The sequence below is a fragment of the Pipistrellus kuhlii genome, unplaced genomic scaffold (assembly GCF_014108245.1).
Source record: "Pipistrellus kuhlii isolate mPipKuh1 unplaced genomic scaffold, mPipKuh1.p scaffold_m20_p_2, whole genome shotgun sequence".
Classification (NCBI taxonomy): Eukaryota; Metazoa; Chordata; class Mammalia; order Chiroptera; family Vespertilionidae; genus Pipistrellus; species Pipistrellus kuhlii.
In genome coordinates, this window is record NW_023425515.1 from 48238212 (window position 1) to 48367521 (window position 129310).

General features: G+C 42.5%; 1 protein-coding gene, 1 long non-coding RNA gene and 1 other non-coding gene across 5 annotated transcripts; 2 read left to right on the forward strand and 1 right to left on the reverse strand.

Moving 5' to 3' along the window:
* Positions 1 to 2472: 2472 nt before the first annotated feature.
* On the forward strand, positions 2473 to 66935 carry SNX4 (sorting nexin 4). Of its 3 annotated transcripts, XM_036447102.2 has the most exons (14): positions 2476 to 2661; positions 9716 to 9837; positions 15626 to 15761; positions 15839 to 15988; positions 17022 to 17069; positions 27495 to 27550; positions 35176 to 35248; positions 42446 to 42507; positions 43824 to 43889; positions 48200 to 48289; positions 50735 to 50834; positions 53932 to 54077; positions 56600 to 56714; positions 65767 to 66935. In XM_036447102.2, the coding sequence occupies exons 1-14, from the start codon at positions 2518 to 2520 to the stop codon at positions 65812 to 65814; spliced, it is 1356 nt and encodes a 451-aa protein (XP_036302995.1). In that variant the 5' UTR covers positions 2476 to 2517; the 3' UTR covers positions 65815 to 66935. The 3 variants fall into 3 exon arrangements, with proteins under 3 accessions (XP_036302997.1, XP_036302996.1, XP_036302995.1); XM_036447104.2 differs by lacking the exon at positions 56600 to 56714 and having other exon boundaries at positions 2473 to 2661; XM_036447103.2 differs by lacking the exon at positions 48200 to 48289 and having other exon boundaries at positions 2475 to 2661.
* A 549-nt stretch (positions 66936 to 67484) lies between these two features.
* Positions 67485 to 69819, forward strand: LOC118724145. Its single transcript, XR_004989495.2, has 2 exons — positions 67485 to 67957; positions 69550 to 69819. It is a non-coding gene; the product is annotated as an uncharacterized LOC118724145 (long non-coding RNA).
* Positions 69820 to 72393: 2574 nt separating this feature from the next.
* On the reverse strand, positions 72394 to 72499 carry LOC118724999. The gene has a single exon (XR_004989767.1). It is a non-coding gene; the product is annotated as a U6 spliceosomal RNA (small nuclear RNA).
* Positions 72500 to 129310: the final 56811 nt, after the last annotated feature.

A 129310-nucleotide genomic window follows, 5' to 3' on the forward strand; every position in this document is an offset into this window, starting at 1 on the left:
GTCCCGGGTTCGATTCTGGTCAAGGGCTCGTACCTTGGTTGCGGGCACATCCCCAGAGGGTGGGTGTGCAGGAGGCAGCTGGTCGATGACTCTCTCATCGACGTTTCTAACTATCTCTCTTAATTCCTCTCTGTGTAAAATCAATAAAATATATAATAAATAAATAAATATATAAATAAAACTATAGAAGTTTATAAGATTAAATTATAGAATTGTTTTTTGCAGTAGAACACTATGTAGACTTTAAGAAGAGACTATAAAAATATATTTAACCACATGGAATGGTATTCTTGCTGTAATAAGTGACTAAGTTATAAAATAGCACTAAGTGTGATTCCACTTTTATTTTATATATATATGTAGTATGATAGTAGAAGGGACATATGTTCAATGTGAAAAGTGCTTCTCTTTTAGTGTGGGGGTATAGATAGCTTTTATTTTATTTTTACTCATAACTTTTTTAATTTTACCACAAGAAATATATTATACATTATAGGAGAAAATGATCATGTGACCATATTTGCCCTGATTTTAGACTCTTCAAGCACCCTTTTGATTTTTCAGATTTTTTTTTCTTCAAGGCCATCTCTTAAGATATAGGGACAAAGTTATATACAGCTGACAACTTAAAGTGAATATCAAAGACAGTGATGAAAAGGTGTAAATGAAGGGAAAACAGTGCCCCTATTTTGTTTTACTTTTTTTCTTAACAAAGCAAAGCAAAACAAAACCACAGATAGCACTGTGGACTCCCCTCACATGACTGTTTTGTTAAGCCTCATATGCCAAGGTTTCGGCTGCAGTTTGATCTAGGTCAGGGCACACAAAAAACAACTAATGAGTGCTTAGATGGGTGGAACAACAAACCTCTCTCTCTCTAAAGTCAATAGGTAAAATAAATAAACTATAAAGAAAAGTGTTTCCTGAGAATATGCCTAGCATGAATAGTCCCTGACAAATTGGTAAGATGCTTTTAAACATTTATTAAGTAAATGTTCTAAGCTTGGGAAGAGAAAAAATAAGATAGGGTCCTTGTCTTTTTTTAAAAAATATTTTTATTGATTTCAGAGTGGAAGGGAGAGGGATAGAGAGATAGAAACATCAATGATGAGAATCATAGGATTGGCTGCTTCCTGCATGCCCCCTACTGGGGGGCAGGGATAGGCCTGGAACTGGGGCATGTTCCCTGACTGCAAATTGAGCTGTGACCTTCTGGTTCATAGGTTGAGGCTCAACCACTGAGCAACACTAGCGGGGGTGGTGGAGGAGTGGGGGGTGTGGGTTGAGGTGGGGGGATGTCATCATCTTAAAGGAGTCTAAATCCTAGTTGGGCAGACAGATACATAAATAACTAAAATAATATGAGAAAGGTCAAATCAATTTACCAACAAAGTGATATTAACACATAGATGTGATAACTTAAGTTTTTATGTGAATGGGAGAAAACATCCCTGGAGGAGGGGGAATTGTGCCACAGCTTGAAAAAATTAAATATTTGGGCAGAAAGATCAGTTTCTGGTCAAATGACCCAGACTTTGCACAGAAGGTACCTCAAGGTACCCCAGTCTGGTACACCCAGTGAGTGTTTTCCATCGGATTACCATAGTGAATGATTGTCATGGGATCAGGTTTCAAAACTCAAAGAGGTGTTTGTAGAAAATTATCAGAGATCTCCAGGCTTCATGAAATACTTCAAATAGAAGTCAAGCACTGCTTCAGCCAAGCCCTTCGCTTCTCTCAAACACTCGGAAGTGTTACCTTTTGCTGACTGTGTTACATAACCTTCCGAAAGTCAATAACTTCCGCAAAGTTATTTATTTTACTATATTTTATTGACTTTTTACAGAGTGGGAGAGGGACAGAGCATTAGAAACACCGATCAGCTGCTTCCTGCACACCCCCCACTGGGGATGTGCCCACAACCACGGTACATGCCCTTGACGGAATCGAACCTGGGACCCTTCATTCCGCAGGCCGACGCCCTATCCACTGAGCCAAACCGGTCAGGGCTGAAAGTCAATAATTTATATACCACTCTGATCTTTCCAGGGGGAAAAAAATGGAACCAATAATGCACGCAAGAGAAGAGGACAAGAGGGAGAATGTTAGAATATCAGGGGCTCCGATTTCTTGTGAGTTTTTAATTTTCTTTAGTTGATCACCAACCTGAAGGGTCCAATACCCACTCTGATCTTTCCCTTCCCCTTGCATTTCTCCATTTTTCTCCCTCCTTCAGTTTCCCTGGCTTGCTGGGTCTCCCCACTTCCTCTGGAGGCGCGCCTTCCCACACCTGCTCCAGCCCCGACTCCAGCGGATCTCCGCCCCCACAAGCCGATCGGGGCGGGACGGGGCCTGGGGGCGTGGCCACAAACAGAGGGGGCGGAACCAGGAGGCGTGGCCACGAACAGAGGGGACGGGACCCGGGGGCGTGGCCACCAGCGGAGGGGCGGGGCGTGCCGGGCGCGGCGGCGGCGGCGGCGCAGGCGCACAGTGGGCCCGCCGCGCGAAGCTGCAGCCATGGAGCAGGCAGCCCCGGACCTGGAACGGCCGCTGCAGCCGGCGCCCCTCGAGCCTCTGGGCCACCCGGACGCTGGGCCGGAGGCGGCGGTCGGTGAGGAAGCGGAGGGGGCCCCGGATGAGGAGGGCCCCGGGGACCGCACGGTGAGAAGGGGCGGCGGCGGAGGCTGCCCGGCCTGTGTCGGGGCCTAGCGGGCCGGGCGGGCGGGGCGAGGCCGGCGGGGGCGGGCAGATAGTGACCGGGAAACGCGGTGGAAAAGCTGAGCCACAGGTGCTGGGGAGGGGGGAGGCTCGGTGGGAAAAGGGATCCTGGGTCGGGGGCGGCGAGGGGAGCGCGGGTTGCCATAGGGGCGGTTCCGCGGGCCTGGGGTCCGGGCTCGGGCCGGGCCGGACTGCGGCAGACGCGGCCCTCGGGGTCCGGGGGCCCGGAGTTTGGGTCTGAGAGGAAGGCGGGGGGCTGTCCGGCCGGCGGGGGGCCTGCCCGGCCGGGTTTGCAGAGGAGCCGGCCTCGCGGAGGAGGCGCCGTGGGCGTGGGCAGGGAGTTCGGGGAGGAAGGGAGTGGGGGCCCCGCTCCAGGAGCCAGGCGGAGGCAGTGAAGGTGGGTGGCTCGTCGCCACGATGAGGACATTGAAGAAGGTGTGAGAGTGAAGAAAAGGACCAAGTTAAAAAAAAAAAAAAAAGCATTTTAAGCTCATTTGGCAGTACTTGCACTCGTGGACCAGTGCTGTATTTCCCAGGGCAGACTTGTCATAGAGGTCTCGATGTGCTTGGGGATTTTCATTTGCTCGAGGGGAAAAAAAGGAACACGAAACGCATCATTCCCTATATTTGTAACAGTTTTTGGTCCAAAGGGTTTTCACTCAGAATGCGTGATGGGTAAACCAGGTTAAAAAAAGACGCGTCTCAGAAACGCGGTCCGGTCATCGGGCCACCCTGCCCGGGGTGCGTAGTATTGCTCATCCATTCTGCTTCCCCCCCTTTCTTTCTGGAACCTGGTGTTAGTGCTAATATGAAAACTGCCTTAGGACGGATGAAGAAAAGTTAAAATTGTTGACTGTAACTAGGAAGACTCTCAACTTTTAAGTTTGGAGGTCAGATAGCCAGGAACTACAACACAGGAGTTGAAGGTTTTGCCTACGCGGGGACATGTCTCTTAAAAAAAAATTATGGTGAGGTGGACAAGTAATGCAGAGAAGGTTCCCACAAAATAATAGAGTAGGATGAAGACTTTTGGGGTGAATTTTAAGTTTTCCATAGACCTTTTCCCTAAATTAGAGAATTATTTGTGGAGAGGTCAGCATCTGAAATGTGAGCGAGAAGTGTGTGCACTTCCCGTGGTGCCTAAGTGGATTCTCAGATGATTGCTTTTTTTCTTTAGTTTTTATTTATTGAGTGTAGATAAGAAGGAAGAGAGAGAGATTGATTTGTCTCACTGATTTATTTATTTTAATTCTCACTTGATATTTTTTCCATTGCTTTTCAGAGAGTGAAAGGGAGGGTGGGCAGGGAAGAAGAGGAAGAGAAAGAGAAACATTCATGTGAGAGAGATATTGACTGGTTGCCTTTGGCACACGCCCCCTACAGGGGTGGGGGTGGGGAGCAAACCTGCAACCCAGGTAAGTGCCCTTTTCCGCAATCCAACCCAGACCTTTTGATGTGAGGGCCTGTGCTCTAACCACTGGGAGATACTGGCCAGGGCACTTCTTCCTTGGTTGGTTCTTGTATGTGTCCTGACCAGGACTGCAATCATGGCATATGGGGACACCCAGCCAGGGCTTATGTCATTTGCTTTTTATGCAACTATGTGACTTAATTTTTCTGTTGTGCCTCTTAAAAAAAAAAAAAATTATGGTGAGGTGTACAAGTAATGCAGAGAAGGTTCCCACAAAATAATGATCAGTTCTTTGAAGCCTGTATATTCTGGGTTATGTCCACGCCTTACACTACAGAGGTAACCAGTATTTTGAATTGTCTAGTAACAGTTCTCTTGCTTCTCTTAACCTTACCATATGTGTCCCTAAACAATATTTTAATTTCATTTAATTTTGAAATTTACATAAGTGGAATAATTTTACTATGATTTTCTTTCTCTCGTCAGTATTATGGTTTTAGGATTTATCCAAAATATGAGTTAGCATGTCTGTATTCATGGCTTTATAGTGTGCCATTTCATAGATACTCTCCAGTTGATTTCTCTTTTCTTGGGGTTGTTAAAAGATTCTTGCTTTCTAAAAAAATTACCACTACCACGAACTTCTTCCTAGCCTCCTGTATAATAAAGAGGTAATATACAAATTGACCATCACACCCTCACAAGATGGCTGCATACGACCAGGCTGGCAGGGGTGTTAGTGAGGGACAACCAAATGACTGAGCAAGCAGGCTGCACGGGGAGACCAAGCCAGCAGAGGGGGGCGACCAGGCCAACGGGGGGGGGGGGGGGGGGGGGGGGGTGGGGTGGGGTGGGTAGGGGGTGGGTGGGGGAACAGTAAGGGGTGACCAGGTTGGTGGGGGGGGGCAGTTAAGAGTGACCAGGCTGGCAGGGAGGGGGCAGTTGAGGATGACCTGGCCGGCAGTGGGGGAAAGTTAGGGGTGACCAGGCCAGCAGTGGGGGGCGGGCAGTTAGGGGCTATCAGGCCAGTGGTAGGGGGGTGCAGTTTGGGGTGACCATGTCGTCAGGGGGAGCCAGTTGGGGGCAATTAGGCTGGCACTGGGGGAGCAGTTAGGGGTGACCAGGCCAGCAGAGGAGGGCAGTTGGGGGCAACCAGGCCAGCAAGGAGGGCAGTAAGGTGTGACTAGACCAGCAGGGGAGGCAGTTAGTGACCAGGCCAGCAGGGAGGGGGCAGTTGTGGGCGATTAGGCAGGTCAGCGCTTAGGAGCTAGTGGTCCAGGATTGTGAGAGGTATGTCCATTGCTGGTTTAGGCCCGATCCCCTGAGGGGTCCCAGATTGGAGAGGGTGAGGGCTAGGCTGATGCGTGCCCCTCCCCAGCACCATTGGAATTAATAATTATTCAATGTGTGTGCACATTTTCTGGGGACACCTTGTATATATCTCTTGGTCCAAATGTTTTAGAATCTAATGTAAATTTATGAGTGGACTTGCAGGATTATAAGGTAGTTTTGCATGTTCAACTCTAGTAGGTAGTGCCAAATTGTTTTCCAGAGGGAATATATAGTACCAGTTTATACTCCCATCAACAGTGCCTGATACTCTATCCTTATCAATACTTAATATTTTCAGACTTGAAAATATTTGCCAATCTTGTGGGATATGTGTTAAAGCAATCTTAGGTTTTGTCGGGAGTTAAGAATCATGTCTTCTTCTTCTTCTTTTTTTTTTTTTAAGAATTGGGTCTTTTTAAAAAAATATATTTTTTTTATTGATTTTTCACAGAGAGGAAACGAGAAAGGGATAGAGAGTTAGAAACATCGATGAGAGAGAGATATTCCCCACTGGGGATGTGCCCACAACCAAGGTATCGATATATACCTTGACCGGAATCTAACCTGGGACCTTTCAGTCCGCAGGCAGATGCTCTATCCACTGAGCCAAACTGGTTTCGGCAAGAATCATGTCTTTTGATAGCTACATTATGAATTTAATTTTGGTTATGGTGATAAAAATTTGGGTGATTCTTTTTTAAAAATATATATATTTTATTGATTTTTTTACAGAGAGGAAGAGAGAGGTATAGAGAGTTGGAAACATCAATAAGAGAGAAACATTGATCAGCTGCTTCTTGCACATTCCTTACTGGGGATGTGCCCAAAACCCAAGTACTTGCCCTTGACCGGAATCGAACCTGGGACCCTTGCGTCCGCAGGCCAATGCTCTATCCACTGAGCCAAACCAGTGAGGGCTGGGTGATTCTTTTTATGTGTGTGCAAAAGCTTTTAGAGACTTAACGAGTATGAAGTTGCAACTAGAGTGTAAAATCCATTTATGTTAATTTAAGGGTGATTCTAAAAATCTCATTTAAAAAAACTTACGTATTAAAAAAAATTCACCAAAAGAACTTGTGTATGTTCAGTTTAAGATATTTGAAAACCCAAAGATGCCATCATACAGTAGAAGTTGTAGTTATATTGTATTATTTGACATTTTAGGGAAATGTTTGTAAATATGTGTTCCCAGAGACCATCTGTAAGTGACCAAACATAGAGGGTTTCTGGAAACAACACTCCCCAATGTAGTTCATTTGTAGATGCAAGCCATTTGGACAGGCATTTTAGAAATAGCAGTAGTTTAAACACACATATATTTATATGTACTTTGTACACTGTTCCCTCCTCCCCCAGAACTACCAAACCCTCCTTACAGAGTCATATACTCCTTTTCCCCCTTTCTGTCTCCTTTTCCACCCTAGTTCCTCCCTACTTGAGAAGCATTGCTATAGCTGTGGTACTTCTGTTATCCATAGGAATGTGGTCTGGGCAGAAAGTTAAGTTATATTTGTTTGTGTGTATTCACAGTGAGCCTCCATTCTTTACATAATTTTGAAGATTACACTCAAAAGGCAGATAAACATGAAGCCGAGGCTCAGAGATAAGTGATTTGACCAAGGTCACTAAGTAGTCAGTCAGTGGCATGGCTGGGACTTGAGACTAGGTCTCCTGGCTTTGAAATTAGTCTGACCATTAAGCCATGGAATAAAAAAAAGTTATAAGTTTATAAATTGCTCCAATACTATATTTTAAATTTTTTAGTTAGTTAAGATTAAGTTTAAATTTTAAAACAAAGAGAAATGTGTAAATGGTATATTGATTTATCAAGCAGTCTTTTACCACAAAAATATTTATGCAGAGTGTGGGCAGAGATGGCAAAAAGCTCACCTCATGAGCCTTAATTTTAACTGCAAATTTTGGACAGAGAGTAATTTGTGCGAATTTCTCTGCACCTAAGGGTAGTGGAAACAAGCACTGCCTAAGACTCACAAGTTTCTTCTGGTTTTAAATATCACTAGTCAAGATTCCAAATTCTGCTGTAAACTCATATTCTATAGTCTCTGTTTTTCTTTCTGTAAGTGTTCAATCCTCTTGTTTTCAATTGTTTAATTAGAAGTCTCCTTTCTATTCCTTTTGTACTTTTTCCATGTAAGGAAGAACACATTCTTTTTTTAAAGTATTGTCAGTACTATTTAAAGAGATATAGAAAATGGAACTATAAGAGAGGGATCCAGTTTCCAAGAAAGTAGTAATTAGTCCTGGCAGAAGAGAGAAATAACAAGGGAATGGAAGTAAGAATACTTCTATTTTAGGCTGGAAGATTCCATTGAATTGGTAGTTAACAGTATTTGCCCAGAGGCGAGCCACTGCCTAAGTGATTTATTTTTTTATTTTTTAGGGAGAGCACTCTAGGCCAGGGAGTGCTGGTGGGGGCAAAGAGAGCTTGAGCAACTGGTACTTAAAAAAATTCCTGCCGAAACTGGTTTGGCTCAATGGTAGAGCATTGGTCTGCGGACTGAAAGGTCCCAGGTTCGATTCCGGTCAAGGGCATGTACCTGGGTTGCCGGCACATCCCCTGTAGGGGGTGTGCAAGAGGCAGCTGGTCGGTGTTTCTCTCTCATCGACGTTTCTAGCTCTCTATCTCTCTCCCTTCCTCTCTGTAAAAAATCAATAAAATATATATATTTTTTAAAATTCCTATACACAATTAGCATCTTCACTGACCTGGCAGCAGAGAACTGAGTGGAGTAGACCAGAACTGTAGGTTTGAGGTTATTTGTGGGTGAGGATAACATAAAAAAGGAAAAGAGAATGTATAGGCATAGTTACAAAGTTTACCAGTTTAACAGCAAGTGTTTAAGTCATACTCAGGAATGTTTTTCTCATTTCTCTACCTCAGCAGCGCTCAGCTATTTCTGAAGGTGACTCATACTACAAAATACATTTTTACAACATAATCAGCATACACTTTCATACATTAAGTATTGATTCATGAGACTACTTAACCATTACTTCATGCTATGCCCTCTAATAATTTTACACATTTTTTTCATTAAAAGGAATGTTTTGTTTTGATTAATCCTTACCTGAGGATATTTTTTCATTGATTTTTAATGAGTGAGAAGGAGGGAAGAGACAGGAAGAGAAACATCTATGTGAGAGAGAAACATATCGACCGATTGGTTGCCTTTCACATGGTCCCTGATCAGAACCATGGCCAGGACCAGGGCCAGGGCTGGGGATTAAGCCTGCAACCAAGATATGTGCCCTTGACCAGGATCGAACCCAGAACTCTTCAGTCTTTAAGCTGATTCTCTATCCACTGAGCAAAACTGGCTAGGGCAGTTAGGCAAATTTAAAGTTGAATATAAAATAACTCCTGCCTTTATAATTTTTAAGTGAAATTGCCTGCTGAAAATCTTGCCTTTTGGCATATACAGTATATAGTATTTTATTTTTGAGAGAGATTTGAGTTTGATAAAATAAAAAATTAGGTATCACTATTGAGGATCATTCATCTTTGTACAGTGCATTTTTAGATTTTTTTTTCTTATGCATTTCTATATAGACTTGTTCTTGGTTACTTCTATGAAATATCTACATTTTATTGTTCTTTCTCCCATTACCTTTCTACTGAGGCCTGGTGCACGAAATTTGTGCACTTGAGTGGGGGGGTCCCTCAGCCTGGCCTGTGCCCTCTCGCAGTCTGGGAGCCCTTGGGGGATATCCGACTGATGGCTTAGGCCTGCTCCCCATGGGGTGCAGGCCTAAGCTGGCAGTTGGACACCCTTAGTGCTGCCGTGGAGGTGGGAAGGCTCCTGCCACTGCCGCTGGGCTTGCTAGCTGTGAGCCTGGCTTCTGGCTGAGCGGTGCTCCCACTGTGGGAGTGCACTGACCACCAGGGGGGCAGCTCCTGCATTGAGCGTCTGCCCCCTGGTAGTCAGTGTGAGTCATAGCGACGGGTTCTGCCATTCGATTGATTTACACATTAGCTTTTTATTATTATATAGGATGTTTTAATACTTAAATGTATGATACTTGTTAAAATAGCTTCTGGAAAAATTTAGTATGCTGTAGTCGACGGGTAGAGATAGAAAGATATATCATTTGCTGCTGTCATTAACTTAAGAAATACAAGAAACTAGTTTGAAATACATACCAATAATGGGTTTTATTATAATAGCTGGGGGTTTTTCCCCAATACCATCTTAAAAGTTTTTTGTTGTTGTTCTTCCATTTGTTTTTGTCCAGATGACAGAAAATAATTTTTGTTTGAAGAAGATAGAAATTAGTGTTTCAGAAGCAGAAAAGCGAACTGGAAGAAATGCCATGAACATGCAAGAAACATACACTGCATACCTCGTTGAAACAAGGTGGGTGATGAGAAAGGCCGAGGTTTAGATAGAAAAGCTTTGGTAGCTATTGATGTAAATTCTGTGTTTGATGGAATTGTTTACAGGACATTGTCTTTTTAGGGATTGTTTTTGTGTATTTACCTTTTTACCAGGTAAACAGGTGAGTGCTTGCATTCTTGGTAACTGCATTCTAATGTATAATACTTGTTTTTGGGGAGCAGGAAAGACTAGTGAAATACTTTTGGTATGTGGGGTATTGACACATGATTTCATGGAGGTCTTTATACAATCCCAGTGCAATTTTGGGAAAAGGTATCAGGTTCTCAGGGGTATTTTAAGTGGGCTTAGGTAGGTGGAGATGTTAAAGTCTGGAGAAGAGAAAACAATCTGAGTCATTTTAGGAGAGTTGGGAGTTTCAGAGAAATTAACAGAAAAAGCGTTGAGACTGAAGCTTTAGACTTTGGGTAAAATGGAAAAGGCAAAGTAAATCATGGAGTAAGAAATAAAAACTCACCAGAAAAGTCCTTTTATTTATTTACCCAAGGATATTTTCCCATTGATTTTTAGAGAGAGTGGGAGAGTGGGAAAGACAGAGAGAAACATGGATTTAAGTGAGACACATCAGTTGGTTGCCTCCTGCACGTACTCTGACCAGGGCCTGGGCCAGAGGAGCCTGCAACTGAGTACGTGCCCTTGACCAGAATCAAACCCTGGAACTTTCCGTCCGCAGGCTGAGGCTCTATCCACTGAGCCAAACAGGCTAGGGCAGGAAAGTTCTTTTAAATCATAAGGAAAAGTTACTAGGTGGCTTTATCTAGAGAAAAGCAGGGGAAGACTCTATTTTGCCTATTATACACAGTTTATATAAAGACTACTGAGTAGCCCAGCAAGTGTGCCTCAGTAGTTGAGTGTTAACTTATGAACCAGGAGGTCACTGCACATGCCTGGGTAATGGGTTCAATCCCCAATGAGGGATGTGCAGGAGGCAGCTGGTCATTGATTCTCTCTCATCATTGATGTTTCTATCTCTCCCTCTCCCTTCTTCTCTGAAATCAATAAAAATATATTAAAAATGAAAAAAGACTATACTGACTAGTTCTTTTCTTTCTGCAGACTGAGCAGAAATTTTTAAAAAATATGTACTTTAATTTTTTACAGAGAGAAAGGGAGAAGGATAGTTAGAAACATTAATGAAAAACATTGATTAGCTACCTCCTGCACACCCCTACTGGGGATGTGCCCGCAACCATCGTACATGCCCTTGACCAGAATCGAACCTGGGACCCTTCTGTCCACAGGCCAACGCTCTATCCACTGAGTCAAACTGGTTAGGGCTGAGCAGAAATATTTTCAGTTAAAACAGATATGAGAGCCCTAGCCAGTTTGGCTCAGTGGATAAAGTGTTGGTCCTCCGACTGAAGGGGGTTGGAATCCGTCAAGGACAGGTACCTTGGTTGCAGGCCCGATTCCTGGCCCTGGTCAGGGTGCATAGGAAAGGCAACCAGTCATTGTGTCTCTCACATTGATGTTTCTCTCTGTCTCTTCCTCTCCCGTCCACTCTCTAAAAATCAATAGAAAAATATCCTCAGATGAGGATTAACAAAACAAACAAATGAAAAAAAAAGTTATTTAAAAAAGCAAAAACAAAACAAAACAAAAAACCCCATAAGAAGCAAAACTGATATGAGAGATCTTTTTGATAAGGAGTAAAAGAAAATGATAAAACTATCAGACCTAGTTTTAAAGACTTATAGTAACCATGTTTTAATATGAATACATTTTTAAGAATAAAGTTTTAAACTCCCCATTTTCTTATGCTTTACCAAAAGTCACAAAACTCATCTTAAGGCTGAACCCTATAACATTCCAAGGCTTTCTCTAGATCTGTGAGTCTACTAAAATGAAATGTAAGCCCTAACCGGTTTGGCTCAGTGGATAGAGCGTCGGCCTGCGGACAGAAAGATCCCAGGTTCAATTTTGGTCAAGGGCATGTACCTTGGTTGCGGGTACATCCCCAGTGGCGGGGGGTGTGTGTGTGTGTATGTGCAGGAGGCAGCTGATCGATGTTTCTCTCTCATTGGTGTTTCTAATTCTCTATCTCTCTCCCTTCCTCTCTGTAAAAAAATCAATAAAATATATTAAAAAAATAAATAAATAAAACCAACAAACCACATGGTCCCCCATGAGAGTGTCTCTGTGTTGTTTAGTTAAATTAGCCACTTAAAGAAAATCATACTTCAGAAGTAAGTGTTTCTTAATTTAATCATTTGGTGTTCTTTCCATAATTCAGTGTTATGCAGATAGTCTTAATATGAATATCATTTAGCCTTTCTATTAAGGAAAAGTTGATTCCTATCTTATGGCTTACCTATCAAGGCTCTTTGGATACAAATAGGAAGTCCATTTAACAGTTGCCAATAAATTACACTTTAGTAGGCTAAGACCGAATAAGGTTAAAGTCACTGGTTTTTAATTTCTTCAGACATGTGTTTTCTTGTGCTTTGAATATGAACCCTTTGAAGTTAGATAAGAATATGCCTCTTTTAGAATAGGTAAGAATGCCTCTGTGGCTTGGGAGGCAATATGCTATCACTTAATTCTTCCCATAACTTGTAAAACGGGGCTAATGATGCTCTCCGCTTTATTGGGAGTGTTATATTACATGTTGCATGTAAAACTAATTATGTGCTATTAAATACTTGTTAAATGATTGAATAAATGGGGGTAGTTTTGTGGCCCAATGAAAATGTTTTCTATGTTTTTAGTCAATTTCCAATGACTAGACCTTGCCCGTTTAGAGTTAATTTAAATTTTTTCCTTGGATATATCTAGTTTATTCAAAACCGTGAATTGATTTTTTAAAAAATGGCCATGCTTTTATTTTACTGTTTTGTTAATTCTGATTGCAGGGTATTTTTTTATTTATTTTTAGAGAGCGTGGAATGGGAGAGAAACAGCGAGAAAAAGACATCAATTTGAGAGAGACATATTGTAGGTGCCCTTTTTTAAAAAAAAACAAAACACTTAGCAGTTCTTCTAGCAGCCTTGTATGTGTATTGCTTATAGGCTGTATTTATCTATTAGCAAGATGTGGGTTTTATTGGTAATGATTTTGAATAATTTGAAACTTGATATTCTAGATATTTTTTCAACTGAAGTTGAGAATCTGAATTGGAATAATATTAATCTCAGATAATGGTTAGGTCAGCTCTTTAAAGTGAATTATGATTTAATGATCCTATATTTTTGCTATGGGAGCCATTTCTACATTTTGAATTTTATAATTTGTTTCCTTTTTATTAATATGCAATGAATAAACTTAGTGGCAAATAATTTGTAAATAATAAAACCACTAAATATCTTTTATGCTGAGTATGGAGTAGTATACTTTCTTAGGATTTTGCTTTATTCCAAGACTGATTTAGTTTCTGTGCCTTTATGCCCTAATGTACAAGTGCACATTGTGGTTCTATGCATGTTATTGTCATGCAAATAATTATAAAATAGGAAGGTCCTCATAATGAATTTTTTTTGTTTGTTTTTTTGTTAATCCTCACCCAAGGATGATTTTTCCATTGATTTCTTTTGACAATTTATTTATTGACTCAGGTATTACATATGTGCCCTTATCTCTCCATTGCCTCCCTACCAACCTGCCCATTGATATTTTTATTTTTTTATTTTAAAAAATATATATTTTATTGATTTTTTACAGAGAGGAAGAAAGAGGATAGAGAGTTAGAAACATTGATGAGAGAGAATCATCGATCAGCTGCCCCTTGCACACCCCCTACTGAGAATGTGCCCGCAACCAAGGTACATGCCCTTGACCGGAATCGAACCTGGGACTTTTTCAGTCCCCAGGCCGACGCTCTATCCATTGAGCCAAACCGGTTTCCGCATAGAGAGTGGAAGGGAGAGACACAGAGAAAAACATTGATGGGGGGGCCTGGGGATCAAGCCTGCAACCTAGGTATGTGTCCTTGGCGGGAATTGAACCTGCAACCCTTGAGTCTGTGGGCCAATGCTAACCATTGAACAATCCAGCTAAGGCCTGATAATGTTTAGAACACTGATACTTTCTAACAGTGATTATGCTAGTCAAAATATTTTCAGTTATCTTTTATATGATTTAACCCTAACTTCCCCAAGCTATCAGTTGAGCATTTATATGGATAAACCTGCATTACCTGCAGCTTTTTATATTAAAGGTGGAACTAGAGATGAATTAAAAAAAAAATATATATATATATATATATTATTGATTTTTTACAGAGAGAAAGAGAGAGGGATAGAAAGTTAGAAACATCGAAGAGGGGAATCATCGATCAGATGCCTTTTGCACACCTCCTTCTGGGGATATGCCTTAAACCAAGGTACATGCCCTTGACCGGAATCGATCCTGGGACCTTTCAGTCTGCAGACCAATGCTCTATTCACTGAGCCAAACCAGTTTCGGCTAGAGATGAATTTTTATATTCCTTCTTTCCCACCCATTTATTTATTATTATTTTTAAAATATATTTTTATTGATTTCAGAGAGGAAGGAAGAGAGAGAGAAATAGCAGTGATGAGAGAGAATCATTGATTGGTTGCCTCCTGCATTCCCCACATTGGGGATTGAGCCCATAACCCAGGCATGTGCCCTGACCAGGAATCAGACCGTGAAAGCCTGGTTCATAGGTCAGAGTTCAACTGCTGAGCCACACTGGTCAGAACCCACCCTTTTAGAGTTTATTAAAAATTATTTTCTTGGATACATCCAGTTTATTCATAACCGTAAATCAATTTTTTAAAAATGGCTATGCTTGTTTTTATTTTATTGTTTTGTTAATCCTCCTTGGTGGATATTTTCCCATTGATTTTTAGAGATAGTGAAAGGGAGAGACAGAGAGAGAAAAACATTGATTTGAGAAAGACACATTGATGGTTACCTCCCCCACAGTCCCCGACCAGGGCCAGGGATTGAGCCTGCAACCTAGTTACATGTCCTTGACTGGAATTGAACTTGGGACCCTTCAGCCTGTGGGCCGATGGCTCTAACCCACATGTGTCAAACACAAGGCCCACGGGCCAAATCCGTCCCGCCAGGCCTTGCAATGTGGCCCGCACCGCGCTGTCATCACTGCACTCCGCTGCGTTTCCATCACAATGACAGCTTATGACTGTTCAGTAAACCATTTGGCCCGCGATTTAGGCTGGATTTTAGATTTTGGCCCCTTCTCTGATTGAGTTCGACACCCCTACTAAGCACTAAGCAACTGGTTAGTGCTGACTATATTTTTACAGTGTCTTGGTCTATAGCATGAATGTTCTCTCTCATTGTGGCAGAGGTGCAGTTACACATACTTTTATTTAATGAAACAACAGCTAAGCCAAATTTTGCTACATATATTGTAAAATCAAGTATATATTAACTGAATACTTTGAGACTTTTAGAGTGTTCTAATATGATTATTTCTCTTGAGTCCAATTTGTTTTCTATAACAGAAGGATATAACAAAAGGAAAGTGGTTAGGAGTGAGGGCTTTGGAAGCAGGTGGGTCTGAGTGCTGTACCCACAGATTGTTAAGATTGTATGAAGAGTCCATACTGTGCAGCTGCTCCCTCATCTGTAAAATGGGGACAATAATTCCTGTTTCACAGGTTCGTTGTAAGGATTAAGTAAAATAATACGTGAAAATTTCTTTACTTAGTAACTGGTTCATAAACATTCAGTAAATGGAGTTATAAAATTTAAAGGATGTTGTATGCATGAATTGGTGTTTTTAAAAAATAATAGCAGTCTTATTCTATTTCTTTTCAGGTCAGTGGAACATATTGATGGTCCAAGTGTGTTAACAGACTCGCTGTGGAGGCGGTATAGTGAATTTGAGTTGTTGAGAAACTATCTTTTAGTTTACTATCCACATATTGTTGTGCCACCTCTACCAGAAAAAAGGGTAAGAAGTGAAATGGCAGTACCATTAAGAAGAATTTAACATTGAGACTATTCTTCATGATAATTTTGTTTACCTAGGCAGAATTTGTTTGGCATAAACTCTCTGCCGACAACATGGACCCAGATTTTGTGGAAAGGCGACGAATTGGTTTAGAAAACTTCCTCTTGAGAGTTGCTTCACATCCCATCCTTTGTAGAGACAAAATCTTCTATTTGTTTTTAACACAGGTAATTTTCTTTTATCTAGTATTTTTAAAAAAATAATTTGACCTGACATTCTTAACTTTTAAATTGTGTATGCTTGTTCTTTTTTTCTTTTTTTTAACTTAAAAAATTTTTTTTTAAATTACGGTTAACATAAAGTATTATCACATAGTGATTAGACATTTATATCACCCTTGTAAGATTGTTGGAATGCTTATTTTTTTAAAAAATTTTATTTACTGATTGAGAGAGGGAGGGAGGGAGGAAGGCAGAGGAGGAAGAGAGAAACATCGACCTATTTATTATTCCACCCATCTATGCAGCCATTGATTGATTCTTTATGTGCATTGACTGAAAATTGAACCTGAAACCTTTGAGTATTAGGATGATGCGCTAACAACTGAGCTACTCGGCCAGGGCAGAATGCTTATTCTTTTTTTTCCTTCTTTTTTTTAAACAATTTTATTGATTTTTTACAGAGAGGAAGGGAGAGAGAGAGAGAGCTAAACGTTGATGAGAGAGAAACATCGACAAGCTGCCTCTTGCACACCCCCTACTGGGGATGTGCCCGCAACCAATGTACATGCCCTTGACGGGAATCGAACCTGGGACCCCTCAGTCCGCAGACTGACGCTCCACCACTGAGCCAAACCGGTTTCGGCCAGAATGCTTATTCTTAAAGTTATTTTTTGAAGCAGCTTTGTTGATCTGTATGCATTTTTGTTTGTTTTGAATTTTAGAATTATTGGTTATATTCTTTTGGCTAGAATTTTTATACTGAAAAATACTAAAGACAGTGATTTTTGGTATCACTTAATGATATCAGGGTTACTCTTTAGTTCTTTTCAAGCCCAGATTGTAAAATCTTGGGTTCATCTTTTGGTAATTTTTTTTTGAATCTGGATTGAATGTTTAATTTTGAAGTGAAAATAACTATTTTTAACCCTTTCCCCCATTTCCCCTTAAAGAACAACAGAACAATAGGTCTTTTCTCCAATTTGAAATGTTTCTTATGTTTTATTTTGCAATGATTTCTAAAATTAACTTTAATTTTTAGGAAGGTAACTGGAAGGAGATTGTGAATGAAACTGGGTTTCAGCTGAAGGTAAGAGTATTTGTATGAAATAATTTACTGTGTCCTTTAATGGTTGCCAGAACAGTAACATGCACTTAGTGGGTACTTGATATCGAATGAGTGACTGTTGGGAATAGGTCTTGCATCTAAAATCATTGGTAGGGTTTTCAAGGAAACACTAATTTAATTTTGATTTGTGTTATTTTGGTTACTAGTGAGACTATAATGGACATATTTATGAATTAATTCTATTAGGAAAAGAACATTTTGAAGCAGTAATTTAGATGCAGTTGTAGATTTTCTATACAGTATACTCATATTATACTTTGCATCTTTTTCCCCCCTCTATCCTTACAACTGCCACTCGCAGTGATGCCCCCGGTAATTGCTCACTCTTTATCAGGTATGAACGATGTTTCTGAAGAATTGAACTTGGGTTTTCCAGTCTTGATAAACTAAAAGATGAGCCTTTGGTCTACTTCTTCCTCCTTGGACATGGGGTCAGTTTTTTTTGTGTTGTTTCTTTTTTAATCTTCACCTGAGGATATTTTTCCATTGATTTTTAGAGAGAGTGGAAGAGAGGAAAGACAGAGAGAAACATTGATGTGAGAAAAACACATTGATTAATTGCCTCCTGCACGTATCCTGACCAGGGCCCAAGCTGGGGAGGAGCCTGCAACCAAGGTAGAGGCACCATGCCTAGAATCGGAGGCCAGTTTTGAGTAGGCACAGGAGTCATTTTGAATTCGCATTTGTTAGTGAAATAGGCTTATTTAGTTTTTGTGCAGCTTTTTAAATTTAGTCATTAGAATTAGTATTTGGGAATGAAATTGTTATCTAAAAATTGAAGAGCCTAGTGATGATAAGATGTTCACCCTAACTCCACTATATTCTCTGTATTATCCCCAAAAGTAATATAATAGTGTTTCTTGTAAGTTTCCAGGTCTTCATCTTTTGTGTAAATTAAATAGGAAAGTAGGAAAATATTTAGTCCTAGTTGGTCTCAGTGGATAGTGTCGGCCCCAGGATCAAAGGTTTCCTCATTTGATTCCAGTAAAAGCTGTGTGGGAGGCAACCAATCAATGTGTCTCTCTCACATCAATGTTTCTCTCTGTCTCTCCCCCTCCCTTTCATTCTTTCAAAAAATCAATGGAAAAATATCCTCCAGTGAGGTTTAACAACAACAACAACAACAAAAAACCACCAAAAAAAAAAAAAAAACACAAAAAAAGGAAAATATATATAAATTGATAAACGATTCAGATGATAATATATTAGCAAAAGTTTACTAGGTCTAAGTAACAAGAATAAAATGTTTTTGCAGTAATTTTGAAACTAGAGAAATTATGTATTGGTGCATAGCTATTTGAAATTTAGTATAATAAAACTAGACGAGAAAATTATTTTGTGCACAGATAATATAAATTTGCTTAATTTTGTCATAATTGATTCTAATTTATAAATAATATATTTTAAAAATATATATTTTTATTGATTTTAGAGAAGGGAGAGGGATAGAGAGTTATAAACATCAAAGAGAGAGAAACTGTAACCTCTCGACTCATGGTTTGATGCTTAACCACTGAGTCACACTAGCCAGACTAATTTCGAAATATTTTCTTGGCAGATTATATGAAAAAAGATAAAAATTTCTTGGCAATAATTTATTACTTTGTAGTACTCAGGAAGAGTACTAGAGTTTTAGTTTAGAAATAGATTTAAAGCCGAAACCGTTTTTGGCTCAGTGGATAGAGCGTCGGCCTGAAGGGTCCCAGGTTCGATTCCGGTCAAGGGCATGTACCGTGGTTGTGGCCACATCCCCAGTAGGGAGTGTGCAAGAGGCAGCTGATCGATGATTCTCTCTCATCGATGTTTCTAACTCTATCCCTCTCTTTTCCTCTCTGTAAAAAACCAATAAAATATATTTTTTTAAAAAAAGAAAAGAAATGGATTTAAAATAACTCCATTGTTTTGGTGACATCTCTTAATATAATGGAAAATTTTAAATTTTTTAGTCATTGATTTAGTTATTAGTTTAGTATCTAGTTATTACTTATTTGTCCTTGAACCCAATTCTGGCCATAACTTTGGTAACCTTGATGAAACTCCTAAATTTCTTTACCCATATAGACTACACTGTTTACAGGTGTTGAGTCTTAAGTGTAGGTGCTGTTTAAATATCCAGATATATTGTATTTGGCCAGCCTTATGGTATAACCTTGGTTTTGCTTTTATAAACTCTTTGAAAGGTAACAGTATTACAATATTAGTAATTTGAAAAGTCATACTTAATGAAATAGATGAGAAGTAAAATGTATGGAGAGAATTTGGAAACTCATATATCTTGCTGCATTCCTTATTTTACTGTGTGCTATTTCTTGTTTTAAGTCCTTCCTTTTATTAAGGAAATAAGACCTTTTTGGGTTTTGTTTGTGTGTTTTGTTTGTGTATGTGTGTGTGTGTGTGTGTGTGTGTGTGTGTATATATATATATATATATATATAATTTTTTTAGAAATATATTTTATTGATTTTTTTACAGAGAGGAAGGTAGAGGGACAGAGCGTTAGAAATATGGATGAGAGACATCGATCGCTGCCTCCTGCACACCCCCCACTGGGGATGTACCCACAACCAAGGTACATTCCCCCAACTGTAATTGTACCTGGGACCCTTCAGTCCGCAGGCCGATGCTCTATCCACTGAGCCAAACTGGTTTTGGCTAAAAATATATATTTTTATTGATTTTAGAAAGGAAGGGAAAGTGTGATAGAGATAGAAACAACAATGATGAGAGAGAATCGGCTGCTTCCTGCATGCTCCCCACTGGGGATCGAACTGTGCTCTTCTGGTTCATGAGTTGATACTCCACCACTGAGCCACACTAATCAGGCAGTGAGATCTTTTTGAACCACCTCAAACACATGTACATGCATGGATACATAAAACATACATATGTGATGTTGTCTACATACACTGCGTGGCCAGATTATTATGATCTCTGAACGCATAATCTAGCCACTCAGTATATATATATTAGAGGCCTGGTGTATGAATTTGTGCATGGATGGGGTCTGGCCAGTCTGGCCAGGGGGAGGGGAAATGAGCAGTTGACTTGCCTCCCTGCTGGTTGAAATCCTGGTCGAGGGGATAATATTACTTGTTTGTCCTTTTATTATATAGGATATACACTGAGTTGCCAGATTATTATGCTTCCAGAGATCATAATCTGGCCAATCAATGCATATACATATATATAGTTACCTTTCACTTATCTGAAGGTCATGTATTTGGCAGTTACAATTAACCTGATCATAGTTGAAAGCTGGGATTTAAGCAAAACTAAGTTCAGAGATGCCATTCCAGCTACTTGAGCCACACCAACCAGGGCTATTCCCATTTTTCAGATGAGGAGCCGTAGAAAGTAACTTATCCATGATCACATAGTTGTAAGTGATGGAGTCTGAATCTAAGTCTAGAACTAACTCATAGCTCTTCTTTTTTTTTTTTAAATATATTTTATTGATTTTGTACAAAGAGGAAGGAAGAGAGATAGAGAGTTAGAAACATCGATGAGAGAGAGTCATCGATCAGCTGCCTCTTGCACACCCCCCACTGGGGCTATGCCCGCAACCAAGGTCCATGCCCTTGACCGGAATCGAACCCGGGACCCTTCAGTCCCCAAGCCGACGCTCTATCCATTGAGCCAAACCAGTCTTGGCTGAGCCAAACCGGTCTTGGCACAGCTCTTCTTAATTACCATTCCATATTACCTCTCTTCACCTATTTGCTATGTAATAAATGTATGTAAAGTTGATTGGTAGAGGAAGTGTTGGGAACTGTTTTTCAATGAAAATAAAATCATTCTGAATCACAAATATTTATTTATATATATATATATATATATATATATATATTTAAAATATATTTTATTGATTTTTTACAGAGAGAAAGGGAGAGGGATAGAGAGTTAGAAACATTGATGAGAGAGAAACATCGATCAGCTGCCTCCTGCACACCCCCTACTGGGACTGTGCCCGCAACCAAGATACATGCCCTTGACTGGAATGGAACCTGGAACCTTTCAGTCCTCAGGCTGACACTCTATCCACTGAGCCAAACCAGTTTCGGCACAAATATTTATATTTTTATAAGAATATATATTTTTAAAATATATTTTATTGATTTTGTACAGAGAGGAAGGGAGAGAGAGAGAGTTAGAAACATTGATGAGAGAGAGTCATCGATCAGCTGCCTCTTGCACACCCCCTACCAAGGTACATGCCCTTGACCGGAATCGAACCCGGGACCTTTCAGTCCCCAAGCCGACGCACTATCCATTGAGCCAAACTGGTCTCGGCTATAAGAATATTTGACCTTGGCTATTAGATTGTCATCTTGGAATTGAAATATCAGCTTATTTTTATTTTCTTTCTTTTTAGACATCTTTTAATTTAATTTCTAGTTTGGGTCTATACGATTAATATTTTCTTAACCTGTTAACTGAGTGGGACCTATAAATATGTCAAATGTAAACAATATCAGGAACGGGTAGGACATATGAATACGTCCTTGAAATATATGTTGCACCCCGAGAGGGACGGTATATATTTTTTGTAATCTTTTAAAAAATATATATATATATTATTGATTTTTTACAGAGAGGAAGGAAAGGGGAGGGATAGAGAGTTAGAAATATCGATGAGATGAGAGAGAAACATTGATCAGTTGCCTCTTGCATACCCCCCACTGGGCATGTGCTGGCAACCAAGGTACATGCCCTTGACCGGAATCGAACCGGGGACCTTTAGGTCCGAAGGCCGACGCTCTATCCACTGAGCCAAACTGGTTTCGCCTGTTTTTTGTAATCTTTATCATTGTTTGTAAAATTTATAATTTTTTAATTCGACGTGTCCATTTTTTTTGTTGGTATTTTCTATTTTTTTTGTAAAATGAAAATATATATATATTTCATTTATTTTCATTAAGTATAAATAAATAAAAAAAACTTAAATTACGTCCTCCGGGCATGACGTACTGACACGTCCTAGTGAAAGAGTACGTGCCCGTTATAGGTTGCGTCATTAAAAAGGGAATTCCCTGGTTAATAGGTTAAATCTTTTTGGAGTAATTATTATACCCAGCAAGATAATTATAAAAATGTAGTTTCTTTTTATCTGTGTTCTATTTAATATAAACATGAAAAACAGACCTATTGTTGTTATGTATTGGTGTTCCTTCTTTTTAAAAATATTATTTATATAATATTTATTAATTGATTCTGTAAATTCAATTCAGGTTTTATCTCTACAATAATTAACATACTAGTATAAACTAATTAGTCTAAAGTAATATTTTGCCTTGGCTGGTTTTGCTCAGTGGATAGAGCATTGGCCTGAGGACTGAAGAGTCCTGGGTCATTTCCAGTTAAGGGCACATGACCTGGATTGTGCGCTTGACCTCCAGTGGGGGGTGTGCAGGAAGTAGCCATCAATGATTCACTCTCATCACTGATTTTTCTGTCTCTCTTTCCCTTCTTCCTTCCTCTGTGAAATAATAATCCCATCTAATAAAAAAGTAATATGCAAAGTAACCATCCATCAGCTACACTAATAAGCCACACCCACCAGCCAATCAGGAGTGAGTATGCAAATTAACCCAATCAAGATGGCTGCAGCCTCAGAGTGAGCAGGAGGTTTGGGTTTCCCTGGCAATGGAGGAAGCCAAGCTTTTTGCACACCCTGGCTGGCCCAGGCCTCAAAGGCTACAAAGTATCAATTGTAGAAGATAGATAAATCCCAACAAAAATGGCAGCAGCCACTGAGTTGGAGAGAACAGGAGGCTTTAGTTGCCACAGTGATGGAGGAAGCCAACCTTCAGCAGCCCTGGCCTGCCTTGGCCTCTGCTCAAGGCTACAAAGTTTTAATTATAGAAGATAAATAAATCCCAACAAAAATGGCTGTGGCCACAGAGCAAGCAGGAGGCTTGGTTCTGCTCAAGGGTACAGTTTCAATTATATTGTAGAAGATAAATAAACCCCAGATACCAGGGCCTTCGCTTGAGTTGCCAGGGGTTTGGCCGACCTGCAAACCACCACATGGGCATGTGCTGGCAACCAAGGTACATGCCACAAGGAAACCCCCACCCTGATCCAGGACACCCTTCAGGGCAAACCAGCTGGCCCCCATCCATTCACCAGGACTCTATCCCATCTAATAAAAGAGTAATATACAAATAGATGGTCACTCCAACACATAAGATGGCTGCCCCATGAGGTCAAAGATCCTGCCCCATGTGGATACAAGATGGCCAGCAGGGGAGGGCAGTTGGGAGGGACCAGGCCTGCAAGGGAGGGCAGTTGGGGGCGATCAAGCCTGCAGGGAAGAGCAGTTAGGGGTGATCAAGCTAGCAGAGGAGTGAAGTTGGGGCCGACCAGGCCTTTAGGAAAGGGCAGTTGAGGGGAACCCAGGCCTGCAGGGGAGAGCAGTTGGGGGGGACCAGGCCTGCAGGGGAGGGCAGTTAGGGGCAAATGGGCTGGCAAGGGAGCGGTTAGAGGGTGATCAGGCTGGCAGGTAGAAGCAGTTAGGGGCAACCAGGAAGGCAGGCAGATGAGCAGTTGGGAGCCAGCAGTCTTGGATTGTGAGAAGTATGTCCCAGATTGGAGAGGGTGTAGGCTGGGTGAGGGATATCACCCGCACCCCCCCTCCCCCATGCACGAATTTCGTGCACTGGGCCTCTAATAATATAACGATGATGATGATTATGATATCATTTTAACTCAGTTAACTCAGTAAGTTACTTATATGAAAGTGTCATTCATGTGCCCAAACCTTAAATGAATTTAGGTTGACCCAGAAAAATCTGGAACACTTACTTGGAGCAGGGACTGCCAGATACAAGAACTGGGCTCCTAGGATCTCTGCTAATCTGTGTATTACAGGAATTCAGAGAGCCAGTGTGGAGATTCTAAATGCTAGGTGGGGCCCGAGTGTCAGGTATCTAGTAGGTACCGTTGATACAGTAGTGAAAGCTGGAAATAAGTGCCATGTTTTTATGGAGCATATACTTTAGTAGTTGGAGAATTTAAGTAACATACTTTAAAGTTGTTATAAGTGATATAAATAAAAGAATTTATCACTGGAAGAGTGTGACAGCAGAGATTTTTCCCCCCCAGGGTTATTTTGAGATAGGTAACAAAATGGAATACTTTTGAGAGTAAAAGGGGGCACTATTAACAAGTAGATTAGGACACAGATGTAGACCAGGACTGTCCTGGGAAAACTGGGTCAAGACAAGGTCCAGGACAAGGAATGCAGAAATATTATAGGAATTGGAAAGGGAGGGGGGTGGTGGGCTGGCAGGTTTTAAAGGACAATGTGGGAAAGGTGGTAAGTTGGGGCTATAGAATAGTCACGAGTCATTTTCTGTCATTCAGCCAACATTATTGCATGTTCGTGTTGTGCCAGGCATAGGAGGCATTGGAATATAGCAATGAACAAAAGAGAAAACAGGTTAAAGTGTTGCCATGGCAGTGTTATGCAACTCCAGGGGGCACTATTAACACTGCTTTTTAAAAAAAGGTCTTTCATCCTAGTGGACAGCTAAGAACAAGTAAACAACTAAGATGAGTTCAGATAGTGGTTGTTAAAGGAAATAAAATAGGGTGGTATGAAACAATTATGTAAGTGGTTTAAAATTTTTTTTATTTTTCACATTAATGTATTTTTTATTATATTTGACATACAGTATTATATTAGTAGTTTCAGGTATACAACACAGTGATTCAACACTTATATATCTTACAAAGTGATTACCACAGTAAGTCTAGTATCACTGTCAATTACATAGTTATTACAGTATTACTTTATTCCTATGTTGTACATTATGTCCCTTGACTTATTTTATATTTGTAATTCTCTAAGGGCTTTTTTTTCTGATAAGATGGATAGTAATCTGTCAGATTTGGTATAGTCCAGGTAGTTTTCATAGAGATCTAGCTTTGGGGAGAAATTTCTGGTTTGGTGACAATTAACAAAAAAGAATCTATAATAACAAGTGTAATTTGCTAATTAGACCTGATGGCTTTGCTGGTGCTTCAAGGGAAGCCCGGTGCCGGCAGCCAGGGGAAGAAAGGCCTACTCTTGCACGAATTTCATGTATTGGGCCTCTAGTGAGTGAGTGAGTGAGTGTGTGTGTGTGTGTGTGTGTGTGTGTGTATGGATTTCAGAGAGGAAGGGAGGAGAGAGATAAAAGCATCTTTGAGAGAGAATCATTGATTGTCTGCCTCTTGCATGCCCCCTACTGGGGATTAAACCTTGACCTCCTGGTGCATCATTGAGCCAAACTGGCTAGGCTGGTTTAGTGACATTTTAGGCAACTTTTTTTTTTTGGAGTCTTGTGAAAGGATGAGCTGATTGAGCTGGTTGTAACCTGACAGAATCTGGTAAGCAAAGGTTAATAGGATGGAGATGGTTTACATTTGATACTTCTAAATTGGTAAATTGATGGTAATAAAAGTAAAAATTAAGTTGGTAGTATTAAGAAGTATGAGATTCAGGAAAAGGTACAAATGAACATTTTTTTCTTTACTGATGGCTTTTTATTTGTTTTGAGCATCTTCACCTGAGGATAATTTTTCCATATATATATGTATGTATGTGTGTGTGTGTGTGTATGTATATATATATATATATATATATATATATATATATTTTTTTTTTTTTTTTTTTTTTTTTTAGAGAGAGAGTCAAAGGAAGGGGGACAGGGTGGGAGAGAGAGAGGGAGAGACACAAAGAGAGAGAGAAAGATGAGAATCATTGATGTGAGAGAGACACATTGATTGGTTGCCTCCTTTATGCTCCCAGACTAGGGTTGGGGATCGAACCCTCAGTCCTTTGGTGTGTGGGCTCTAACCACTGAGATGCTGGCCAGGGCTTTACTGATGGTTTTATGTAATTTCATATTCATTAAAAAAGTCACATTTGCATGTGACTATGATATCATTAACACTTTATTATTTAGTGATTTTAATTATCTTAAAGAACATAGAAGAATAATATATGCCTTAAATTAAAAGTGCTTTTATTTGTGAGGACTTGCATAAGCACTATTAGCTGGCATGCCCTTGAGATGTAAGAAAGATCAAGAATTGGTGAAATACTGATTTTAGAAAAAAGAGTTCCCTGAAATCAGTGACAAATTGAGCTTTAGATATTCCTTTTTATTTTTTCTTTAGATATTCTTGATAGCCCTTTGAATTTCTTTTGGTCTGAAGTTCTGGGAGGCTAAATAGCATATTTGTTACATTTAAAATTTTTTCTTAGCCATGTAATCTGGGGAGCCCTAGTATTTTTGTCTTCTTTGTTTGTTTGATTATTTTGGGAATATTTGTAATTATGGGTTGGACTAATGTAAAATTTTTAAGCTGATCAGGATTTTAAAAACTAAACCATATTATGAAATTGATTCCTGCTTGAGCTACATTTTATTTTATTTACTTATTTTTTTAAAATATATTTTATTGATTTTTTTACAGAGAGGAAGGGGGAGGGATAGAAAGTTAGAAACATCGATGAGAGAGAAATATTGATTAGCTGCCTCCTGCACGCCTCCCACTGGGGATGTGCCTGCAACCAAGGTACATGCCCTCGACCAGAATTGAACCTAGGACCCTTCAGTCCTAAGGCAAACGCTCTAGCCAGGGAGCCAAACAGGTCAGGGCTTGAGCTACATTTTATTGGGCCCTATATTTTCTGTGGTTGGTCAGAAAAGTTTATGGTGTTTTGTTTCTTAAAATAAGAATTTAGGATAGGATTTGGATATATTAAGTATAAATTGATATAATGAAATGATTACTTAATGTTGATTCCTCTGCTCCTCTTTTGAAAGCAATTATCTGGCAAAAAGGAAAGTGTTATAACATTTTCTGCCAACTAATAAGTAATTTGATGTCATTAGCTTGTTTCACTTTACTTTAGTACAGGCATTTCCATATTTCTTTACTTTCTAAAATACCTATGAAAATGAGAAAAACTAATGTATATTTGGTTTGCCCGAGAATTATCCTAAGTAATGCATAGGCTTCAAAGTAGTCATTTAATTTAGTTTATAAACAGATTATTGTTTTTCTTGATTTGGAGAAAAGTAAACTGCTTTTGTTACATGATCTATTCTGAGTTATAGTAATGCAGAGCTAAATGACTTACTGTGTTGGTGTTTACAGTTGTTTGACTTCGATGCTATTGAATGCCATGTATTCAGCTTAATTTACAGCATTATTTTTGTCCTGTTTTAAAAAATAACTGCTAAGCTTTTTTTTTTTTAGATATGTTGAATGTGTTTGACACATATGATATGAAGAAAACTAAATCATCTTAATTCTAAAGAGAAAATAAAAACTGTTTGGATTTATACCCTGAAATGTAATTATATTAAGTGAATAAATTATTTTTTCCAGGCAGACTCCAGGTTAAAAGCGCTTAATGCAACATTCAGAGTGAAAAACCCAGACAAGTAAGGTTTTGTTTTAATAACAGTTACAATGTTGTTTTGAATGGTGTCTATCAATCTATTTAATTTTTCATTTCTGAATGTATGCACTTCATTTACTAAATATTTTAAACAGTAATTCACATTTAGTGAAATCCTCCTGTAGTTTAAAATTGATTTTAAAATTTGCTAACTTTATTGGGTTTAAGGTTGTAACTGTCTGAAATTTTAGAAAATTGAACCACTGATTTTTCCTAGAATAATTTTTTAAATGTTGTGGAAGGTATCAGAAAAATGAGAAAAGCAATTTTAATTTCATGTAAAGTAGCTTTTCTTATACAACTTTGCTTGGCAAATATGTTCAAAGGTCAAAAGAAGAAGATTATATATTACATACATATTTTGAAAATAAACTTTCTACTTTGCACACCAAGAAAATTTGATACACAAGCTTATAATGTCATAGAGATGTATTAGTTACTTGACTTCATTAATGTCACTTTGGCATTTTTTGGGAGTATTTCTATGTTAAAGGAAGCCAGTATATAAGTTTATTCTTTTTAATCCTCATCCCATGACATCCTTATTGATATTAGAGAGGAGGAAGGCTGGGGGGGAGAGAGAGAACATCAGTATGACAGAGAAACATCTATGGGTTGCCTTCCCTTACACACCCCGACTGGGAATTGAACTGGCAACCTGGGTATGTACCTGACCAGGAATTGAACTCAGAATTTATGTGTGTACAGGATGCCTCTCTAACCACTGAGCCACACCAGCCAGGGCTAAGCTAGTATATTCAGAAATAACTTTTCTTGGTATAATACCTAGGTATTTCTTAGGATTTTGATTTTGATCCTTCTCTGAAGTTGGTGGATAAATTAGGTTCTTCATTATATGTATTTTTTTTAAAAAAATGTTAACATTTATTAATAATACTTTGGATTTTCACCTAGTATTTGGTTCAGCTGAATTTTTTCATTTAAAAATTTGCTTATGCACATGAGGCTTTTCCATTTTTAGCAATTAAGTTGATAGAGTCTGTTGGAAATTCTCTAGTTAGGGCTAAATTTAGCATTAATTTCTACATAATGTAAATATTTGTAGCAGACAAAGGCCAAGTTTGCACTGTTGGACTATTGGATAGCCTATTATGCCTGACTTTATAAAACATAATACATTAACATGATGCCTTTGGTTTTTAAGATAAATTTTTAATTAAAATATAAATAAATATATTTTTTATAAATAAACATTTTAAATTTTTGTTAAATTGGAAATTGTGATGGTAACCATTGAGGTGTTTTTTAAAATAAAAAAATATTTTTTATTAAATTTTTTATTGATATTTTACAGAGAGGAAGGGAGATAGAGAGAAACATCGATGAGAGAGAAACAGTGATCAGCTGCCTCCTGCACACCTTCTACTGGGGATGTTCCTGCAACCAAGGTTCAAGCCCTTGACTGGAATCAAACCTGGGACCCTTCAGTCCGCAGGCTAAAGCTCTACTGAGCCAAATCGGTAAGGGCTATTTTTTTTTATTTTATTTTTTATTTTTTTTTAGAAAGAGAGAGAGAGTGAAGCATCGATTGGCTGCCTCCTGCCTTTATACTGGGGATTGAGCCCGCCACACGGGCATGTGCCCTGACTAGGGATGGAACTGGCAGCCTTTTAGTGTAAGGGTTGGCACTAACCAATGAGCACACTGGTCAGTGTAAGGTGTTTGCTTTTGTTTGTTTTTAATCGACTTTATATATTAAGGTGGTTTTAGGTTCACAAATCTGAGCAAAAATTACAGAGTTCCCACATACCCTCTGCCCCTACACATGAACACCACCCCTGCATATGCATAGCCTCTCCCAGTCTATCAACACCTCTCAGTAGAGTGGTCCATTTGTTATAATCGATGAGCCCGTATTGACACATCATTGTCACTGAAAGACCGTGGTTTCCTTTTGGTGGTGTATATTATATGGGTTTTGATACATGTACGCATTATTTTAGTATAATACAAGGTATTTTCACTGCCCTACAAATCCTCTTTGCCCTGCCTATTTATCCCTTCCTCCCTACAGCCCTGGCAGCCATTGAACTTTTTACTGTCTCCATATTTTTACATTTTTCTGGGATGTCATATTATATAGTATGCAGCCTTTTCAGATTGACTTGTTTCACTTTGTAATGTGCATTTAAAGTTCCACCAAGGTTTTTTTAAGGGTTAAAAGTGACATCCATGGTATATAAGAGATGTTCTCTAGATTAAGAACTAAAGTTATGTCACCCTTTAGAAAGAGCTTTGGAACTCTAGCTGGTTTGGCTCAGTGGATAGAGCATCGTGCTGCAGACAAGGGTCCCAGTTCAATTTTGGTAATTTGGTTGCAGGTTCCTTCCCTGCCTGGGCCCTGGTCAGGGATCGTGCAGGAGGCAACCAATTGATGTGTTTCTCTCTCATCAGCATTTTTCTCTGTCTTTCCCTCTCTCTAAAAGTCAGTGGAAAAATATACTCGAGGGAGGATTGAAAAATAATAATAAAAAATAAGAGCTTTGGAAAACTTACAAGAAAAATTTATGACAGTGATAGATGTACATTCACTAGAGGAGCTGGTAGATAAGACTTTTTATTTTATTTATTTATTTATTTATTTATTTATTTATTTATTTATTTAAATATATTTTATTGATTTTTTTACAGAGAGGAAGGGAGAGAGATAGAGAGCCAGAAACGTCGGTGAGAGAGAAACATCGACCAGCCGCCTCCTGCACACCCCCCACGGGGGATGTGCCCGCAACCAACATACATGCCCTTGACCGAAATCAAACCCGGGACCTTTCAGTCCGCAGACCGACGCTCTACCACTGAGCCAAACCGGTTTCGGCTATTTATTTTATTTTATTTTTTAAATATATTTTATTGATTTTTCACAGAGGAAGGGAGAGAGATAGAGAGCCAGAAACGTCGATGAGAGAGAAACATCAACCAGCTGCCTCTTGCACACCCCCTACTGGGGATGTGCCCACAACCAAGGTACATGCCCTTGACCGGAATCGAACCTGGGACCTTTCAGTCCGCAGACCGACGCTCTACCACTGAGCCAAACCGGCTTCGGCAAGACTTTTTACAATAAATTAATATTTTAATATTAAAAATTTTTTCAATTGAATGTTTTCCAACTTAATGAAAAATATTTTGCAAATTGAATGTTTGCCTTCCCTTTTTTTACCTAACTTGGGTTTTCTAGATTGGTAATTTTTGTTGTTAATCCTCACTGAGGTTATTTTTTTCCATTGATTTTTAGAGAGTGGGAGGGAGGAGGGGAAGAAGGTTGAGAGAAGAAGAGAAACATTGATGTGAGAGAGACACATCGATTGATTGCCTCCCGCACATGCCCCAACTGGGGCTGGGGACCGAATCTGCAGCCCAGGTGTGTGCCCTTGACTAGGAGTTGAACCCACGACCTTGTGGTTTGGGGGCTGATGCTCTCACCATTGAACCACTCCAGCCAGGGCTAGATTGCTAAATTTTATTTACTATCCGTATTATATACAGTCACATGCCAATTAACAACAGACTACCTATATGATGGTGGTCCCATAAGAATATAATGGAGCTAAAAATTTCTGTTGCCTTGTGATGTAGCCATCTCAAATGTCATAAGATAATGCATTACTCACCTGTTTGTGGTGATTCTGGGATAACCAACTTACTGTATTGCCCATTATATAGAAGTACAGTACAGTACAGAAAATTATGTACAGTACAAAATTCTTGATGATAATGAATATGTTACTGGTTTATATATTTACAAACTATACTTATCACTATTTTAGGGTGTGTTCTCTCTATGTTAAAACAGTTTGCTGTAAAACTGTATGTCATGTTACACTGACAGCATTCTAATACACCTTATGTTTACAACATTTATTGATTTCATCATTTTCTCTTGCACTTGATTTAATCTCATGTCATTTTGTACAGTTACCTACTATACAGGCTTGTAGCTTAAGGAGCAGTATGTTATACCTGTGGTGTACAGCTGGTGTGCCACATATTTTTAAAACATGCACTACCTGACTAGTCAGGGGCATGGACCTGTTTTCCCTTAGATAATCAAATAAAAAAATGACAACACTCAACACAACAATAACTATCAAGTGTGAATGAATAAAAATTATAACTTTCTTTTTTGTCAGATCGACAAAAATATATTTTTTGGTGTAACATAGAATTTTAGTAATTAGCTTATGTGTGCCATAAGATGAAAAAGGTTGAAAATTACTGGGCTATACCACTAAGATTTATGTAAGTGCACTCTATGATGTTCACACAATGACAAAATTGCCTAACAAGGGATTTCTCAGAACATATTTCTGTTAAGTGGCACATGACTGTATAAAATTTTAAATCTGATCTGATGATAAACATAACCAAGGCAGTTTTTTACTTCTAAGTTCTTGTTAAAGTGTATAATGTGTTATTAGTAATATAATTTGTTTGCCTTAATTTCTAGATAAGAGAATTATCTACATCAGTCATTATTTAACAAATTCTTAATATATAGAAACTTTGTCCTATATCTAGCTAGACCAATAGATTATTTTTCATGCCACTACTAAAATACTTTGCATCACTAAAATACTTTTATTCTATCCTTAAAATCTAGAAAACCAGAAAGATTATTTCAGAGTGATTACCAAAATGATACTTGCTTCATGCATATTTATCTTTCTTAAAACTAGACTGTTTAGACCAGTGAAGAGGAAGATCTTGGTTGGGTCTTCTACTTTTATGTGGCAATATTTATAGACAATATTTAGTATGTAGACTGAGTGATTAGTAAGATGTGTGGGATGAAACTGGGGGCGGGGGAAATACAGATGGCACCCGGGTTTCCATCTTTAAAATGCTAGGGAACATAGGGAGAAAGATTGGGGGAGGAGGAGGATAAGATGAACTTTGGATATGAGCAAGTATAAATGCCTGCTAGTCAGTTGGCTTTATAGATCTGGCATTTAGCGGGGAGAGTTGGGCTAGAGGTAGACATTTGGAATTCAGCAGCATGTGATCATAATTGTGAAGCTTTGTGAGTGATGAGTCCCATAGAGTGTAGAGTGACTGGTTGATTGTAAGATGGCTGAGGATCTAGGACTGAACCCTAAAGAAGCCATCTCTTTAAGGGCATTTTCCAAAGTGTAATCTGAGAATTCTGAATCCTGTGGGCAAGTTTTTATAAATTCAGGTTCCTGAGTCCCCCATGACCTCTGTGTACACTTGTGGTTATTTATAAGTCTCTCTTGCTAAAAGGCCCTCAATAGTGTTTTTAGAAACACTTTAGGCATTCTTTGCAAACTAAAGTTGGAGTGTAAGAGATGGGTGAAGGAAGGAGTACCCAAGGAGACTTTAGGAGTAACCAGAAAGTAAGAAGAAAATCATGAGAAAATGACACTGATGTCAAGGGAACCAATTTTTGAGGAGGATGAGGTCAGCTGCTACATTGCTGGAAGGGTCAAGTAAGATGAGGACTAAAGTAGATCAGTGGATTTTAGCAACATGAAAATAGTAGTAGGTGAATTGCTCATATCCAAAGCTCAACATGGGAGTTAGGGGCGCCAACGTGGGAGTTAGGGGCCGAGCAGTGAACAGAAAAGGAAGAAGTGGTTATTGCTAGAAAAACAATGCCTTATGAAAGTGTGGCTGTGAAAGGAGTGGGTATTGAGAAGATGTTAATAGGGGAATTTGTATGTATGTGTAACCAGGAGAGGCCGTAAATTTACTGATATATTAATGAGAAGGAGCTTGTAGAGAGAGGAAGTGAGAAAACAGGAATGTGGGATATCGCTGGGATAGAATCTGAAGTATTGGATGGGAAGAAGGATAGTTGAGGGAAGGAAGAAATGATGTGATATTGGAACGTTTCTAAGTTTCCTAGTAGGAGGTGGGGGTAGAGATAGTTCCTATCTGATGGCTTCTGTTTAATCTTTGAAGCTTGTTAGAGAGTGACAGGTGGTGGTATCAGAGGTTTCAGGTGTTGGAGAATGACAGTTATTACCCTGTTTCCCCGAAAATAAGACAGTGTCATATTAATTTTTGCTCCCAAAGATGCGCTAGGTTTTATTTTCAGGGGATGTCTTATTTTTCCATGAAGAAGAATATGGTACACATTTATTGTTAAATGAAAATAAAGGAAATTTATTACCTTTATACGGTATGGTAGTACGGTAGTTGTCAACACAAACCAGACAAACTGTGAATCCTACAGTATCAAGAATTTACTCATTTATTCAATGACAATCATGTCATCATCTTCTGGAACATCATCATAACAATCCAATTCCTGAATTTCCTGGTGAATTTCTTGTGACTCCCATTTATTTCAAAATCAGTGGACCAAATCTCTCATGTTTAGCCTGGAGGGGCCTTATTTTCAGGGGGGATGCCTTATATTTCACTCAGAAGGAAACCTGTAAGTAGGTCTTATTTTCGGGAAACACGGTAGATTAGGAAAACCGATTACTGAGCAGCACTAAATTGAGGTTAGAGACCATGAGTTTATTTCTGTACCATAAGATTTTTATTTACTTATTGCTTTTTGAGAAAGAGATTTGATTTGTTGTACATGCTCTTATTGGCTGATTCTTTTTTATTTTTATTTATTTCAGAGAGGAAGGGAGAGGGAGAGATAGAAACATCAGTGATGAGAGAAAATCATTGATTGGCTGCTTCTTGTATGCCCCCTCCTGGGGATTGAGCCCGAAACCTGAGCATGCGCCCTTGACCTGAATCTGACCCGGGACATTCCAGTCCGTAGTCCAATGCTCTGTCTACTAAGTCAAACCAGCTAGGTCATCATTGGCTGATTCTTGTAGGTACCCTGACCGGAGATCAAACCTGTAGCCTTGGTATATTCTGTATTGGGACAATGCTTTAACTCACTGAGCCTACTGGTCAGGGCCCATAAGGTATTTTTAACTCCTTACATTTTTTCCTGTTTAATGTTTTCAAGTAAGTTTATCTCTATCTCAGTTCCTATCGCTTCTTGGCCTTTTGGCTAAGATCAGGTATAGTTAACTTATCTCAGTCCCCCACACAGTACAAATTATGAAATATGATATCTTTTCTTGGCTTTAAAAATATCAAAAGAAAGTATGGTTGTTTTATTTTAGAATTTTTAAAATTTGTATTGGTGTATAAATGTTCAAGACCTATAACGTATGGTTAAATAGAAGCAGTTTTATTCTCAAGAACTACAGTTGACCCTTGAACAATGTGGGAGTTAGGGGTGCCAACTGCTCCCTGCACAATCAGAAATCCACATGTAACTTTTGACTCCTCAAAAACTTAATTACAAATAGCCTACTGTTAACCTACAGCTTCGCCATTAACATAAACAGTCAGTTAACCCATATTTTGTATGTTATATGTAATACATACTGTATTCTTACAATAAAGTGAGCTTAGAAAGAAGAAAATACTAAGAAAATTATAAGGAAGAGAAAACAAATTTGTAGTATTAATTGAGGAGAAAAAATTCATGTATAAGTGGATGTACACAGTTCAAGCTTGTGTTGTTCAAGGGTCAGCTGTACTGTTTTGTCTTTCAGTTTTTTTGTGTTTTCATGAGAAAATTGTTTTATTTGTTTCCTGCTTCAGGAGATTTACTGAACTAAAGCACTACAGTGATGAACTACAGTCAGTCATCTCTCATCTTCTTCGAGTCAGAGCTGTAAGTGGTCCCCAAGAATTTTTTGGCACTCTTCTGTAAGAGAGTGCTTCTCATGTGATCATTATGTTGTTAAGTAATGCAGAGTATTTATAATGAATAACTGATTTTTACATTCAAATTTGATGTGTTTAGCAAAACCACATTTTTAAGAAATGCAAAATGTTTTCTGGCATAAACAATTCCAGTCAAGGCACATGTCCAGGTTTTGGCTCCATCCCCAGTGGGGGCATGTTAAGGGGCAGTCGATCAATGATTCTCTTTCATCATTGATGTTTCTATATTTCTCTCTCTCTCCCCTTCCTCTCCGAAATCAATAAAAACATATTTAAAAACAAAAAGATCTGAAAAAGTGGTAAGATAAATTGGTTTTTGAATTTAATTATAAACTAATAGAACTTTTACCTAATGTATAGATGATAAGAATCTTTAAAGAAATTGACCTTGTCATCAAAGGACAAAATGTACAAGTGAGAGAATTCTGGGTGTAGATATTTATCCTCAACCTAATGAGAACAGGTTTCAGAAACTTTATTGACATGAGAGATAGCTTGAACTCCTCAGAGGAAAATGGCACTTGATTTGTGAGTCACATTGAAATTAGATTATAAATGAGAGCAATACCAATGAAAAATACAGAATACTTTCTGATTAGCTAAAATTCTGATTGTTTTTAAATTGGGAGAAATGCTATTTAGTCATGGAGAGTAACAGAAAAGTAAAAATGGAAGGTTAAAATTGAATACCTACAGTCGGCAAAGCATGAAGAAAGACTGAAGAGAGAGAGCCTTTTTGTAACGTTCAGAGCTTGAGGGAGGAGATGATGAATTGATAACACATGTGAAAATAGAATTATTTGACTCTTTTCTGTAAAGGATAATTCTCTTGAAAGTAAAGAATGCAAAAATAAATTACAGGTAGGTTAAAGTGTTAAATATTTAAGACATTAAAACAAATTAGAAAGGGCAGATGGCCTTAGACTAAGGTGATCAGACGTCCCGCTTTTTGGTGGGACAGTCCCTATTTTTAACAATTAGTCCCGTGTCCTATGGCGTTTTAAAAAAGTCCAGATTTTTGGAAAGATTCTTTTTTAAAAAAGGGACTTTTTAAAAACACCGCAGGACGTGGGACAAATTGTTAAAAATTGGGACTGTCCCACCAAAAGCAGGAGTTCTGGTCACCTTACTTTAGACTGAGAGGAGCTGGCTTTGGAACTTGTCTCTGTCATTTATCAGGTCCTTCTGGGAAATCCAGCAACTTTTCAGAGTTTTTTTGTTTTGTTTGTTTGTTTGTTTGTTTTTGTTTTTGTTCTTGTTAGAAATGGGAATATCTGCCTGGCACATATTGTAGTAAGTGCTATAATAAATAAATATTATATAAGTGGGTACCTTATTCATAGAGTTTATGAAACTCAGATGAGGTCATTTGCTTTGTAAACTAAAAGAAAAGGGAAATAATGTTGATATCTAACATTTATTGACCACTGTATATCAGCCATGGTGTTCAAGCATATTATATTAGTCTTACCTAATTCCCACAGCAGCCCTTTGAAGGTAGGTACTGGTATTGTCCCTATTTTATAGATTAGGAAACAGATGCAAATGAAGTTAAGTAATTTGCTAATTTTACACTATAAATAGCTATGTGGAGCCAGAATTTAAACCTTTGTCTGTCTGACTCCAGAACCCATGCTCTTGTCCACTTACAATGATATATTAACAGAGGACATGAATTCAGGTAGATTTTGGGAGAACTGGTTTTTATTGAGCCACCTTGCTTATTGCCAGGAATATTATAGATGCCATCTTATTTAATCCTTACAAAATCATATGATGAAAGTTGTTTCCGTATTTCTAAGAGAAAAAATATAATAGAAAGGCTTGGAGTGGTTTACTATATTCTCCAAAGTCAAACTAAAGTAAGAAGGAGCTGGAATTTGAATTCACATTTGTCTGTCTCCAAATCCCTTATTTCCTGCTACCATGTACGCTGCCTCTTTGGGGGAAAATCAAATTTAAAAAGGAGGAATGTTTAACCTTGCTCATATTCTAAAAATGTAAAATATAATTTTTTTTTTTTTAATGTGGCTTTCTTTCTTTTTTTTCTTTTTTTAAAAATATATTTTATTGATTTTTTTACAGAGAGGAAGGGAGAGAGAAAGAGAGCCAGAAATGTCAATGAGAGAGAAACATCGACCAGCCGCCTCCTGCACATCCCGTACTGGGGATGTGCCCGCAGCCAACGTACATGCCCTTGACCGAAATCAAACCTGGGACCTTTCAGTCCGCAGACCGACGCTCTACTACTGAGCCAAACCTGTTTGGGCTAAGTTACAATTATTGAGATACTTTTTAACATTTAATTTATAGTCATTTATAAAGGTGTAATATCCAGTGTGAAATATTTAGTGATGATGGTACCATAAAGTATTGAATATAGCTTCTTTAGGAACCATTTTGGTAGTAACTATCAAAAGTCTTAAATCCTACAATCTTTGATTCCTTAGGAGATAACTCAAAAGAAAAGAAAAGCTATGTGTTTCCAGATTTTGAAAATAAGATCATCTAATAGAATGTCATAAAAATTTATCTTTTTTAATAGTCACGACTACTTCAGTGAGGATAGAGAAGACATTCCAATCATAGGTACAAATGATTCAGGCCTGGGGAAGATGTTAGGATGAGTTAGTCAGATTTCTTCTGTTGTCATAGAATCTGCTCCCTGTCAATTGTCAGTTGATCAAGTTTCAAAAGAAAAACTTGGCAAAAAGATGAAGTTGAAAAGCAGTCTAGACTGAATCATTGGTACACCCCCTTTTTTCCTGACACCAGTATTCCTTTTACCCTTCATTTTATTTTTTTCCATTACCATCTGGCACCAATATTCTCGATTACTGCCAACCATTGAATTAATCTAGTTTAAGGTTTTAATAATTTATGTTTTATTTCTCTGCCCATTTTTGTTTTTCCTTTTCTTTAGAAAAGGCAATTTTTGTCTACACTTTATAGTTTTTCTTTGCTTCATCTTTCTCATTGATGATCTAGATACAAATCACTCCATGTTTTGGCTAGAACAATTTGTTTTCATGAATAGTTCATACCAGAAGCATTGTTGGTCTGATAATAACTGCGGAGTGTTGATTTGTTGCCAGTTCATGGGTGAAGTAATTTCTCGTGGGGTTGCTCACCTTTTTGGAGGATGAAATCAAGTATTTATTTAGATAAGCGATCATAGGTACATTTTTGTATTAATAATACACAAGAAAAAAAACACTTAAATGAATAAGAGATAAAAAGATAGGAGATGAGAGAATTTAGCATTTATAAATGAGATTATCAGTAATTTTAATAATTCGGAGAAGAAATTCAAACTGTACTTAAAAGTTTGAGACCATGTTTTATGTTTTATAACAAAAATAAAGTATTAGGCTTTTAAAGAAATATACTACTAAATAGTTTTTCCAAATGATTTCATAACATTTCTAGACACTGTCATAGATGGACATGAAAAGTAAAAAAATCAAGAACTTTGGCAAGCAAAGTATTAGTCTACAGCAACTTGTAAAGTTACTTTTTAATATAAAGACTAGAGGCCTGGTGCACGAATTAGTGCACCAGTGGGAGACCAGCCTGGCTCCGACATCCCCCGAGGGGTCCCAGATTGTGAGAAGGCACAGACCAGGCAGAGGGACCCCACTGGTGCACAAATACGCACACCGGGCTCTAGTGTGCATGTAAGATATTTGGTTAATCTCTTCCGTCACTTCCCCTCCCCCTTCCTTCTGAGATTCATTTGTCTGTTCCATTTTTCCATGCCTGTGGTTTCTGCTCTTGCGTTGAATGTCTACCCTCTGGTGGTTAGTGCGTGTCATAGCTACCGGCCAGTCAGCTGGTCACTTGGGCTTTTATATATATAGATTCTTCAATTTACATTTGTTCTTGTTAGAGGATCAGAAAGAAATTAACATGCCAAATATATTTGAGAAGCCTGTGAGCAATACAGCAAAAATAATTACTTTTAAAAGCCTATATTCTATGAAAATGTACCCCATCTGTAGTAACTGAGCAAATGTAAACTACATGATTATTCAGTCTTCTAAATAAATCACTTAAACCCCAAAGCTCACACAGTATCCCCTAAGTCCTCATCTCCTGTTCAAAGCCTCAAGCTTTAAATTAATGTGCATTTGCTATTTGAAAAAGCCCTTATCTCCATTACTAAAAAATGTTTCTGTAAAGTCCCTTAGAAAATTTCTCAGTACCTTAGTAACAAGACATATCCAATAAAAGACCACAACCTAAGGAAAAAAGTACTGAGACTAACCTCTGAACACCTCTCTAGACCTGCAGATCCAAGGAGACAACTTAAAACTTATTACTTACAAAAACAACATATTTTTTATCATGAATAACTGAGTTATTAGATTTCTAGGAAAATGAGACTTAAAAATGTGTTTTTGTTGATTTTTAATCAGCTTAACAATAACCCACAACCTTCGGACCAACTTGTTTTTGTTGATTTTTAGAGGAAGGGGGAATTAGAGAGAGTGAGAGACATTGATGTGAGAGAACCATTGATAGGCTGCCTTCCATCCAATTGGGGATCAAACCCGAAACCTATGGGACAATGCTCCAACACTGGCCAGGGCAGAAAGTGGGTGCCATCACCTTGTGATGGTATGATGGTCAATTTGCATATTACCTCTTTGTTATATAGGATTATATAGGATTATATAGGCTATAAAAGGCTAAGTGACCAGCCAACCAGCCAGTAGCTATGATGCACACTGACCACGAGGGGGCAGATGCTCAACACAGGAGCTGCCGAGCAATAGCAACTTTGCAGAGTGCCCTCTCATACTCAGAGACCCCTTGGAGGATGTCGGACTGCCTGTTTCAGCCGGATCCCTGCAGGCCAGGCTGAGAGATCCCACCTGCTGGTGGGACCCCACCCACTCTACAGATGCCTTTTGAGCCCTGGCACCCCCCCAGGTGTGGGTGGCCAGGAAGGGACTATGGGAGGTTGGCTCCAGGGCGTGTCCAGCCCAGTTCTGGCCCGCCGGCCACCTTCTAATTAATTTCCTTTCAATGTGCACTGGGCCTCTAGTGTGTGTGTGTGTGTGTGTGTGTGTGTGTGTGTGTGTGTGTAATTAATTTCAGAGAGGAAGGAAGAGGGAGAGAAAGAAACATCAGTGATGAGAGAGAATCATTGATTGGCTGCCTCCTGCATGCTCCCTATTGGGAATCAAGTCCACAACTCAGATATGTGTCCTGACCGGGAATTGAACCATTACCTCTTCGTTCATAGGTTGATGTCCAGTCACCGTGGCTGGGCTGTCATTAATTACTTTTGAACTATGGATATTATCATTGTTATCTATGCTTATATCAATTTCATCTGCCACTTCTGTCTGCTGCTCAACTGCAATATATATTTTATTGATTTTTTACAGAGAGGAAGGGAGAGGGATAGAGAGTAAGAGACATCAATGAGAGAGAAACATCGATCAGCTGCCTCCTGCACAACCCCCACTGGGGATGTGCTGAATCGAACCTGGGACCTTTCAGTCCATAGGCCGACACTATCAACTGAGCCAAACCGATTTTGGCTGGTATCTGATTTTTTGTGACCTTTTCCTTTTCTGTTACTGGAAGTGATGGGGTATTTGAAACAATTAGGTATTTTTTGAGGGGAGTGTTTTGATAGTGTGTTTCCTGTTTGGCTTCTAGTTGTTTGTTTCTTGAGTTTTTGTCTTTTTCTGAAATCTGTAAATTGCCCTTGACAAATCAGCCACAAAGCCATACTAGTTCTTTTTCACATTCCTGCTTGAGCCGTTGTGCTTCCTGGGTAGTAGAAGAAGATGTGTTTTGCTTTAATATTTTCTGGATGGGTTTTGTATTTGGAGTGATAATTGGGGTTCTGTGGGGTATACTGTGGGCTGGACATTTTTTACTGTGTTCTTGATGCTGCTCTCCAGGGCGTTCCAGGTGGGGCTCCTGTGCCTCCTGGTATCGTAGTGTTGTCTTTAGATTAAGACTGCAGTCAGGCCGGAACCAGTTTGGCTCAGTGGATAGAGCGTCGGCCTGCGGACTCAAGGGCCCCGGGTGGGGGCAGTGCAGGAGGCAGCTGGTCGATGTTTCTCATCAATGTTTCTAGCTCTCTATCCTTCTCCTTTCCTCTCTGTAAAAAAATCAATATATATTTTTAAAAAAAGACTGCAGACAAGTTTCTCTATTTAATTCGTCTAGTCTAGTGGGTTCCTTCAGAGCAGGCCAAGGCAAGATGAACATTTTATAATTCCCTTAGGTCTGCTCCAAGTGTTTACCATAGTGGTTTGTTCACTTTAAGCTAAAGTATGGAAAAGGTTAAGATTTGTTATATGGTTAATGCCTAACTTTTCAAATTACTCCAGTTTGAGTAAGGAATTTATCCTTAGGGTTTATATTTAGAAACTGCATATTAGAAATTTTTTAGGGTTTTATGTGGGATTAACCTTTGGTCTTCCAGTTCTTATCCATAACATTGGGGGAAAGTAAAGCAAATTATCAGACATGATGTTATTTTTTGTCTTTTGTAAAACGTGTGAATGGCTAGGTAGTATATATTTCAACCCTATGATGCTAATTATAATTATGTTATTAAAAACCTAATGTTTTTGTTGGTTAGTAGGAGTTATCTTGACAGAGTAGCATAGAAGCATGTTGTATGCATTGAGCATTTATGTATAAAACTATCAATAGAATTGAAAATGTCTATATTCTTTCTCCTATATAACACTTGGGAGACTTTATCATAAAGAAACAATCTGAAATTTAGAAAAAGCCTTACTCTCAGATGCTTATTACAAGATTATTTATAATATTGAAAAAAGAGGGATAACTAAATATCCAACAAGGAATGCTTACACAGTCTGTACAGTAGGTAGAATTTTATGCAAAAATTTAAATTTGTATCCTTTAGCCCGCTGGGTAAAAATTATCATGGGGGAAAATAGTATGGTCATTATATTTATGTAATCACTTTCATACTTCTTTCTATATATGTTTTAATTATTGTCTATACGTTTCTTATATCAAGAGTGATAAGACTTTGGGAGGTTTAAGTTTTCCATATTTTTCAAGTTTTTTATACTAAGCAAGGTTTATTATTGTATATATCTTTGATCATATAATAGCAGTTTCTTTTAAATATGTATTCCAGAGAGTAGCAGATCGACTCTATGGTGTATATAAAGTACATGGGAATTACGGGCGAGTTTTCAGGTAAGCATTACATAAACTCTTAAATAACAATTAGCTCTAATTAGGTTTTTGTCTGAAAACTATAATTTTTGGGGGGGAAATTTTTTTTTAATGTATCTCCATTGATTTCAGAGAGGAAGGTAAAGGGAGAGAGATAAAAACATCAATGATGAGAGGGAACCATCGGTCGGTTGCTTCCTTCATTCTCCCTCAGTGGGAATTGAGCCCAAAACCTGGGCATGTGCACTTGACTGGAATCAAATCTGGGACCCTTTAGTCTGCTCTATCGACTGAGCCAAATTGGCTAGGGCTAATTTTTGAAAATTGATGAGTCTGGAAAGTTGAAGATTATTTTTTTTAAATGATGCCCTGTTTTAAATAAAAAATAGTGAGGAAGTCCTATATATTGAGCAGAATAGTGAAACTACTCTGAATCAGTGAGTGTTACCTTTTACTTTCTCAGCAGAAGGCCCAAGAAGATTTTATTGGAAATCAAAATTTTATAGATTTAGTGATTTTCTCTTTCGTCTCACTTTATAATTTTAAAGACTTTTTCAAGATAGCTTTTTAAAATATTTACTTGCATATTTCTTGTTATTTGGTTTAAATTACATTGGCAAGAGACGGGTTAATAGGAGAAAAAAAAAACAACAAATTTAATTTTGTGTTTAATGGAAACCCCAAAGATATGAGACTCAAGGCACGTTGGGCACTTGAGGCTTATATGCCATCCTGAGCTAAGGAATGGGATAGGAATCTTGGAGATTTAAAGGGGTGGATAGTAGTAATTTAATTGGTATAATTTCTTTCAAAGGATTCCAGGAAAATACACAAGCAAATTTCTTTCAGAAAGTCCTGTGCACATTTTAGGTATACACAAAACTCATGTGTCCCAGAGCTTAAAAACACCAGATGTATTTTGTTTAATGATTCTATGCTTAATTTTTTTTTTATTTTTTGGTCATATGCATGGTGAGTGGAGGTAAAGAGCTCTTTTTAATAAGAAAACAACAAAAAAAACCAAGTTGCTGAGGTTAGCACATAGAACACTATTGGCAATTGATTCTAATTTCATCTTTGTCTCTGATCAGCTGCCTGACTTTGAGTAAACTAGGTTTACAGACAGCTTGAGTTTAAGTATCTGTTGTTAAACAAAAACCTTCACTTGCATTTAGTTTTAAACTTAAGGTGAAAGCAGCATATTTGAGTCACAGAAAATAAATCCAAATACAGATATATTTTTGAAAGCTATTAGAAAAAAAACTTGTAAAAAATTCCATTTGATAGAATTCCATATCTAATACACAATTGTGTGTGTTTTATCTTTTTCTTCGCAGTGAATGGAGTGCCATAGAAAAAGAAATGGGTGATGGACTGCAGAGTGCTGGTCATCACATGGATGTGTAAGTACCTGGAGAATAGGAGGTAAAACCTAGGGTGAAGTGTTAGTGATTCTTCTTTTTTATCAATTTTGCTGGCATTTACATTATGCTTTGGTGAGTGGAGGTAAAGAGTTCTTTTGAATAAGAAAACCAAAAAAACAGAAGCTACTGGGATTAGCAGATAGAACACTATTGGCAGTTGATTCTAATCTCACTGCCTGTCTTTAAAGAAGTTTACCTCAGGAGTGCAAGTTTAACTTAACATTGAAAAGCCAATCTGTCTTATTCATATATTAGCAGAATGAAAAAGAAAGTCTGTATGTTCATTTCCATACATGTAGGAAAAATATTTCAGCATTCATTCACAGTAAAAATGATCCTCAAGCTAGGAATAAAAGATACTAACTCAAGTCTAAAACCAATAGTTAATATTGTACTTAATAGTGAAATATTAACACTTGCTCCTAAAAGAGAAACAAGCCAAGGTTGTTTGCTGTTGTATTAGCGGTCTTAGTGGTGCCATGAGGCAAGAAAATCAACCTTATAATAAGTATTAGGAAGAAGTAAAACCATTTTTTATTTGCAGTTAACAGGATCTTGGATATTTTACATTAAAAAAAATTATAATAAACCAAAAGCATTATAGAACTAACAACTGAATTTAATAAGAATTGCAGGAGCCCTAGCCAGTTTGGCTAAGTGGATAGAGTGTCAGCCTGCAGACCAAAGGATCCCAGGTTTAATTCTGGTCAAGGGCATGTACCTTGGTTGCAGGCTCCTCCTTGGCCATGGCTTGGTCAGGGGCTTGTGCAGGAAGCAACTAATTGATGTGTTTCTCTCACATCGATGTTTCCCTCTGTCTTTCCTTTCCTTTTATACCCTTCCTAAAAATCAATGGAAAAATATCTGTGGGTGAGGATTAACAAAAGACAAAACAAAAACAAATAAAAAACGCACAAGAATGCAGGATATATGATCAAAATATTAAAAAGTATTGCTTTGATATACTAGCAACCATTAGAAAACAAAAATCTTAAAACAGTGCTATTTATAATAGCATCAAGCCAGTTACTTAAAAAATTTTATTGCTTTTTAGAGAGAGACATTGATTTGTAGTTCCACTTATCTATGCATTTATTACAAACCAGAATACTTAGAGATCAGTTTAATGAAAGATATGAAAGACCTCTGCACTGAAGACTTTATATATAAACACTGCTGAGAGAAATTGAAGATGACCTAAATTAATAGGTAACTCATGCTTATGGATTGGAGAACTCAGTAGTATTAATATGACAATTCTTTATGGATTGTAGCCATAATTAAAATTCCAGTGACTTTTTAATAGAAATTGGTAAGCTGATTCTAAGATGTATGTGGAAATTCAGAGGATCTAGAATAGCCATAATAATCTTGAAAAACCTCCACAAAACCTGGAATATATTATCTGATTTCAAGACTTACTATTTAAAGATAGTAAAGTATTGAGATAAACAGATCAATGGAACAGAATAGAGTTCAGAAATACTGGTAGATCTACAGTTATCAATATATAGTCCTTTTCAAGAAATGTTTTTGGAATTTATTGGATATCTACATGAGGGGGAAAAATGAACCTTGAGGCATATCTCATATCTTATATAAAAACTAATTCAATTTGGGTTATATACATAAGTGTAAAAGATAAAATTACGTATTTTAGTAGAGAACAGGAAAATATTATTGTAACCTTTGAGTAAGCAAAGATTTCTTAAAAGGACATGAAAAGAAAAATATTTTAATGGTAAATTGTTCTTCATCAAAATTAAAAAATTTGCCTATCAAAAGTTTCTATGGGGGAGAGGAATGTAGGAATTTACAGTGGACTGTGTTTCCTTGCCTATATGAAGCAGGCTTGGAAACATAAAGTTTATTTTTCTTTTATTCTGATGCTAGGGAATTGGAATGTAGATACCGTTTTAGTTGGGGAGACGGATGGTGCTGGTGTTTGCAACAATGTGGATGTACTTAATGCCATTATATTGTACACTAAAAATTATTTAAAAGGTAATTTTTTGTTACATATATTTTATCACATATACAAACAGAAAAGACACCATTAAGATAATGAAGAGGCAAGTCATAGACGTGGAGTAAATATTTCTAACTATAATATATGAGTTACAACTCAGTAATAAAAATTATTGTAAAACATTAATTTTATCTAAGTATTATTTTTCTTTGGGCTGTATTTAAGCTAACTGGCTACTTTTCATCCAGATTATTAAGAAGTCTTCCTGCATTTTTTTGACTTAACATTTTCAGTGTTTGCAAGAATTTAGTATTTCTTCAATTGATTGTAAAGTGTTAAAAAAAACTAATGTTACTACTGATAGCTGAAATCCTTTACCACTATACTTTTTTACCCAAGAACATGTGTTTATCCCTACACTGTTTCCTATTTTCTTTTCTTTTTTTTAATATATTTTATTGATTTTTTACAGAGAGGAAGGGAGAGAAATAGAGAGCTAGAAACGTCGACGAGAGAGAAACATCGACCAGCTGCCTCTTGCACACCCCCTACCTGGGATGTGCCCGCAACCCAGGTACATGCCCTTGACCGGAATCGAACCTGGGACCCTTCAGTCCACAGACCGATGCTCTACCACTGAGCCAAACCAGCTTCGGCTGTTTCCTATTTTCAAGACCCAAGGCCTGCAGTTCTTCTGTTTTGTTTTTTTAACATTAACTTTCCAGAATCACAGGTTTATGAGCTAAATGTATTTTTTCTTTTCTTTTCTTTTTAAAAAAAATATATTTTATTGATTTTTCACAGAGAGGAAGAGAGAGGAATAGAGAGTTAGAAACATCGATGAGAGAGAGTCATCGATCAGCTGCCTCTTGCACCCCCCCCACTGGGGATGTGCCTGCAACCAAGGTACATGCCCTTGACCGGAATCGAAGCTGGGACCTTTCAGTCCCCAGGCCGACGCTCTATCCACTGAGCCAAACCAGTCCCGGCTAAATGTATATGTTCCACACTCTACAGATGTAAATTTGTAATTACAGAAGTTGTAATATGCCTACTTTTATAAATCCCATAGGCACATCACTTTTCAGTGAACCTTAATTTACAGTGGACTGTGTTTCCTTGCCTATATGAAGCAGGCTTGGAAACATAAAGTTTATTTTTCTTTTATTCTGATGCTAGGGAATTGGAATTAATTTGAAAAAAGCATGACTATACTAAAGTAAACGACATGGCCTATGTCCTTACAAAATTTATGTGACCAGGGAAATAAAATCAATACTCGAGTCTTCTTTGATACAACCTACGTCCTAAATTGTTGATAAATATCCGGAGTAATGAATGAGGACTGAAGGAGTCTGGGAAGATTTTATAGAGGTGTTCTGATATGTGCTTGTAGGATTTGGAGAAGCACTATGGAGAGCCATCACATTTCTGTACAGGAAAGACTCAGGCCCAGGACCAAGAGTGGCCTAACAACGAGGAGCTTGTTCGAATCAAAACAGAGATGTATTGAGAATTCTAATAAAATAAGGCTCCTAAAGTTTTCTGTAATCTTTATTTGCTCAACTTTTCTTTTGATAGTTTTTGGCCTTACTGTATGTAGTTGCTACCAAGAACACTTGTGCATCAATTATACTATTATCCTTTCTACAGATTTTATAGCTCTTTTATATTATTTTTGAACAAAGTACCGTATTTTTCGGACCATAAGACGCACTTTTTTCCCCCCAGAAGTGGGGGGGGGGAAAGTCCCTGCGTCTTATGGTCCAAATATAGCCTACACATATACTTTAAAAAAAAAGTTTTTTTACTTGCCTGGCTCTGTGTGGTCTCTGTGTGCTTGCCCGGCTCTAAAATGGTTCTAAATGCTGCTGTTTACTTTACAGGGTTGATTACATGTGTTTATGACTGTGATGTTGGGTTTTAATGCACATAAAATATTTTAGGACACTATTTGTTTCAGAATCTTTTTTTCTTCATTTCCCTTCTCTAAAAACTGGTGCGTCTTATGGTCTGGAGCGTCTTATGGTCCGAAAAATACGGTATATTCTTGTCTTACAGTGTTCCTTAAGCTACCTGTAAAAATGGCCATTTTTTGGTTTGTTTTACTTTTTATTTTCAAGCTGATTGAAACATAGTAAAATGTAATAATATTGTCATGGTAATTAGAAATTGCTATAAATGTTTCTAAATGCTTATTCTCATTTTCTGTACTTACCTTTGTCACTGATGGGTAGAAAATGGTCTATGGATTATACTTTGAATAGCACTTTTTTAGAATGTCCTGATAAAAGTTGCTTCTATAATATTTTTTAAATAGGTATGCATCTTCTATTGATGATATTTTGGAAGATGAAGAGCATTATGCAGATCAGTTAAAGGAGTATCTTTTTTATGCAGAAGCCCTACGGTACGTATAATTGTTAGAGATGCAGCTGGTCACCACTATATATACATGCTGCTCTAAAATGGAGATAGTAAAGTTTTTTAATGAATAAAAATATTTTTAATTAATTAATTCCTCCAGGTATTGAATGAGGTCTCTTTGTAGTCCTCTGTGTTGCAGAGTGCTAGACAGAAATTTAAGATAATTTAAGATAATTCCTGTCCTTGATATAATACATCCTATATAAAAAAGAGCTAATATGCTAATTACACGAAACAGCCAAACAACCTTCTGGATATCCTTCTGGACGACTTTCCAGATGAAGCTGGGGTTGCTAGGGCGAAGCCACTAGCACGAATTATGTGCATTGGGCCTCTAGATATATTGATAAAAGCTGTCAGTCTCAGGCTTCAGGTGTCTGTGTGCTGTTCTTCGTACTTTTTTCAATTTGAAGATTGGAAGCAAATTACAGATTGAATATGTATGCAACACTATCTTTTACTAAGTTGTATATTGCCTTTTTAAAATCTTCACTTGATATGTTTGTTGATTTGTGAGAGAGAGAGAGAGAAACATTAATGTGATAGAAACATGCATCAGTTGCCTCCCGTGTACGCTCCAACTGGGATCAAACCAGCCACCTCAGTGTGTGCCTGACCGGGAATTGAACCCACAACCTTTTTACGGTACTTAATGCCATTATACTGTACACTTAAAAACACCTGTATGAGATGATGTTCCAACCAACGGAGCCACTTAGCCAGGGCTATCTATTCTAATTCTGCCATTTTTATTCTGTAATTTTTTTCACACCTGTAGATCTTACCTCCTTAGTAATGGCTATAAAACTTCTTAATATCAGGACTTTATCTTCTATTCTTTGGTATCTTCTATAAAGCCAAACAGAACTCGCTGATAGGTGGTCATATTAATTAAGAAGTTACTATATTTTTTTCTCATTTTAGAAAAATTAATATTTTCCTATAATAGTAGCTTTTATTGTAACCACTTTTGGTAATTTTTTGTCATTTTTAAAAACAGTTTAAAAATTCTATTAGGAAAAAAATGGTTAGTAAAACAGTAGAGCAATATTTCTTTACCTGTTCAGTAATTGGTATGAAAACATAACGTTGTTAATCTTTTCTTCTATAGCTTTGAGTGGTAAGTAGTTTCACCAAGGTATTTCCACATTACCAGGGAATAGGAGGTTGCTGAATACAGTGGAATTTTCTTTAAAATTCTAGAAAAGATTAACATGTATTAATATGGAAATACTAGAGGCCTGGTGCACAAAATTCTTGCAGGGTGTAGGTTCCCTAGGCCTGCCTGGCTGGAGATCAGTGTCAGTCTGTGGGCTGACTGGCAGGGTGATGAGGGCATCCCTGCTGGCACCTGCCTTGGCCAGCCTGGTACTGCCGCTCTCTGGCCCTGCCTCCTGTCATTGCCACTAGTCGCCTCCCTCTGCAGGTTGAGCAGCGGGGTGATAGAGGGGCCCCTGCTGGCCTGGGGCCTGCAGGCTGGGGGCAGCTCCTGCATTGAGCATGGTCAGTGCGAGTCATAGTGACCAGTTGTTCCTCTGGTCGTTCTGCTGTTCTGTCAATTTGTATATTAGGCTTTTATTATATAGGATGTTTATGGCATATAGTTAAGGAAGAACAGATGTGGAATCACTTGGGTTGTAGATATATACATTTGTAAATGCCTAGCTCAAGTCTGAAAGGATATATGTCATCTGTTAACATGGATTGTGTCTGGATAGTGGGATTGGGGAAAAGAGAAGGTTCTTGAAACTTTTTTTAATTTTGTGCATTCCTGTGTTAGAATTGTTTTTACAGTGAGCAAGGATTAATTTTATGATATTAAAAACTTATAGACATTTCTAAATAAAAAAGAATAAAGCTTTGAGATATACTAGTATTTTTAAAGAATACTGTTGCTATGTGAGATTATAGCATTAGTTTCTGTATTATATAAAATATTTTTTTATGATGTGATAATTTTGGATATTTATTTAAAACTTTTTAAAATTGAATTCAGAGAGGAAAGGAGAGGGAGAGAGAGATAGAAATATCAAAATGAGAGAGAATCATTGATTGGCTGACTGCTGTACGCCCACAACCCAGGCATATGCCCTTGACTGGAATTGAACCCAGGACCCTTCTATCTGCAGACTGACTCTCTAGCCACTGAGCAAACTGGCTAGGGCAATTTTAGATGTTTATTGAAAAAAATTACAATTATCTAGAAAACAACCTTTTGTTTTAAGGCATATAAAGTTTTTATACTTAGGTTTTGCTAGATTTAATTTTTAATGTTGGGCAACTATATTTAAACTTGAAAATTCTGGATACACAATTTCTGACCCTTCCAAGACATTGTGATGCCTCCCTTTTACCCCTGAAATTTTTTTTTAACATGATAAAAGAGAAGCCATAAAAATTAAATGGCAGCATTCTTTTTTATCCCTAGAGCTGTGTGCAGGAAACATGAACTTATGCAATATGACTTGGAGATGGCCGCTCAGGACTTAGCATCTAAGAAGCAGCAATGTGAGGAACTGGCAACTGGGGTGAGTGGTTTTCCATTTAGAATTCTGGTATTACTGTAGCAGGCCTCATGTGGCATGAGCTGTAGTTGTACTGCTCAGGATGCCTGTAGCTTTAGCAGGGGAATAATTTTGGGGCAGATTTATAATTCTTTGGGTTGTGATCTTGATATAAAAAAATAAAAGCTATAGAATTATATTTTGCTAACATTGCTCTGTGTAATAAGTGTCATTTCATTTCTACTTAAGTCCAAGTGAAAAAACATTATTCTTTGGGATTGAAATAATAACCTTCGTCAGATTTAATTTTATAAAGTATATTATAGAAAGTTTACTTTGAAAAGCCATATCCAGTCAGAATCCGTGTATCTCTCTTTACAAGGAGCTTTTTGTATATTTGATTCTTGAATGCTTACAGTGAGCATTTGTGAAGAAAATTCCATATCTTATTGTATTAGGCTTAGGTCATTTCTGTAATCAGCTTTCTACTCCACTGCTATCTTATTGGCATAAATTGGCTATCGTGGTGAGAGCACACAATCTAGAAGTAATGAAGTAGTGACAATGCTTCCATTTATATTATCAAGTACTTTAGTTTCAAAGGTACTGATAGGTACCCACTTGCTATGTGTATGAAAAATCAAAGATCTTTATGGGGAAAGACCTTTGACCATCAAACAGGTATATATTAGGCTCAATTTATTTTTAAAACCCAGGGGAAACTCCCAGTCCTTTTACAGGGAGCTTGGTTTTCTACTCATACATGTGAAGAGAAAAATGTTTCCCTGCACAAACTCCAGGGATTAAAGAAATGTTAAAGCAGTGAACTTAATGCTTGGACGTAGGCATCCTGTTTTATTAAAGACTAGAGGCCTGGTGCATGAATTCGTGCACAGGTGGGATCCCTCCTGGCCGATTGGGGCTGTCTTGCCCAGGCCCGATCCGGGCCAGCTGAAGAAGGGACCATGGGAGGTTTGCCAGTGGGGGGGAGGGGGGGGGACTGCAGGAGGTTGGCTGGCTGTGGGAGATTGGCTGTAGGAGTGCATTGGCAAGGGAAAGCCCCTGCATTGAGAGTCTGACCCCGGTGGTAAATGCATGTCAGAGCTACCGTCCAGTTGTAAGGCCTCTTAGGCTTTTATATATACTATTGATAGTATAGACTAGAGGCCTGGTGCATGAAATTAGTGCACGGGGTTGTGGGGGCATGTCCCTCAGCCTGATCTGCACCCTCTCACAATCCAGGACCCCTTGGGGGATGTCTGACTGTCAGTTTAGGCCTGATCCTGTAAATTGGCAGTCAGACATCTCTCTTGCAATCTGGGTCCACTGGCTCCTAACCGATCTCCTGACTCCTTGCCCAGTTGCCCCTAACCACCTCTGCCTGCCTGCCTGATCGCCCCTAACCGCCTCTGCTTCAGCCCCCGCCATGGCTTCATCCAAAACGATATCTGGAAGGTCATTCAGCTGTATGGTCTAATTAGCATATTACATTTTTCTTATTATAGATACCCAATTTTCACTGTGTGTTATGCAGATTTTAAATGTTTCTTTAGTTTGGTTTATTTTTGTTTTTGGCCTGAAAAATATGACCACTAATATAAAGAAACTAGAGGCTCAGTGCATGAAATTCATGCACTGTGGGAGGAGTCCCCCAGCCTGGCCTGAGCCCTCTCATAGTGTGAGCCCCGTGATTAATTGCCCCAAAGTGGTAGGCCCTGCCCACCCATCCGAGGCTCCTTGATGGATTGCCCTACAGAGGTAGGATGGAGCTGGGGGTCCTGCCTCTGCATTGCGCGGTGCCACGGGTGCCACGGGACCCCCAGGCATCGCCGCACAGAGCCGCCGGGACCCGCCTCCTCGCTGTGCGAAGCCTCCAAGCCTCGCCACGTAGATCTACCAGGACTCGCCTCTGCACTGTGCATGCAGCATCAAGTCCCCGTCCACCCACATGCACCCGCTGCACATGCAGCCTCCAGCTGATGGATTGTTATGGCGTGAGGGCGTGACGACCTCATAGACTTTTATTAGTATAGATGAGTTGCCTGATAAACACTTTAGCTAGAAGTTTTCCATTTCATTAAGAAGTTCAGTTAGAATTTTACTCTGTCTCTTCCATATTATTTCAGTATTAGTAATAATATTAGGAGCCCCTTAGTTTATAGGCTTGTGATCTAGGGGGAAATGACAAAAGTTTTGTTTCCTTTTTTAAAAAGTTTTTACTTGTGGTAAAATATACAGTGAGTGGCCAGATTATTATGATCTCAAAATGCATAATAATCTGGCCACTCAGTGTGTGTGTGTGTGTGTGTGTGTGTGTGTGTTAGAGGCCCAGTGCATGAATTCCTGCATGGGTGAAGTCTGGCCAGCCTGGCCGGTGGGAGGGGACATGGGCGGTTGGCAGGTCTGCCTACTGGTCGAACTCCTGGTCGAGGGGACAATTTGCATATTAGCCATTTATTATATAGGATATACACTGAGTGGCCAGATAATTATGATCTCTGAACGCATAATAATCTGACCACTCACTGTATATAACATAAAATTTATCACCTTAGCCATTTTTAAGTTTACAGTTCAGTAGTATAGTAGTAAGAACATGCTGCCAACCTCTAGAACACTTTTCATCGCACAAAATTGAAACCATATCCATTAAACATCAACCCTCAGTTTCCCTCTTCTGCCAACCACTGGCAACCACCATTCTACATTCTTTTTTAACTTTTAAAATTTATTGATTGATTCTGAGAGAGAGAGAGAGAAACATTAGTTTGTTGTTCCACTTATTTATGCATTCATTGGTTGATTCTTGTGTGTGACCTGACTGGGGATCAAACCCTCAACTTTGGCTTATCAGGATGATGCTCTGACCATCGAGCTACCGAGCCAGGGCTCACCATTCTGCTTTCTCTTTGTGAATCTGACTATCCTATAACTCCTGTAAGTAGAATTATACAGAATTTTTTTTTTTTTGTCACTGCTTATTTTCTCTCAGCATAATGTCCTCAAGGTTCATCCATGTTGTGCATGTGTCAGAATTTCCCTTCTTTTTATGACTGAATATTTCATTGTATACATACATCACATTTTATTTATTTATTAATTTGTTTCTAAATCCTTTTAGACTGTGAGAACATTTTCTTTGAAGGGAATGACTACCAAGCTCTTCGGTCAAGAAACTCCAGAGCAGAGAGAATCCAGAATAAAGGTGCTTGAGGAACAAATAAGTGAAGGGGAACAGCAGCTAAAGGCTAAAAATCTGGAAGGCAGGTAAAAATGCTGAGGTATTTAACAAAGCCAGTCATGTAGATTATATGGTGGGTTGTTGCTTTATAACAATTGCCAGCTTCATTAGCATCCCTGGATGTGACTGTTCTTCTAAAATGCAGTTACTGAATTACTAAGAAATTTGAGTTATCAAAAATATGTTATAGAAACATTTTTTTTTTCCAATTTTTATTTTATATATTTTTTTAACAGAGAGGAAGAGAGAGATAGAGAGCTAGAAACGTCGATGAGAGAGAAACATCGGCCAGCTGCCTCTTGCACACCCCCTACCGGGGATGTGCCCACAACCAATGTACATGCCCTTGACCGGAATCGAACCTGGGACCTTTCAGTCTGCAGACCGACGCTCTACCACTGAGCCAAACCAGCTTTGGCGAAACATTTGTTTTAATGTGGGGGGAAAGGAAGAAGAAAGTTCCAGCTTCATAATATTTCCCTGCACTTTTTATGATCCTATTCTTTGCACATTCCCTCTGCCCTTCCTTGTCTGTCATCTAACAAATGCCTGGTGAGCCTCAGTGCCCAGCTCTTCTGTTCCTTTGCGAAGCCTTCTCCCATCCTCACAGACTGTGTGGCACTTTTTCCTGCCCCTGCAGTGTGGTGGTTTTGTACTGGATGATTAGTTGCTCTGAGTGAGTGTCCCTGGCTAAATTATAAACCCTTCAAAGCCAGTGATCATGTCTTTTTCTTCTTTATATTTCAGCATCTTGCCATGTAATTATTCCATAAATATTTCTAGAAATTCAGTTTTGATATGCCATCACCGTTTGGCTCACTTTCCTTATTGTTTTCATCTGTTATTCAGTGAGTAGACCATGGTAGACAAAGAGTATATCATTGATTTGGAGGTGTTTTGAGTAATTTTTAGAACCATTGGCACCAAATAAAGTAATCTTTCATAAATAGAGTTAGATAGACAAAAAATTGTCAGAATTTTTGCAACTGTAGTAGTCATTTAAAGCAAATACATGATAAATGTGATATATATTCTATCAAAGAGTATATACTTTGCAGTGACCTAGGCAGGCAACTTCATGTGGCATCTATATCTGTTTTATAGGAATAACTAGAGGCCTGGTGCACGGTTCATGCACGGGTGGGGTCCCTGGGCCTGGCCGGCGATTGAGGCCTGTAAGGGGGGTCAGCTGGGGGGCAAGGGCTACAGGAGGTTGGTTGCCTGGGCGAAGAGGGGCCACGGGAGGTTGGCTGTAGGAGTGCACTGACCACCGGGGGGCAACTCCTGTGTTGAGCATCTGCCCCCTGGTGGTCAGTGCATGTTATAGCAACTGGTTGATGTGTTGTTCATTCATAACAGTTGCTTAGGCATTTATATATATATAGAGTAGAGGCCCGGTGCACAAAATTAATGCACAGGGTTGTGTGTGTCCCTCAGCCCAGCCTGCACCCTCTCCAGTCTGGGACCCCTTGAGGGATGTCCAACTGGGATCAGGCCTAAACAGGCAGTTGGACATCCCTCTCATAATCCAGGACTGCTGGTTCCCAACTGCTTGCCTGCCTGCCTGCCTGATCACTCCGTAACCATTCCCTTGCCAGCCTGATTGACGCCTAACTGCTCCCCTGTCAGTCTGATTATCCCTAACTGCCCTCCCCTGCCAACCTGGTTGCCCCTGCCCTCCCCTGGTGTCCTGGTCACCCCTAACTACCCTCCCCTGCAGGCCTGGTCGTCCCCAACTGCCCTACTCTGCTGGCCATCTTGTGGTGACCATCTTTCACCACATGGGTGCAGCCATCTTGTGAGAAGGTGTGAGGGTCAGTTTGCATAATTACCTCTTTATTATGTAAATCCTATGTAGGATTTGAAGCTGAAATTCTTGTGGCAAAAATGCAGATTATTAAAATGTAGGAGGGAGGATATTTGCTTTTTCTCTCACTGTAATTTTTATTTACTTATTTATTTTTTAAAATATATTTTATTGATTTTATACAGAGAGGAAGGGAGAGAGATAGAAAGTTAGAAACATTGATGAGAGAGAGTCATCGATTAGCTGCCTCTTGCACACCCCCCACCGGGGATATGCCTGCAACCAAGGTACGTGCCCTTGACCGGAATCGAACCCGGGACCTTTCAGTCCCCAAGCTGACGCTCTATCCATTGAGCCAAACCAGTCCCGGCTCACTGTAATTTTTAGGGAGAGAAAAATATATCTGCCTGGCTGGGCATGGCTCAGTAGTTGAGTGTTGACCTATGAACCAGGAGGTCACAGTTTGATTCCCAATTAGGCTTGATCCTCAGTGGGGGGTGTGCTCCAGGAGACAGCCAATCAGTGATTCCCTCTCATCATTGATGTTTTTATCTCTTTCCTCCTCTCTTCCTCTCTGAAATCAATAAAAACATATTAAAAAAATAGATCTTATACAAGGAAAAGCTTTTTCCTCTGTTAAAATACAAAAACCAACTCAAATGAGAACTGGTTATTTGAATTTATAGGATATAGTTCACTTAATTTAAGTAATAATAACAATGACTATGCCTTTTATTTCAGAGAATTTGTGAAAAATGCTTGGGCCGATATTGAACGCTTCAAGGAGCAAAAGAACCGGGATTTAAAGGAGGCTCTCATAAGCTATGCAGTCATGCAGATTAGTATGTGCAAAAAGGTGGGTTTTGGTTTCAGTAAAGATACAAGTGCATGCAGAAGTGCTTACAAATTTTATAAAACTGGCCGTGTCTGGGTTGCTCAGTTGGTTAGTGCATCATCCCAATGTGCCAAGGTTGCAGGTTTGAAAAATAGCTTATATTTGTTTGGACAACAAATTGATATTTCTTTCTCTCTTTCTCTCAAACCAATAAATAAAAAAGAAAAGAAAACAAAATTTAAACAAACTAATCCTGTTTGAATCAAAGTATCATTTTTGTTTTTAAAGTCCATTCTTCTTCCCTTCCAGAATATTTCCCAATTTATCAACTTAATTTTATTTTTTTGTTAATCCTCAGCCGAGGATATTTTTCTGTTGATTTTTACAGAGTGGTGGAAGGGAGAGGGAGAGATAGAGAGAAATATTGATGTGAGAGAGACACATTCATTGGTTGCCTCCTGTACACACCCAGACCAGTGCTGGGGAACCTGCAACTGAGATACGTACCCTTGACTGGAATAGAACCCGGGACCCTTCAGTTGATGGGGTGATGCTATATCTTCTGAGCCAGACTGGCTAGGGCTCTACTTAATTTTAAAAGAAGAATCATAACAAAAATATCAGTTATTAATCTTCACTCATTTGAAGTTTCAAATTTGTGTGCCCCATTTATCACTTGTATTTAAAAAAATATTATATATTAACATTACTTTGATTGTATGATTGTCTCTAGATAGGACAGTAAAATATCCTTCCTAACAGTTATGGATACTTTCATTGAAAAATAGCTTATATTTGTTTGGTTATGATATGGTTTCTTATCAGAGTATATCCTTCATGTAACTGATGTCTGAAGTATAAGATGCAAACATTAAAGCTAATTTTAGTTAAAATAAGTCTTTTGACAATTTCTAAAATGCTATTGTAAGAATAAAATATAAAACATTCCTTAACAACTTTTTCATAACCTTAGATCTAACTGTGTGCTTTACATTTGTCTAGCCCTTCACAATTTATCAAGCAATTTAACATGTATTTTCTCAGTAAACCACAGAGTAAAGTAGATTCCCATATTTATGAAGACCTTCTTAAAGGAAAAATCACACTCATGTAAACACTCATGTTTTAATTTATCCAAAGTTTTTATTTTCTTGCTAGGAACCAATCACTTTCCTAGACCTTTTCATTTGTATCAAAAATAATAGCAGTAAAGAACAAACATTTTCAGACGTAAACACCAGACTTAACACACCAGTTAACTGGGCTCCTTTAGTATTGGACTAATTCACATTTTTGACTCAGTGAAATTGTAAGTTTCTTCATGTTGTGGATCTTTGGGGTCACCTAAGAGAAGTTAAAGTCATGACTGGTCAATCTGCAAATGCTGATGGTTGAGTCTGTTGTAGTTTGTGTTTCTGTTGCTGTTATCCTGTCAACTCCTACTGCCTGCCTTGCTGTTTCACAGGGTGCTTCACATTTACAGTCTTATCTGCTTTTTAAAATCTTCGGTGATCTGCCCTGCTAGTGTGGCTCAGTTGGTTGGGCATCCCTACCTGGGATCAGCCTGCACATGCCCAGGTTGCAGGCTGATCCCAGGTAGGGGGTGGGTAGGAGGCAAACCTATTGATGTTTTACTCATATAAATGTTTCTCTCTCTCTCCTTTTTTTTTCTCCCTCCTCTCACTAAAATTAAAATACAGTTAAAAAGTTTAAATCTTGGGTGGTCCAAAAGATCAGGTAACAAAAGTTTTTTGATTTGGTTTTGTGGTTTACTTTTTTTTCTTTATAAAAGACTTACTAATAAGCTCCTTGTGATTTACCATTTGCTTTTTTCCCCAAAATAAAATGCAGATTTTATATAATGGTTCAAAGAACTTTCCCCCCACTTTGCTTAGGGTTAGATTTTTGAGGATGCTAGAAATAAGTTTTTTGATTAAAAAAGGATATTACTGCAGATATATTTGGTCATACCTTGAATATCTTGTGGGTCAACTCATGTATCCTAAGATAATAACTATAGTAAGCAATAGATTACTCACATGAGATTAATTAAGGTATATGGTCACCTTATTTCCCAAGAACAGAAATATAAAGTTTCATCATGTTATCTACTCAAAATGGTAATTGAATATAATAAAATACTAAATTACAGTATCAATAAACCAAAAATTTTTCATAAAAATATTAATATTAGCCTTAAAAGCAAATGTCACTTGTGTTTTTTTGGTCAACTTTTTTTTTTTTTTAAAATCTTTATTGTTGAGAGTATTTTTCTCCCATTGCCCCCCTCCACCTGGTTCCCGCCCCACCCCTTATTGTCTGTGTCTGTAGTTAATGCATATCTCTCTATATAAAAGCCTAACCACCATCACAACCCAATGTATGACCGAACAGGCTGCATGGGGTGACTAGGCTGGCAGAGGGGGACAGTGAGGGATGACTAGGCCGGCGGGGGTTGAGGGGAGCAGTTGAGGGCAACCAGGCTGGGGCAGTTGGGGGTGACCATGCCAGTGGGGGGAGGCATTTAGAGGTGATCAGGCAGGAAGGCAGGTGAGCAGTTAGGAGCCAGTGGTCCCAGATTGTGAGAGGGATGTCCAACTGCTGGTTTAGGCCCAATCCCCATTGCCATTTTATTTATATTTTTTATCTCTTTCCTCCAATCCCTTTTCTTCTTCTTCATCTTCCTAAAGAGTACCTTTCAACATTTCATGTAATACTGGTTTGGTAGTGATGAATTCTGGCTTTTTCTTATCTGTGAAGCTCTGTATCTGACCTTTAATTCTAAATGATAGCTTTGCTGGGTAGAGTAATCTTGGTTGTACGTCCTTGCTATTCATCACTTTGAATATTTCTTGCCACTCCCTCTTGGCCTACAAAATTTGTTGAGAAATCAGCTGACAGCCAGATGGGTGCTCCCTTGTGGGTAACTAACTGCTTTTCTCTTGTTGCTTTTAAGATTCTCTCTTTATCTTTAACCTTTGGCATTTTAATTATGATGTGTTTTGGTGTGGGCCTCTTTGGGTTCCTCTATTTTGGGGTTCTCTGGGCTTCCTGGGTTTACAAGTCTATTTCTTTTACCAGAGAGATAAGGAAAGTTTTCTGGCATTATTTTCTGGCATTATTTCTTCAAATAGGTTTCCAATATTTTGGTCTCTCTTTTTGTCCTGGCATCCCCATAATGTGAACGTTGGTACACTTGTCCCAGAGACTCCTTACACTATTTTCATATTTTTGAATTCTGTATTATTTTTGTTCTCCTGATTGGGTGTTTTTTGCTTTCTCATATTCCAAATTGTTGATTTGATTCTCCTCATCTCTCCTGTTGAATTTCTATAAATTATTCTTTATTTCAGTTAGTGTATGCTTATTTCTGATTGGTCCTTTTTCATGTCTTTGATGTGCTCACTAATCTCCTTGAAATTCTCGCTAAATCCTTTAAAGCTCTGATTAGGATCCTTGACTAATCTTATAACCATTGTTTTGAACTCTGTATTTAGTAGTTCATTTACTTCTATTTCATTTTGCTCTTTTTCTGGAGTTTTCATCTGTTCTTTATTTTGTGAAATGTTTCTTTCATTTTTTTGTGTGTGTTTTTTTTTTTGTGTGTGTGTGTGTGCGCGTGTGTGTGATATGTTTCTTTTTCTTTTTTAATATATTTTTATTGATTTCAGAGAGGAAAGAAGTGGGAGAGAGAGAGAAACATCAGTGATGGGAATCATTGAGCAACTGCTTTCTGCATGCCCCCTACTGGGATCAAACCTGGGACCCTTCAGTCTGCAGGCCAACACTTTACCCACTGAGCCAAACCAGCTAGGGCGTGACATGTTTTTTTTTATCTCCACCACCTTTTGGCTGCCTCCCTGTGTTTGCTTCTATGTATTAGGTAGAGCTGCTATGTCTCCTGGAATTGGTAGAGTGGCCTTGTGTAGTAGGTGACATGTAGGGCCCAATGGCTCACCCTCCCCAGTCACCTGAGCTGCTTGCACCTCTGTGTGAGCTGTATGTATTGTCTTGTAATTGAGCTTTGATTGCTGTTGGCATCAGTGGGAGGAATTGATCTCCTGGCCACTTGGTTGTGAGGACCAGCTGCAGTGGAGGAGCTGCTGTGCAGGAGACACCCCTATGGAGCAGGAATTGCTTCAGTGGAGCTTTGGTGTTCCCTGAGTCTGCCCCTTGAGTGTGTCACTTGTGGATGTGTAGAGTTGTAATCTGGTGTGGTCTGAAGCTGTCCCCTGGGTCCACTGGCTCCGGGGCCTTCCAGGATGTGCAAATTCAGCCACTGCCTGGAGCCACCCGGCAGGAGCTACAGACCAATTTGCAGGTGGCCGCCACTTATGTTGGGCATGGAAGTGCCCAGGAAAGGCCAAACTGTGAAGCAAGGCAGGCTGGTGTTAATACCAGGTCTTGGACCTCTTATTGATTGGTATGGGGCACTCTGATGCCAGCTGCTGCTTGTTGAGAGATTTTAGAAAAGTCTGAAGCCTGAGCCAGGGCAATCCATTCATATCTGCAAACAGCTTGAGTAAAGCTGCAAATTGGGAGGGGTGGGGTCTCGGAATCACCAGGGTAGAGCAAACAGCGTGGGCCACAGTGATGGAAACTCAGATATAGCTGCAGGTCAGCTCTGTGACAGGGGATGTCGTAGAAACAAGGAACCCTGTGAGCACCCCTGTGTGGGAGAAAGCCGCCCCCAAGTTCTTGCTCTGATGCAGAACAATCCAGTTCCTCCCTGTATGTCCCCCAAACCACTGCCCCAGCGCTGGAGCTCAGAGGGAGCAAGCCCCAGTAAGTCAGGGCCCTTTAAGAGGAACTGCTGGGCTCCGGCAGCTTCTGTGCCAACTTAGCCACAATCCCCATGGGTTTTTACTGCCTGAAGTTATGGGGACTTCTCATTCATCACTGGAACCCTCGCTGAGAGCTTGTGGAGCCCTTGCTCCTCATGGGAGGCCTCTGCAGCTGACGTATCTCTCCCTCATTAAAAAATTTAAAAAATGCCACATGTTGCCGACACCGGTTTGGCTCAGTGGATAGAGCATCGGCCTGCGGACTGAAAGGTCCCGGGTTCAATTCTGGTCAAGGGCATATACCTAAGTTGCGGGCATATCCCCGGTAGGGGGTGTGCAAGAGGCAGCTGATCGATGATTCTCTCATTGATGTTTCTAATTCTCTATCCCTCTCTCTTCCTCTCTGTAGAAAATCAATAAAATATATATTTAAAAATAAAAGTATAAGATTCTCTTCAGAACTTCTGTATCAGCATATCAAAAGTTGACCCACAAAACAGATTAAAAAAAAAAAAAATGCCACATGTGGGTGTCAGACCAGTTCATTCCCTACCTCCACCCCGCCTAGCAGTCTCAATATGCTTCCTTTTTAATTTCTAATTGTATCGGGTATAGTAATAATTAATGTCGTTTTAAAACATTCGTTTAAAATTTTGCTTGGCGTTGACTTGTATTGACATAACCTTCAAACACGTGGTATCTCCAGAACGTGTGAAGTGCAATTAACAAGTTTTGCTTGAAAAAGTTTGTGTTTGGTTTGGTTTTTGTTGCAAAACTAGGGCTAAGAAGATGGCGGATGAAGAGCATATTCGGCACTGCATGCTTTACGAGTTCCAATTAGGAAGAAAAGCAAGTGAGGCTGCAAAAAACATCTGTAGTGCTCTTGGTCAAGATGCAGTTAGCGCCAGAAAATGCCAGCGTTGGTTTGAGAAATTTCGCGAGGGATATTTTTCGTTAGATGACGAGAGTGGTCGAGGCCGTGTGTCCAATTTTGATCAAGAAGCTCTTCAAACTCTTTTGGTGCAAAATCCTCAAATTACCCAACAAGAGCTTGCGACAACTTTAAATTGTTCACAAAAAACAATTTCCAATCAATTGCGTGCACTTGGCAAAGTCCAAAAGTTTGGAAAATGGGTTCCTCATGAGTTGACCGACAACAACCGTAATCAAAGAGTCACAATTTGCAGTTCGCTCCTCTCTTGTCAAAACCGTTTGCTGTTTTTAGAGCAAATTGTTACCGGAGATGAAGAATGGGTACTGTATGTTAATTTGAAAAGGCGGCCTCAATGGTTGGACAAAAATGAGGCTCCGCAGCCCACGCCAAAACCTGACTTGCATGCGAAAAAAGTGATGTTGTGTGTTTGGTGGAATTTTAAAGGAATTCTTCATTATGAACTTTTACCATCTAACCAAACTAATACAAGTGCAGTGTATAGTGCCCAATTGGAAAGGTTAGCCCAAGCTTTAAGAGAAAAAGAACCCGTGCTGATTAATCGGAAGGGCGTAATTCTTCACCACGATAACGCACGACCGCATACTGCAAGAATCACTGCTGAAAAACTGCGCCAGTTGGAATGAGAAGTTCTCCCTCAACCTGCATATTCTCCTGATATTGCCCCTTCCGATTACCATTTGTTTCGTTCTTTGCAAAACTTTCTTCTTGGAAAAAAATTTAATAATGAAGAATGCCTCAAAAATGCATTGACCGAATTTTTTGCATCAAAATCACAAGAATTTTACAACAGAGGGATTAAAATGCTTCCTGAGCGTTGGGCACAAGTAGTAGAAAACAACGGCAACTATATTGTTGATTAAATTTTGTTGTATTGTTTAAATAAATTCGATTTAAAAAAGTATTAGAAAACAACATTAATTATTACTAGACCTAATACGACTTCTATTCTGAATGATGGTGGTTCTGCTGTATTTTAGTTGTAATTTTTATGAGGTGTGGGAAGCAGCGAGTACATGCATTTATCTACGCTGCCATGTTGGTTCTCTCCACTGGTCAGCCTTTCTGATAGTGAATTTTCTAATTTGTTGAATCAAAGGGGCTGAGGCTTTTTAAAGAATACTTGATCGATTTTCAGGTTTATTTTTAAAATTGTCATAAAAACAAAATGTTCATTGAAAAATTTCAAATAATCCAGAAGCATCTTAGCCTCCTGCCCCAAATTCCTTTTAGAAATCTCATCATGTGTATCCATTCTTCCAGGTGTTTTGTATATATACAGTTATTTAGAAAATACATACTTTCCTCTTCCCTACAAAAGCAAGATTGCATTATATGTGCTAGTGTGCAATGTTTGTGTTTCCAGTTGATGTCTCATGGATATTTTATTTTGACAGTGCATGCACTGACTACCAGGGAAAAGCACTGTCAAAATAAGATATCCATGAGACATCTAACAAGAAATACTTTGTTTATTAAATACTATTTTATCCAGCCAATCTGAAGCATTTTAAAGGGTTTTTGTGTGTTTTTAAAATTTTTGTTTGCTTTTTGTATCTTATCAAGAAAGAAAAAAACTAAAAAGATTCTTGTTTTTTTCCTATCATTTGAAACTATGATAAATATAGACACATTTTAACATTTAAATATTAAATTACTAGATACCCGGTGCATGGATTCTTGGTCAAACAATGTCAGACACTAAACATATTAGACTTTTATTGTATAGGATTCATTCTTCATAATTTAGTAGTTTATTAGAGACTATGTATTTTGTTTATTTTTAAAATACTTTAGATTTTACTGTTACATGTCTACAATCATACCTTCTTATGTAAGCATGTTAGGTATAATATATCCTACTAGAGGCCTGGTGCACAGATTCATGCACCGGTGGGGTCCCTCGGCCTGGCCTGTGGGGATCAGTGGACCTCCGAGCCACACAGCCCAGCCTTATCTGCCAGCTCATTGGGCTCCAGCCCAGTGTCCGCGTTATCCCACACAGCACAAAGGAGTGTGTGAAGTGGCAGGCGGCTGGGGAAGAGCCTGAGCCTGGGCTAGTTGCCACATTGCTTCCACTCATCCCGGCCCTACTGTGCCTGCTGCCGCTGCCCGGGCATGAGGAGGAGTGTCCGCGAGAGAGGCTCGCATTGACGCAGCTGTGCTCGCCAGCCGTGAGCCCAGCGTCTGGCACTGTCTGTCAGCTGAGTGGTGTTCCCACTGTGGGAGCTCACTGACCACCAGGGGGAAGCTCCTGCGTTGAGCGTCTGCCCCCGATGGTCAGTGCACATCATAGCTACAGGCCTGTTGTCTGGTCACTTAGGCTTTCATATATATAGATTAGCTTTGTGCTACACAGCTTGCCAGAACCGTTGAGGGATTTGGTAATCTATATGTATAAAAGCCTAAGCAACCAAATAACCTGTCCACCAGTTGCTGTGATTTACACTGACTACCAGGGGACAGATGCCCGACACAGGAGCTGCCCCCTGGTGGTCAGTTTGCTCCCACAGCCAACCTCCCACGGTCCCTTCCCCTGGCTGGCCGGCCGCCCCCTTTCCGGCCCCTCCCCCCCACAGATCGGCCCCCATTACTGACCAGGCTGAGGACACCCCTCCCCTCCCGTGCATGAATTCACGCACTGGGCCTCCAGTTTAGTATATAATTGATTTCTATCAAAACAGTTATTAGAGTAATAATTTGATAATTCATTAATTTATATTTAATTGTTAGACTAATAAGGTTTTTGTCTTTTTTTTTTCAAATATTACATAGAAAAACTGAATGAAAATGTGTTTAGTTTATAAGTAGAAATGCTAAGAATATGTGATATGAGTAAATGAGTTTATGTTTTGATGCTTAAAAACTAAGTTTTGGAAAAAAAGTTGGAGTTCTGCCTGCATTTTTTTTTTTTTAATATGTTTTATTGATTTTGTACAGAGAGGACAGGAGAGAGATAGAGAGTTAGAAACATCGATGAGAGAGAGTCATCGATCAGCTGCCTCTTGCACATCCCCTACTGGGGATATGCCCGCAACCAAGGTACATGCCCTTGACCGGAATCGAACCCGGGACCTTTCAGTCCCCAAGCCGATGCTCTATCCATTGAGCCAAACCGGTTTCGGCTCTGCCTGCATTTTGAAGAGAGGCTCATACAAATGATTTTCCTACTTTTTTAGACGTTCACGTATGTTAGCTATTACCAGAAAGTGTCATAGTTGCTGGACTTGTTAATTATTCACAAAAGCAAACAAAGCATACCAGGAAGCTACATACTTGGGCTTTCAGGATCCTTTCAGATTCACAGTTTAAAGTTCTTTTTGTGTTTGTTTCTAAGGGAATTCAAGTTTGGACCAATGCTAAGGAATGCTTTAGCAAGATGTAATCCTGTGAAATGAATTTCTCTTCAATCAAAGTGCCCCAAAACAGAAGCACAAGTAAATAAATAATAATTTAAGTTGCTACCCAGTCTACACAAAAATATATAAGTTGACTAAATTCAGCTGTCTTTAATTTGATTGTAGATGTATTTATATAGCACAAAAGGATGTATTTTAATGAAGATTAAATATTATAATTTGAGGTTTTGGGGATTGGTGCTGATTCCAAAAAGTTAATTTGATAAAATATACCAACAGATTGTTTGTCAGGCTTCTGAACCAATGACTGAGTCACGATGTTGGGTAATTTCTAGATGTTCATTTCAATTCCAGCTATTTTAGATCTGTTTATGTAGAGAATTTTCCTCTAAGGTTAGATTCCTAACTTTACTTGGTAAGACTCACTAATCTGTTGTAGGGGGTTATTTTTTCTTGCCTTATAGTTGAGCTGTTTGGTTTGACAAAGCTCAGCAGAAACTTAGTGTGAAGTCTAAGATTTTCTCTCACATTCATTGATGCCCCCTATAATATTTGCATATACTAGAAAATGCCTTTAATTTGTGTTTTATCAGAATTTTGATACTGGTCAGAAATTTTATACTGCCAACAAAAAGACTCAACTTCTCAGATATATAATGGAATACGCTGTTATGATCTAGGAACTGCTATAATAGAATTGTGTATGTTACATAAAAGCATTAAATTCTTCTCAAATGATTCCTAACCTCAGTGAGGAGCCTGAATTTACTCTGCTTGGCTCTCTACACATGGCATTTCAGGGTACAAGATGTATGTAGCGTTTCAATGTATGAGATGTATGTAGTACACATGTATGTTTGTATCTTCATTATTAGCATCCTTCTTTTCTATGGCTTGGCTGTAATTTTTGTAAAGGTAAATTATATTGTTTTTTGATGTGTTTTTGTGGTATATGTTCAGAAGCCAAGCACCCCAGTTTGCTAGCTTTGCAGAATCTTACATGTGCTCATTATTAGTAATTATGTAAAAAAAATTCTCCAGTACTGTTCAGCATTTGACTTTTTTACATGTTCAAAATGTTGCTGGATTTTTGTGCTGTTTTGCCAAACTTATACAATAAATAAATGAAGTATTGTGCTGATTTTCATACAATTTCTATTATTTTAATAAAGTGATCTATATAAGTAGCTGATGTTTCTGTGAAACAATAACAGATGCCATATTATGTTTTGAAGTGTTTAATTATATAAATTTGTCTTAGGGCAAACTGTTGGGTTTTAAAAAAATATATTGAAATGAGATGATTTTTAAAATTTTACTTATTTTTTAAAGAGAAAATTGTTAGAAACAAAAGTCATCTTTTATTACATTGAATTATATCATCTCTTGACTCATGAAATTAAGTAGCTTTCCATTCCACCCTCTGTCCCCCAACTAAACTGATGCTAATGTAAAATGTATCCGATTGCTTCCTGCTAGCTGACTTAATTTTTTTTTTTTTTTTTTTTTGGTGTTGCTGTTAATCTTCATTCAAGGATATTTTTTCCATTGATTTTTTTTTTTTTAAGAGTGGAAGGGAGGAGAGGAAAGGGAATGGGAAGGGGGAGTCGGGGGGATTGATTGGTTGCCTCTGTAATGTGCCCAGATCAACCAGCCACCCAGGTACTGGTTATGGGCCCTTGACCAGGAATTGAGACCTTTTGGTTCACAGGCTGTCGCTTCAACCACAGAACCACACCGGCCAGGGCTAGCTGACCTAATTTGATAATGTCATTGTTATTTATGATTTCAAAGATGAATTAGGAAAAATATTTTATGCTCTCTAAAATATACAGACATTCTTTTGGTTGTATGAAAAATTGGGTTGATTTTGAAAAATTCATAGCACAATCATTCCTTTTTAAAAACTTTCTTCAAGGAGTTTTATGCTGGAAATAATTTTTGCTACTATCCACAAAAAGGATAAAGAAAATAAAATATATATGCAGTAGCATTTTTGGTATTTAAAAATTAGGACTCAAAATGAACTATTAAAAGGGGGAGGTTAGATTTCCAAAGGTAAATATAAAAAGATAGTGTAAGCAATAAATAAGAAGAATTATTCATTACATTAACTGAAATACTTAGTAACAAGAAGATTTCATCTTGAAAGTGTACGCAGTTGGAGAGGTGCTGCACGAGCCTACAACCAATTGTGCGGGATTCAACAAAGCTTGTCTGTGCCACCCCGAGACTCCGCCCATCCAAGCAGATTACAGAAACCCTCCTAGCTGAGACACTTCTGATCCTCATAGCCAATTGGCTTGGAGATCAACGCTTCCTAGTGATACCAACAACAAGCAAGGCTTAACAACAAGACTGCCCATCCATCCCACAAAGGGCTACACCAAGACTGTCCACCTCAGGTAACTGGGAGGCTGACTCACTGAACCATATAGGACACCTTAGCACACAAAGCCACCCTACCAACTCAGGGAAGCTGTGAAAATGCCAAGACAAGGAAACAGATCACAAACAAAAGAAATGGAGGAAAAGAAGAGACTGGATATAGAGTTCAAAACCACGCTTGTAAGATTTTTTAAGAATTTCCTAGAAAAGGTCGATAAGACCTATGAGGAGATGAAAAGGGATCAATAAGAACTAATAAGAGATCAACAAGAACTAATAAGGGATCAACAAGAACTAATAAGGGATCAACAAGAAATAAAGAATACATTGTCTGAATTAAAAAATATTATACAGAGTCCTAAAAACATAATGGAAAGTTGCAAGAATCAAGTCAAAGATTTGGAACATAAAGAGCCAGAAGATACTCCTCCACAGAAGCAAGAAGTCAAGAGAATCCAGAAAGTTGAAGATTATTTAAGAAACCTCTGGGATAACTTCAAGCGAACCAACATCAGAATTATGGGGGTCCCAGAAGATGAGAGAGAGCAAGATATCGAAAACATACTGAAAGAAATAGTGACAGAAAACTTCCCTCACCTGGTGAAAGAATTAGACTTACAAGTCCAGGAAGCGCACAGAACTCCAAACAAAAGGAATCCAAAGACGACCACACCAAGACACATCATAATTAAAATTCCAAGAGCAAAAGACAAAGAGAGAATATTAAAAGCAGCAAGAGCAAAGCAGGTAGTTACCTATAAAGGAGCACCCATACGATTGTCAGCTGATTTCTCAACAGAAACCATGCAGGCCAGATGAGAATGGCAAGAAATATTCAAGTTAATGAATAGTAAGAACCTACAGCCAAAAATAATCTACCCAGCAAAGCTATCACTCAGAATCAAAGGCCAGATAAAGAGCTTCACTAATAAAAAAAAAAGCTAAAGGAGTTTATCACAGCCAAACCAGAATTATATGAATTGCTGAAGGGGGTTCTTTTAGAAGAGAAAGTAAGTAAATAAAGATAAAAACTATGAACAACAAATATGTAACTATCAACACGTGAAGCTAAAAACCAAGGGAATTAAAAAAAAATCTTATGAACAATATTAACTAGTGAATATAATAGAATCAGAGGTATAGAATGGGACTGGACTGATGATTCTTGGGGAAAGGGGGAGAAGGGGGTATAGAAAGAGACTGAACATAAACTGTGCACCTATGGATGAGGACAATGGGGGGTGGGGGAAGGGCAGAGGGTGGGGTGGGAACCTGGTGGAGGGGGAAAAATGAGGAACTTTTGTAATAATATGAACAATAAAGATTTATTTTTTAAAAAAAGAAAGTGTACGCAGTTGGTATACACTTATTAGCATTAAAATTAACTGAAGCCATAATTTCATTTGCATCCAAAAACCTGAGTATGGATGAATGAGTCACTTGTAATTATAACATAGTATCCAAAACAGGAACTGAGAATTTTTAAAATCCAAGCATTCTTAGAATAAACACATACCCAACTTGGAATGGAATGAAAATCTAAGAGTTATATAACAGGAATGTTAGACTTTGAACATCCTTATCATCACTCTTTAGGTTTATATGCATACTTCCCTTTTGGGTAGATTTTACTGATTCTCCTAGGAAATGTTCACTAAAAAAGATTTAGGAATTTCTTTTAAGGTTCAATAACCATAGAAATTCTACATAATAAAAGCTTAATTTGCAAATCGACTGAACGATGCTGTGATGTGCACTGACCACCAGGGGGCAGATGCTCAGTGAAGGAGTGGTCGTCCCTCTGGTCGCGCCACAGATCGGCCCTGATAGCAGGCCAGGCCTAGGGACCCTACCTGTGCATGAGTTTCATGCACCAGGTCTCTAGTCTTACCTAATAATAGACAAACATGTAAATTGACCGTACCCATAGCCAGAGTGACTGCAAATTAACCCAAACAAGATGGCGGTTAATTTGTGTACATAGGCGCCCAGCACCCATGTTCCAGGAATATCCTGGCACCCAGGTCATTGTGAGGTAAGGCTGGGCAGGAGCGGACCCTCTGTAATGGATCACAGGGAGCTGGGGGTTTACTCCTGCCCAAGCCGAAATCCTCCGCCAGAGGCTTTGGGCAGGGAGCAGGAGCGGACCCCCAGCGATTGATCGCCTGGGCAGGAGCGGACCCCCAGCGATTGATCGCCTGGGCAGGAGCGGATCCCCAGCGATAGGTGGCAGGGAGCAGGAGCGGACCCCCTGTGATCGCAGGGAGCTGGGGCTCTGCTCCTGCCCAAGAGGCTTTTGGCCTGGGCAGGCCTGGGCAGGGGTGGAACTGTTGATCAGAGGAGCCGGAGGGCCCCTGCCCAGGCCTAAAGCTACGTCCAGAGGCTTTAAGCCTGGGCAGAGCCCAGCCCACGATTGGTGTGAACTGTAGAGGAAACACATTGGCTAAGGTCTCTGTGTGCACTGGTAATAAGAATTCAAAAGGGTGATCTAGGGTTTATCCACCACACTTCTGGAGAAAAAAATGTCATATCCTGCCCTATCTGGTTTGACTCAGTGGAGAATGCCTTGGCCTGCCAACCACAGGGTCTGGCTTTGATTCTGATCAGGGGCATGTACCGAGGCTGCAGGCTCCTCCCTGGCCGGGGCCCAGGTCAGAGCTCATGCAGGAGACAACCAAACAAAGTGTCCCTCTCACTTTGGTGTTGCTCTCTGTCTTTCCCTTTCTCTTCCACATTCTCTAAGAGTCAATAGAAGGTTAAAAAAAAAAAAAAGGAGGAAGGAAGGAAGGAAGGAAGGAAGGAAGGAAGGAAGGAAGGAAGGAAGGAAGGGAGGAAATGCATATCTTATAAAAGACACATCTTGAAAACGCCTAAAGAAAGTTGTCATTTTTTCATGGTGAAGGGACTGGAGTCCGTATTGATGAAAACACCTTGGTGGCTGCGGTGACTGGCAGTGGCTGCAGCAGCGGGGTGATGGGGCTGGTGCCTTCCCCTGATCAGCCAGGTTGCCTCCCACAAAGGATGGCCAGACTGCTCCCGGGGAGCGGGCCTAAGCCGTCAGTAGGACAGCCCCTGAGGGCTCCCAGTATGTGAGAGAGGGCAGGTTGGGCTGAGGAACCCCCCACCCCCAGTGCATGAGTTTTGTGTACTGGGCCCCTAGTAAAGTAATAAAAGCCAAATCAGTAGAATTTTACTTATTTCCTAAATTATTATTATAACTTTAAATATTTATATATTTGAAAGGAAAAAGCAGCAGCTTGGGAAATATAAAAAAATTAAATCCAAAGTAAGTTGAAGAAAGAAAATATTAAAAACAAAAATCAGAGTCAATACATTGCAGACAGATCACGAGAATTCTCGCTTAATATTACACAGTGTTTTACAAAGTATCATTCTTTAAAAAGATATTAGCTTGTAAGTATGTAATAAATAACTTCAAAATGCAATGGGTATTTAATTTTAAAGTGTGCCTTTAACATGTATGTAAAAAGTTTTTTGTACTCGTTGAATAGAAACTTATCTGGCCACTGGGTAAAAGCTAGCAATAAAACTACTGGTTCATAATGTATTAACAAAGCCAAAAGTTGGTTCTTTGAGAATATTAATAAAGTTAATCTTCTAGCAAAACTGGATGAAAAAAGAAAACACATAAATTATCCCTATCAGAAATGAAATGGGGGATGTTAAAGATCTTACAGACATTAAAAGGATAATAAGGAACATTATGGACTACTTTAAACCAACGAATTAAATGAAGTCAACTAATTCCTTGAAAAATATAGCCCAACTGATATAGATGAAATAGAAATTCTGAATAGCTTTATATCAAAGAAAGGTATTATCAAAAACCTTTCTACAAAAGAAAACTAAGGTTCAGATGGCTTCATTGGTGAATTCTAACATACATTTAAGGAAGAAAAAGCTTTAATTCTGCACTGACTTAGGGAAAAGAGAATACTTCTCAATCGTTTTTTACAATTGAGGTAATATTGGTTTATAACATAAGTTTCAAGTGTACAATATACTCGATACCTATATATGTATTATAGCATGTTCTCCATCAACAGTATCATGTCCATCGGTTACCATACATTTGACTCTACCCATTTCCTCTTCTCTGGTAACCACCAATCTGTTGTCCATATTATGAGTTTATTTTTGGTTTCTGTTTGTTTCTTTTTTTAATAGTCTACATATGATTTTTGTCCTTTTTTATTTTAAATATGGAACGCTTCACCACTTTTTGTGTCATCCTTCACAGGAGCCATGCTAATCTTCTCTGTATCGTTCCAATTTTAGTATATGTACTGCCGAAGTTAGCACTGATTTTTGTCCTTTTCCATCTAACTTCACTTAGCAAAATACCTGTTGCAAATGTCAGTGTCCCATCTTTTTAAAATAATTATTATTTTTTAATCTTTATTGTTGACAGTATTATAGATGTCCCTCATTTTCCCCCCCTCCACCTGGCTCCCATCCCGCCCCAGGCCTTCACCACCTTTTATCTGTGTCCATAGGTAATGCATATATGCATGTAAGATCTTTGGTTAATTTCTTCCCAATTTCCTGCCTCCCTTCCCTTTGAGATTCGTCAGTCTATTCCATGTTTCCATGCCTCTAATTCTAATTTATTCAGTTTATTTTATTAGATTTCTTTTCATTCATTTTGATTTGTAGATTCAATTGTTGATAGGATATGTGTTGCCATTTTGTTGTTCATATTTTTTATCCTACTCATTCGCTTCTTCCTCTTTCTCCTCCCTTTCCTCCTCCCTCTATTTCTTCTCGTCCTCCTCTTCCTTCTCTTCCTCTAACTCCTCTTCCTCTTCCTCCCTATTGTTGTCCTCTTCCTCCTTCTTTTCCTTCTACTTTCTTCCTCTTCTTAAAAAATACCCTTCAACATTTCATGTAATACTGGTTTGGTAGTGATGAATTCCTTTAGCTTTTTCTTGTCTGTGAAGCTCTTTATCTGACCTTCAATTCTAAAAGATAGCTTTGCCGAGTAGACTGATCTTGGTTTTGTAGGTCCTTGCTATTGCATCACCTTAAATATTTCTTGCCACCCCTTTCTGGCCTACAGAGTGTCCTTGAGAGATCAGCTGATAGTCAGATGAACACATCCTTTTAGGTAGCTAACTGCTTTTGCTGCTTTTAAGATTCTCTCTTTAACCTTTGGCATTTTAATTATGATGTGTCTTGGTGTGGTCCTCTTTGGATTCCTCTTGTTTGGTACTCTCTGGGCTTCCTGGACTTATGTCTACTTCTTTCACCAGGTAGAGGAAGTTTTCTGTCATTATTTATCAAATAGGTTTTTAATATCTTGCTCTCTCTCTTCTCCTGGCACCCCCATAGTGAGAATATTGGTATGCTTGAAGTTGTCCCAACACTCCTTACACTACTACTGTCTTCACATTTTTGGATTCTTTTTTCTTTTTGCTCTTCTAATTGGGTATTTTTTGCTTTCTAAAATGAAAAATAGTATCAATAGTATCATGTCCATCGGTTACCATACAGTTGACTCATGATACTATCAGCAATATTCCAAATTGCTGATTTTATTCTTGGCATCCTCTACTCTACAAAAGAATCCCTGTAAATTATTCTTTGTTTCAGTTAGTGTATGCATAAGGTCCTTTTCATGCCTTTGACATTCTCACTAAGATCCTTGAAATTTTTATGAAGATCCTCAAGTACTCTTATAACCATGGTTTTGAACTCTGTGTCCAGTAGTTTGCTTGCTTCCATTTCTTTCATTTGTGACATGTTTCTTTGTCTCTGCATCTGGCTGCTTCCCTGTGTTTGTTTCTGTATATTAGGTAGAGAGGCTGTGTCTCCTGGAATTGATAGAGATGCCTTGTGTAGTAAGTGTCCCATAGGGCCCAGTGGCCCAGCCTCCCCAGTCACCTGAACTGCACACACTAGGTGCACCCTTGTGTAGGCTGTGTGCACCGTCCTGTAGTTGGGCCTGGATTATTATTGGTATCGCTGGGAGGACTTGACCTATAGGCCAATTGGCTGTGAGAACCAACTGAGACTACAGTGGAAGAACTGCTGTGTAGGAGACACCACTATGGAGCAGGAGCTGCTTTGGTGCTCACTGGGTCTGAGTCTGCCCCTTGTGTGTGTCACTTGCGGATGTGTAGAGGTATAATCTGGTGTGGTCTGAAGCTGTCCCCTGGGTGACTGGCTCTGAGGCCTCCTGGGAGGTGCAAACTCAGCCACTGCCTGGAGCCACCTGGCAGGAGCTACAGAGTGACCTGCAGATGGCTGCTACTTATGTTGACTGTGGAAGTGCCCAAAAGAGGCTAAGCTGTGAAGGCAGAGCTGCAAATCAGGTGGGGTGGGGTCTCAGGGAATCATTGGGTGGAGGAACAGTGTGGGCCACACTGATGGAAACTCGGATATGGCTGCCGGTCAGCTCTGCAACAGTGGAGGTCCCAGCACAGGAACAATGAACCCTGTGAGCACCTCCATCTGGGAGAAAGCTGTCCCTAAGTTCCTGTCCTGATGCCAGCCAATGCAGTTCCTCCTCGTATGTCCCTGGATCCCTCAAAGTGTCACCCAGCACTGGAGCTCAGAGGAAGGGGAACCATGTAAGAACTGCCTGGGGCTCTGAAGCTGAGATATCTCTTTGGATTGAAAACAAACATGGGTGTTGGACCAGCCCATCCTATGCCTCCACCCTGCCTACCAGTCTCAATGTACTTTCTTTACTTCTCTAGTTGTATGACTTCCATTCAGCCAGATTTCAGGCAGTTCTGAATGATGGTGGTTCTGTATTTTAGTTGTAATTTTGATAAACCAGCAACCTTTTGGTACATGGGACGACAATCAACTAAGCCACATCAGCTAGGGCTCATCTTATTTTTATATTTTTGTGAGATCAGTGTTACTAAAATGGGCCAAAATCATTCTAAGAAGAGAAAGTAACATATCAATATACATTATGAACATAGATGCAAAAATTATTAAACTACTAGCTTAGTGAATCCATACATAAAAAGCATAAAAATAATCTGACCACGTAGAGTTTGTCTCAGAATGCAGGTAGGTTTGACATTAAACATTAATTACTACAATCCACAATATTAACAGAATAAAGGAAGTATGGGAGCATAGATAAAAAATTAGGAAGTCATGGGCTATAGAAAATAGGAGATCCAACATAGGAGAGAGATGTCCAAGAGAAGAAGAGGAGTCTCGGGAAGACTGTCCAGAGTGGAGCCACAGATGGAGGGCTCCAGGAGCAAGAGCACTGGGGAAAAGTTGGAATTGTAGGCTTATGTGTAGGTTTGGCAAATGTGGAATGACATATTCGGAGGCCATTGGAATGGGTTGTTCAGCCAATGATAGAAAGAAAACTATCATCACACTATCATAAGCAATAAAAACTCAAGGTTATTATAATATTCAGGAGAAAAGGAAATGCCTTTCAAGAAGAGATTCATAATCAGAGCATAATACATGGCTTTGCAGTTAAAAATGTTTACAGAATTGCCCTGGCCAAGTAGCTGAGTTGGTTAGAGCATCATCTCCATACACCAAGGTTCTGGGTTTGATCTCCAGTCAGGGCTCATGCAAGAATCAATCAATCAATGCATAAGTAAGTGAAACAAATCTCTCTCTCTCTCCTTTATCTCTCTAAATAAATTTTAGCCAAAACTGGTTTGGCTCAGTGGATAGAGCGTCAGCCTACGGACTGAGGGTCCCAGGTTCAATTCTGGTGAAGGGCATGTACCTTGGTTGTGGGAACATCCCCAGTGGGGGTGAGGTGGGGGTGTGCAACAGGCAGCTGATGGATGTTTCTCTCTCATTGATGTTTCTAACTCTCTATCCCTCTCTCTTCCTCTGTGTAAAAAATCAATAAAATATATTTTTAAAAGAATATTCACATAATTATAATAATGGAAATAATAATGGTGCTTATCCAGACATGGTGCTAACAACTCTAGTGGTTGGCTTGGGAGGGAGGTTAAGAGAACCAATACACGTCTTGTATGTCTTGATAAATCAAGACTAAGTACTAGAAACATTGCTCAGAGAGGCAAATGTCAAAAGAAACAGCAAAAAAAACAAAGGGACTGAAAAATGTGGAATAGGGAGAAGTGGGGCAAAAGCTGCTGTTTATATTAAACCTTTAGGTACTATTTAAATTATAGACAACTAATAAAAAGTAAAAAATAATTTAAAAGTAATTTAATTTTTTAAAATTTTAGTAGGTCGCCAAAACCGGTTTGGCTCAGTGGATAGAGTGTCGATCTGCGGACTGAAAGGTCCCGGGTTCGATTCCGGTCAAGGGCATGTACCTTGATTGCAGGCACATCTCTGGTAGGGGGTGTGCAAAAGGCAGCTGATCGATGTTTCTCATCGATGTTTCTAGCTATCTATCCCTTTCCCTTCCTCTTGGTAGAAAATCAATGAAATATATTTAAAAAAAGAAAAAAGATGTAGGTGTTAGCCTGGTGTTGCTGTGTTCCTTAGGTGGGGGCGACTGAGGAACACTGGCCCTGCTGTCTAAGTCCTGGTGGCAGCCCCTTGTGAGGTCTAACTGCTGGTCCATGACTCACCGAGGCTCCAGGATTCCCCCTCTGCTTCCTTCCACCTCGCAGCAGCGCTGGGAAGTCAATGGAAGGGGCTGTGTTCTCTGATTAAGAACTTGCTCCTTAACCCTTGAAACAGACTGGTTCTTCCAATGATAGGATCCCGGAGTCTTCAGCTGGAAATGAACTTGGAGAAGATTTCCCCTCGTCTTAAGAATGAGGAAACAGCCGAAACCGGTTTGGCTCAATGGATAGAGTGTTAGCTTGGGGACTGAAGGGTCCAGGGTTTGATTCCGGTCAAGGGCATGTACCTTGGTTGCGGGCATATCCCCGGTAGGGGGTGTGCAGGAGGCAGCTGATCAATGACTCTCTCTCTTCCTCTCTGTACAAAAATCAATAAAATATATTTTAAATAAAGAAAAGAAAAAGAATGAGGAAACAGGTCAGCGAGGGGAAGTGAGTTGCTCACGGTCACACGGTCACACGGTCAGTGACCTTTGGAACGAGTTCCTTCCCTTACGGATTCTCTCTCCATTCTTGCTCCTGAGCCAATGGGCCTGCGTGGCTTCCCAAGCCTCTCTAGCTATCTCACATGTCACCTCTAGCTCAGCAGCCAGGAAAGACAGGGGGATAAAATGAGTCCCCGTACCAGGCCAGAGGGCGCATTGAAAGCGGTTTTGGGGAGGACTCGGGAAAGCAATGGGCTGAAAGGAAGGTTGGGGATGAACGCCGCATTTCGACCACGCGGGCCCTGGCCTGCAGCAGACGCTCTGGGGTTCGCGCTGCACATGAGCCTGTGTAGCTGACACCGTGGCGCGGTGAGCAGGAAGCCAGTGATACCTGTGTTTTACCAGGTGGCCCGAGCCCAGAGGACTTCACATCGGCTGGGCCACACTGCGCGGGCTGGCCGGGCCTGGGAGGCCGGGATCCAACTCTGCGTGGCCCGGCCGCGGGGAGGCCCGAGCTCTCTAAGGCACATGTGTCAAACACACGGCCCGCGGGCCAAATCTGTCCCGCCAGGCCTTGCAATGTGGCCCGCACCGCGCTATCATCACTGCACTCCGCTGCGTTTCCATCACAATGACAGTTTATGACTGTTCAGTAAACCATTCGGCCAGCGATTTAGGCTGGATTTTAGATTTTGGCCCCTTCTCTGATTGAGTTCGACACCCCTACCGGCATGGACGGAGGGTGTCTTTGGTTGTTGGCGGAGCCTCGGGAGTCCTGTGACCTTCCCGCATGAGCTCACCACGGCTTCGTGACATCCGAGCTCCGGGCGGCTCCTCTTCGGGCCCAGCTCATGTTCCCGCCGGGGACATGCCCGGCCTGGAGGTAACTGAGGACCCCGGTCTCCCCGGAGAGACAGAAACCGAACCACAGCTTTTGGGGGGGCTCTGGATCGTCATGACAGGGCCACGAGCTCAGAATTGTGGAGAGCCAGGGGTGCAGAACCTGGGGCTCTCTTTGCAGTTCCCTCAACGCAGTTGCATCTGTCTGTCTCGGGGCCCTTGGATCTGCTGCTGCTGCCGGAGGCGGGCTCAGCCCGAGGCTCCAGCTCCTTTGTCTGGAGAACTATGCTCACCCTCTCCTCTCAGTCATCACCTCCTCTCAGAAATCTCTGAGCGCTAAACCAATGGGCTCCTGGCTCCCCGAACTCCCTGTTCCTACGCTGACTTAGAATTAGGACCAGGTCCTGAAATTGCTGGTTTCTCTGTGTGTGTGTGTGTGTGTGTGTTTGAGAGAGGGGGGAGGGGGACTAAGTTTTATAAATGTCCCATGTGTGTTTGAAAGAACATGTCTTCTTCAGCTATAGGTTGCAGTGTACCACACAGGCCCATTATATTAAGCTGCTAAGGAGTTAAAATCTCCTTACTTTTTTTTTTTTTTTTTTTGCTTGATCTATCAATTACTGAGAAAGGTGCATGAAAATCTATGCCAGTTTCTCTTTAAAACTTAGTCAATTTATGCGATGCACAATTTGGTGCGATCTTATTAGGTGAATTCAGGCTTTTAGTTTTTCTATTTTTATTTAATTGAAACTTTTATCAGTATGTTATTATGATCCTCTATTTTTTAAAAATATATTTTATTGATTTTTTACAGAGAGGAGGAGAGAGCTAGAAACGTTGATGAGAGAGAAACATTGACCAGCTGCCTCTTGCACACCCCCCACTGGGGATGTGCCCGCAACCAAGGTACATGCCCTTGACCGGAATCGAACCCGGAACCTTTCAGTCAGCAGACCGACGCTCTACCACTGAGCCAAACCGGTTTCGGCTGATCCTCTATTTTTAATTATACCCTGATTATCACCCCCGAACTCATATATGAGCATTTTGAAATTATATGTCATGAGTAATTTGAAAAATTTTAAGGATTGCATATGGATAAATCATAATTTAATTAACATGTCCTCTGTTCTTGGATATTTACTGTTTCTGTAATAGATTTTCATTTTTATAAGTCACACTATAAGTCACACTATAATGAGCATCACTGTAGGCAGTTATTCCTAATTATTTTCTCTGAGCGGAGTCCGAGGAGTGGAATGATAAGATCAGGGTAGATGAACATTTTAACAGTTGGTCACAACAGCGCTTTCATGGCTATTGATTACATTAGAATTTCCAGTGTGAAGTCAACCAACTGACTCTTGTTGAGCTATCTGTTCCTAAAATTCTTTATGTTTTTGAGTTGGCCGGGTTTTTTTTTGTTTGTTTGTTTGTTTGTTTTTTGTTTTGTTTTGTCAACAGGCATCACCATGTTTGTGCGCCTGGTGGGCAACCTGTGTAACTTAGAACTCCCATTCTCCCTGTTAAATCTCACCTGTCATATCTGGCCCATCCCTCCCAACCTGTCCCAATCTCTCTCAGCCTCTGATTGGCAGCGGCAGCCGCCGTGATGGGGGCACAGCTTCCCTGGATCAGGATGGAGCAGAACCCCACAGGGATACACCCCATGGAGTGATCACGTTCTTTCCCAATAAGACTAATAGTTACAGTTTATTAAACATGTACTATGCTCTAGGCGCTACACATGGTGGTAGGCTAACTCACTGGATCACAACGCCCCAAAGTAGACAGGATGGTCTCCATTTGACATGTGGGAATTGGGATTCTGAGAGGACCTTGTCTAACTGGTCACCCTGCGCGGAGTGAGCAGAGCCAAGATTCCAAGCCTGGACTTGGGTTCTGGCCAGCAACCTTAACAGCTAGGCCTGCGCTAGAGGAACTTACCACCAGGTGGCAGTAGAGCCAATGGGTCCAGAAAGAACCTCTTTTTAAAAAAAATATATTTTATTGATTTTTTACAGAGAGGAAGGGAGAGAGCTAGAGAGCTAGAAACGTCAATGAGAGAGAAACATTGACCAGCTGCCTCCTGCACACCCCCTACCGGGGATGTGCCCGCAACCAATATACATGCCCTTGACCAGAATCGAACCTGGGACCTTTCAGTCCACAGACCGACGCTCTATCTACTGAGCCAAACCGGCTACGGCCAGAAAGAACCTCTTGATTGAGATCTGAAATTAGTGGCAAAACTGCATTCTCTTTCTCCCCTCCCCCATCTAAGTAACACTGACTCTTATTGACATGTCTAAAACAAAATTTTTCAAAAAATACACATTAACCCAACAAGCACATTCCTTGGGGCAAAAAGATACTAAAGTAAACACACCTTTGAACTTGGAACTTTCTAGCCTGGATTTCATCAATGTAGTTCCTCAAGGGAAAGCCTCTGTTTCTAACTCACCCTCACTCCAGTGGTTCTCCCTGATCTTCTGCCCGCGACACTGCTTCACCCCTAGCAGGAGTCAAGGCTGTGGGGCCATCCTCAACTGGGAGACCCTACCAGAATCTGGCGCCAGGGGTTGGCACGGTGGTCCACGAAAGCCCTCCTGCTCCCCACCCTCTCCTCTGCCCAGCCTGTGAGAAAGGATGCGCCTCTTCCGTTCTAAGAGTCACCAACCCCTTCCGTTTCTTCAGTCTCCCAGTCACACTGGAGACTTTTCTGCCTCTTATATATATTTTTTAAAAAGGTTTTATCCTTTCTTTAAAAAATATTTTTTTTATTGATTTTTTACAGAGAGGGATAGAGAGCTAGAAATATCAAGGAGAGAGAGACATCCACCAGCTGCCTCCTGCACGCCCCCTACCGGGGATGTGCCCGCAACCAAGGTACATGCCCTTGACCGGAATCGAACCTGGGGCCTTCCAGTCCGCAGACAGACGCTCTATCCACTGAGCCAAACCGGTTTTGGCAGTTTTATCCTTTCTTTATAGAGTTCCTGAACAAGCACAGACTTTTGCTTTGCGTATTTCCCCTATTGGTTGGCAAGTCTTTTTATTTTTTCTTCCAAGTCATTTGAACAAACACACGTTTGTATTGTCTAACCATATTACATTTCAACAGAAATAGGACATAAGGAATTTTTTTTTTATATTTTACTGATTTTTTTTACAGAGAGGAAGGGAGAGAGATAAAGAGCTAGAAACGTCGATGAGAGAGAAACATAGACCAGCTGCCTCTTGCACACCCCCAGTTGCCCTTGATCGGAATCGAACCCGGGACCCTTGAGTTTGCAGGCTGATGTTCTATCCACTGAACCAAATCGGTTTCGGCTGTTGTCCACCATTTAGATGAGAAAACCGAAGCCCGCGGGAGGACAGGTGACTGTCCACACTCATAGCTGGTCAGTGGCTCAGCCCACAAGTCCCGACACCCACTTAGCTTTCCCCCCAAAACCACCATCGGCCCGGGTTGGAGCAGTGACATTGGGAGGAAGAGACGGGGTCAGGGGTCAGGGGTCAGGAGCAGGTCAGTGGAGCCCGGGCACCTCGGAGAGCGAGGCGGCAGCCGAGTGTGCAACCGGTGGGGGCGGAAGGGATGCGGGCGGAGGCCGGTTTGCATTTTCAGCGGGAACTTCCCCCCAGAGCTGTGCAATTAGGCGCTTAATGAGTCAGAAACCCTGTTCTGGGGACGGGAAGGAAGTACCCGGGGCTGCTTTATGGGCCTGCAGGGCCGTTTCCAAACCAAAACCAAAACCGTGCAGCCTGGGGACCGTGCATGCCACCCCTTTGCACGCGCGCTGCCGTTCGTTTGTGGATGGGATTCGGAGTCCTAACAAGACGCTCATAAAATTAAATGAGCTCATTAGTGCAAACGTCCGCAACTGCTCTCAGGACGATTCCTCAACGAGGCAGCGGGGGGAACCCAGGAACTTCACAACCGGCTGCTGCTCCTCGCGGCCGGAGGAGTGGTCCCCAGCCAGAGGCCCCTCGCCCTGACCAGGTGAGGCCCGGCCTCTCCGGGCTGGACCCCCAGGCCCTCTCCCCGGGCAGTGAGGTGCTTGGTGCTGGGGGCGGTGGGGGAATGGAGTCCCCTGTGGCGGGGGTGAGGCCTCCCAGCTGCTCGCAGAGCCTTAGAGGAGAAATCCCGAGGAGGAGGCGTGCTGCGGGTCTGGGCGTGGAGCCTGGACCGGCGCCTTCCCGGTGGCTCTGGGGTTCCCGGCCAGAAGCTCTGCCCTCAGGCTAAGGTGACCAGATCGTCCAGGTGTTGGCGGGACAGTCCTAATTTCTAACAATTTTCCCCGCGTCCCGCGGCGTTTTAAAAAAGTCCCGATTTTTGGAAAGAATCTTTCCAATGTTTCCAATCTTTCCAAAAATCGGGACTTTTTTAAAAAACGCTGCGGGAGGCGGGGAAAATTGTTAGGAATTAGGACTGTCCCGCCAACACCTGGACGATCTGGGCACCTTACGTTAGGCCCCCCAGGCCGGCCGCAGCCTCTGGCTGGGAGGGTGGCTTTGCAGTGGGTGCGGCCAGAGGCGGCCCCGGCGGAGAGGGTAAGGGGGCTCTGGGCCCCGGTCTCTGAAGCAGAGGCTCCTGGGAGTGAGGTGCACCCTGGCTCCGGCCGCCTCGATGGCCTCGCCCTCCTACCAGCCTTGTCTTCCCACTGGGGAGGTGTGTGACCTGACTTTGGACCCCAAAGAGCTGAGTCCTGGTCCCGGTGGTCGCAGGTGGGGCCTGGGAGGGTGCGTGTTCTGAGTTCCCCAGCCATACCGACAGCCGGACTTCGGCGTTACTGGCTTCACCACGCGGACCGCCAGCTTTCTAACCTGTGACGCAGGTCCCGGCTCCTGCCCAGGGCGTTGTGTGGGGGTTAAACCAGGTAACGCAGGTAGAGCAGGGGGCATCCGACTGCACGGAGGAAGGACCAGTAATGGTTGGGGGCGGGGGGTATCCTGGGGTGCGTGTGGGGGCTGTGGGAAGGCCTCCGTTCATCCTTTCTCTCTCTCTTTTTAAAGATATATATTACTGATTTTTTACAGAGCGGAAGGGAGAGGGATAGAGAGGGACATCGATCAGCTGCCTCCTACTGGGGATGTGCCCGTAAACCAAGGTACATGCCCTTGACCGGAATCAAACCTGGGACCTTTCAGTCCGCAGGCCGACGCGTCTAGCCACTGAGCCAAACCGGTCAGGGCCGGCCTTTCTCTAGACTAGGGGTGTCAAACTCAATCAGAGAAGGGGCCAAAATCTAAAATCCAGCCTAAATTGCGGGCCGAATGGTTTACTGAACAGTCATAAACTGTCATTGTGATGGAAACGCAGCAGAGTGCAGTGATGACAGCGCGGTGCGGGCCACATTGCAAGGCCTGGCGGGACGGATTTGGCCCGCGGGCCTTGTGTTTGACACATGTGCTCTAGACTGAATTGCATTCTGTTGCATTCTGTGCGAGCCCCGCCCTTCCCCGGCGCCTGGTGCCCGATCCCGGGATTCCGGCCGTGGGACGGGGATGGTACGGAGGCCCGGCTGCAGCGGCGGCCGGCCCCGGCCCGGCGGAGGGTCACAGAACATGCATCCGAATGGAGGGAAGGGAGCGGCGTCTGTGCAATAGCAGCCCAGCGCCCGTGGGCGGCGCCCTGGGTCTCACTGATTTCCTCACAGCCTGTGAGGAGGGTGCCAGCATCCCCACGGCTCGCAGGTGGAGAAACGGGGATGCGGAGTCCTCCCGCCCCGAAGCTCACTCAGGACCTTTCACATTCATTCCTCAGGGAAAGGCGAGGTGGTCTGTGCTCAGAGGAGCCCCCTGCTGTTCCTGGGGGGACGGGCATTGAAGGGGCCAGGAGGGTCCCCTGGCTCAGTGAGACCTCCCACCCCCTCCTTCCCTATAGCATAGACTTTACCTGGTTTGGGCCTTCAAATATCGATAAGACTCTGCCAGGATTTTCTGGCTGAAAACATCTCTGGAAAGAATCGTGGCTCTGCACCACCCATCCACGGAGACGCCGGTGTCAGCGTGTGCCCCGGCCGGCCTGGACTCGGTGCCACGGGGTCCCAACGCCAGGCGTCGGGGCCTCCCTTTCCCTGAGGAGTTGATGTGAGAGGTAGTGGATGTCTCAGGGAGTGTGTACCTGCATCTTGCATCTTGAACGTACAGAGGAGATTGTAAGAACTGGTTGCAGATCCCCCGGACTCCTCGGCAGACCAGGGATGTCTGTATGAAAACGGGTTAGAACAGAGGTCGGCAAACTCATTAGTCAACAGAACCAAATATCAACAGTACAACGATTGAAATTGCTTTTGAGAGCCACGTTTTTTAAACTTAAACCATATAGGTAGGTACCTTGTTATTAACTTAATTAGGGTTCTTCTAAGCTGGCCTTTGCTAAAAACGCAAGGGGCCAAAGAGCCGCATGTGGCTCGCGAGCCGCAGTTTGCCGACCACTGGGTTAGCGTGTGGGCAGACAAGGGGATTTGTGAAGGGATTTCCTTGGAGACACCTGTTGCCGCGCTGAACCTGCCTTCCCGCCCCCGCGGGGAAAGAACGGGTGCCGTCTACTTCACCTCCAGTGGGAAAGGCTTCCCCAGGGCTATTGGGAGCGTTACCACACCGGCTTCCAGAATGAGCGCCTTCAAACAACAACAATCATTCATTTGTGCCGAAACCGGTTTGGCTCAGTGGACAGAGGGTCGGCCTGCGGACTGAAAGGTCCCGGGTTCGATTCCGGTCAAGGGCATGTACCTTGGTTGCGGGCACATCCCCAGTAGGGGGTGTGCAAGAGGCAACTAATCAATGTTTCTCTCTCATCGATGTTTCTAACTCTCTATCCCTCTCCCTTCCTTTCCCTTCCTTCCTCTCTGTAAAAAAAAAAAAAATCAATAAAATATATCTTAAAAAATCATTCATTTATTCACAGTTTTACGATGTGGGTCCGGCTCAGACAGGACAGGGTGTCTCCGTTCCAAAATGGTTTGCTCCCCTGGCGGCCCGGTGGTGCGGGCGGACAGTGGGGAGTCTGGGGGGCGGCCGGCCGGGCTTCCTCACGCAGGAGCGGGTGCCCCCAGGGCGGGCGGGAAGCTGCCATTCCCCTTGGAGGCCGGGCTCAGGGCGGGCCCGGGGTCCCTGCCACCACGCGCCGTTGGCTCAGATCCCGGGATGGACGCCACCGGGGGCCCCTGGACAGGGGAAACCCAAGGTCAGGACAGTGAGGCTCGTGGGAAGAAGGGGGATCCGCACTCCTGCCTGCCTAGGGCCTCGTTTAATCATTCATTTTCTCAAACAAGGAACCTCTTTTCCCAGAGGGAATCAGCCCTGGGAATCATTTATTGTTTCAAGGAAATCAGATGTTGGGATGCCCCTCCCCCACAGTCCAAGGAATTTCTGGATGAGGTTCAAACTATATTTCAGCACCATCACCCCGAGATTCATATAACAAAGACTCATAAATCAAACACGACAGTGAAGCCGGGATTCAGATTTTATTTAACCTTTTAAGGGGCCAGTAAACCCCCCTGGGATTCCCTCGCTCCTTAGTGCTCCTCACCAAATGTTTGCACTTCATGTCCCAGCCACGCGGTACGCGTCGAGGTTTGCTTTTAAACTTTTTTATGTGGCGCTTTTAAAGCACTCACATGTTCTCCGGCGCCCTTCCTCCAGGAGGTGGCGCTAGGGTTGCCCGCGTGCCCGGGCTGGAGGTGCTGACTCACAATAAATAGGATATTCTGGAAGCGATGGTGTCTGGCTCCCGGGACTGGGTCATGAAAGGTTTCGTGGACTCCTTCTTGGGCTGGCTCTTGACTTTCTCGTTGCCATGTCACGTGAACACTTAGGCAGCGCGTTGGAGAGGTCCGTGTGGCAAGGAGCCAGGGCCTCCTGCCAACAACCGGACCTCCGTCGCCAGGCTGGTTAGGGAGCGGCTTTGGAGGCAGATCCCCTGGCCCACATCAAGCCCCCAGGCGCTTACAGCCCTGACAGCTCGACCGCAGCCCTGGGGCAGCCCCGGGGCCAACACCATCTGGCTCCGTTGCTCCCAGATCCCTGACCCTCAGAAACTGGGTGAGAACATATATGTTTATTGTTTGTTTTTTAAAAATATATTTTATTGATTTTTTTTACAGAGAGGAAGAGAGAGGGATAGAGCATTAGAAACATCGATGAGAGAGAATTGTCGATTGGCTGCGTCTTGCACACCCCCTACTGGGGATGTGCCTGCAACCAAGGTACATGCCCTTGACCGGAATCGAACCCGGGATCCTTCAGTCCGAGGCTGACGCTCTTGCCACTGAGCCAAACCGGTTTCGGCCATGTGTATTGGTTTTGACAACCATTTGGGGGCTGTTTGTTACACAGCAGTGTACGGCTAATACAGTCTGTGACTCGCTTCGGCCTGTGAAGCAGGGACAGAAGTAGCAGGTGCGTTTCCAGGAAGAAGCCTTAGGAGCAAGGTGCCATCCACTGCCGTCTTTCTCTGGAGGATGGCTGCTTCGGCCGTGTGGCCCTAAGGGAGGACAGGTCAGGGTCCCTGCAGGGGAAAGACAACACAGGCAGTTGAGGAGAGTGTAGTGAAGGGACCATCCACCAAGGTGTGGTTAGGCTTACAGCAGAAATCAGGAAGGGATGGTGAAACCTCTTAGGCCAGCATTACTGTCCCCACGTCTGAAGGGGCAGGAAAGGGAGTAGTTTCTGGAATTTGGGGAGTGCACCCAAGCAGGGTGGTTTGATTCCCAATCAGGGCACACACCTAGGCGGTGGGTTTGATCCCCAGTTGGAGCATGTATGGAGGCAACTGATCCATGTTTCTTTCTCACATCAATGTTTCTCTCTCTCTCTCTCTACAACCTCCTTCCTCTCTCTCAAAAAAATCAAATGCAATTTAAAATAAATAAATAAATAAGGCTGGTGTTATTAACATTGCATTTAAAAAAAAAAATGCAACCAATTGCCCTAACTGGTGTGGCGTAGTGGATAGAGTGTTGGCCTGCAGACTGAGAGGTCCCAGGTTCGATTCTGGTCAAGGGCATGTACCTTGGTTGCGGGCACATCCCCAGTGGGGAGAGTGCAGGAGGCAGCTGATCAATGTTTCTCTCTCATCGATGTTTCTCTCTCTCTATCCTTCTCCCTTCTTCTCTAAAAAATCAATAAAATATATTAAAAATAAAATAAAATTAAAAAAAAAATATATATATAAATGCAACCACGGACAATCAGTATCCCTGCAAGGAGGGCTCCGGAGGAATAGATGCCCTGCCTTCCCCCCTGCTGCTACTTCCCACTCTCTAGCCCACGTAGACCTAAGTATTGGTTTTGCCAGCATTCAACCTCCCCGCTCTTTAGGGATATTATTTGTAGCTTACTCATCTGACGGTTCATTGAGAGAAATTTTTCTTAAAGTAGCTGTCCTGCTGAGGCCGCTGTGAGGTTCTTTATTTTTTTATTTTTTACTGATTTTGTACAGAGAGGAAGGGAGAGAGATAGTTAGAAACATCGATGAAAGAGAGTCATTGATCAGCTGCCTCTTGCACACCACCTACTGGGGATATGCCCGCAACCAAGGTACATGCCCTTGACCGGAATCGAACCCGGGACCCTTCAGTCCCCAAGCCGACGCTCTATCCATTGAGCCAAACAGGTCTCGGCCACTGTGAGGTTCTTTTACGGAAGAGAGGGCCAGCACCTGCTTCCGATCCTTTTTTCCCAATGAGGTGTTCTCTCTTTTGTTGAGCGGAGCTTTCCAGATGCCGATGGGACTACCTGTGGCCTGCGTTCTAACAGCCTTGCTCGTGGAGGTGGTGGCTTCCAGTCTCAGGAGAAGACACGTTCCCGGATGACCTTGGGCCTCCTATCCTTCCGTAAACATGTACGGTGGCCCGGCCCAGCCCTGAATGCAGCCGGAGAGTGTGAACAACACCCTTCCTTCCAGAGCTGCTTTAGCTCACCTGAGGCTTTTAAGGCCCAGGAGTCCCAGCCAGAGAAAGAGCCAGTGGGACAGGACTGAGCTCACAGGACAGGTGACTCAGCCTGCGAAGCTGTGAAGAGTGTGCTCGTTCTCCCGGGGAGCCAGTGCCAGGCTGGAGATTTCAAACATCTCATTAGAGGAGCCTTGTTATTCCAGTGAGCTCAGCCCTGCCCAGCGTCTGCCACCCAGGCGTCCTCTCCCTGGCACGTCAGGTGGACCAGGATCCATCATGAATGCCGGAGCTTAAAGGATTCTTCTTGAGAAATAAGTATCGGCTGTTGCCTCGTGTGGTTGCTCTTGAGGTTTGCACCTGTGCGGAACACTGCCTTTCTCCAGGAAGTCCAGCTCATACATATTCACCAAGTAATTTTAAAACACCTGTCAGCCAGAACTTATGGAGGCTGTCTTCTCTATATGTTAGAAGAATATACGATGTTCTGTTCCAAGACATCTGATATTGGGAAGAAGCAATGGACTAATGTAGGCTCCAGAAGTACGGGCCCAACACCAAATTAAAATAACGGAGCGTCTGTGGGAGTGGGAGGTCCGAGGCAGCTGGTCACGGGGCCCTCAAGTCGGATAAAGGCAGCCCATCTTCCTAGAGCACCCGTGGTGTGAAACGTTTTCAGGGGGAAAACATTTTTATTTATAACACATTATGAAACAGACGATGAAATGCACATGGAACTTAAATATAAATTGCAAATCTCTGAAGAAATTTTAGCTTCCAGCTGGCCTTTCTGGGCTACAACCTCTTCTCACCCACCCCCAGCTCGTAATCGCATGAGGGTGTTTTCATGGCAAAGCTGGGGAAGCACGGGATCGGAAAGTGCTTTGCTGGTGGGACAGCACCATGGATGTGGGGAAAGACAAAAATATGACGGGAAGACAAGATACGAGGGCCCCACCTTTCAGCTGTTTGCATAAATACCTCCCCCAGCTCAGGAGCAGGGGTCTCAGTGTGCTTGTGTGGCAAGTTCATAGAGAGCCATCCATGAAAATGGGCTTAATATGATCCCTCCCTCCCTCCTCCCTCCCTTCCTTCCCTCCCACCCTCCCTCCCTCCCTCCCTCCGTTCTTTCTTCCTTCCTTCCTTCCTTCCTTCCTTCCTTCCTTCCTTCCTTCCTTCCTTCCTTCCTTCCTTCCTTCCTTCCTTCCTTCCTTCCTTCCTTCCTTCCTTCCTTCCTTCCTTTCTTTCTTTCCCATTGATTTTTAGAGAGTAAAAGGGAGGGGAGAGACACACAGAGAGAAGCATCGATGTGAGAGAGACACATGGATTGGTTGCCTCCCCCACGCATCCTGACCAGGGGATGGAGCCTGCAACTGACGTACATGCCCTTGACCAGACTGGAACCCGAGGCCCTTCAGTCTGTAGACCCATGCTCTAACCACCGAGAAAATGGGATAGGGCCACAGGATTTCTTTATACACTGTTTAAAGATAGTAAGGGGTCTTCCAAATGTGTGGAGAGTTTTCCCCCCATACCAACAAGTAATTCTCCAGCTGAGTGTCCTATAATTCAACTCAACTCCGACACTTTTTACCCAGAGATAGTATCAGATCCCGTAGGTTAAGGGTTCAGTCCTATAAGACTGTCGTTATCCCCTTTCAGATGTCAATTGCAAGTCCAGGTTACCACCTGCGCTTCTGGCCAGCTGGCTATAGATGGGAGGTCCCATGAATTTACGAGAGTTGCTCACAGAACTCAGAAAAGTTGTAGTTAGGACTAGTTAACCAGTTTGTTGTGAAAGGATATAACTCAGGAGCCACCAGAGGGAAGAAATGCACAAGGCAAGGTGTGGGAAAGGGTGTGGAGCTTCCGTGTTCTCTACAGACACAACGCTCTCCCCAAATCACGTGTTCACCAACCAGGAAGCTCTCTGAGCCTCCTCCTGTGGATTTCATGGAGACTTCATTACACAGGCTCAACTGATTAAGTCATGGGCCACTGGTGATTCACCCAACTTCCAGCCCCTCCAAACTGCTAATCACACGATTGGTTGCCCTGGTAATTAACACCCTTCCTTCCCAATATTTAGGGGATTTCCAAATGTCACCTCATTAACATAAATGTAGTGGTGAGCTGAAACCGGTTTGGCTCAGTGAATAGAGCATCGGCCTGTGGACTGAAAGGTCCCAGGTTCGATTCCAGTCAAGGGCAAGTACCTTGGTTGCATGCACATCCCCAATAGGGGGTGTGCAAGAGGCAGCTGATCAATGATTCTCTCTCATCGATGTTTCTAACTCTCTATCCCTCTCTCTTCCCCTCTGCAAAAAACCAATAATATATATATATATATAATATAATGTAGTTGTGATAGAAAGGAACTTGCTATGAATAACAAGACATTTATTTCACCTTTATATCTTAAGTAATTTTGGAAACTGAGGATGAGACACTAAATGCTATAACAAAAGATGCTTCCATTGATCGTATGTAGCTCAGTGAATTCCAAGGGCTTGGAGGCTCTTCAGAAACCTGTTATATACTTCTTATTGTGAGTCCCAGTAGCACCGATAGTCTTCCTTGTCTCTCAGTGCTGTTTATAGGTTGAGTCACATAATAAATCTCTGCTTGGTTTTAGACACCAAAACTGCCTCCACAGAAGAATTAGAATTCTTTGTCTTATTGGACAATGAAAATTATGTAAGTTATTGTGTTTCCTTTCATTTCGTTGCCAGACATCTTAGAACCAAACATACTGGGTCTCATTACACGTTCAGCTCTGAGGCCAGAAAAAGCCTGCCCCTTCTGCCTCCTTCAGATGGACTCCGAGCTATTTATTTCCTGAATGTCAAGTCCTGTTCTGGCTTATAAACAGTCAGCAAACTCAGGAAGCCAATGGAGCACACATTTTTTTAAATTATTATTATTTTTATAATATATTTTATTGATTTTGTACAGAGAGGAAGGGAGAGAGATAGAGAGTCAGAAACATTAATGAGAGAGTCATCGATCAGCTGCCTCTTGCACACCCCCTACTGAGGATGTGCCCGCGACCAAGGTACATGCCCTTGACCAGAATCGAACCTGGGACCTTTCAGTCCCCAAGCCGACGCTCTATTCATTGAGCCAAACCGGTCCCGGCAGGAGCACACATTTTAATGTGAATATTTTTTTCCAATCAGCTTTTGAAAGGCCATGATCAATTTACAACCAAAATTCAGATACGAGACCAAAAACTATTAACACAGACTAAAAGGCAAATCAAGCACTAGAGCAGAACAGATGATGGAAATTATTTTTTTCAAAAGGAAAATCTATGAAAATTCACATTGTTTTTGCTATTATAAATAACTAGAGGCCCAGTGCATGAAAATTCATGCACTGGAGGGGGGACCCCTCAGCCCAACCTGCTCCTTCTCACAGTCTGGGAGCCCTCAGGAGTGAGAGGCTATGTCCCCATCACACCTCTGCTGCTGCCACTGTCGTCAGCACAAGCCTCAGCCAGCCCTGGTTCCCTGGGACTCGGGTGGCCCTGGGAAGATGGGCAGCTGCCATCTGAGGCTTACCTGCACCTTGGGCCAGCCCTGGGGGGTTGGGGGGCTGAGGAGACTGGGGGACTCTGGAGGCAGGTGTGTGGAGAGGCCAGACCCACCTGGGGGCAGGCCTGGCTGTGCCACGCACCTGCTGCCCTGGTGGGGCTGAGGAGACAGGGTACCGCCATCTTGTGGCTGTGAGTGCCGCCATCTTTGAGGGCATGTCAGTCAATTAGCATATTCCCTCCTTATGACTGTGTGAGCTGCCATCTTTGTGAGGGCATGGTGGTCAATTAACACACTCTTTATTAGATAGGACTAGAGGCACTGTGGGGGAGGTGGTCCCTTAGCCTGGCCTGTGTCCTCTCGTAGTCCGGGATCCCTATTGGGGGGATGTCTGCCTGCCGGCTTAAGGGAGTGGGCCTAAGCTGGCAATCGGACATCCCCCGAGGGGTCCTTAGTGCTGCTGCAGAGGCAAGAGAGGTTCCTACCACTGCTGCTGTGCTCACCAGCCATGAGCCCAGCTTCTGGCTGAGCGGTACTGACCTTCAGGGAGTAGATCCTGCATTGAGTGTCTGCCCCCTGGAGGTCAGTGCGTGTTACAGTGACTGGTCGTTCTACCGTTTGGTTGATTTGCATATTAGCCTTTTATTATATAGGATGCTGCAGTAATTACCTATGTGCATAATTCTCTAGTTCTTTAAGGTATGTTTTCAGAAGTAAAATGATTGCCCACATGGTATAACTATTTTCAAGGGCAAATTAATTTACTATGTCTCTTTGGTTGCTCTGGGTCACAAGAGAGGCAGTATAGCAAAGTGGCTAAGAGTGTGGACTCTGGTCTACCTGCATTTGAATTTTGGTTTCACTATTGAATAGAATTGCTGGCAGCAAAAGCAGTACCAGAATGTTACTGGTGATTGGATCTTGGTTCAGCAGCCTTGGTACTTGAGTTCTGGCTAAGAAAGAATTTAGACCCAAGACTCAAACTAGAAGGGAAAATTTATTTAGAAAGTCACAGAGGTAGACGGAGTGAACTGTAGAAGAAATGTGCTCAGGAAACATGGTACAGAGGCAAAAGAAGGCCCTTAGAACTTAGAAGAAAGAAAGCAAAGTGCACTTGAAAAGAAGATTCAAGCGGACATGCTCTAGAGCACATGTGTCAAACACAAGGCCCGCGGGCCAAATCCATCCCGCCAGGCCTTGCAATGTGGCCCGCACCGCACTGTCATCACTGCACTCTGCTGCGTTTCCATCACAATGACAGTTTATGACTGTTCAGTAAACCATTTGGCCCGCAATTTAGGCTGGATTTTAGATTTTGGCCCCTTCTCTGATTGAGTTCGACACCCCTACTCTAGAGAATGAGAGTGTATGCTGGGTCCTTTGTCTTGAGGATTTTAGGGGAGGTCTGGGGGAGGGTCTCAATAGACTACTCATCAGATTTCCAGGGGTTGTCCTTTCAGGGCCATGGTCTCTACCCATTGGTCAGTGCCCGGGCAGGGGTCATTTTTAATACTAGCTGGTCCCTCAATGTCAGCCATCACTTATCTGGTTTTGCTGTGTTTCTGGGCCTGGAGCTGAAATGAAACTGAGGCCTAGATGCTATCCCTAGAGGATGATGTTTAAGGAAATGGTTGTGCAAGGGCATGAATGGGAATTGTATGAGGTCACTCTTTGGTCCCTTGTTCCTTCCAAGGGGGTCTAATCCAAATGACTAGCAACATGCCACCTCAGATAACTGGACAGGGTCCAAACCGCATGACCAGCGATATGAAAGGTCATGGGTCTAAACCACATGACTAGCGACATGCTAGGAGGGGAAAGGTTACCTGGGGTCGAGGTCCTTGTTTTCTCAGTTTTTCCCATTGCTTGGCACCTCGGGCTTTCCACCCTGGTGACCTTTTGTCCTTGCTCTGCTCATGTCTGTCTAACTGCACACAGTTTGCCCTCCAGTTCACTTCAAGAGATAATATAAACACAGTGGTCTACTCAGCAAAAATACAATAGAAAAGAAAGAGTAAGGGAGCATACAACCTAGAAAGTGTAAAACCAAATGGAAGAATCAGACCCAAATAAAAGCATTCTGAAAATAAATGTAGGTGAGTTAAATTTGTCTTGAGTGAAAGACAGTGATTCTCAAATTGGGTCACAAGTCAAATGAGAGACTGACTGATTCCTTCCGCCAACTGTTCACTGTAGATCTGGTCACCACACCCAGCTCACCTCTGCCCCTGCTCTTGTCCGGTCATGGAGCTGGTCCCTACTCCAATGGGGTCTTCTCAGCCCTTGTTCTTCCTAACCTCGTGGCAATATTGATGCTGTTAGCCACACTACTCCTCTTGACTGACATCAGCTCTTTTTTCCAGCTTCTGTAAAGCTGCATGATTCTGGTTTCCTTCCTAAACCTCGCTGGCTCTTCCTTCTAAGTGTCTTTTTCCTTTGCCCATCCCTGCAATGTTCACGCTGTTCCCCTGGAGTCTGCCCTTGGTGCTTTTCCGTCCTCCCTTCGTGCATTCTGTAAGATCGCAACCACTCCCACAGCTTTGATTACCACCGTGTGCTGATGGATCCCAAATCTAGTCCAGGTCTCAGGAGATCCTGAGCTCCAGATCTGTATCCCCGCCTGCATAGTGGATAGTTCCATTGAGGGATTTTGTAGGAAACTCAAGCTCGATTATTAACCAACGGAGCTCATAACGTTCCCCGTCTCTTTATCCTGTTACTTGTGAGTGGCACCGCAGGGTTGCTGAAGTCAGAAACCTAGATCCAGCCTTGGACCCTGGATCTCTTACCACACACTCAAACAAACCCGCCTCTCCTAGATATTTCCCAGGTCCACTTGCTTCTTTGCATCCTCACTGCCAACACCTTCTTTGGCCCACCACCCTGTCTTGCCTGGCATGTTGAACAGATTCCTAGATGATCTCCACCTCTCTAGTCATACTACACTATCATCAGATGTGCATTGTACTCTAGAATGCTTCTTCTACAGCAAAAAGATTGACCAAACACTCCCGGCTTCACATCTTTCAGTGACAAGGCTCTTGGTGACCTGCCACTGATTTTTGGGGGTGTTGAGTGTGCCTCGTTCCTCTCACATTTAGGCCTTTGCACATGCTGTGCTCCCTAAAATGTCACTTGCAATTCCTTTTCTAGATGAGCTCCTCCCATTCTTCAGGCCTTGGGAAAATCTAAAGTAGGTGAGGCTTCCCGCCATGCGCTTCCTTGTCACCATACAATTTCTCCACCTCTTATCACAGGAGCGCACCTGTTACCTAATCATCCTGTTTCTCTTTTAGTCCATGATGATGGGAACTGGGCCCATCTCTTTCACCAACCTGCACCCCAGCATCTAACACTGTGCCCAATAATCATTAGCTGCTCAGTTAACAGTTACTGAATAAGTGGGCAGATCTACAAGGATGATTTCCCCATCGCATTGCTCATAATGGCAGAAAAGCCCGGAAAATGCCCAATTTTCTAACAGGGGGGTGGGAAGAGAGGAGATATGTTCCATGTTGAATTACATGTTGAATTATCCATGATAGTCATCAGGAATATCATGATAAAAATATTTAAGGACATATGAAAAGGTGTTTCTCATATACAGTTAGGTAAAACAACAGTATTATACCTGTAGATGTATAGTCTGGTTGCAGTTTTTGCTCTCGTGGCTTTAATTTTCTTTTAGAATTTTTTATCTCACCCATCTACCTTTCTATTTATTTTGTGTGTTTTTTCTTCTTCTCAGTTTGTGTCCGTCTGGTGGCTGTCGCTCATGTTTTGTGAAAAACATTTCTTCTTCCGTCCCGTAGAGATGCTGAGCAGCCGGGACCGGTTTGGCTCAGTGGATAGAGCGTAGGCCTGCGGACTGAAAGGTCCCAGGTTCGATTCTCGTCAAGGGTATGTACCTTGGTCGCGGGCACATCCCCAGTAGGGGGTGTGCAAGAGGCAGCTGATCGATGATTCTCTCGCATCGATGTTTCTAACTTTCTATCCCTCTCTCTTCCTCTCTGTGAAAAATCAATAAAAATATATTAAAAAAAAAGATGCTGAGCAATCTCCTGGCATCTTTTCCGCGTCCTGCGGTGAGTAACCTGCATTTTCAGGAGTTTGTTCCTTTCTCTTATTCCTTCGCGGGGACGGGATTTGTCCTTTTTCTTAGTATCATTTTTTCATGGGCTCCATTTTTTTTTTTCTTATTTGGATTGAATGAAACAAAGCCTTCAGCTGGTCCCCGCATGGTTTGCTTGGGAGATAGCCGCACCTTTTTCTTACAGCAGCATCCTTTCCTCAGATCAACAGCTGGGGAGGAGGTTGGTGTGAATGGCTCCCAGTCAGACTCTGAGCTCTCACTGAGGGGACATCTTTGATTCTGTGACCGTATATGGCACACAACAACTTTGATTCCTTTTTCCATGAATAGGAATCGGGGCTTCTAGGGGAAGTGGCTGATTCTAGGTCCGGGCAGGGAATATACAAGATACGCTAGTATATTCTTGCACACGTCTTGTCATACCAGGCAGTGAGAATTGTGCATCGCGAGGATTCAGGAACCAACTTGAAGGGTCCCACTGACCAGGTATGGATAATGTGGGCACCAGTGAGGATGACTGCAGGGGATTGAAACACATCAAATAATTAAATCATGTAGTCACAGTACACTCCTATCCTAAGCCCCAATGGGTTTCTGTGAGAGGGTGCTAGAGAATAGCTCATTATTTTGAAAAGTGATAAAGGTAAGAAATCAAGCGTTTATGTTGTCTTGGCTATATGAATTGTATCACAAAAAAGCTAAATACAGATGGTGGGGAGGTCTCTCTCTCTCTCTCTCTCTCTCTCTCTCTCCCTCTCTCTCCTTCACCTAAGGATATGATTTTATTGATGAGAGGGAGGGAGGGAGGGAGGGAGGGAGAGAGAGAGAGAGAGAGAGAGAGAGAGAGAGAGGGAGGGAGGGAGGGAGAGAGATTGGTTGCCTCCCATACACCTGCACCTGGGTCTGTGCCCTGACCACAATCCAACCTGAGACCCTTGGTGGGCTGGACGGAGCTCCAACCAACTGAGCCACAGCAGCCAGGGCGGAGGTTTCTCTTTACAGAAGTGTTGCAGGTACTAAGTGAAGAGGCAGGTGAGGGGGAATCGTGTTTTGCAGCCCCCAAGGGTATAGGTCTCAATCATCATCAGCTACCCACATTGCAAAAAGGAGTTGCGGCCAGACATTGAGAAACGCCTGGTGGGGACACAGCAGCACCTACAAGGCCATCTCAGGAAAACCATCTGGCAAACCTGATCGAGCCTCTGGTTCCGCTCCCGTTTCACAGGAGATGCAGAGGGAAAGGGACAAGTGCCCCATGTCACCACCACCACGAGGACACAATGATCCAAATCCAGATTGTAGGAAACTCTACCGGCTCCCTTCGACAGATAATTTGCTAGGAAAAAGTGTGTATATGTGAAAGAAACAGGAAAAGGAGAACGTATAGAAATCCAAATATAGAGTGTATATTTGGCCCTAGCCATTTGGGCTCAGTGGATGGAGCGTCAGCCTGTGGACCAAAGAGTTATGGGTTTGATTCCAGTCAAGGTTACGTACCTCCGTACCTCGGTTGCAGGGTCCTCCTCAGCCTGGGTCCTGAGCAGGATGCGTGTAGGAAGCAACCAATCAAAGTGTTTCTCTTACATAGATGTTTCTCTCTCTCTTCCACTCTCCCTAAAAAAAAATCAATGGAAAAATATCCTAAGGTGTGGATTTTAAAAGATAAATAGGAGTGCATATTTGATTCAGATTCAAACAAACAAATCATTTTAAAATTTTATAATATTTATCAAACAATTAAAAATTTGAGCACCGACTGGATTTCTTAGAATATTAAGAAATTGCCAAAACCGGTTTGGCTCAGTGGATAGAACGTCAGCCTGTGGACTGAAAGGTCCCGGGTTCAATTCTGGTCAAGGGCATATACCTTGGTTGTGGGCACATCCCCAGTAGGGGGTGTGCAAGAGGCAGCTGATGGTTGATTCTCTCTCGTCAATGTTTCTAACTCTCCCTCTCTCTTTCTCTCTGTAAAAAATCAATAAAATATATTTTTAAAAAAGAATATTAAAAAATTATGTTAACTGTTGGGGTTATGATGTTGTGTTAGTGTAAAAAAAATTTATTTGAAAAGATACATGCTTAAATATTTATAGGGAAAATGATATGGTGTTTGGAGTCTGTTTCAAAATAAGTGAGGCTAGTGAATGGAATTTAAAAGGAACAAGATGTTGCCCATGAGTTGATAATCGTTGAGCTGGGTGATGGGAACACAAGAGGCGACTACCTCATTATGTTATTATGCTAATTTTGCACACCTGGCATTCTCTGTAATTCTCAAAGTTTCAAAGATTGCAATTACTTTTTAAAAATTGAGTAAAATGACTCCTAACACTTGACTCCCCAGTAGACATTCCTCTGTCCTTACAGTGCTTTGAAACCCTTCCAGCATCCCAGGACCTGCATCCCAGGGCCAGAGGGGACTCGGCTGACCCCAATTACGTTCTGTCAGCACCTGTGGCTAAAATCAAGCCATGTCAGAATTACCTTGAAAATCCTTTAAATTTCCCACAAAATAGGTAAAGTGTTGCGTGTAAACCCTGCAGAGTGATTCTTAGGTATGTTAGCTTTTGAGAAAACTGAGACAAACCAAAGAAAGATCCAATAACCTGGAGTCCTTTTCTCCATTTGTTTTCCTGGGCATCACTTTGCCTTGATTCTCCTAATTTTTTAGTCACTTCTTTGCTGGTTTCCCGTCACCCCTGCTTAACGGTAGAGTGTCCAGGGTTCAGTCCTCCAGCCTTTTCTATCTACCCTAACTTCCTAGGGAATTCATCATATTTAAATAATGTCTATTAACAGGTGACTCTCAGATCTCCATCTCTAGCCCAGAATCAATCCCCTGAATTCCAAATTCCCTTATCCCATCACCTATGTGACATTTCCATCTGGGTGTGTAACAGGCATCTCAAACTAGCACATCCCCACCTCACTTCCCCTCCAGGGCCCCTTTTCCCTGTAAATGGCACCAGCTGCCCAGGCCTACCACTTCAGACTTGTCCCTAATACCCCGTTTTCTCTCACATCTCACAGCCGATCTTTCACTAAATCCTGCTTCTTCTTTAAAACAGGTCCAGAATCCAATCACTTCTCACTGCTTTTGCCTGCATTCTTCCCACGGTTTTGTAACCGGCCTCCTGCCTTCCACCCTTGCCCCACTGACAGTTCCTTCTCAATCATCACCACCGAGGTCTTACATCAGATCATGAAACTCCTCCTCTCCACACACACACACACACACACACACACACACACACACACCACTTCTTAGCACCCCCTCTCCCACTTATTCCCCCTTATTTTCCCCATAACACATGTCTTCTGATATACTATACACTTCAAATTTTAAAAAACATATATTTTATTGATTTTTTTACAGAGAGGAAGAGAGAGGGATAGAGAGCCAGAAACATTGATGAGAGAGAAACTTTGATCAGCTGCCTCCTGCATAACTCTCCACTGGGGATGTGCCCGCAACCAAGGTACATGCCCTTGACCCGGAAACTTTCAGTCCGCAGGCCAACGCTCTATCCACTGAGCAAACCGGTCTGGGCATCAAATTTATTTATTATCTATCTTCTCCACTAGAACATAGACTCCCTAAGAATTGAGAATGCGCTTTGTTCGCTGCTGCATTCCCACTCCCTAGCATAGGTCTTGGCCTAAGAGAGAACCCGGGATGTTCAGGGAGTGGGTGAGTCAGTGGAGGAGGGACCAGGAGGACCGTCGAGGCAGCGGGTGGGCAGGAGGCAGTGAAGATGCTTGGCACCCTCTCCGCGGGGACTGGGACGGGTGGGAGACTCGGGAATGCTCTGCATGCCCCCAGGCTGCCCCCGCTCTGGTTTACCGATAAAACGCCCCAGAAGCCGCCACACTGTGATGTGCGCTGGGAAAGGCCTGAATCTCAAGCAGCCTCTGTCCCACCAGCACCCGGATGAGTGAGGAAGGAAGTGGGTCCTTCCTCATTGAGCCTAAAATGACTTCGCTGTGTGAGAGGCCCAGAGCCAGGGGCCCCAGCCAAGCCGTGCCTGGCCACTGCCCGCCAGGAACTGTGAGAAAAGCAACGTCATTTTAAAGCCTTCAGTGTTGGGGTGATTTGCTGCACAGTAATCATTTGTTAACTGAGGCAGAGGTTTGGTTCAGGGACTGGACCAGAAATTCCTGGAAAGCAGTGACTGCTGACTCAGAGCTTATCAGTTGAATATTTTATTTTTTATTTTTGTTTTTTTCTAGCCTCCCCATCCTCCCTTTCCCTCCTCCCCTGATGAATATTGTTTAAATGACTGGATGACTTAGAGTTTTTTATTTTATTTATTTATTTTTTAATATATTTTTTAAATTAAATTATTATTTTTGTACATAAACCATTGTCCCCCCCTCCCGTACATACTCTCCCTCCCGTACATACCCTCCCTCCCCAGGGTTTTGTGTCCATTGGTTGTACTTATATGCATGTATACAAGTCCTTCGTTTGATCTCTTATCTCCCCCAAGTTTTTAGTCTTTTCCTGTATCTGCATGTATTTTAGTGGGGTGGGGTGGGGGGGTAAAGTAACATTAGGCAGATGATAACTGGATGCTACTTTATTTTTTTTAATTATTATTTTTAAAATATATTTTATTGATTTTTTTTTTACAGAGAGGGGGATAGAGAGCTAGAAACATTGATGAGAGAGAAACACTGATCAGCTGCCTCCTGCACACCCTCTACTGGGGATGTGCCCGCAACCAAGGTACGTGCCCCCAACCAGAATCGAACCTGGGACCCCTCAGTCCGCAGGGCGATGCTTTATCCACTGAGCCAAACCGGTTTCGGCCGGGTGCTACATTAAATCTCATGTCTGTCTCTCAGTCCCGAATCTCACCATCCCGTTTAAGCCTCTCCGAGGCTGTGATCATGGGGACTGAGTTTTCCTAAATAGGTGATCACCTTCCATCCTGTGCAGGTTGCATATTTCAAATAGAGAGAGAAGCAGAACGAGGAAAGCGATTATCTCTAACCATGGCCCCTGTGATTAGGAACTTGAAGGCGGTTCTTCTTACAGCATAACCTGTGGTTAACAGTCCCGGGTCACTGTCACAGATCATTGAGGGTGTGCACCTTCCATGAAGAGGCACCTCCCTCCCTGTGCGGTGCACAGGGACCATCTGCCCATCCCAGTGGGGCCTTGCCCAGAGCCTCTGAGGGTCCTGGTGCCCAGCCACCGGGATTCAATCCCGGATCCTGACTCGCAGCCGGAGAATGTGAGCAATACAAGAGACTGAACATGTGAACCGTGGGGTCCCCGCATCTGAGTTTTCCGCAGGCACACTGACACAGGCATCGTGAACTCCTGTGGAGAGGCGGACTGAGCCTCCGAGTGAAAGTGCCTGTGGTGCCGGGAGAACAGCTCAGCTGTCACGCGGTGGGTGGCCAGGCTGCGAACACGTCCCTTATGAAGCAGGTCTCTTGGCGGCGGAGGATGCGGGTGCCCAGGAAAAGGTGGTTCGGGCAGAACCTTTTGATTCCATATCAGGAGAGGGTTTCTGCTCTCCGTGGGGTGTGCTCCGGGGCCTCAGGGACTGGGGTAAGGCAGCTGCTTAGCTTTCGTAAAACTAAAGAATTACCGTATTTTTCGGACCATAAGACGCTCCGGACCATAAGACGCACCAGTTTTTAGAGAAGGGAAATGAAGAAAAAAAGATCCTGAAACAAATAGTGTCCTAAAATATTTTATGTGCATTAAAACCCAACATCACAGTCATAAACACATGTAATCAACCCTGTAAAGTAAACAGCAGCATTTAGAACCATTTTAGAGCCGGGCAAGCACACAGAGACCACACAGAGCCGGGCAAGTAAAAAATCTTTTTTTTTAAAGTATATGTGTAGGCTATATTTGGACCATAAGACGCAGGGACTTTTCCCCCCACTTCTGGGGGGAAAAAAGTGCGTCTTATGGTCCGAAAAATAGGGTATGTGCTTTTCCAGCAGATGATTGCTAACACCACCAAGGTTGGACAAAGCCAGTTCTCATTTTTTCAGCTGAAAAAAAAAAGATTTTCCTAGCTCCTTTCTCTGGCACAGTGGTTGGCAAAACCGCGGCTCACGAGCCACATGCGGCTCTTTGGCCCCTTGAGTGTGGCTCTTCCACAAAATACCACGTGCGATTGAAATTTCGTGGCCCATGCGCAGAAGTCGGTTTTCAGCTCTCAAAAGAAATTTCAATCGTTGTGCTGTTGACATCTGGCTCTGTTGACTAATGAGCTTGCTGACCACTGGCCTAGGAGAAGGGGGTTTGGTGATGCATCACCCAGCTGGGCGGACAGGGTGCTCTGTGGCTGGTAAGGCTAGGATTTTGCAAGGGTGTGGGGGTCAGCACAAGAAGGGAGGGGAGCTGTCCCTGGAGGGAGGGGATTAGCACAGGGAAGCGCAGAGAAGCCCTGGGCGGGGGGGGGGGGGGGGGGGGGGGGGGAGGACGACACCGCAGTGGTCAGCTCTGCAGAGAGGACTTCCATGCTGCTCAGGCTGAAAGGTGTGCAAGTTGGTCCATTAGAAGTTGATCCAAGACTTTATGTAAATTGACCCATCTTGGTCCTGACCACCCAGTTCCTCCCTAAGTGAACATATGACGTTATCCATGTCCACCTTTGCTGATATCTGAGCATTTAAAAAAATATATATTTTATTGATTTTTTTCAGAGAGAGGAAGAGAGAGGAATAGAGAGTTAGAAACATCGATGAGAGAATCATCGATCAGCTGCCTCTTGCACACCCCCTTCTGGGGATGTGCCCATAACCAAGGTACATGCCCTTGACCGGAATCGAACCTGGGACCCATTAGTCCGCACACCGACGCCCTATCACTGAGCCAAACCGGTTTCGGAGGCATTTCTTTTTAAAAAATATATATATATTTTTATTGATTTCAGAGAGGAGGGGAGAGGGAGAGAGATAGAAACTTTGATGATGAGAGAGAGTTAGGCATTGATTGGCTGTCTCCTGCATGAACCCACAACCCGGGCATGTGCCCTGACCGGGAATCGAACCGTGACCTCCTGGTTCATAGGTTGATGCTCAACCACTGAGCCGTGCTGGCTGATATCTGAGCATTTCTATGAAGCTCTGGGGAAACCAGAATCTGGAAATCAGTATTTTATTTATTCTTATTTTTAGTAATCGTGACAGTCTCTGGCATTCTGTCTGGGCCTTGATTGTCATTTGATTCATTCATTCATGCATTCACCCATTGACACAAAGGGCACCCCTTTGTGTCAGATATTTTTCTAGGCGTTGAAGTTACATGTGTGGGGGAGACCAAGGTCGGTGCCTTTTCATGTGGAGATGATACGGGTCTAGCCTGTGCAGAAGGCTCTGTCTGCTGGCTCAGCAGCTCCTGTGGGCAGTTATGTTCCAGGAGTCAGCACAGATGGCTTTTCCCCGTGGGTAGCTTTCTGAGGACAAACAGCTCGTCAGCATGTCAAAAGCCTCCTTCAAGAAGCGCTCTCTCTTGCCTGACACTTCGGAAGCTTCAGAGAAAAATGTTTCCGTCCAGGCAAAAGGGAACGCTGTGCGCTGGCAAGAGGCAGCCAGGAGAAACTCTCACAGCTTGCAGTGAGTTTAGCTTTTCCATACCCCACCAACTTTGTCACCAGACATGCAGAAACATCCTCAACCCCCACCCGTTCTGAGTCCACCATCATAGTCAGGTCTAGTGGACTTGAGGCGTGAGGTCCACTGCGAGTGAAAGCGGCAGACGTAAGGAATTAATTCATGGTGTTTGAGAATATTATGGCACCACTAAGCTGCTGGAACCCAGGCAAACCAGCTGGATCCAAAACGATGTCTGAGAGGAACGTGGATCAAATGGCAGCTCGCGAACCTTTGAGAGCATCTTCTTAGCTCTGGTTGGACATTGGAATGACCCAGAGAATCTGAAAAACCACCCATGTTGGAGCCCAATCCAGCCCCATTAATCAGCAGCTCCGAGTAAAGGGTCTAAGCATGCTCTCTTCCTCTCTCTTTCTTCCTTCTTTCTTTCCTTCCTTCCTTCCTTCCTCCTTCCTTCCCAGGAACCACATTTCTAAATATTTCCGTAGTCAGTCGTGGTCTATCTCTGTGTTACACTCAATTTTATCCAGTGATTGAAGCTCATTCATTGTTAATTCCAAATGTTAATCTACCATAACCCTAAACTGAACCCTAACCCTAAACCTAAACCTAGAATAAACCCTAACCTTAACCTGAGCCTGACCCTAATCCTAGACCTAAACCTATCCCTAGTCCTAACCCTAAGCCTAACCCTAGCCCTAACCCAAACCCTAACCATAGCCCTAACCCTAACCCTAACCCTAACCCTAGTCCTAAACCTAACCCTAGCCCTAGCCCTAACCCTAACCCTAGCCCTAGCCCTAACCCTAACCCTAACCCTAACCCTAGTCCTAACCCTAACCCTAACCCTAGCCCTAACCCTAACCCTAACCCTAACCCTAGCCCTAGCCCTAACCCTAACCCTAACCCTAACCCTAACCCTAGCCCTAACCCTAACCCTAACCCTAGCCCTAACCCTAGCCCTAGTCCTAACCTTGATGACATCAGCACTCCCAGCATGTCCCCTGACCCAAACCACCTGAGCACTTGAACCTGTCCACGTCTCTTTCCCTCCCTCTTTCCCTTCCTCTTTCCCTTCCTCCCTCCCTTCCTCCCCCCCCCCCCTATTTTTTAAAGAAAATCTATGAGTTTATTTGAGTCAAACTGAGGACATATGCCATGAAGCAAGATTTCAACACTCTTTTTCTTTTCCTTTTCCTTTTTTCTAAGTTCCTGGTGGCTCGGCGGTGCTCCGGACAGGGGCCCACTGCTCCCAGGTGGCCTAAGTGGTCAGAGAGCCGAGGGAGGACCCGCCGGAGGGCTTTCAGGCTCCCAGGAAGCTGGCCAAACACTCTGAATTTCCAAAACAGAGTTCAAGCCACTTCTCCTGAGGCTAGAACCTTTAAGATGGTAAAAGCAAACTTTTTATTTCCGAAACAGCTTTGAAGTCTGAAATTTAAAGCTGCCGAGCTGTGTCATCCCACAGAAGGGAATGTTTTAAATTCCTGGAGAGCATGTCAGGATTTCAAAGGACGATAATAATAGGTAAAAGCTGACTGATGTCTGGAGCCAAGCGGAGAGCAAGGTTTTACGGGACCCTCTCTGGGCCTTCTCTCCGTCTTCTTCATAGAAATCGGTGGTTGTGGAGTTGGAAGGCCAGCTCTTACCCAACAAAGCAATCCTATCTGCCCTGGCTGGTGTTGCTCAGTGGTAGAGCATTGGCCTGCACACCAAAGGGTCACGGGTTCCATTCCAGGTCAAGGGCATGTGCCTGGGCTTTAGGTTCAATCCCCCAATCTCTAGCCTGGGTTGGGGCGCATGTGGGAGGCAACCAATTACTGTGTCTGTCCCCTCTCCCTGCCCCTTCCCCTCCTTCCATCCCCCCCACTCTCTCTGAAACTCAATGGGAAAGAAATCCTCTGGTGAGGATTAACTATAATACAACAGAAAGAATCCTACATGCAGGAATGGCTCAGTGGTTGAAGGTCGACCTATACAGCTGGAGGTCATGGTTCAATTCCGGGTCAGGGTACGTGTCTGAGTTGCAGGCTCAATCCTTAGTGTGGGGCGTGCAGAAAGTAACTGATAGATGATTCTCTCTCATCTTTGACACCTCTCTCTCTCTCTCTCTCTCTCTCTCCCTCTCCCCCTCTCCCTCTTTCTCCCTTTCTCCCTCCCTCCCTCCCTGCCTCCCTTCCTTCTTCTTTTTCCATTCTCTTTATAAAAAAGAAAGAAAATCTTATCTGAAGCATTTCTGTTGAAGGCGGCTTATCTCTGCCGGAACAATCTGGTAAAAAGGCACCTACTATTTTCTACGGCGGTCTGCACCAGTTTAGTTTAGCTGGATTGTGTATCTTTGTGTTGAACTGAGAATGGCAACTCTCTTTCATCAGTCTTGGTCCAGCCGTCCTCTCATGTTGGAGCATCTATGGTGGCCATGTCCACTCCCCACGTTCTCTTTTCCCTGGCCTGTGTCCTTCCTCTCCCTGACCCTTCCTGGTGTGACATGGCTTCCAGATCCCTCACCACCTGCTTGTTTTCTGAAACTTGTCCCTGTGCTTCTTAAATTATGACAGCCAGAATCAAACACGGGCATGAACTATCAGATGCATCAAGCACTGTGGCAGGATTCACACACAGGACAGCCTGGTCCAGAGTCTCTGTGATTAGAAGGGGACGCCGAGTCCAGGCTGGGTCAGCGAGGGGACCGTGGCAAGGTCCGAGATAGACCTGGGAAAAGCCCAAATCTCGGGGAACCGTAACCCCGTGCTCACAGAAGGACAGACAGGATTTAGTGCCAATTTGTAGCCAAGGATGAGGTGCAAATACCACTTTGTCCTTTCGGTGCAATTACTCCTTGGTTAGTAAACATCTCGAAAACGTGTGGTCTGCTCTGAGTGTTGTCTTTGGAGTAGGGGAAGAGGGAGGTCACAGATAGAAAGCAATGAAAAGCAAAGTAAGAACGCGCTTCCTGTGCCAGGGGCGCGAGACCCCCATTGGCCACGCTGGCCTGCTGGCTGAGAAGTCAGAGCCCTGATGGCAAACAGAAGTGAGATGGGAGGACTGAGCGGTGCCCAGCCAAAAGCTATGCAATGATCCGGAAGGGAGGCGGGGACTGAGGCCAGTGTGCTGCTGGTGTTAGCACTCTACTGCCCCGCCCAGGAGGACACGGGGTGGGGGGGGGGGGGAGCACTCAGCATTCCAGGAGAGCGGGAGGAGGCAGAGGTAGTGCCCAACCTGTTCCCATGGAAAGCCACTCCTCTTGGAGAAGGAAGAGGCCCCGCACACCTGTGTGTGACTTGTGCCAAAGAGTCGGGGCTTTAACGAACGCTTTCAAGACCGTCTTGCCTTGGAAAGAGAGAAGCGCAGAGGGATTTCCGAGGACAGAAGACCAGAGACGGCGTGGTCCTTGAGAAGGTGAGGGCTGTTTGGAGAGCTGGCAGTCTGGAGGTGCGCATACAAGCAGGCACAGGGTTTCCCGTGCCGGAGCCAGAAAGAGGAATTGTAATTAGAAGTGATGTAATCATCCCGCTCGCTTATAATGTCTGCAGTTGCCATGGTTGGAAAGACCTGGAGATTCTCCGCTGCCCTGAAGGCGTTCTGTGTCTCTCTGACAGGACGGGCTTGTTTCAGGAGGGGCCCGGGGGTCACGACCCTCCCTCCCTCAGGAGGGGGCTCTCTGCCCTGTTGACGCCGGCCCAGGCGCCAGCCGCGGGCTCACTCTCTGTGGATTTGTCTGTTTCGTCCTCAGCACATCCCCACGTGGGATAACGCCATAATGAAAGGCTTTCTGGTGTTGTGGCTGGTCGAAGGCTGATAAGGCAACAACTGATGTGATTTTTCTCCCTCTAATTTGGCCATCTTCCTGGATTCAACCTCCGGAAACACAAATGAGAAACAAGGAACAATTAAGTGCTGAAGTCAGAGGGGCAGACGCCGAAGGGGAGGTTGATCTCTTTGTCTGGAATATCTGGACTCTCGAGCTGTGTCATGACTTGTCTGATATCTGAAGCGACGTGACAGGCAATTGGAAACAAACACACACAGAGAACTTCCATGACTGAGTATTTTCCTTTGAAAGAAAAAGTAACCCCTTGCCGAAGCCGGTTTGGCTCAGTCGGTCTGCGGACTGAAAGGTCCCAGGTTCGATTCCGGTCAAGGGCATGTACATTGGTTGCAGGCACATCCCCAGTAGGGGGTGTGCAAGAGGCAGCTGGTCAATGTTTCTGATGTTTCTAGCTCTCTATCTCTCTCCCTTCCTCTTTGTAAAAAATCAATAAAATATATTAAAAAAAAAAAAAGAAAAAAGAAAAAGAAAAAGTAACCCCTTGCTGATGCTATTAATATTTCTTTAAATGGGAGGAAGTCAGCATTTAGCCTGAGTGGGTCCTCACAAGCTCCTCTAACAACTCAAATAAAACACCTAGATCATGTCTAGCAAAATACACCATGTCTCAGAAATTCCCGGGGAACATGTTTCGGAGAAGCAGGAAGCAGGTATGGAGGTGGAATCTGTTGAAATGAATGCCAGCCTGCGAGGAATTTCACTATTGCGCTTGGAGAGAAATTTAAATGTGCTCAACATGTGCAACTATCCAAAGTCACAGAGTGTGAAATGTGTTTGTTCAGTCACTCATTCATCGAGGCATTTATTTTACAGGTATTTATTGCGAGCCAACTCTGTGTCCACAGTGACTGCGTGGAAGGTGGGAAGCAGCTGGCCCCGGTTCTAACGCTGCAGGAGGGAAATGGTACATTTTCACTCATCTCCTCCTGAGAGGTAGGGGGGGCCAGGATACCAGTCAGGCACATGGAGCATCACCCTTAAGTTTTCTTTTGTGAGTTCCCAGCAATCTTCACGTTTGGAAACAAAATTCCAGAGACAGATGATCTCACCTACGTGGCTGCGATTGGGGCCACCCGAACCCAGGCTTGCTCAACTTCCCTGTCTCCATATTAAAATGTCTCTGTATCTTCACTAATTTTCTCTTTCCCTCTTTATTTTTTATTTTTTTTAAATATATTTTATTGATTTTGAACAGAGAGGAAGGGAGAGAGATAGAAAGCTAGAAACATCGATGAAAGAGAGTCATCGATCAGCTGCCTCTTGCACACCCCCTACTGGGGATATGCCCGCAACCAAGGTACATGCCCTTGACCGGAATCGAACCTGGGTCCCTTCAGTCCCCAAGCCGACGCTCTATCCATTGAGCCAAACCAGTCTCGGCTCTCTTTCCCTCTTTAATTTTCTCCTTTCCTTCAGAGAGGAAAGAAGAGGAAGAGAGAGAGATAAAAATATCAATGATGAGAGAGAATTATTGATTGGCTGCCTCCTGCACACCCCACACTGGGGATTGAGTCTACAACCTGGGCATGTGTCATGACCGGTAATCAAACCGTGACTTCCTGGTTCACAGTCAATGCTCAACCACTGAGCCATGCTGGCTGGTCTCTCCTTCCCTCTTGTTTCAGGGAAAGAAGCCCTAACCAGTGTGGCTCAGTGGATAGAGTGTCAGCCTGCGGACCAAAGGGCCCCAGGTTCAATTCCAGTCAAGGGCATGTACCTTGGTTGCAGGCTCCTCCCCAGCCTGGGCCCTGGTCAGGGCACTTGCAGGAGGCAACCAATCGCTGTGTTTCTCTCACATCGATATTTCTCTGTCTTCTCCTCTCTCTTCCGCTCTCTCTAAAAATCAACGGAAAAAGATCCTCGGGTGAGGAGCAAAAGGAAAAACAGAACAACCCACATCTTCATCAACACAAGTTTCAGAATGTCAGTTCCAGGGCCCATTTCTCAGGCCCCCTCTTCTGGACCTCTCTGCCTCACTGGGCATGTGCATACCCTTTCTCCTTGAAGCTCTCTCCTCCTTCAGGTCCCCGGCTGCTGCACAGGCCTGTTCCCTTCCTGTCTCTTTGATTGTTCCTTCGATACCTCAATGGCTTTCCCTTCTTGAATCCTCCTTTTACCTCGCTGTTCTCACTGACTTGCTTCTCTCCATGAGTGCCCTCCCCTGGCAAGCTGATCACCATTCACAGCTTCAGTTCTTTCTCAGACCTTCTGCGCACTGCCTGGGCCCGCCTCCTGGACAGGGGCAGATGCCTACAGAGCAGGATGGCGTGAGAGCTAAGAGCAGGGACTCTGGAGCCAAGCTGTCCTGTTCGGATCCCAGCTCTGCCTACTACTCACTGTGGGATCTTGGGAAAGTTATTTAACTCCTCCCTGCTTCCGTTTCCTCGCAGACGAAAGACAGATAAGATCATCTCAAAGGGTCAAAACCGGTTTGGCTCTATGGATAGAGCGTCGGCCTGCAGACTGAAAGGTCCCGGGTTCGATTCCGGTCAAGGGCATGTACCTTGGTTGCGGGCACATCCCCAGTAGGGGGTGTGCAAGAGGCAGCTGATTGATGATTCGCTCTCATCGATGTTTCTAACTCTCTATTCCTCTCTCTTCCGCTCTGTAAAAAAATCAATAAAATATATATTTTTTTAAAAAGATCATCTCAAAGGGTTGTTGTGAGCGTTAAACGGGTTAGTAGGTACAGAGCAGTCAGAGCAGAGCTAGGGAAGTGCTAAGGCCCAGTGTTGCTGGCATCCACACCTGAGGCCTTGGGGCCCAGGCCCTGACCGAGTCGTGGCGGGCCCAGACATGACATCAGAGTCACAGTCTCTTCGTAGCGCTTTGGTGGCTGGAAATGTGATCGGATTTCTCTGTCTGCCTGGATTCCTGGTCTCCTCCCTGCTCTGGTCTCTGGCAATGACAAAATAGTCTTATTCCCCTTTGAGTCAGTGACATTTGGACACCAATCTCCACTCCCGACCCTTCACCGGAGCTCCAATGCTGCTGCTGAAACAATGCTTGGCCATGGCACCTCGAACCCTGCTCCATCCCTGCCAGGGCTGCCTGGCGGGGCTCGCTTGGTTAGACTCACGGGCTGATCTGCTGTGACAATTCCCACACCTTTCTGAGCATTGTTACCGGGAAGTTTCTCCTTCGTCTCCTGGATGACTGTGGCATGCGGATTGTTGGGGAGACTCGATTCCCGAATCTGACTGATCCTAATTCAAATCCAAGCTATTCCACTAGCACTGGGGAAGTTAGTAAACTGTTCCGAGGCCCATAATACACAACCCACAGGTACGTTAGGTAAAATTGGATACATTCAGATACTGCACACAGGGAACTTGGACACAGGAGATAATCAAGAAATATGTTTGCTGGAGAAGGAAAAATATCACATCATCTCACTCTTTTGTGGAATATAATGAACAACATAAGCTGATGAACAAAATTAGATCCAGAGACAGAGAAGCATTGAACAGTTTCTCAATCTTCAGAGGGAAGGCAGGGGAGGGTGGGGGTGAGGGTAGGAGATCAACCAAAGGACTTGTATGCATGCGTGTAAGCATCGCCAATGGACACGGTCACTAGGGATGGAGGGGGCATGTGCTGAGGGGTGGAGTGGCCAATGGGGGGAAAGAGACATATGTAATACTTTAAACAAAGAATTTTTTAAAAAATAGCTGAATTTATTCATTGATTATTTAAGGTATATTTAATTAGAATAAATTTTTAAATGCAAAAAAAAAAAAAGATGCATTTTCTCGTATTTTAAAAGTAATGCTTATTCTATTTACTTTTACCTGTTTTGCCTTTGTTTCCCTGTTGACCTTATACAAGACGCTGGAGGATTTGCATCTGTTTGTGCCCTGCTCTGTAAGGCAGGCTCACTACGAGGGGGTTTGCTAGCAGTGTAGTGACTCAAACAGCTGAAGATGAAACGATGAATGTATGTCAGGCTGATTCCAGACGTGAGTTCAGATGAGCCTCTCATGAAGGTCAGCTTGCTCCCCTCCCTGGCTGTGCCGCACGAAATAGGCAGGGGGGTCGGTTTTCATCTGGTTTCACACACATTGCACAGCAATTGCTACTGGAAGGCAGAGTTCTGCCATCTAGCTCTGGTCCTGCATGCGCCTCAGGCCTCGTGACGGATGCAGTTTTGGGAAACTAAGTCTATATGCCCCGCTTCTGGAAAAAACAAACCAACACACGAAACAAAAACCAATCATAAAGCTAAAAGAAATCAAATAGATTCTTGTCTCTTTATTTTTTTATTTTTTATTTTTAAATATATTTTATTGATTTTTTTACAGATAGGAAGAGAGAGGGATAGAGAGCTAGAAACATCGATGAGAGAGAAACATTGATCAGCTGCCTCCTGCACACCCCCGACCGGGGATGTGCCCGCAACCAGGGTACATGCCCTTGACCGGAATCGAACCTGGGACCCCTCATCCACAGGCCAACACTCTATCCACTGAGCCAAACCGGTTTCGGCTTGTCTCTCTCTTTAAGTAAGAGCTCGACTCCCTTAATGAAAACAAGCTAGCTCTGCCCACACCGGCAGCGGAGGAAGGCTCCACAGAGTACATGGGAAATACTTAAACTAAACATTATGTATTGTTTCCCTGAAATGGAACCGGGGAGCTTGTATGTTCTCCAGCAAACAGAGAGCAAGAAGGAGTGGTTGGGGCGATGGCTTCTACGTGAGAAGAAGAGGGAAGAAAATACGAGCCATGTAGGCAGGGCCATGTCCACTGGGCGAAAGACACAGAATTCTTGTGGGCAGATGATTACAGTGCGTGAAGCGGTACGCTCTTGCTGGGTTTGAGTGGAAGCTGTGCCATCGGGGGCTGGTGGTTTTTGTTTTTTCTTCCTTTTCTGCATGAGAGAGCGTGCCTGATAGAGGTCTGTACCTCCCCACAATCCTCAGAGAGTGAGACTTCGCTCCAACCCAGATCTGCTTGTTCTTTTGAGAACCTTCTGAGGAACAGAACAGCGAGGGGGAAAAGGAAGAGATATGCAGTGAGACGCCTTAAAGTATAACCTAATCTGAGCCAAATGTAGCCCACAGCATCCTAAAAATGAGACACGTGGGCACCTCCAGCCTCTAATTACACGGCGAGGATGACGCAGATTGGCTGCAGCTCAGGGTTGCTAGAGAGTGTACCAAACCAGGCGTTTTTCTCATGGGAAATGGGGAGGCAGTCCCTTTGGGGATGGTAGGGTGGAGAGAAGGCGTGCGTTTAATTCCTGACAGTGGGAACATGCTGTCTCTTTTAGCCTACCTAATACATTTTGTGTGTGTGTGTGTGTGTGTGTGTGTGTGTGTGTGAGAGAGAGAGAGAGAGAGAGATGTAAATCATCCAGAATAGCCTGTATGTTGTAAAACCAAAATCAAAACAGAGAAGCTCACTGGTTATTAGGGGAAATGCAAATTAAAAACCCAAGAAGATACCACTACCTGCCTTCTAGAATGACTAAAATTAAATCACAAAACAAAACAAAACCAGACCTCATGCCGGCCAGGTTGTTGATCAACAAATCAAAAGGACACAGTTACTTTGGAAAACAGTTTGGCAGTTTCTTACCACGTTAAGCACACACTTCCAATGACACTCAGAGACCACGGCCTAGTGCTACATTTGCTTGTTCCAGGAGAAGTAGAAGCACACATGCACACAAAGATTTGTGTGCTAATGTTTGTAGCAGCTGTTTTCGTAATAGCCCAAACACTGAGACAACCAGCAGTCCGTCACGTGGTGCATGGGTAAACAAACTGTGGTCCATCCGCACAGCGGAGTACTACTCAGCAATAAACAGGAACAAGGCTGCTGATGCATGCAAGGACACAGATAGATCACAAAAGCATTATGTAAATGAAAGAAGCCAGACTCACAGGCTACATGCTCTATAATTCCATTTACATAAAATTTTGGAAATAGGAAAAAAAATATGGAAAGTGGGTCAGTGAGGTGGGGGTTTTCTACAAAAGGATATGACAAAATTTGGGGGCGATGAAACGGTCCCATACCCTGATTGTGGTAGTGATTACACAATTGTGTATATCTGTCAACACTCATTGAACTGCACACTCCTCTCCTCCCGCCCCCCTCTTAAAACCCCTGAGATTTCAGTGAGACTGTCCCAAAGAAAAACGCACGTGGACCCCTCGAATATACTAACGATCCAGAGAGGCTGTTTGGCAGATGTGGGTAGTTGGAGCACTGACTTACTTGGAGCATTTGGGTAGTGGGTGAATTCTGCATGAAGCTCGCATGAAGAAATATATGTGCACATGGACATGGAAACACAAGAATAAACACATAAAGCTTCATGATGATTACTTATGTCAAAATGTGTATTTTTCCCTCCTGTGCAGTCACCTGAGACGCTTTCTGCTTGGCCAGAGGTGTCTGGTCCCCGGTAAGCACTGGGGCTGCCCTGGGAGCCGCCTCTGCTCTGAAATCCTCACCTGGGCAAGTCTTCGCCTTTTGGAAATGGTTAGCAGTGACCAAGGATGGTGAGCAGGTGGACAACCAAACCAGCTGATTATGTTATGGTGTGTGTGTGTGTGTGTGTTTTTTTTTTTTTTCTTTCTCAAAAAGAAGATGTATCCAGGATGTGATAAGATTGCTCTTTCTCTGCATTGTATTGAATGACGATTGCGTGTTTGGTGGTATCTTTAAACAAATCGTACAACAATAACACTGGCTCCCAGTCAGTCCCTGAGAGCTTATTATGTGCCTTGTAGAATGAGATATTCATCTTGTGGAGGCACCACAAGAACTCTGAGACCCATCATCAAGTGTAAAAATTAACTCAAAATGGGTCAATGACCTCAATATAAGGGCTAGGACTATTAGTTTTATAGCTAAAATGCTTAGAAAACATAGGTATAAATCCTTGTGACCTTGGATTAGGCAAGTGTGTTGTTTTTTTAAATATGTCACCAAAAGGACAAGCAATACAAAAATAGACAAATTGGACTTCATCAAAACTAAAAGTGTTTGTGTATTACAGGACACTGTTTAAGAAAGTAAAAAGACAATCCACAGAATGGGAGGATTTACATTTCCTCCCACTCCCTCCCACACAGACATTTACAAATCACATATCTGTATATATATATATAAACTAGAGGCCCAGTGCATGAAATTGAGGGGAGTGTCTCTCAGCCCAGCCTGCACCCTCTCCAATCTGGGATCCCTCTCACAATCCAGGACTGCTAGCTCCCAACTGCTCGCCTGCCTGCCTTCCTGATTGTTTCTAATTACTCCTGCCTGCCAGCCTGATTACCCACTGCCAGCCTGATTAATGCCTAATGTCCTTCCCTGCTAAACTGGTCACCTTTAACTGCCCCCCCCCCTGCCAGCCTAGTCACCCTTAGTTGCCCTCCCCTGGTCCCTCCCAACTGCCCTCCTCTGATGGCCATCTTGTGGTAGCCATCTTGTGTCCACATGGGGGCAAGTATCTTGTGTTGGAGCGACAGTCAGTTTGCATATTACTCTTTTATTATATAGGATGCTCAACTTCATAGCCATCAGGGACAAAATAATCAAAACCACAGTGAGATACTACTTTATATCCACTAGGATGATTGTGATGAAAAGACAGACAATAACAAGTATTGACAAAGATGTGGAGAAACTGGAACCCTCATACATTGCTGATGGAAATGTAAGATGGTTCAGCTGCTGTAGAAAGAAGCTTGGCAAAAAGTTAAACATAGAGTTACTCTATGACTCAGCAATTCTACTCCTAGATATATGGCCAAGAAAAATAAATATATTCCCACAACAAAATCTTGTACCAGAATGTTCATAGCAATCTAAATATATAAAAGGCTAATATGGAGAGTGTCTCCTTAGGAATTCAACTGGGAGACTGGGAGTTCGATTGCTTGCTATGACATGTGCTGACCACCAGAAGGTGGTGCTGAATAAAGGAAGGCTTTGACTGACAGCTGAAAGACACCAATCGGCCCTGTTTGCTGGCCAGGCCTTGGGACCCTAGTTGTTTACATATTTTTAATGAGCAGATCTAGTCCAAGGACAATGACAGCCCAAAAAATTCAAGCCAACCATCCCAGAAATTACCCTACTCAGGTCTTTCTAAACCATTTTTCATTTCTACTCTCACCAAAAATCAAACCAAAATCTTATAAACTTTGCAATTGCTATAATTAATCCACTTAACTGAGAAAGAAAATTCAACAAAAGGGTAATCAAATTCTTAAAAGATAATTGACCAAAGTGAGTAAAATAAAGCCAATTACTGAAAATATTCACCTTCCCTTGACCTTTTTAAATCACTTAACCATTAAACATTCGTTTTTCAAGAAACCAACTGTCTACCCATGTTGAAAGAAGGCCTTGGCTGGCAGCTGGAAGGCACCAATAGGCCCTGATTGCTGGTCAGGCCTAGGGACCCTACCTGTGCACAAATTTCATGCACTGGGCCTCTAGTAATATTCATAATAGCAAAAAATGGAAACAACTCAAATGTCTATCAGTTGATGGATGGATAAATTGTGTACACTCATCCAATGAACTATTATTCAGCCATAAAAAGGAATAAAATATGGTTACATGGTATAACTTGGATGAACCTTGAAAATACTGTATGATTTTACTTACATGAAATGTTCAAAATTGTCAAATTTGTAGAGGCAGAAAGTAGATTAGTGGTTACCAGGGTATAGGAAAAAGGTAGAATGAGGAGTGAATACTGTGAGTATGGGGTCTTTTTATGGGGTAATGAAATGTTCTGGATTAAATAGTGGTGATGGTTTGGCAACTTTGTGAATATACTGAAAAACATTGAATTGTACACTTTAAAGGGGTGAATTTTGTGGTGAGTGAATTATATCTTAATTTTAAAAAAGGAACTCTGTGAGGTGCTTACAATTATTATCTCCAATTTACATAAAAGAAAACTCATGTTCAGTGACAAGTTATTCTAAGAAGTTGAATAGTGTGTGAAAATTCTCCTTTGTATCTCCAAACTCTTAGCAGTTTTTGTATTTTCTCTCTCTCTCTCTCTCTCTCTCTCTCTCTATATATATATATATATATATATATATATATATATATATATATATATATATTTCAGATTATTACAGATGTTCCTCTCCCTCCCCCCGTAGCTCCCCTCCACCTGGTTCCCACTCCACTCCAGGCCTCCCCCCACCATTGACCTCGTCCATAGGTGTAAACTCTTTGTCCAATGTCTTCCCACACCCCCTACAACCCCTTTCCCCTGAGAATTGTCAGTCTGCTCCCTTTCCTTGCCCCTGATTCTATTACATTCACCAATCTGTTCTGTTCATCAGGTTTTTTATTAACTTGATTTTTAGGTTCACTTGTTGATAGATATGTATTTGTTGTCAATTTGTTGTTCATAATTTTTTATCTTTACCTTTTTCTTCTTTTTCCTCTTCTTAAAGAATACCCTTCAGTATTTCATATAATACTGGTTTGGTGGTGATAAACTCCTTTAACTTTTTCTTATCTGTGAAGCTCTTTATCTGACCTTCAATTCTAAATGATAGCTTTGCTGGGTAGAATAATCTTGGTTGTATTTCTTGCTATTCATCACTTTGAATATTTCTTGCCACTCCCATCTGGCCTGCATAGTTTCTATTGAGAAATCAGCTGACAGTCATATGGGTACTTTCTTGTAGGTAACTAACTGTTTTGCTGCTTTTAATATTCTCTTTTTGTCTTTTGCCATTGGTATTTTAATTATGATGTGTCTTGGTGTGTTCCTCTTTGGATTCCTTTTGTTTGGGGTTTTGTGCACTTCCTGGTCTTGTAAGTCTATTTCTTTCACCAGGTGGGGGAAGTTTTCTGACATTATTTCTTCAAATAGGTTTTCTGTATCTTGCTCTCTCTCTTCTTCTGGCAACCCTATAATTTGGATGTTGGTGCACTTGAAGTTGTCCCAGAGGCTCCTTACACTATCTTCATATTTTTGGATTCTTTTTTTCTTTTCTGTTTGGGTGTTTTTTGCTTCTTTGTATTTCAAATCTTTGACTTGATTCTTGGATCTTCTAGTCTGCTGTTGAATCTCTGTATATTATTCTTTATTTCAGTCAGTGTATGCTTAATTTCAGATTGGTCCTTTTTCTTTTTCTTTTTTTCAAAATATATTTTATTGATATTTTACAGAGAGGAAGGAACACGGATAGAGTTAGAAACATTGATAAGATAGAAACACCAATCTCTGCCTCCTGCACTCCCCCTACTGGGGATATGCCCGCAACCAAGGTACATGCCCTTGACTAGAATCAAACCTGGGACCCTTCAGTCTGCAGGCTGACACTCTATCCACTGAGCCAAACTGGTTAGGGCTGATTGGTCCTTTTTCGTATCCTTGCTTGTCTCACTAAATTTCTTGGAGATTTCTAGAAGATTCTTGAGTAACCTTATAACCATGGTTTTGAGTCTTACTTATATTGTCAAATTTGTCTTCCATTCTTTTTAGCCATCTTAAGATCGTTACTCTGAATTCTTGCTTGGTAGGTTGCTTGCCTCTAACTCGTTTACTTCCTTTTCTGGTGATGCCTGCTTTTCTTTCATTTGTGGGCTGTTTCTTTGTCTCCCCATGGTCTCTCTTCAGGATGTCTCTCTCCTGTGTTGATTTATCTCTCCTTTCCGTGGGTGATTGAAGAACTCCCTTGAATCCATGTGTTTGTGCCGATTGGGGCTTCTCAGCTGCTCGATGGACTCCTCTGCGGTGGTTTTTCATAACCATGGTTTTGAATTCTATATCCAGGTGTTTGCTTTCATCCATTTCTTTCATTTGTGACTTGTTTTTTTTGTCTCCGCATTTTGGCTGCTCCCTGTATTTGTTTCTATGTATTGGGTAGCTGGCATGTCTCCTTGAGTTGATAGAGTGGTCTTGTGTGGTAGGTGTCCTATAGGGCCCAGAGGCTCAGCCTTCCTAGTCACCCGAGGTGATAGCTCTTGGTGCATCCCTTTGTGGGCTGTTTGCTGTAGTTAACCCTTGATTGCTGTTGTAGTTAACCCTTGATTGCTGTTGGTATCAGTGGGAGGCCAATTGGCTGTGATGATCAGCTTTGTCTATACTGGAAGATCTGTTGCTCAGGAGACACCCTTATGGAGCAAGACTTGCTTCAGTGTGGCTTTGGTGCTCATTGAGTCTGCCCCTTGAGTGTGTCTCTTATGTATGTGAAGAGTTATAATCCAGTATGATTTCACTCTGACTACTGGGTATACTGGCTCTTGGATCTCCAAGGAGGTGCAAGGTCAGCCACTGTCTGGGGCCGCCCAGTAGGAGCAACAGAGACATCTGCAGATTCCTTCTGTTTGTATGGGGTTTGGAAGTGCCCAGATGAGGCCCAACTGTGAAGTAAGATAGGCTGCTGCTGCTGGGCCTTGGGCCTTCTTTTGGAAGCTCTGGGGCTCTCTGAGCTAGCTTCAGTTTGATAGGATTTAGGCAGAGAAAGGACAGGCTATTCATATGCAAAAGCTGATGCGCACAGCTTGGGAGGGGTTGTAATTTGGGTGGGACGGGGTCTCTGGGAATCACCAGGGGGAAGCAAACAGCAATGGCTGCCAGTCAGCCCTGGGCAGCAGAAGCCCCTGAGTCTCTGCATCCTGTGCCCCCGTGCAGGAACAAAGATCGCTGTGAGCACCTCAGAGAGAAAGTGGCCGCCTTTGTGTTCCTGTCCCAATGCCAGACAGTCCAGTTTCTCTCTGTATGTGTCTGGGTCCCCCAGAATCTCTGGAGTTCAGAGCAAGTGGGAGCTTGTATCTCCCTCCTGATTAAAAGAGCAGCACATTCAGGTGCCAGCACTTTCTGCATCTTCACACCTCTTACCAGTCTCAATGTGCTTTCTTCACCTCTCTAGTTGTGGAACTTCCACTCAGCCAGCTTTCCTGCAGTTCTGGGTGGTAGTTGTTCTGCCTTTTAGTTGTGATTTTTTTTTTTTTTAGTTGTAATTTTGATGTGGTTATGAGAGGCAGCAAGTATAGGTGTTTACCTATGCCTTCTCGAATTCTCTTCTTGTCCTTTTTAAAATACAATTGTGCGTGTGTGTGTGTGTGTGTGTGTGTGTGTATGTAATATAGATATAATGTAAATCATATTATGCCTTGCTGGCTGTTTTTATTTTGTGTTTTTAAAAAATATTTATTGATTGGAGGATCCAAGATGGCTGCTGGGGTAGACACCTAACCGCAGCAGCACACAACAATTTCAATGGAATACAACTAAAATGTAGAGTGGACATCGCCCAGAGCTACAGGTAGTCGACTGACTGAAAATTCTACAACAAGAAGGAAAGAGAAAACCAGAAGGAAAATCAGAGGAGCTGAAAAAAAGCCTAAGGTACGGAGACATGCTGCGCGCTCGCACGCACACATGCACGCGAGTGGAGAGGTCGCAGCCGGAGAGGAGGAGAGGGCTGGGTGCTGCCTGGCGTTCCCTAGCAGGAAGGAAATAAAACCCCCAGCCTGGGCTAAACCCCCGAACCGGCAGCGCTGACCCCCAGTTATGAGCCAGACCCTGGGGACCCAGGCTCCGGCGGGGGAGACGGGGCTGTGAGGCGGAATCCCAAGCGAGCAGCGAAAAGCAGGGCCCCCAGAGTCGCACGCACATTGCGCGCAGAGAACTGAATGTTGACTCTGATGCTGGATTACCCTAGCCTGAAGAAACAAAGCCTCCGGCGGCGCTGAGCCTCAGTCCGGACTGCTCTGAACCCCAGTCCTGGACCAGACCCTGGGGACCCAGGCTCAGACAGGGGGAGACGGGGCTGTGAGGCGGAATCCCAGGGGAGTGGCGAAAAGCGGAGCCCCCAGAGTCGAGCACTGCATGCAGAGGACAATCGGTTGACTCTGATCCTAGACTCCCCTAGCAGGAAGGAAAAAAAAAAAGCTCCAGACTGGAGGAATGTGACAGGGAGCAGGAGCCTCTGCCGGACACCAGCCAGCGGGGCGATGGGGCCCCCAGGCGGGGGGGTGCCCCTGAGCCATCGACCTCTGAGCACGGGCAACGGAGCCAAGGCCAGGGGCTGCTTCCTGGGTGGCGCCGACCCCAGCAACAGGCTGGAGCAGCGCGGGAGCCCTCGGAGAACAAAGGGGTGCCACAGGCCAACCTGCTGAGCTCCCAGGACAAGGAGGAAGAAACCAAAGTTCTCAATGTGAAGAAATCAAGTGAGAGCAAAAAGTAGTAAAATTACCTAAGAAAGAATACAAAGAAGATCTTGAAAAATCAAAGACTAAGTCAGAACTCAACTCACCAGCCAACATTGCAACATAAATGCGTTTAAAAAAAAAAAAAAAAAAGAGGACAGAATGTTGGAACAGCGGTGGCCAAGCCTAGAGTGCCCAGGCACAAAGCAATGGCAACCGGGCCCGGAGCAGCAACGGCCAGGCCCCAGAGCAGCAGCAGCCAGAACCAGAGCAACGACAGCCAGCACTGGAGCAGCCAGACCTGGGGCAGTGGCAGCCAGGCCTGAGGCGGAGGCAGCCAAGCCCAGGGTGACCAGTCCAGGAACACCCAGACCTGAAGTGGCCGGGCCCGGAGAAGCCAGGCCCAGAGCAGCCGGGTTGGGAGCAGCCAGGTCCAGAACAGCAGTAGCCAAGCCCGGAGCATCTAGGCTGGGAGCGGCCAGGCCCGGAGCGGCTGGGCCCAGAGCACCCGGGACTGGTGCGGCCAGGCCCGGAGCAGCAGCTGCCAGGCTGGGAGCGGCCAGGCCCGGAGCAGCGGCTGCCAGGCTGGGAGCGGCCAGGCCCGGAGCAGCGGCTGCCAGGCTGGGAGTGGCCAGGCCCGGAGCAGCTGGGTCTGGTGCGGCCAGGCCCGGAGCAGCGGCTGCCAGGCTGGGAGCAGCCAGGCCTGGAGCAGCCGGGTTTGGTGTGGCCAGGCCCGGAGCAGCGGCTGCCAGGCTGGGAGTGGCCAGGCCCAGAGCAGCTGGGTCGGGTGCGGCCAGGCCCGGAGCAGCGGTTGCCAGGCTGGGAGCGGCCATGCCCGGAGCGGCCAGGCCCGGAGCAGCCGGGCCCAGAGCAGCCGGGTCGGGTGCGGCCAGGCCCGGAGCAGCAGCTGCCAGGCTGGGAGTGGCCGGGCCCGGAGCAGCGGCTGCCAGGCTAGCAGCGGCTGCCAGGCTGGGAGCGGCCGGGCCCGGAGCAGCCGGGCCCAGAGCAGCCGGGTCTGTTGCGGCCAGGCCCGGAGCAGCAGCAGCCAGGTCCAGAGCAACTAGATCAGGAGCGGCGGTGACCAGACCCAGTGCAGCTGGTTGTGGAACGAACCAGAGCAACAGAGACCAGGCCTGGAGCAGCCAGGTCCGAAACAGCTCGCTCCTTGCCTGCCCCTGCCCCATGGCTGCCTCTCAGACATGGCTGGAAACTTGTGGGAACTTGAGGGTCTGCTGAATCAAGTGATGAAGGCTTAGATCTGGATGTGTTGAGTTAGTATAGGGCTGGGGTGTTGATCTGGGAGTGCCTTGGGTGGGGCCTGGATGAGGCTGGTTGACCTATTTGGAAATGTCTTTTGTGTGAAATGTATCATTGGGCATGTGGTGGTATTATTGATATGAGAAAATGCTAAGTAACAGATTTGCTATCTGAAAAGGGATTTACTATCGGGGAAAGGGAGGGAGGAAGAGACTGAACATAAACTGCACCTATGAATGCGGACAATGGGGGATGGGGAGGGGGTGGAGGGTGGGATGGGAACCTGGTGGAGGGGGGAAGAAATGAGGAACCTTTGTAACAATATGAACAATAAAGATTGATTTAAAAAAATATTTATTGATTGACTTCAGAGAGGAAGGGAGAAGGAGAAAAAACACAAGGACGAGAATCATTGGTTGGCTGCCTCCTGCACACCCCACACTGGGGATTGAGCCCATAACCCAGGCATGTGCCTTGACTGAGAATCAAACAATGACCTCTTGGTTTATAGGTTGATGATCAACCACTGAACCACACCAGCTGGGCTGAACATCCATTTCATGCTTCTCTTATGTTCTAAATCATAACTTTCCTGGTTGTCATACTAGTTGCACTATATGTTAAAGAAACATTTTGCAATGGAAAACAATGTTATTGTTACATGTTCTCTTGTTAAATATAACATATTATTTGTGTATATGTAGGTCTAGGCATAACACATGAAGCTATATAAATAACCAACCCTTTACACTGGCAACCTGATGGGCTCTGGTGAATTGTCTGCAAAGAGAGCTGCCAATCATTCTTCCCATTCCTGCCCACTTACGCCATTTCTCCATCAAGAAGTGGGATCTGCCTCAACTAAATGTGATCCCTGCTTTTCTTTGATCCCCACCACACTGGGCCTCTCTTATGACACCCAATTAGCTCTGTCATGTACTATCTATCTTCCTACTCAACAGAAATCTTCTTAAGGATAGGTATATCATACTTATCAATTTTCCTTTGGAGTCTGGCGCACAGCAAGGTTCTTTAATTTTTTTTTTTTTTTTCCTTCGGAAATAGGAGTTTGACATCAGTCTCGAGGGCTTTGGGTGTTTATAAGCTGAATTTCGAAGGAATCTTAGAGCTAGAAGATTCTTTGTGTTTCATTAAACAACCAAACAAGAGAGGAAACATAGTTTAAGAGGGAGGAGTATGGATTCTGCAGCCAGACTCTCTGGGGTTGAGTCCTGGCTCTACCACATACCAGCTATGATGTGACCTTGAACAGGTTACTTCATTTATCTCTGCCTCAGTTTCTTCATCTGTAAAATAAAGATAATTAAATTGCCTACCTTAGAGTGTTATTAAGAAAAAATAAATGAGTTGATATTTGTAGAGTACTTAGCTCAGTGCCTGACACATAATAAATTAACATCATATTTTTAAAAAAGAAGTGGAGTCTGTTTCTCCCCACTTAAATCTGGGGTGACCTTATGACTTGCTTTGATTAAGAGAGTGTTGCAGAGGTGACTGGAGGTTCAGGGCCTGGGAATTAGGCCTGGAAACTTCTGCTTTCCTGCTGGGATCCAGACTACAGAGTGATGAGAAACCAGATGGAGAGAGAAGGCTCAGCCTCCTAGTCATCCCTCAAAGACCCAAACATGTGAATGAGGTAATCTTAGACCCTCCGTCATGACTGCAGTCTCATGAATGAGCTGGGCCAGACCAGTAGAAGAACCAGCTATTCAATCCACAGAATGGTGAGAAATAAAAGATCATTATGTTAAGCAACTAAGTTTTGAGGTGATTTGTTATGTAGCAAAAGATGACGAAAACATAAATGTTGCTGGAGTTGCTAATAGTTCTATTTTTATAAAAATAGTGAATAGAGCCCTGGCTGGTTTGGCTCAGTGGATAGAGTGTCGGCTTGCGGACTGAAGGGTCCCGGGTTCAATTCCAGTCAGGGGCATGTGCCTTGGTTATGGGCACATCCCCAGTAAGGGGTGTGCAGGAGGCAGCTGATCAATGTTTCTCTCTCATCAATGTTTCTAACTCTCTGTCTCTCTCTCCATTCTTCTCTGTAAAAAATCAATAAAGAATATATATATATATATATATCAAATATATATATATATCAAATATATATATATCAAATATATATATATCAAATATATATATATATATATATATATATATATATATATATATATATTTAAGAAAATAGTGAATAGAGTTCTGGCTGGTTTGCTCAGTGGATAGAGCATCTTCCTGTGGTCTGAAGGGTCCTGGGTTCAATTCCCGTCAAGGGCACATGCCCAGGTTGCAGGCTCGATCCCCAGTGGGGAGTGTGCAGGAGGCAGCTGGTCAACAATTCTCTCTCATTATTGATGTTTCTATCTCTCTCTCCCTTTCCCTGCCTCTTTGAAATCAATTCTTAAAAAATTTAAAAAGTGAATAGAATTTAAATTGTCAAAAAATTTAAACATTCAACTTTAAATTTTTTAAATCTAAATTATCGATATTGATTAATTAGTATCTGTATTTTCCTTTTTAATTTTAATGGTTTTGAATCTTTAATCTTAACCAAAAGGCTGAGAAGCAATGGTTTGGAATAGTTTAGAAGAAAGAGAACTTTAACATTTTTACATTGACTTGATTTGTTAGTAGAAAAATTTATTTGAAAGTTGGTATACGTTGAATAGTTACATTTATTTTTAACTCTGAGTAATCACTACTGTCAATTGAATACAAATTATGTAAAAATCTCCATTATAACATTATTGAAAATTTTGAAACAAAAATAAATTTTATGGAGGAAATAAACAATTCATGAATTATGTATATATTGTATGATCCATCCCAATCACCAACCCCTCAACAGAACTCCCAAGTTGTCTTTGCCATTTTGCCAACTTTCAGTCATTTGAAACCATTACGTTACACATATTTAAAATTTCTTATCATTATAAACATGTTTGTCAAGATAAAAGGAGGTTGTATATTTTATTTAACAATAAGTTAGTTTGATTTATAACTTCTAAATATTTAGTTCCTTGGTATGTTCTTATCTGTACTCCTGCCCAAGCCCTGCAACTGTTATGATCTTTCCTTCAACCATTTGACGCATATATTTATTTACCTATTAGATAGTTCCACCTATCTGCCTACAAGAATTTCAGAATCAGCTTGTCCACAACTAAATTCATCATCTTTCACGTCGAAACCGTTTGGCTCAGTGGATAGAGCATTGACCTGCAGACTGAAAGGTCCTGGGTTCATTTCCGGTCAAGGGCATGTACCTTGGTTGCGGGTACATTCCCAGTGGGGGGTGTGCAAGAGGCAGCTGATCGATGATTCTCTCTCATCGATGTTTCTAACCCTCTATCCCTCTCCTTTCCTCTCTGTAAAACAATCAATAAAATATATTTTTAAAAAATTCATCATCTTTCTCTACCAAACCTCTTTCCTCCTCTGGCGATATCTCTGGAAAGCCGTCTTGGCTTCCTTACCTTGTTACTCTCCCTTAACTTTCTACACCATTCTCCAACCTGTCCTCCTCACTCATGTTTACCACACCTGCCAGAGTTTGGGCCATGAGAGGCAGGATCACCCAAAGCAGTGATCTCAAACCTCAGCGCGCTTTGGCGTTACCTGGCCGGCAGGGCATGGTAAAGCTCAGGTTACTGGGCTCCTCCTCCAGAGTTTCCGATTCAGTGGGTCTGGGCTTGGACCTGATAATCTGCATTTCTAACACGTTCCTTGGTGATGATGCTAATGATGCTGGTCCAGGACTGCACTTTGGGATCTGCAGGCAAAGAGGCTGACATTAAATTTTACTCCTCTTAGTTACTCTGGGACCTTAGGCAAGTTTCTTAGTTTCTCGGCTTGTTTCCCATCTATATAATACAAACCTTTATCACATCATATGTAATGTGACAAACCTTTGAGAGATGAATTCAGTGAGCTAATCTAGGTAAAGCACTGAATATAATAAGTCTGGACAAGTAAGGGTTTAATCAATGGTAGCTATTTGATGACTCATCATGTTTCTCCTGAATTTATAAAACCATCAGAGTGATTCCTTGCTATCTCTGACCACAATCTCTTCCTTTCTATGCATGCCTACCCAGTAACATTTGAACACATTAAATCTCTTCCAATTAAGAAAAAAATAAAATAAACCCAGTTTGGCTTTGACTCTATTCCTTCCTCTAGCCACCCTATCTCAATCCTTTCCTTCATATCTAAGCATCTTGAAAGAACTGTCTAAGGTTGCTGTCTCTACTTCTTCTGTTATAACTCACTCTTCAGTCCATCATCCTCAGCCTCCTAAGCCAGCTCTCTCTAACATAACAAATGGCTTCCCCTCATTGCCAAGTCTCCTGGACAGTTGATTGCAATATGACATTTACTGCTGCTGACACATCTTCTGTAGGAGGCGGTTTCAAAAAATCCCAGTGATTTCCACCTCCTGGTATTCACTCCCTTTTGTAAAGCCCCTCCCCTTCTGTGTGGGCTGAGCCTGCTGACTTTCTTCTAAGGAACAGAATGGGGCAAGAGTGAGCTGAGATGGCATGGCGCTTCCAAGGTTAAGTTATAACAGATTCGCTTGCACTCTTTCTCTGAGTCTGCTTGCCTGTTTGCTTTGTGAAGCGAGCTTCCCTGCCGTGAGGTGCTCTGTGGAGAGGTTCATAAGAGAAGGACCGGAGGCCCTTCTCCTCACAGTCCTCTGAAATGGAATCCTGCCAACAATTGGAACAGTTTGCCAACTGTTTGGGAGAGGATCACTCCTCCGTCAACCCTTCAGATGAGAGGGCAACCTTGTCTAACACCTTGACTGCGGCCTTGTAAGATACTTGGAAATAGAGGACCGCGTTGAGCAGTGCTTGGATTCTTGACCCCCACAGAGAGAGAGAAGATATTGTTACACAGCATACATAACTAATAGATCTTCCTTCTTCTTCTTTTTTTTCTTTTTTAGATTTTCATTTTTAAAACGACTTTTCCACGGACTTCTACAGCTCCTGGTTTTTCCTAATTCTTTGTCTTCTCCTCCTCTCTCTCCTTCATTGGTTCTTCTGATGTTGCTGCCTCTAACCTTCCACTGTGTCTTCAGAGTCTTCTTTTCTTTCTACATATGTTTTCTTAAAAGTGTCACCCCTTCAAATGCCATCTATCATCCAATGACACTCAGATTTATATCTCCAGCTCTTTTGAGTGCCAGGCCCCATATATTCAACTACCTAAAAAAGTCATTCTCACTTGAACGTTGGTCATACAGACATTTGAACACATCAAATCTCTTGCAATTAAAAAAAAAAAATGGAACTTGTTATTTCCTACCATACTCTGCCTCCTCCTGTGTTTTCTGCCTCAGGGAGCCACCAGCCACTCATTTGCTCAAACCAGAAACCTAAACATCACCTGACACTTCTTTATTCAACAGATACTGATGGAGCACCTAATGTGTACCGAGAGTGCTCTGGCTCAGGGAGAGTTTATATTCTTGTGAATAGACAGACAACGAAGATAATAAATGGATTATATCACATAAGATCTATCTATATCTCTCTTTCTATATATATATATATATGTCTATGTCTATATCACCTATATCTATAACATGAGATGGCGTTGGGGAGAAATTGAACAGGCAGACAAATGAATGCCCTGGGAAGTGAATTGCAGCACTAAACGGTGTTGTCAGCATAGGCTTCGTGGAGAAGGAGGCACTTGAAGGAAGCAAGTGCTATTAATATATGAATATTTGGGAAAAGAGCATTTCAGGAAGTGGGGACAGCTAGTTCAAATGCCTTGACCAGAAACTTAACTGGGAGTATGAGGAAAAGCAAGCTGGCCAGTGTAGCTGGAAAGAGAGAGCCCAGGGGAGATTACTAGAGATGAGGCCAGTGAGGCGCCCAGGCCCAGATCGTGTACAGCCTTACTGGCCATCGTAAGGTTTTTGGCTTTTACTCTGAGCTCAACAGGGAACCCAAGAAAGGCTTTGGAGTAGAGAGATCATATGATCACTCTGGTTCCTATATTTAACATAGGCTATGGAAAAACGATTCCTCTCCTTTTTATCTCTTAAATATATCTACTTCTCTTCATTTTTTTTAATCCTTTTTTAAAAATTTATTGCTCAGATTATTACAATGGTTTCTCCATTTTCCCCTATAGCTTCCTTCCACCCAGTTCCCCCCCCTGCCCTTACCTCCCCCTGCATTATCCTCATCCATAGATGTACAATTTTAGTCCAGTCTCTTCCTGCACCCCCCACACCCCTTCCCTCTGATAATTATCAATCCACTCCCTTTCTTTGCCCCTGATTCTATTATATTCACCAGTTTATTCTGTTTCTCAGTTTTTAAATTCACTTGATTTTTAGGTTCACTTGTTGATATATATGTATTTGTTGATCATAATTTTTATCTTTACTTTTTTCTTCTTCTTCCTCTCCTTAAAGAATGCCTTTCAGCATTTCATATAATACTGGTTTGGTGGTGATGAACTCCTTTAGCTTTTCCTTATCTGTGAAGCTCTTTATCTGCCCTTCAATTCTGAATGATAATTTTACTGGGTAGAGTAATCTTGGTTGTAGGTTCTTGCTATTCATCACTTTGTGTATTTCTTGCCAGTCCCGTCTGGCCTGCATAGTTTCTACTGAAAAATCAGCTGATAGTCATATGGGTGCTCCCTTATAGGTAACTAACTGGTTTTCTCTTGCTGCTTGTAAGATTCTCTCTTTGTCTTTTGCCCTTGGTATTTTAATTATGATGTGTCTTGGTGTGGCCCTCTTTGGATTCCTTTTGTTTGGGGTTTTGTGCACTTCCTGGACTTGTAAGTCTATTTCTTTCAACAGGTGGGGGAAGTTTTCTGACATTATTTCTTCAAATAGGTTTTCAGTATCTTGCTCTTTCTCTTCTTCTGGCACCCCCATAATTCTGATGTTGGTACACTTGAAGTTGTCCCAGAGGCTCCTTACACTATCTTCAACTTTCTGGATTCTCTTTTCTTCTTGGTCTCTGGAGGAGTGTCCTTTGCCTCTTTGTATTCCAAATCTTTGACTTGTTTCTTGTGTTCCTTTAGTCTGTTGTTGGGTCTCTGTATAATATTTTTTATTTCAGTCAGTGTATGTTTAATTTCTAGTTGTTCCCTTTTCATATCCTTGAGGATCTTGTTAAATTTATTGGTCTTTTCTAGGAAATTCTTGAAAAACCTTATATATAGTGATTTTGAACTTTATATCCAGTCTTTTGTTCTCCTCCATTTCTTTTTTTTGAGATCTGTTTCCTTGTCTCGGTATTTTTCTGCTTCCCTGAGTTGGTAGGGTGGCTTTGTGTGCTTGGTGTCCTATATGGGCTGACGGGTCAGCCTCCCCAGTTACCTGAGGTAGAGACTCTTGGTGCTCCCCTTTGTGTACTGCGTGTACAGCCTTGTTGTAGTTAAGTCTTGATTGTTGTTGGTATCACTGGGAGGAGTTGATCTCCAGGCCAATTGGATGTGAGTATCAGCTGTGTCTACACCAGGATATCTTTTGTATTAGATATAGTCTTATAGGATCAGACTTGCAAAGTTGCAAAAGCCTCTGAGTACAGCTTGGATGGGGTTGAGTCTCAGGGTTGAGCCGACAGTCTTGGCTTCCCATCAGTCCTGACCTTGTGCGCTTGCCTCAGACCTCTGCCTTCCCACAGATCCCCTGAGTTTCCCCCTGACAGTCCAGATTCTCCTTGTAAGAGCGTGGGTGCCCCAGGGACTCGCCCTGAACTGGGTTTCAGTGCTCAGTGCAGTCGGAACTGGGATTCAGTGCAGTCAAGAGCTTCCGACTCCTTCCACTAGGGAGAGGCTGCTATGGCAACCTCTGCGGTCAGACCTCTCTGTGTGCTCTCACTCGTGCATGACTCTAGACCACATGTGTCAAACACAAGGCCCGCGGGCCAAATCCGTCCCTCCAGGCCTTGCAATGTGGCC

Excerpts from the sequence above, each read along its gene's own strand:
- SNX4 (XM_036447102.2), top strand. The coding sequence starts at position 2,518 with ATGGAGCAGGCAGCCCCGGACCTGGAACGGCCGCTGCAGCCGGCGCCC. Across the intron at positions 15,989-17,021 it reads TCTATTTGTTTTTAACACAG|GAAGGTAACTGGAAGGAGAT; the intron begins GTAATTTTCTTT and ends TTTAATTTTTAG. Across the intron at positions 48,290-50,734 it reads TTTTATGCAGAAGCCCTACG|AGCTGTGTGCAGGAAACATG; the intron begins GTACGTATAATT and ends TTTTATCCCTAG.